Raw genomic sequence first — 114947 nt, forward strand, 5'->3', positions numbered from 1 at the left:
ATGGGCCCTCTTTTCTTCCATCCGATATGGTCAGCAGCTGCTGCTGACTAACATGTGGAGCTTGCGTGGATGTGTGCCTCCTTCCACAAAGCAATAAAACTGAGGAGCCCGTGATGCACGGGGGGGTGTATAGGCAGAGGGGAGGGGTTTACACTTTTAAGTGTAATGCTTTGTGTGGCCTCCGGAGGCATAAGCTATACACCCAATTGTCTGGGTCTCCCAATGGAGCGACAAAGAAAATTTAATACTTCATCAATTTGCTATAGGCTACTTTCACACTTGCGTTGGACGGCTTCCGTAGCATTGCATTGTGTGACAGATGCAACGGATGCGTTGCATATAGTGCACAACGGATGCTACAGATCGTACAAAACAATGGAAAGCTTTTTTTTTCTTCTTTAGAGTTTTACTGGCAGCAGACTATTGTGAACGATCAGCTGATTGCTCTCAATAGCCGGCGGCCGGTCGCTCAGCTGAGCGCTGTCACTTGCCGGCGGCCAGGCATGCCGGCGAGCAGGCGCTCAGCTGAGCGCTGTCACTTGTCGGCGGCTGGGCATGCCAGCGGGCGCTCAGCTGAGCGCTATCACTTGCCGGCGGCCAGGCATGCCGGCGAGCAGGCGCTCAGCTGAGCGCTGTCACTTGTCGGCGGCTGGGCATGCCAGCGGGCGCTCAGCTGAGCGCTGTCACTTGCCGGCGGCCGGGCGCTCAGCTGAGCGCTGTCACTTGCCGGCGGCCGGGCGCTCAGCTGAGCGCTGTCACTTGCCAGTGGCCGTGCATGCCGGCGGGCGGGCGCTCAGCTGAGCGCTGTCACTTGCCGGCGGGCGCTCAGCTGAACGTTCGGCCACCGCGAGACAAAATAAAGTTTGTGATTTAAAAGAAAAAAAAAAAGAAGAGCATGCGCAGTGAAATCCTGAGGATTCCGCTGCTCAAAACAACATTACATGCTGCGTTCCTTCTGCTGGGCGGAAGCAACGGAGCGTCGCCCAGCGGAAGCAACGCAGGTCCTTTTGGCACAATCCGTCAACCATACAAGTCCGCAGGATTCCGCTGTTTTCCAAAAGGGCGGATTGTAACGGAAGGAAAACAACGCAAGTGTGAAAGTACCCTTACTGATAAATTCTGAGGGAAATAAAAGAATACAATTATCATATTTATGATAAAAATGAAAACTTAAAATAAGTTATACTTTTTCTTATTATTACATTTTAAATATTATTCATATACAGAGATCAAATTATTAATTTATAAATTTATCATTTAACTAAATGAAAATATAACTTTGATTTTACTATCACTACTTTTAAATATATATATGCTATATGAATAAATCTATATTATGTAATGCATAGATCACTGTATATGAATAATTATGAATATCAAATATTGAATTTTTCCTCTGAAAGCCCCTTTACCCAACTGAAGACCAAACCTCATTTTTTCCTTCAAAGATCCAATCTATTATGGTCATTTTCAACCTGTTGGAATCTCTGAAAGAAGGGAATTTTGTTACTTACCGTAAATTCCTTTTCTTCTAGCTCCTATTGGGAGACCCAGACGATTGGGTGTATAGCACTGCCTCCGGAGGCCACACAAAGCAATTACACTAAAAAGTGTAAGGCCCCTCCCCTTCTGGCTATACACCCCCAGTGGGATCACTGGCTCACCAGTTTTAGTGCAAAAGCAAGAAGGAGGAAAGCCAATAACTGGTTTAAACAAATTCACTCCTAAGTAACCTCGGAGAACTGAAAACCGTTCAACATGAACAACATGTGTACCCGAAAAACAACCAAAAATCCCGAAGGACAACAGGGCGGGTGCTGGGTCTCCCAATAGGAGCTAGAAGAAAAGGAATTTACGGTAAGTAACAAAATTCCCTTCTTCTTCGGCGCTCCATTGGGAGACCCAGACGATTGGGACGTCCAAAAGCTGTCCCTGGGTGGGTAAAGAATACCTCATGTTAGAGCTGCAAGACAGCCCTCCCCTATATGGAGGCAACTGCCGCCTGCAGGACTCTTCTACCTAGGCTGGCGTCCACCGAAGCGTAGGTATGCACCTGATAATGTTTGGTGAAAGTGTGCAGACTCGACCAGGTAGCTGCCTGGCACACCTGTTGAGCCGTAGCCTGGTGTCGCAATGCCCAGGACGCACCCACGGCTCTGGTAGAATGGGCCTTCAGCCCTGATGGAACCGGAAGCCCAGCAGAACGGTAGGCTTCAAGAATTGGTTCTTTGATCCATCGAGCCAGGGTGGCTTTGGAAGCCTGCGACCCTTTGCGCTTGCCAGCGACAAGGACAAAGAGTGCATCCGAGCGGCGCAGGGGCGCCGTGCGGGAAATGTAGATTCTGAGTGCTCTCACCAGATCTAACAAATGTAAATCCTTCTCATACCGATGAACTGCATGAGGACAAAACGAAGGCAAAGAGATATCCTGATTAAGATGAAAAGAGGATACCACCTTCGGGAGAAACTCCTGAATGGGGCGCAGCACTACCTTGTCCTGGTGGAAGACCAGGAAGGGAGCCTTGCATGATAGCGCTGCCAGCTCAGACACTCTCCGAAGAGATGTGATCGCTACCAGAAAAGCCACTTTCTGTGATAGTCTAGAAAGTGAAACCTCCCTCAGAGGCTCGAAGGGCGGCTTCTGGAGGGCAACTAGTACCCTGTTCAGATCCCATGGATCTAACGGCCGCTTGTACGGGGGTACGATATGGCAAACCCCCTGTAGGAACGTGCGCACCTTAGGAAGGCGTGCCAAACGCCTCTGAAAAAAGACGGATAGCGCCGAGACCTGACCTTTAAGGGAGCCGAGCGACAAACCTTTTTCTAACCCAGATTGCAGGAAAGAAAGAAAGGTAGACAATGCAAATGGCCAGGGAGACACTCCCTGAGCAGAGCACCAGGATAAGAATATCCTCCACGTTCTGTGGTAGATCTTAGCGGACGTGGGCTTCCTAGCCTGTCTCATGGTGGCAACGACCCCTTGGGATAATCCTGAAGACGCTAGGATCCAGGACTCAATGGCCACACAGTCAGGTTCAGGGCCGCAGAATTCCGATGGAAAAACGGCCCTTGGGACAGTAAGTCTGGTCGGTCTGGTAGTGCCCACGGTTGGCCGACCGTGAGCTGCCACAGATCCGGATACCACGCCCTCCTCGGCCAGTCTGGAGCGACGAGTATGACGCGGCTGCAATCGGATCTGATCTTGCGTAGCACTCTGGGCAAGAGTGCCAGAGGTGGAAACACATAAGGGAGCCGGAACTGCGACCAATCTTGCACTAGGGCGTCTGCCGCCAGCGCTCTTTGATCGCGAGACCGTGCCATGAAGGTTGGGACCTTGTTGTTGTGCCGGGACGCCATGAGGTCGACGTCCGGCCTTCCCCATCGGCGACAGATTTCCTGAAACGCGTCTGGGTGAAGGGACCATTCCCCTGCGTCCATGCCCTGGCGACTGAGGAAGTCTGCTTCCCAGTTTTCTACGCCGGGGATGTGAACTGCGGATATGGTGGAGGCCGTGGCTTCCACCCACATCAGAATCCGCCGGACTTCCTGAAAGGCTTGCCGACTGCGTGTCCCCCCTTGGTGGTTGATGTATGCCACCGCTGTGGAGTTGTCCGACTGAATTCGGATCTGCCTTCCTTCCAGCCACTGCTGGAAGGCTAGTAGGGCAAGATACACTGCTCTGATTTCCAGAACATTGATCTGAAGGGTGGACTCCTGCTGAGTCCACGTACCCTGAGCCCTGTGGTGGAGAAAAACTGCTCCCCACCCTGACAGACTCGCGTCTGTCGTGACCACCACCCAAGACGGTGGTAGGAAGGATCTTCCCTGTGATAATGAGGTGGGAAGAAGCCACCACTGCAGAGAGTCCTTGGCCGTCTGGGAAAGGGAGACTTTCCTGTCCAGGGATTTTGACTTCCCGTCCCATTGGCGGAGAATGTCCAATTGAAGTGGGCGCAGATGAAACTGCGCAAACGGAACCGCCTCCATTGCCGCCACCATCTTCCCGAGGAAGTGCATGAGGCGTCTTAAGGAGTGCGACTGATCTTGAAGGAGAGCCTGCACCCCAGTCTGTAGAGACCGCTGCTTGTCCAGCGGAAGCTTCACTATCGCTGAGAGAGTATGAAACTCCATGCCAAGATACGTTAGTGACTGGGTCGGTGACAGATTTGACTTTGAGAAGTTGATGATCCACCCGAACGTCTGGAGAGTCTCCAGTGCAACAGTCAAGCTGAGTTGGCATGCCTCTTGAGAGGGTGCCTTGACCAGTAGATCGTCCAAGTAAGGGATCACAGAGTGTCCCTGAGAGTGCAAGACTGCTACCACTGCCGCCATGATCTTGGTGAACACCCGTGGGGCTGTCGCGAGACCAAATGGCAGAGCTACGAACTGAAGATGGTCGTCTCCTATCACGAAGCGTAGAAAGCGTTGGTGCTCTGTAGCAATCGGCACGTGGAGATAAGCATCCTTGATGTCTATTGATGCTAGGAAATCTCCTTGAGACATTGAGGCAATGACTGAGCGGAGGGATTCCATCCGGAACCGCCTGGCGTTCACATGCTTGTTGAGCAGTTTTAGGTCCAGAACAGGACGGAATGAGCCGTCCTTTTTTGGCACCACAAAGAGATTGGAGTAAAAACCTTGACCTTGTTCCTGAAGAGGAACAGGGACCACCACTCCATCTGCTCTTAGAGAAGTCACCGCCTGCAGAAGGGCATCTGCTCGGTCGGGATGTGGGGAAGTTCTGAAGAACCGAGGCGGAGGCCGAGAACTGAACTCTATCCTGTACCCGTGAGACAAAATGTCTGTTACCCACCGGTCTTTGACCTGTGGCAGCCAAATGTCGCAAAAGCGGGAGAGCCTGCCACCGACCGAGGATGCGGAGGGAGGCGGCCGAAAGTCATGAGGCAGCCGCCTTGGAAGCGGTACCTCCGGTTGCTTTCTTGGGGCGTGAGTGAGCCCGCCAGGAATCAGAGCTCCTTTGCTCTTTCTGAGTCCCTTTGGACGAGGAGAATTGGGGCTTGCCCGAGCCTCGAAAGGACTGAAACTTTGACTGCCACTTCCTCTGTGGAGGTTTGCTTGATCTGGGCTGGGGTAAGGAGGAGTCCTTACCTTTGGACTGTTTAATGATTTCCGCCAATTGCTCACCAAACAGTCTGTCTCCAGATAATGGCAAGCTGGTTAAACATTTTTTAGAAGCAGAATCTGCTTTCCATTCCTTTAACCACAAGGCCCTGCGCAAAACTACAGAGTTGGCGGATGCCATTGAGGTACGGCTCGTAGAGTCCAGTACCGCATTGATAGCGTAGGTCGCAAACGCAGACATTTGCGTAGTTAGGGACGCCACTTGCGGCACTGCTGGACGTATGAGAGAGTCCACCTGTGCCAGACCAGCTGAAATAGCTTGGAGCGCCCACACGGCCGCGAATGCTGGAGCAAACGACGCGCCGATAGCTTCATAGACAGATTTCAACCAAAGGTCCATCTGTCTGTCATTGGCATCTTTAAGTGAAGCCCCATCCTCCACTGCAACTATGGATCTAGCTGCAAGCCTGGATATTGGAGGGTCCACTTTTGGACACTGGGTCCAGCGTTTGACCACGTCAGGGGGAAAAGGATAACGTGTATCCTTAAGGCGTTTAGAAAAACGCTTGTCCGGATAAGTATTGTGTTTCTGGATGGATTCTCTGAAGTCAGAGTGGTCCAGAAAAGTACTCAATTTACGCTTGGGATACAGGAAATGGAATTTCTCCTGCTGTGCAGCTGCCTCCTCTGCAGAAGGGGCTGGGGGAGAAATATCCAACAGCCTATTGATGGCCGCTATAAGGTCATTTACCATGGCGTCACCATCTGGCGTATCCAAATTGAGTGCGGCGTCAGGACAAGACTCCTGATCACCCACCTCTGAACCATCATATAGGGACCCTTCTCGCTGAGACCCTGATCCGCGTGATGACGTGGAGGGTCTCTCCCAGCGAGCTCGCTTAGGCGGACTGGGACTGTCATCGGAGTCAGAGCCCTCAGCCTGTGATGCCTGGGACCCCCTTGAAGTACGGATTAGTTCCAACTGAGGGGGACCGGGGAACATAGACACAGCAGTGTCTATGGTCTGAGCAACTGGCCTGGACTGCAAGGTCTCCAGGATTTTCGTCATAGTCACAGACATTTTATCAGCAAAGACTGCAAATTCTGTCCCCGTCACCGGGGCAGGGTTCACAGGCGTCTCTGCCTGGGCCACCACCACAATAGGCTCTGGCTGACGAAGTGCCACTGGGACTGAACATTGCACACAATGAGAGTCGTTGGAGCCTGCTGGTAGATTAGCCCCACCTGCTGTACAAGCAGTGTATACAGCCCGTGCCTTGGCACCCTTGCGTTTTGCGGATGACATGCTGTTGTCTCCTCAAAGCAATATAGGGTGTACAGCCAAGAAGCGACCTTACAGTGCAGTATATAAATATATCTGGTACAGCGAAAAATATAACACTGTGGCACTAGTGGGGCCGCACGTATGTGCTGCTTACCGCCCGCTTAGCGCGGGTGTGTGGTCGCCAGAAACCCCTAGCCTGGGTCCCCCAGAGCCTGCGTCCGTTCTCCAGCCAGACTGCATGTGTATAATGGCTGCCGGCGTCCTGGGGAGCTGCAAGCCTGGGGGCGGGCCTAGGGCGTGCACAGAGAAAAAGCGCGAAGCCTGTGTCCTACTGTGCTCAGTGAGAGGGCTGGAGCATGTAAATCGTGCTCCAGCCCTCGGCGCTGCCGATTGAACAACGTCTCTCCCCTACCCTGATTGACAGGGTGGGGGGCGTTAACGAAGCGGAGCTAGGCCGCAGAAGACCGGGGACTAAAGTTAGAAGCGCCGCCGCCGTAAAAGCGCGGTCGGCGCGTCCCCGGCGCACTACAAGTCGCAGCTGCGCCGCCGCTCCAGGGGCGGTCGGCGCGGCGATCCACACACATAAAGTCCCCCAGTAATCTGCGGGGACTATAAGCCCAGCGCACAGCGCTACAGTCCCCGGCGCACTAGCACACCCAGCAAGCCTGGGGTGTGCGTGGCCTGCCATACGGGGACACAGAGTACCTGAAAGTTGCAGGGCCTTGTCCCTGAACGGCACTCCCGCTCCACATCCAGCAGGTTCTATGGGTCTGTGGATGGAGCCCGGCCTCAGGGCTTGGTGGCCGGTAAGATCCCACTTCCTCAGAGCCCCTCAGGGGGATGGGGAAGGAAAACAGCATGTGGGCTCCAGCCTCCGTACCCGCAATGGGTACCTCAACCTTACAAACCACAAGTGGGGTAAGAAGGGAGCATGCTGGGGGCCCCATATGGGCCCTCTTTTCTTCCATCCGATATAGTCAGCAGCTACTGCTGACTAAACAGTGGAGCTATGCGTGGATGTCTGACCTCCTTCGCACAAAGCAGAAAACTGGTGAGCCAGTGATCCCACTGGGGGTGTATAGCCAGAAGGGGAGGGGCCTTACACTTTTTAGTGTAATTGCTTTGTGTGGCCTCCGGAGGCAGTGCTATACACCCAATCGTCTGGGTCTCCCAATGGAGCGCCGAAGAAATATTCTGTAACTCAATTTTTTTCCTTAAATGAGAAAGAATGTCTCTGTCCGAAGGACCACCCAGCTGTCTCTGGTTGTCAAGTTCCCTGGACAACATTTTCCTCAATAGTGACAAGGGGAGAGGATTTGTACAAGACTTCTCAGGAGAATCCACCTGTTTCTGTCTTTCAAAGCTTTTAAAAATAAATTGTCTGAGATCATCAGTATTAGATCTTGTGACCATTCCCTTTTCTGGAGTCAAGGGAAGCGAGGGTTTTTTCTGTGAAAAAGGAATGTATGATTTGTAATTTACATGCAATTTCCTACGAATTTCATACATTTTGTCACAGGAATATCTGAATCTGGGAGACAATGTTGGTTTTTCACAGAATTCCTTCTTTTTTAGTTTCGGATTTAAGGAATTAATTTCCGTTTTGATTGCATTTGGTGATTTCTAACAAAATCGATAAATGTCGTTGTGAGGTAAATCCGGAGATATGACGATAAATCATGATATTCAAGTATGTCAGGAAGCCCTCTCCTGGTGTCACCCCCCCTTTCCTTCACACAACTGGTTTAGCAACAAATCCCATGGCCATGTCCTGTGATATGGAGATGAGGTGGTGTGGGAACAATGGACACAGGATGACTCCCTGCCGTCACCCTGTAACAAGAGCTGTATCTCATTAGCAAGGCTATGGAAATAGCCAGACAGAACGACTCCAGTAAAAAATGGTTCATATCTCGCAAGCCATATTTCCGATAAATATGGCAACCATAAAAATGGTGTCTCCGCATGTGGACGATGCCGGCACCCCCTTTTTATGGGAGCAGGACATTGGGAAATGCCCCAGGCGTGATATCAGCCAATGGGGAACTGGCAGACAGGTCATGAGTCCCCTCGTTCTGTAGCTAAATTCATAACTGTCACAATGAGAGCATTGGCGTCCGCCTACGACGCTCCCAGGCAAAGTTATGGCCCATATTCCATGTTGGGATATTGTCCATAACTCAAGCCAGGGGTGGAGCAGTGCTCCCTGTGAGGTCACGAAGGTAGGAGGAGACCTGGATCTGCCCAGGTTGATAACCCTACTTCGGCCATTTTCCAGTGTTCTTCTGCTCGGGGGCCTGGTTGGGAAAGACCTGTGAGGGAGTTCCTAGAAACCTGGTCTACAGCGCCCCCCTGTGGCCAGACGCAACAAGGTAACTGCTGGAACTGTGTATGCCTGTTTGTAACCCATGCTTTGACTGTAACTGTACTCTGACATATGTATATTCTGTAGATTCCCTATTGTATATATTGTAGTTTCTAGTGTGCTTTAGGCTGATTAAATTATATAATTAATCTTGGGCTGTTCTGTTATCTCGATCTTGAATCCCACGTCTGTGTGTTCGGCTAATAGTTACCGTAAATCGGTTGGTGGCAGCGAGTTGTGCCAAGGATTATTGTGGGGAGGCCAGTGAGATTCGGGAAGATATTATATATTCCGCCCGCGGAGGTCGGGGGAATATATACCCTACTCTCACCGGGGACCCTTCAATAATCGGCATAAGTAGTATAGCGGCCTCCTTGCTTATTGTCGGGCAATTCCATAATTGGCCTGACTATAAGAGGGGCGCTAGAGAGCGCGTCACGTGCTCTGTCTGTCGGTCGGGAGGTATAAAGGAGGGGTGACCCCACTTGTTACCCCCCGATTGTGACGTACTGGTAGCCAGCGCGGGGGATTTCTGAGTGACCCCCCGGTGGTTTGTGACATATTGGTGGCATAGCGGTGGGATCGAGATAATAGTGTGTGTGAGTGTGAGACCCATACTCCCAGACACTAAAGACTGCCTGCAGCAGCTGTGGCTGCTGGGGTCTTCAGACTAGCTCAACACTAGAGTGTCAGAGTGCAGATACTGTAAGGTGTGTGGAGGCATCAGGTGTCAGTTCTGTGTCAGTGACCAAAAGTCTGCAAGAATGGCTGATGGCACCAGGAGCAGAGCTATGCAACTGGCCAATGCTAAGGCAGGAGCCGAAGAGAGGGAGGACGGTGCTGTGGACAGCAATGAGGAGGTTGCCCACGAGTCCTCCAGGAGCTCGACGCCAGAAAACCGTTCTGCCGAGGACATTGCACAACCTGGCACTGCTGGACAAGATGAGGAGGAGCTCACCCAAGGTTCCTCAACGAGCCAGATGCCAGCCCTCCGCTCTGAAAGGGACAGTGAATCGCCTAGCTCTGCAGCGTGCCGCAGATCACCACGTGCCATTCCACCGAGCCTGGGAGGCTCGGATAGCCTTCTTCAAATGGCTATGGCCCTTCTCCAGGCTGGAGACCAGAAGGGCTACAAGGAACTCCTGGCAGAGCGCAGGGCAGAGCGGCACGCAGAGCGTGAGGCTGCGGAGCGAGAGCGGCAGGCAGCGCGTGAAGAGCGAGAGCGACAGGCAGACCGTGACTACCAGCTGCAGCTAGCTCAGCTCCGGCCCTCATCAGCCACATGTGACCTTCAAAACACCAAACTTCCAAAGGTCCGTGTTGAGGACTTCCCAGTGCTGGAGAAGGATGGAGACTTGGACTCTTTCTTGACTGCTTTTGAACGGACTTGCTTGCAGCACCATCTGGACAAGGACCAGTGGGCCAAATACCTGACCCCCCGTTTAAGGGGTAAGGCCCTGGATGTCCTTGGGGACTTGCCTGCTGGGGCAGATCAGGGCTACGACACCATCAAGCGGGCCCTGATCCAACAGTACAACCTCACTCCAGAGTCCTACCGCAAGAAGTTCCGGAGCCTACAGAAGGGACCAAAGGACTCCTGGGCTGACCACCGGCGGGCACTTGCCCGAGCTGCCGACCACTGGACCCAAGGCCTGCAGCTTTCCACCGGACCGGAGATCCTGGACTTGTTCATCACGGAGCAACTCTTGTGGAACTGCCCTGAGGATCTCCGCCAGTTCATCCGAGACCAGAAGCCAAAGGGGTCCACGGCTACAGCTGCCCTTGCCGATGACTACACCAACAACCGGGCCCCTGAGGCCAGGAGAGCGGCCACCAGCAGCACCTGGAGAGGGGGTAAGATGAATTCTGCGACTGCCCCACCTGCCCCTAGACTGCAGGGGGTGTCCCCCTCAACTCCCCTCTCCAGGCCCGTGGCAGAACCAAGACGGTGCCACCAGTGCAACCTACCTGGACACTTCAAGGCAATGTGCCCTCAGCGTCCCAAGGCCCCGGCTCCGTCCCCGTCCCAAGGGCCGCCCAAGGTGTATTGTGTGGGTGGGGGTGGTGGTAGGTCCCTGGACAGCTTCCAACCTGTCACCGTCGGCCGGTCTGTGACCATAGGACTGCGAGACAGCGCCTCGGAGGTGACTCTGGTGCGGCCTGAGATGGTGTCCCCCCAAGACTTGATCCCTGGAAAAACCCTCGCTGTCTCCGGGATTGGAGGCACTGACCCGGCGCTGCCTGTTGCTGACATTTATGTGGACTGGGGCGCAGGGCGAGGGGTGAGGGAGGTGGGGGTAACTGATCGGATCCCTGCAAACGTGCTACTTGGGACAGATTTGGGGCAGATAACCTCCCAGTTTGGGCCCCAACCAAGGGCTGAACCTTCAGCCAGTACTGACATGCCTCCGGACAATGTTAATGTGTTATCTATGAATGATGTAAGGGAGGAGGGAGTGAACTCTGATATTTCTGCTTGCATAGACACCATAGACACACACTCAGCTGCAGCTGTGACAGGGGAGGGGGTCAGAGAAAGGTGTGACAATGCCTCTACAAGTAACCAGCCTGTGAGCTGGGATCTGTTGCCCTCTGCAGGGATAAGCAGAGAGCAGGGTGCTGCAGGGGGAGGACCAGTGTGTGGGGTGGGGGCTACCACAGCAAATGTGGGGTCCCCAGAGATTTCACAGCGGGGTTCTGTTGCTGCAGGAGGGGAACAGGCAGGTGAGATTGGGGCCGGTCCAGGAGCGGAAGTGCTCCCAGGTAAGATCTCGGTGCATGGTTCCCCCACAACCGGGGTGTCAGGAAGCCAGGTAGGTCTGCCTGAACCGGCGACTTGGTCAGGAACGGAGGAGGAGCAGACACGACCCACGGTCGCAGCGGCTGTGGCCGCTGTCACCCGCAGTGGGAGTGCTGGAAGCCAAGGGGCCTCCCGGAGGTCCGATAGCTCTTCCCCTTCTGACCAAGTGGCAGCCGAGTCAGGTGGAGGCCAGGACACAGGTCCCGGGGTACTGACTGAAGATGTGACAGTCTCGTCGATTCTGGCCACATCTAGTCAGGGGTTTCAGGCAGCGTTAGAAGCTGACGACAGCCTGAAAGCTCTTAAGGAGCAGGCGGCACAGCCTCCCTCGGACTCGGACCCGGAGCGAGTGGTCTGGGACCAAGGACGGCTGTACCGGGCCACGGTCCAGCAGGGTTCACCGGAGGCGTGGCCCAGGGACCGACAGTTGGTGGTACCCTATCCGTTCCGGACGGAGTTGTTGCGGATCGCACATGAGATTCCGATGGCCGGACACCTAGGGATCGCTAAGACCAAGGCCAGGTTAAACCAGCATTTCTACTGGCCAAAAATGGGGGCCGATGTGGCTGCCTACTGCCGTTCGTGTGAAACCTGTCAGAGAGTGGGGAAGGCGGGGCCACGCCCCAAAGCCCCACTGGTATCTCTGCCAATCATCGATGAGCCTTTCAGGAGGGTGGCTGTGGATCTGGTCGGCCCGCTGGCCATCCCCAGCAGCTCCGGGAAACGCTTCATACTGACGGTAGTGGACTATGCCACCCGGTACCCAGAAGCAGTGGCCTTGTCGTCCATTCGGGCTGACAAGGTGGCCACCGCATTGCTGGAGATTTTCTCCCGAGTGGGTTTTCCCCAGGAAATGCTCACTGACCGGGGGACCCAATTCATGTCCCAGCTGATGGAGGCCCTCTGTAAGCAAGTCCAGGTGCGACATCTGGTGGCCAGCCCGTACCATCCACAGACTAATGGCCTGTGCGAGCGGTTCAATGGCACCTTAAAGCAGATGCTTAAGATGTTGGTCGACTCCCATGGGCGTGACTGGGAGCGGTATCTCCCACACCTGTTATTTGCTTACCGGGAGGTTCCACAGGCCTCAACAGGATTCTCACCGTTTGAGCTCCTGTACGGGCGCCGTGTGCGGGGCCCCCTGGCTCTGGTGAAAGAGGCTTGGGAAGGGGATTTGGCCACCCCTGGAGTGTCGGTTATCGAGTATGTCATGCGCTTCCGGGACAAAATGCAGGCCTTGACGCAACTGGTACACGACAATATGGCTCAAGCCCAGGCCGATCAGAAGCGTTGGTACGACCAGAACGCTTGTGAGAGGACCTACCAAGTGGGTCAAAAGGTGTGGGTACTGGTCCCCGTACCACAGGACAAGCTTCAGGCAGCCTGGGAAGGCCCATACCTCGTGTACCAGCAGCTCAACCCTGTGACGTACCTGGTCACCCTGGACCCTGCCCGTGGAAGGCGGAAGCCCTTCCATGTGAACATGATGAAGGCACATCATGAGCGGGAGGCATGTGCGCTCCCCGTGTGCAACCTGCCCGAGGAGGGAGAAGCGGAAACCCTCTTGGATATGCTAGCCCAGGTTAGGGCAGGCGGATCCATTGAGGATGTGGAGGTTGGCCACCAGCTCTTGGAAGACCAACGGTCCCAGCTGTGGGCCACCCTCCTCCCCTTCCGGGGGTTGTTTACCAACCAGCCCGGAAGGACTGACTTGGCTGTCCATCACGTGGACACTGGGGATCATCCCCCGATCCGGCGTTCAGCATATCGGGTCTCCCTGGAGGTGCAGCAACACATGCGCCAGGAGATTGACGAGATGCTGAAGCTGGGGGTGATCCAGGCATCCAACAGCGCTTGGGCCTCGCCTGTAGTCCTCGTCCCTAAGAAGGACCGAACCACTCGGTTCTGCGTGGACTACAGGGGGCTCAATGCGGTCACGGTCGCCGATGCGTACCCAATGCCACGCATCGATGACCTGCTCGATCAGTTGGCCGGGGCTCAGTACCTGACCATCATGGATCTGAGCCGGGGATATTGGCAGATCCCCCTGACTCGCAAGGCCAGGGAACGCTCTGCCTTTATTACCCCATTTGGACTGTACGAGTCCACGGTGATGCCATTCGGGATGAGGAATGCCCCTGCCACTTTCCAGCGGATGGTCAACACCCTGCTCAAGGGACTTGAAGGGTACGCGGCCGCGTACCTGGATGACATTGCCGTCTTCAGTCCCACCTGGGAGGACCACCTAGAGCATCTAGCACAGGTGCTCAGGCGGATCCACCGGGCAGGTTTGACCATCAAGCCGGGAAAGTGTCAGCTGGCCATGAGCGAGGTCCAGTACCTCGGTCACCGGGTAGGCGGGGGAACACTGAAGCCCGAGCCTGAGAAAGTGGAGGCCATCGCATCCTGGCCCACCCCCAGGACCAAGAAGCAGGTGATGTCCTTCTTGGGGACCGCTGGGTACTATAGGAGGTTTGTTCCATGCTATAGTAGCCTGGCAAAGCCCTTGACGGACCTCACCAAGAAGAAGCTGCCCTCTGCAGTCGATTGGACAATGGACTGCGAGACAGCCTTCCGGGCCCTAAAGGACGCCCTGTCCAGCCCGCCCGTGCTACAGGCAGCCGACTTCACGCGGCCGTTTGTAGTACAGACCGACGCCAGTGACTTCGGCCTCGGTGCGGTGCTCAGCCAGGTGGACTCTGCGAGCCAAGAGCACCCAGTCTTGTACCTGAGCAGGAAGCTGTTACCAAGGGAAGTTGCCTATTCCACGATGGAGAAGGAGTGCCTGGCCATAGTGTGGGCCCTGCAGCGTCTGCAACCCTATCTATACGGGCGCCACTTCATCGTGGAGACGGACCACAATCCCCTCAGCTGGTTGCACACCGTCTCTGGGACGAATGGGCGATTGTTGCGATGGAGCCTTGCGCTCCAGCAATACAACTTCACCATTCGCCACAAAAGGGGCCGTGACCACGGTAACGCAGACGGGCTGTCCCGACAAGGAGAGGTCGCGGACGGGCGCACGGGGGAACACCGGAGTGTGCTGCCCCCTAGCGCCCTCAAAAGGGGGGAGGTGTGAGGTAAATCCGGAGATATGACGATAAATCATGATATTCAAGTATGTCAGGAAGCCCTCTCCTGGTGTCACCCCCCCTTTCCTTCACACAACTGGTTTAGCAACAAATCCCATGGCCATGTCCTGTGATATGGAGATGAGGTGGTGTGGGAACAATGGACACAGGATGACTCCCTGCCGTCACCCTGTAACAAGAGCTGTATCTCATTAGCAAGGCTATGGAAATAGCCAGACAGAACGACTCCAGTAAAAAATGGTTCATATCTCGCAAGCCATATTTCCGATAAATATGGCAACCATAAAAATGGTGTCTCCGCATGTGGACGATGCCGGCACCCCCTTTTTATGGGAGCAGGACATTGGGAAATGCCCCAGGCGTGATATCAGCCAATGGGGAACTGGCAGACAGGTCATGAGTCCCCTCGTTCTGTAGCTAAATTCATAACTGTCACAATGAGAGCATTGGCGTCCGCCTACGACGCTCCCAGGCAAAGTTATGGCCCATATTCCATGTTGGGATATTGTCCATAACTCAAGCCAGGGGTGGAGCAGTGCTCCCTGTGAGGTCACGAAGGTAGGAGGAGACCTGGATCTGCCCAGGTTGATAACCCTACTTCGGCCATTTTCCAGTGTTCTTCTGCTCGGGGGCCTGGTTGGGAAAGACCTGTGAGGGAGTTCCTAGAAACCTGGTGTACAGCGCCCCCCTGTGGCCAGACGCAACAAGGTAACTGCTGGAACTGTGTATGCCTGTTTGTAACCCATGCTTTGATTGTAACTGTACTCTGACATATGTATATTCTGTAGATTCCCTATTGTATATATTGTAGTTTCTAGTGTGCTTTAGGCTGATTAAATTATATAATTAATCTTGGGCTGTTCTGTTATCTCGATCTTGAATCCCACGTCTGTGTGTTCGGCTAATAGTTACCGTAAATCGGTTGGTGGCAGCGAGTTGTGCCAAGGATTATTGTGGGGAGGCCAGTGAGATTCGGGAAGATATTATATATTCCGCCCGCGGAGGTCGGGGGAATATATACCCTACTCTCACCGGGGACCCTTCAATAATCGGCATAAGTAGTATAGCGGCCTCCTTGCTTATTGTCGGGCAATTCCATAATTGGCCTGACTATAAGAGGGGCGCTAGAGAGCGCGTCACGTGCTCTGTCTGTCGGTCGGGAGGTATAAAGGAGGGGTGACCCCACTTGTTACCCCCCGATTGTGACGTACTGGTAGCCAGCGCGGGGGATTTCTGAGTGACCCCCCGGTGGTTTGTGACAGTCGTACATTCGAATAGGGACTTTTTCTTTAATGCCATAGTACAGGTTGTATCATCAAGGAAATTAAATTTCCTTATGAATGTGTAAATTAAAGAATGTAATCTGACATTTGGAATGACCGCCCTATATAAACGTTCAAAAACGGACATACATGAGAACGTACTTTCATTCTGTTCAATTTGTAATTCCTTCAACATCTCATAATTTGGACTCACTTCATTTCTTTCACAGAAAATAAGATTTCTCAGCCTTGTGATGTCATCATCATTTGAACAATCAAATGTCTCATTGTCAGAAGACTTTTTTAATACTAGCTGTCTGAAAAATTGTTGGGGTATCCACATACGGAATATCTGAGTTTTCTACTATTGGTTAAATTAAGCTTTTCAAAAAAACTTTCAAATATTTCTGAATTTCTGCATACATGTATCTTGGGATTATATGCGGGAATTAATTTGCATAGGTCCAAAAGATTCTTCCCAAGTTTAAGTTCTAACTTAGTCTGTTCTATTTTTAGAAACTGATCGTCGCCATGCTCTCTGACAACTTTTTGCACGTCTCCCACTCTGGCACCTCCCCCTTCTGGCTCCGCTTTGTCATTTCCTTCTCTGACAACTTTTTGCACGTCTTCTACTCTGGCTCCTCCCCCTTCTGGCTTCTCTATGTCATTTCCTGCTTCTTTGCCGGTGTCCTGAAGGTCACCTTCAATAGACAGCACATGTCTGCGGCAATCTTCAGGATTTTAATTAGCAAAATTACAGTCAGAATTCACAATCTCACTTTCTGACATTTTAGGTTGTAAGCAGTCTTAAAATTTCTCTAACACTGACTTATGGAATTCCTGCACTAGATGCGATAAATTTCTAAGCTTCTCTTTCTCTTTATTAAAAAATACCTTAGAATTTACTCGTGAATTTGCTAGTTCACACTCAGCATACAAATCTAACCATAAATTCGCTAAACTAGACTTCTCTAAATGCTTATTTTGTTCAGAAAAAGAATTTAAATTAATTGTCTTACCTTGACTTATAATCAGCACTTGTGGACTGACTTATTGTTTCTCATCCAAAGACACGTCAAAGGGAGATCTTCTGTGGCTTTGCAAACTCTTCAAAGTTCATTTAAAAACACATTCATGCAACTTGAAACTTATCTGTATTTATAGGTTCTGCATGATTTTTAAAAAAATTGTCGATTCCTGATACTTTGCAAAAGGGAATTCATTACTTCTGTCCCCCCTTATGCAAAGTGAAGGAACAAGTACAAAAATTAAAAAAATCAAGAATGGCTGGCTCACCAAAATGTTAAAAATATACCCTTAAATATATTTTTCTTCAAATACGTGATAAGCGCATGAAAGACAAAACTTCAAAAAATGTAGAAAAATGAATAGATGTATTTTTATATCTAATAAATTGGTTGCCAAAGTTCAGTTACAGAAAGGAAAAATAATATTCTTCGTTAGCTTACGTAAGGAGTTAATAGTCCATTCTAATCAATAGAAATCTTCATCCATCTTTCCTTGATTCCTGAATGGTTAGGCAAGCCTTAGATACTGTAGACCTGACAGGCATATGTTACTTCGTCTTGGGTGAATGGGCTGGATGGATGGATCAGCTTCGACATGTGTAGATCGACTCCCGGAGCAAGAGTGAGAGCCCCCTCGCCCCCCACCATTTGTCATTATATATGCAGCTGTCCAAACCATATAGGGTGATTTTGCTGAACGCATGAGGTCACTCACTAGCAGCTTCCAAAGCTATATATTTATATATATGACTAAGTCAGCAACTATCTATATTTAATACAGACTCAAAATATTAATTCCTTATAAATACTGTTATCAATAAGCTATGCCCTTCAATATAGACATGACTGTCATCATATATATGTCCTATTATAAAGTGTTTGATAACTAGATGTACTAATTTTAATGTTTTTACAGAGGTCTTCGGAGATTCATGTGAGAGGACTGTGTGGCCCCCACCCTGACAGCGAGTACCGAGGTCGGACCTACGTGTAGTGGCACAGCTCAGTGCGCTGTCCTGTGGGTGAACTGTATCTGCAGAACCGCGTCCCAATACTGCGCCGCTCCCCCCTTAGGGCACATTCAGATGACTGTTTTGTTTTTCCTGGTCAGTTTTGTTTTTTTTTGCGGACCTACTGACAAGACCTACTTTCAATGTCTTTTGTGTAGGATCAGATGGCACATAGAACCAGTTCCATGTGGTTTCCGTCAGGTGCCCCTTAATTATGTGTCCTGCTCCCGCGCCAGCCCCGCAGCTGCTCGCATCTCCCCACACTGCAGTGTACGAGCAGCCGCGGGGATGACGAGCGCTGCCGTCAGGAGGTTAGTAAAGTTCATTACCTGCGGTGATGATGTCCTGCACTCCTGACGTCAGTGCTTGTCACTGACTTCTATGCCTACCGCGTTCTCAGATCATCTCTCGCGGGCGGCCCGAGACTGTGACTAGCGGTGACGTCATGGGCCGCTCCTTGCGATGCTTCGCTTGTGAACAAGGCGGGTATGGCACTCAGTGATGAGCGCTGACGTCACGAGTTCAGCGGAGTTCATCACTGCAGTAATGCACCTCGCAAACCTCCTGAAGTCAGCGCTCGTCATCCCCTGTGGTGACCTGGGCTGACCTCATGATGTTAGCTCAGGTCACTGCACTGCTCTCCCAGCCAGTGGGGAACATTCTGTTCTTCATTGACTGGGACAGCGAGTATGGATCGTCGTGGGACCCATTATTGGATGACGCTGGACCCAGATTTGTTTTTTGTTTTTTACAATAAATTGGTGAAAGAGGGAATGTGTTGGGGGGTGTTTTTTCAAATAAAAATTTGTTTTTTTTTTATTACTGACTGGGTTAGTGATGTCGGGTATCTGATAGATGCTGTGACATCACCACCTTGCTTCCAGGTGACATTACACATCTGGTATCAACCCCATATATTACCCCGATTGACACCGCACCAGGGCAATGGGATGAGCTGGGTAAAGTTCCGGGACTATCGCATCTAATGAATGCGGCAATTCCGACCGGCTGCTGGCTGATATTTTTAGGCTGGGGGGGCTCTCAATGACGTGGGTCTCCCCAGCCTGAGAATACCAGCCAGCAGCTGTGAGGCTTTATCTTGGCTGGTATCAAAATTGGGGGGGGGCACACACTGTTTTTTTTAATTATTTATTGTACTGTACGATATATACTCGCCCACCGGTGGCTGTGATTGGTTGCAGTCAGACAGCTATCACTCAGCGTGGGGGCGTGTCCGACTGTAAACAATCACAGATGAGGGGAGGAGTGAATACGTATGAACCTAATGAGTGGCCAACTCGGGAAGATCAAAGAGCTGCTGCGGCAGCAGTGTGACAGCCGTGCCGGTGATTGGTGAGTATGAAGCGCTTGCTCCTACCCCTTTGCCCCAGATTCTGTTCCCCATACACTTTATATGGGGACCTACATCTGGCCAGATACCCTGAACTGCATGTAACTCTCCTTCCGTTTTTTTTTTTGCGGTCCGCAAAAAATATGGAAGTCACACGGATGACACATGCACTGCAAAAACGGAACGGTCGTGTGACTGCACCCTTAAAGAGACAGCACAAATACAATGACTCCTTGAACTCATGCATGATGGAAAAGAACGTCTTTAATGCAGCAGGGTGGGGCCCAGGTAAAAATAAATACTTATAAATAGATGTGAAACCGCGCCGAGCAGACGGAAATCTTCCATCTCATCTGTTAAAATACATTCCTGTTTTCTACCTGGAGCACGGCGCCTCATCCAGGTAGAAAACGTTGTCTGCCGTCCTCCCTGCATCGGGACAGCCCCGCAGTGCGCCCGCACTTCACAGTATCTCGCACAATCATTCCGGGATTAGAAAATTATTGTACAGAAATAACGTCTCACGTTGGAGGCGGCGGGAGTGAGCAAACGGGAGGATTCATCTGCTCCCGATCAGCGCACAAGAGACGCCGAGGACTAGTCACATCGCCGCTGTCATCTCTTGTGGAGGCGGCGGGAGTGAGCAAACGGGAGGATTCATCTGTGCCCGATCAGCGCACAAGAGACGTCGAGGACTAGTTACATCGCCGCTGTCATCTCACGTGGAGGCGGCGGGAGCGAGCAGACGGGAGGATCTATCTGCTCCCGATCAGCGCACAAGAGACGCCGAGGACTAGTCACATCGCCGCTGTCATCTCACGTGGAGGCGGCGGGAGCGAGCAGACGGGAGGATTCATCTGTGCCCGATCAGCGCACAAGAGACGCCAAAGACTAGTCACATCGCCGCTGTCATCTCTTGTGGAGGCGGCGGGAGTGAGCCAACGGGAGGATCCATCTGCTCCCGATCAGCGCACAGGAGACGCTGAGGACTAGTCACATCGCCGCTGTCATCTCACGTGGAGGTGGCGGGAGCGAGCAGACGGGAGGATTGATCTGTGCCCGATCAGCGCACAAGAGACGCCGAGGACTAGTCACATCGCCGCTGTCATCTCACAAGGGCGATGTGGAAGTTCATGGAAAGGAGTCTAAAGTCCGAGGATAAACCCAGCGCTCCGCATCCTGCAAACCCTGCACATGTGATTCCAGTGAATCCCGAGGAGCAGACAATGCTGGAGACCGCACGGCCGAGGCCTCATTCCAGTCAGGTCTCACAGACGCTTATCCTTCTATGTGCACAGCCGAGGCCGGAGTACGTGGAATGAGAGAAGGCGAGGTGACACCAAGCCGGACAAGATTAAACCCTGCAGAACGGCTCACAGCTTCATGTGTACCAGTCATCGCTGCCAACGGGCACAGACCAGACCCTCCGGAGCAGCGAGCAACAGCACAAAGTATATACCAGAGGTCGTGCCTGAAATCTTGTCTTGTGAGCCGCCGCGGAGGCATCGCTGTAGTGGTCCATGTGCGGCCATAGTTCACGGTTTTCCAATGTGCATCTCGCTGCTGCCGTTCATATTGGTGGTGGTGGTGATGATGTACTGGGTGGTCTGAGACGAGTTAGCAGAGCTTTGCTCCATGTGGTCCGGGTTGCTGGTCACCTCCTCCGTTAGCGCGGTCGCCTTCTTCATCTCCAGGTCGCTCTGCCCGTCAGAGATAACGTAGTGGGTCTATAAGAGGAAGGAAGGACATGACGTCCGTCAGGAGGGAACCTGCCAGTCGACGTCTGCCGACCCAACCATGGCCGGCAGGAAACGCAGACATCTCCATTATCACAAATCTGTGTGTCTCTGAAACGCTGCAGCACGTCGGGGAAAGCATGCTCTACATGGGGGGCTGGCGACTAGTCATGGGGGTAAGCCCCCCGGCTTCTGCAGGACTCTCAGGATTATGTGGGTATAGGGAGGAATCGGGGGCTGAACTCCATGACTCGTCATCTCCAGCCCCCATGTAAAGCATGCCTTCCCTGGTGTGCAGCAGCGATTCAGACAGAATCATGCAGATTTGTGATAATGGAGCCGTCTGCAGTTCATGCTGCTCGTGCTCCGGCCAGCAGACGTTGTCTGACCAGACACCACCTGTATGAAACATACCTTCACTTGGCCGCTGTTCACCGGGGTCACAGGGGTGCCCACCGCCGCCTCCGTAATGACATACTGACCCTGAGGTAACGTCATCATCTGGATCTCAGAAGCTAAGATGTAAGAGAAAACCGCAAATTGAGTAACATGGACATGAAGTGTTTCCCCAACCACTGCGCCCTCTACACATCTATCGTCAGATGCCAGTGACATGAGGGTGGGTGACATCTACCGCGCTGCATGCTGCGCACTGAAGGAGTCCCCTCCGGGCATTGGCCAGCGGCATCAATCATGTCTTATACTGGCGCGTGGCATTCCTATAAACCCCTCCGGACTTATAATGGCATGTGGCATTCCTATAGACCCCTCTGGTATTATACTGGCGCATGGCATTCATTTATGCCCCTCCGGTCTTATACTGGCGCGTGGCATTAGTTTATGGCCCTCAGGTCTTATACTAGCGCGTGGCATTCATTTATGGCCCTCAGGTCTTATACTGCGCGTGGCATTAGTTTATGCCCCTCCAGTCTTATACTGGTGTGTGGTGTTCCTTTATATCCCTCAGGCCTTATACTGGCGCGTGGCATTTGTTTATGCCCCTCTGGTCTTATACTAGCGCGTGGCATTCGTTTATGGCCCTCAGGTCTTGTACTGGTGCGTGGCATTCGTTTATGGCCCTCAGGTCTTGTACTGGCGCGTGGCATTCGTTTATGGCCCTCAGGTCTTGTACTGGCACGTGGCATTTGTTTATGCCCCTCCGGTCTTGTACTGGCGCGTGGCATTTGTTTATGGCCCTCAGGTCTTGTACTGGCGTGTGGCATTTCTTTATGGCCCTCAGGTCTTATACTGGCGCGTGGCATTTGTTTATACCCCTCCGGTCTTATACTGGTGCGTGGCATTCGTTTATGGCCCTCAGGTCTTATACTAGCGCGTGGCATTTGTTTATGCCCCTCAGGTCTTGTACTGGCGCGTGGCATTTGTTTATACCCCTCCGGTCTTATACTAGCGCGTGGCATTCGTTTATGGCCCTCAGGTCTTATACTGACATGTGGCATTTGTTTATGCCCCTCAGGTCTTGTACTGGCGCGTGGCATTTGTTTATACCCCTCCGGTCTTATACTGGCGCGTGGCATTTGTTTATACCCCTCCGGTCTTATACTAGCGCGTGGCATTTGTTTATACCCCTCCGGTCTTATACTAGCGCGTGGCATTCGTTTATGGCCCTCAGGTCTTATACTAGCGCTTGGCATTTGTTTATACCCCTCCGGTCTTATACTGGCGCGTGGCATTCGTTTATGGCCCTCAGGTCTTTTACTGACACGTGGCATTTGTTTATACCCCTCCGGTCTTATACTAGCGCGTGGCATTTGTTTATGGCCCTCAGGTCTTATACTAGCGCGTGGCATTTGTTTATACCCCTCCGGTCTTATACTGACACGTGGCATTAGTTATGGCCCTCAGGTCTTGTACTGGCACGTGGCATTTGTTTATACCCCTCCGGTCTTATACTGACACGTTGCATTAGTTATGGCCCTCAGGTCTTGTACTGGCACGTGGCATTTGTTTATACCCCTCCGGTCTTATACTGGCACGTGGCATTCGTTTATGGCCCTCAGGTCTTATACTGGCGCGTGGCATTTGTTTATGCCCCTCAGGTCTTATACTGACACGTGGCATTAGTTATGGCCCTCAGATCTTATACTAGTGCGTGGCATTTGTTTATACCCCTCCGGTCTTATACTGACACGTGGCATTAGTTATGGCCCTCAGGTCTTGTACTGGCACGTGGCATTTGTTTATACCCCTCCGGTCTTATACTGGCACGTGGCATTCGTTTATGGCCCTCAGGTCTTATACTGGCGCGTGGCATTTGTTTATGCCCCTCCGGTCTTGTACTGGTGCGTGGCATTTGTTTATACCCCTCCGGTCTTATACTGACACGTGGCATTAGTTTATGGCCCTAAGGTCTTATACTGACACGTGGCATTTGTTTATACCCCTCCGTTCTTATACTGCCACGTGGCATTTGTTTATACCCCTCCGGTCTTATACTGACACGTGGCATTTGTTTATACCCCTCCGTTCTTATACTGCCACGTGGCATTTGTTTATACCCCTCCGGTCTTATACTGCCACGTGGCATTTGTTTATACCCCTCCGGTCTTATACTGGCGCATGGCAATCTTTTAGCTTCATCTGGTCAAACGTTCCCCATCAGAGAGGCAGATGATGTCAGAACTTAGCCCATTATCTGTGACCTAACAGCTGAACGTGGCTAAGAACCGCTTCATCTGTCGCCCGACTTACGGTAACCACGGAAGGAGTTCCATCCACCCGGGAGGTAGGCATGCTGCACTGTGGAGTTGGTCTGGGACTGGGAGGTCGGGGTCTGCAGCTGTGAAGGGCTGACATCCTGCTCGGCGTCCTGCGATGATGGACTGAGCGTCTGTGCTCCAACCTGAAAAGTAGCATCCAGCAACGTGGATACGGGAAGCTTGATCAGTATACAGCGTTATCAGGACAGCGTGACAGCTCCACAGTGCGGTCATCACCTGAGAGGAGGCCTGCGTGCCCGGCTCTGCCACCTGGATGTGCTGCACCTGGATGGCGTGCTGACTGTAGCCCTGCGATTCATGCAGCTGCCCCATATCCACAGTGGAATGGGTCTGGTGGGGCGACGGAGCCTGAGCAAGGCAGACAAAAACCATGGTGCACACATAGTGACAGAAACAAGACCCCCCAATAAATGGGACAAGGATGTGACCTTACCTGGGCAACCTGCACCACCTGTAGCTGTATGTGCTGCGGCTGCTGCATGCCGGCCGTGGCCTGCGACACTGGAATATACTGTATGCGCTGAAAGTCCCCCTGGGCAGTGCGGTACTCAGTGGTCAGCGTCTGCGACAGCTCAGTCATGGCCTGTGTCAGCAGATCTGTGGTCTGCCGGGAAGAAGGATCGTGACATTGCACAGCATTCATCGCTTCACACTGGTAACTCTACACGAGCGACCGCTACTCACCACCACAGTCTCTCCACTGCTGCCATCAGCGGTCAGCACAGCGGGGGCTGCGCTGATCATGGTGGTCTGTGTGCTGATGGGCAGCAGGGCAAACTCGGGATGTTTCTTCCGTATATGTTGAACCATCTTGGTCTAAAGAGAACAAGGAGCGAGATGTTTGTTCAGATTACGGAAGGAGCTGTATTACTGATGGGTAATATCCATGTGTGATCACAACTACCATCCTGGGGCTGTGAGGGGAGGCTGTAGAGCACAGTGTAGCCACTTGTGGCGCTATAACCCCAGCACCAGCCCCATAGCTCAGCCATGGAGGACACGGATCCCACTCACCTTACTGCTGTATTGCTTGGCACAGTGAGGGCAGCACACCGGGGGTGTTGCAATAGTCCCAGTCAGTTGGGTATGAGTACTCAACATGGGGTCCGGCTCTCCAGGCCCCGCAGGACGCAGCTTTCGGATGCTGGGAGGCAGTTCTGCTCCAGGGTGGTTCTTCAGGATGTGCGCTTTCCGCTTGCTGGCACTTTTGTAAACCTGTTCATTAGAAAAGAGCCCAGTCAGGAGGTCCTACTATCATGAAGAGGTAGCCTAGCCGAGCCCCGGAGACGAGCCGAGCCGAGCTCCGGAGACGAGACGAGCCAAGCCCCGGAGATGAGATGAGACGAGCCCCGGAGAAGAGACGAGACGAGCCCCGGAGACGAGACGATACGAGCCCCGGAGACGAGACGATACGAGCCCCGGAGACGAGACGATACGAGCCCCGGAGACGAGACGAGCCCCGGAAACGAGACGAGCCCCGGAGACGAGACGAGCCGAGCCCCGGAGACTAGACGACCGGAGCCCCGGAGACTAGACGAGCCGAGCCCCGGAGACTAGACGAGCCGAGCCCCGGAGACTAGACGAGCCGAGCCCCGGAGACTAGACGAGCCGAGCCTCGGAGACTAGACGAGCCAAGACCCGGAGACTAGACGAGCCAAGACCCGGAGACTAGACGAGCCGAGACCCGGAAACAAGACAAGCAGAGCCCCGGAGACGACATGAGTTGAGCCCCGGTGACGAGCTGAGACCCAAAGACGAGACCCCAAGAGGAGACAAGCCGAGACCCAGAGACAGGACCCCGAGAGGAGACCCTGAGACGTGGTATGCCGAGCCGAGACCCAAAGACTCACCTTCTCACAGTACTGACAATAGTAGTCACGGTTGGGTTTGATAATGGGCAATGTCAGCTCAGGAACTTCTTCTATCTTCATTTCTGGATGTCTCTTAGACAAATGATTGACCTGAGGGTAAAGGAGAACAGGTAAGACTTAATGATGTGACCTCTCTGAATACACAGGATTGCTTGGGATCGAGTTGTGGTGGGTCCCCTACCAACATGCCTCTTCTCCGGAAGCCCATCATACACACGCGACACTTGAACATAAAGCTTTCGTAGTCTGTTGAGGCGATGCGAGGCTTGAATGCCTTAGTGCGTCCTGTGCGGTCGGCCTTCTTGGCCTCTCTCTCGGGGTTGTGCATGCGCTGCATGTGTTCCCTCAGCTTGTCCTTTCTCTGAAATAACCACACATCTGCCATTAGTGTCAGCACAGTCTATGAGCGAGTATCCATGTGAGGCTGAGGCTTTGTCTGATCTGTAAAGTGACAGCTGAACGGTCGTCCTTCCAGGACGGGTGGAATTATCACGTACACTTATTATTGCTCACAGAGCAGCAGAAATCATCTACAAGTGCTAAGCTAAGGAGCGAACGAGACAAGTGTCAGGTGACAATGGGACAATCAAGATGACCCATCCGGAGCCTCGGAGGGTTTGGTCCTCTCTGCTGAATCCACATTGAGAAGTGTGTTCAGTGATGGCTGCTGGAGCACAGAGCAGGTGGGCAGGGATTGTGCCCCCCGTCTTATCCATTACCTGCTGGTTGAGAACGTGTGATGTCACCTCTCAATGCGGCGGTCATCGGACAGGAGAAAACCCTTTCAGTCGGGTCTTTCTGACAATCTCCTGGAATGTGTTTTCCAAAACATTAAATTCACAAGATCATTTTTCCCTGCACTCACTTGGGATTCCCCTTCTATCTAACCTCCGAGATGCCATGGACACTATTGAGTGCGGCATCTAAAGGGTGTAATGTTCAGGATTGGGGTCATCTCTGATTCGGGGCATTGCAGCAGCCTCAGCTGTATCACAGGGCTGTGACCTGCCGTGTACACAGCGAGCTGAGCTCCTGAGCATGACCCATGCGATCCCTGCCACAAGAGCAGATGGTGACAGTGGGAGCGCCCGTCTCAAATTATAAGAAACTGGACAGTAGCGTGGAGGAGCCTTGGGGGGCTCAGGGGTCTCACCTTGAACTGCTTGCCACACGTGGAGCAGAGGAAGTCTTTGCGGTCCGAGTGTCTGAGCATGTGCAGACGCAGCTTGTCCGGCCTGCAGAAGGCCTTATCACACTCTGTGCACTGGTAAATCTTCTCCGAGTGGAAGCTCCGCACGTGTTTCTTCACCTGACAATGCAGTCAGTCGTCAGTACCAGACAATCTGCTACTAGAATGTGCAGAAGATCTACAAACCAGAGACAATGGTGACTGACCTGAATAAAGTCGGAGAAGCGTTTTTTGCAGGTCGGGCAGCTGAAGCAGCCGTCCACTATGTGCACAGCCACGTGGTCTTTCAGGAGATCCAGGCGGTCAAAGGATTCTGTGCAGAAGATGCAGGAGTAGGTCTTCTGGTCCAGGTGGAACTTCATGTGGCTCTCCAGGGAGCTGGTGCTGATGAAGCCCTTGTTGCAGATGTCGCAGGTGAGGGGACAGTTGCCGTCGCGGCCGTGGAAGCGCAGGTGTTGGTCCAGCTTCTCCTTTTCCCTGAAGGCTTTCCCGCACTGCAGGCATTTGAATGGCCGGTAAGTCTTCCGAATAAACAGATGTTGTAGGGCTGCATTCTGCAAAAAAACATGAAACGATCAAATACTAAAGACGGAGCGGGAATACTGGTCCTGTAAAGAATGAGCGGTGGCAGGAGTGTGCATCATGGGGCCTGCCGCAGCAAATACAATGAGAAATGGTCATGATTTGCTGTCGCCGCCATCAAAAACAGCAGATGAAACGGTTCCAACCTACCTGCAGCTCCAGCTGACAGGTCAGCATGTGGAGAGAGAAAGACAGGTTACAGCCGTGCCCGGAGGCAGTGACAGGAGGTGTTAGCTGAGGGCCGGGGAGGAATGGGTACTGCCATTGTGGGAGCCATGACATGTAGTCTGCGATCTGACGACGGCCATGCTGAACTCATGAGATGTAGTCTGCGATCTGACGACGGCCATGCTGAACTCATGAGATGTAGTCTGCGATCTGACGACGGCCATGCTGAACTCATGAGATGTAGTCTGCGATCTGACGACGGTCATGCTGAACTCATGAGATGTAGTCTGCGATCTGACGACGGCCATGCTGAACTCATGAAGTGTAGTCTGCGATCTGACGACGGCCATGCTGAACTCATGAAGTGTAGTCTGCGATCTGACGACGGCCATGCTGAACTCATGACATGTAGTCTGCAATCTGACGACGGCCATGCTGAACTCATTGTACCTGCCCCCGTCAGATCACAAACGTTACCTAGTATGAGGCCTAGCAAGTGCCAGCGTGGGGCACTGGCCAGGAACTCCTCAGCGGACGGCCATGCTTAACTCATCACATGTGGTCACCGTCGCCTAGTGATGGCTGCCGACATCCAAATCAGGAATGCACACAGCAAAACCAAAATATCAAAATACGCCCCATCCATGGTGATGTGAGGACGCCCCGTCCATGGTGATGGGAGGACGCCCCGTCCATGGTGATGGGAGGACGCCCCGTCCATGGTGATGGGAGGACGCCCCGTCCATGGTGATGTGAGGACGCCCCGTCCATGGTGATGTGAGGACGCCCCGCCCATGGTGATGGGAGGATGCCCCGTCCATGGTGATGTGAGGACGCCCCGTCCATGGTGATGGGAGGACGCCCCGCCCATGGTGATGGGAGGACGCCCCGCCCATGGTGATGGGAGGACGCCCCGCCCATGGTGATGGGAGGACGCCCCGCCCATGGTGATGGGAGGACGCCCCGTCCATGGTGATGGGAGGACGCCCCGTCCATGGTGAAGGGAGGACGCCCCGTCCATGGTGATGTGAGGACGCCCCGCCCATGGTGATGTGAGGACGCCCCGCCCATGGTGATGTGAGGACGCCCCGCCCATGGTGATGGGAGGACGCCCCGCCCATGGTGATGGGAGGACGCCCCGCACATGGTGATGTGAGGATGCCCCGTCCATGGTGATGTGAGGACGCCCCGTCCATGGTGATGTGAGGACGCCCCGTCTGTGGTGAAGGCTCAGGAACGGCAGAGAACACTGACAGCGGCATCTAGAGCCAACGATCGGCTCCTCGTTGTACCACAGCTGTGGGGATCTACCGCGAGGGCTATGGATTCATAGGAGACCAGTATACAGAACACGTGACCGGATCATCGCGGGATCAAGGGATTACAAAATACAAGGAGAAAATAAGGAGACTTCAGGTGTGACATGAGTGTCGAGCTTTCTTCATACCCGGATGCGCTTGGCCCTCCGCATGTCCTCAGCCGTCAGGGAGCTCTGAGACGGGGCCTGCAGGGGCTGCACGGGCGGACCTGGCTGCAGAAGGTGGTCCTCTGTCTGGGGGTCCATAGTGCTCTGCGTTGTGGGGTCCAAGGAGAGCCCCGATTGGTCAAGGCCATTGATTGTGGACGAACTACTGTCCTCATACTGCGGCCGTTTATTCTGGAAGTGAAGAAGGTCCTAAAAGGAAAAAAAAAGAAAAATCTCGTAAACCGAGAACGACAACAAAAGTATTAATCTGGGGTCCTGTGCGATTTACAGCACAGTAATGGCCACAATTCACTAGAGAGGAGACAATCTGGGTGAGGAGTCCCGGTCCCCATCGTGCTGGCCGCACACCGACCTCTGCAGATCTGGATTACTGCCGGCCGCACACCGACCTCTGCAGATCTGGATTACTGCCGGCCACACACCGACCTCTGCAGATCTAGATTACTGCCAGCCGCACACCAACCTCTGCAGATCTGGATTACTGCCGGCCACACACCGACCTCTGCAGATCTAGATTACTGCCGGCCGCACACCGACCTCTGCAGATCTGGATTACTGCCGGCCACACACCGACCTCTGCAGATCTGGATTACTGCCGGCCACACACCGACCTCTGCAGATCTGGATTACTGCCAGCCACACACCGACCTCTGCAGATCTGGATTACTGCCGGCCACACACCGACCTCTGCAGATCTGGATTACTGCCGGCCACACACCGACCTCTGCAGATCTAGATTACTGCCGGCCGCACACCGACCTCTGCAGATCTGGATTACTGCCGGCCACACACCAACCTCTGCAGATCTGGATTACTGCCGGCCACACACCAACCTCTGCAGATCTGGATTACTGCCGGCCACACAAAGACCTCTGCAGATCTGGATTACTGCCGGCCGCACACCGACCTCTGCAGATCTGGATTACTGCCAGCCACACACCGACCTCTGCAGATCTGGATTACTGCCGGCCACACACCAACCTCTGCAGATCTGGATTACTGCCGGCCACACACCGACCTCTGCAGATCTAGATTACTGCCGGCCGCACGCCGACCTCTGCAGATCTGGATTACTGCCGGCCACACACCGACCTCTGCAGATCTGGATTACTGCCAGCCGCACACCAACCTCTGCAGATCTGGATTACTGCCGGCCACACACCGACCTCTGCAGATCTGGATTACTGCCGGCCACACACCGACCTCTGCAGATCTGGATTACTGCCGGCCACACACCGACCTCTGCAGATCTGGATTACTGCCGGCCACACACCGACCTCTGCAGATCTGGATTACTGCCGGCCACACACCGACCTCTGCAGATCTGGATTACTGCCGGCCACACACCGACCTCTGCAGATCTGGATTACTGCCGGCCACACACCGACCTCTGCAGATCTGGATTACTGCCGGCCACACACCGACCTCTGCAGATCTGGATTACTGCCAGCCGCACACCAACCTCTGCAGATCTGGATTACTGCCGGCCACACACCGACCTCTGCAGATCTGGATTACTGCCGGCCGCACACCGACCTCTGCAGATCTGGATTACTGCCAGCCGCACACCAACCTCTGCAGATCTGGATTACTGCCGGCCGCACACCGACCTCTGCAGATCTGGATTACTGCCGGCCACACACAGACCTCTGCAGATCTAGATTACTGCCGGCCGCACACCGACCTCTGCAGATCTGAATTACTGCCGGCCACACACCGACCTCTGCAGATCTGGATTACTGCCGGCCGCACACCGACCTCTGCAGATCTGGATTACTGCCGGCCGCACACCGACCTCTGCAGATCTGGATTACTGCCGGCCGCACACCGACCTCTGCAGATCTGGATTACTGCCGGCCACACACCGACCTCTGCAGATCTGGATTACTGCCGGCCACACACCGACCTCTGCAGATCTGGATTACTGCCAGCCGCACACCAACCTCTGCAGATCTGGATTACTGCCGGCCGCACACCGACCTCTGCAGATCTGGATTACTGCCGGCCACACACAGACCTCTGCAGATCTAGATTACTGCCGGCCGCACACCGACCTCTGCAGATCTGAATTACTGCCGGCCACACACCGACCTCTGCAGATCTGGATTACTGCCGGCCGCACACCGACCTCTGCAGATCTGGATTACTGCCGGCCACACACCGACCTCTGCAGATCTGGATTACTGCCGGCCGCACACCGACCTCTGCAGATCTGGATTACTGCCGGCCACACACCGACCTCTGCAGATCTGGATTACTGCCGGCCGCACACCAACCTCTGCAGATCCGGATTACTGCCGGCCACACACCGACCTCTGCAGATCTAGATTACTGCCGGCCACACACCGACCTCTGCAGATCTGGATTACTGCCGGCCACACACCGACCTCTGCAGATCTGGATTACTGCCGGCCACACACCGACCTCTGCAGATCTGGATTACTGCCGGCCACACACCGACCTCTGCAGATCTAGATTACTGCCGGCCACACACCGACCTCTGCAGATCTAGATTACTGCCGGCCGCACTCCAACCTCTGCAGATCTGGATTACTGCCGGCCACACACCGACCTCTGCAGATCTAAATTACTGCCGGCCACACACCGACCTCTGCAGATCTAGATTACTGCCAGCCACACACCGACCTCTGCAGATCTAGATTACTGCCGGCCACACACCGACCTCTGCAGATCTGGATTACTGCCAGCCGCACACCAACCTCTGCAGATCTGGATTACTGCCGGCCACACACCGACCTCTGCAGATCTAGATTACTGCCAGCCGCACACCAACCTCTGCAGATCTGGATTACTGCCGGCCACACACCGACCTCTGCAGATCTGGATTACTGCTGGCCACACACCGACCTCTGCAGATCTGGATTACTGCCGGCCACACACCGACCTCTGCAGATCTGGATTACTGCCGGCCACACACCGACCTCTGCAGATCTGGATTACTGCCAGCCGCACACCAACCTCTGCAGATCTGGATTACTGCCGGCCGCACACCGACCTCTGCAGATCTGGATTACTGCCGGCCGCACACCGACCTCTGCAGATCTGGATTACTGCCAGCCGCACACCAACCTCTGCAGATCTGGATTACTGCCGGCCGCACACCGACCTCTGCAGATCTGGATTACTGCCGGCCACACACAGACCTCTGCAGATCTAGATTACTGCCGGCCGCACACCGACCTCTGCAGATCTGAATTACTGCCGGCCACACACCGACCTCTGCAGATCTGGATTACTGCCGGCCGCACACCGACCTCTGCAGATCTGGATTACTGCCGGCCGCACACCGACCTCTGCAGATCTGGATTACTGCCGGCCGCACACCGACCTCTGCAGATCTGGATTACTGCCGGCCACACACCGACCTCTGCAGATCTGGATTACTGCCAGCCGCACACCAACCTCTGCAGATCTGGATTACTGCCGGCCGCACACCGACCTCTGCAGATCTGGATTACTGCCGGCCACACACAGACCTCTGCAGATCTAGATTACTGCCGGCCGCACACCGACCTCTGCAGATCTGAATTACTGCCGGCCACACACCGACCTCTGCAGATCTGGATTACTGCCGGCCGCACACCGACCTCTGCAGATCTGGATTACTGCCGGCCACACACCGACCTCTGCAGATCTGGATTACTGCCGGCCGCACACCGACCTCTGCAGATCTGGATTACTGCCGGCCACACACCGACCTCTGCAGATCTGGATTACTGCCGGCCGCACACCAACCTCTGCAGATCCGGATTACTGCCGGCCACACACCGACCTCTGCAGATCTAGATTACTGCCGGCCACACACCGACCTCTGCAGATCTGGATTACTGCCGGCCACACACCGACCTCTGCAGATCTGGATTACTGCCGGCCACACACCGACCTCTGCAGATCTGGATTACTGCCGGCCACACACCGACCTCTGCAGATCTAGATTACTGCCGGCCACACACCGACCTCTGCAGATCTAGATTACTGCCGGCCGCACTCCAACCTCTGCAGATCTGGATTACTGCCGGCCACACACCGACCTCTGCAGATCTAAATTACTGCCGGCCACACACCGACCTCTGCAGATCTAGATTACTGCCAGCCACACACCGACCTCTGCAGATCTAGATTACTGCCGGCCACACACCGACCTCTGCAGATCTGGATTACTGCCAGCCGCACACCAACCTCTGCAGATCTGGATTACTGCCGGCCACACACCGACCTCTGCAGATCTAGATTACTGCCAGCCGCACACCAACCTCTGCAGATCTGGATTACTGCCGGCCACACACCGACCTCTGCAGATCTGGATTACTGCCAGCCGCACACCAACCTCTGCAGATCTGGATTACTGCTGGCCACACACCGACCTCTGCAGATCTAGATTACTGCCAGCCGCACACCAACCTCTGCAGATCTGGATTACTGCCGGCCACACACCGACCTTTGCAGATCTAGATTACTGCCGGCCACACACCGACCTCTGCAGATCTAGATTACTGCCGGCCACACACCGACCTCTGCAGATCTGGATTACTGCCGGCAACACACCGACCTCTGCAGATCTGGATTACTGCCGGCCACACACCGACCTCTGCAGATCTGGATTACTGCCGGCCACACACCGACCTCTGCAGATCTGGATTACTGCCGGCCACACACCAACCTCTGCAGATCTGGATTACTGCCGGCCGCACACCGACCTCTGCAGATCTGGATTACTGCCAGCCGCACACCAACCTCTGCAGATCTGGATTACTGCCGGCCACACACCGACCTCTGCAGATCTGGATTACTGCCAGCCGCACACCAACCTCTGCAGATCTGGATTACTGCCGGCCACACACCGACCTCTGCAGATCTGGATTACTGCCGGCCACACACCGACCTCTGCAGATCTGGATTACTGCCGGCCACACACCGACCTCTGCAGATCTGGATTACTGCCGGCCACACACCGACCTCTGCAGATCTGGATTACTGCTGGCCACACACCGACCTCTGCAGATCTGGATTACTGCTGGCCGCACACCGGGCTCTCACTGACTGCGGTTCTGCCGGCTGCACACTGACTGCGGTTCTGCCGGCCGCACACCGGGCTCTCACTGACTGCGGTTCTGCTGGCCGCACACCGGGCTCTCACTGACTGCGGTTCTGCTGGCCGCACACCGGGCTCTCACTGACTGCGGTTCTGCTGGCCGCACACCGGGCTCTCACTGACTGAGGTTCTGCTGGCCGCACACCGGGCTCTCACTGACTGCGGTTCTGCCGGCCGCACACCGGGCTCTCACTGACTGCGGTTATGCCGGCTGCACACTGACTGCGGTTCTGCTGGCCGCACACCGGGCTCTCACTGACTGCGGTTCTGCCGGCCGGTGAAACGCTAACACCTGACAATATGGGCGCTCTGCGCACACATACCTGACTTCCAAGTCCGCACTTTTCTCTTTCTCCTGTAATATCCAAACGCACAAATTTTGGTGGCCTCCCTGGTCTCCTTCCGGGCCCAAATTTCCTCCGTGTCCTACCTCGCCCACGTGTTTTCGTCCTGGTATTTCAGAAAAGCATAAAGGAGCGTTACTTGAGCCTGTAGAGGAGCGCTGGAGCCGGTGCAGACACCGTGTGATGGAGTCTGTGCTCATGTGGACCTGCCCCGGCAGCACAGACGCTCCACTAACGGGAGATTCCCATTCATTGTGTGGAAAGACTGGAGAAATCCAGGCGCGGAGCCGCACAGCCCCATACAGAGCAAGCACCGCGCATTCATCATCCTCCGGTCCAGCAGCCGGACCGCCAGCCTCAGCATTGGGACCCCCAGGCTCCCCTCCAATGCCATGTATACACTGGCCACATACAGCATCCGTCCGCCCACAGAATATACAAAGCCTCCAGACAACCTGCTGAAGAAGTCCAGCTTCTCGTCGTGGGAGTTCAGATGCTGCTGGAGCTGCTCCGAGCTCATGAAGCGGCGATTACACTCGTAACACGGCCAGTTCTTCTCCTGCTCCCTGAGAACTAAAGCAAAGAGACAATCAGGCCGCGGCCGCAGACGCCACCCCGAGGGGCACAAGACGTAGACGCCACCCCGAGGGGCACGAGACGCAGACGCCACCCCGAGGGGCACGAGACGCAGACGCCACCCCGAGGGGCACAAGATGCAGACGCCACCCCGAGGGGCACAAGACGCAGACGCCACCCCGAGGGGCACAAGACGTAGACGCCACCCCGAGGGGCACGAGACGCAGACGCCACCCCGAGGGGCACGAGACGCAGACGCCACCCCGAGGGGCACGAGACGCAGACGCCACCCCGAGGGGCACGAGACGCAGACGCCACCCCGAGGGGCACGAGATGCAGACGCCACCCCGAGGGGCACGAGACGCAGACGCCACCCCGAGGGGAACGAGACGCAGACGCCACCCCGAGGGGCACGAGATGCAGACGCCACCCTGAGGGGAACGAGACGCAGACGCCACCCCGAGGGGCACGAGACGCAGACGTCACCCCGAGGGGCACGAGACGCAGACGCCACCCCGAGGGGCACGAGATGCAGCGGCCGCAGACGTCACCCCGAGGGGCACGAGACGCAGACGCCACCCCGAGGGGCACGAGACGCTGACGTCACCCCGAGGGGCACGAGACGCAGACGCCACCCCGAGGGGAACGAGACGCAGACGCCACCCCGAGGGGCACGAGACGCAGACGCCACCCCGAGGGGCACGAGACGCAGACGCCACCCCGAGGGGCACGAGACGCAGACGCCACCCCGAGGGGCACGAGATGCAGACGCCACCCCGAGGGGCACGAGACGCAGACGCCACCCCGAGGGGAACGAGACGCAGACGCCACCCCGAGGGGCACGAGATGCAGACGCCACCCTGAGGGGAACGAGACGCAGACGCCACCCCGAGGGGCACGAGACGCAGACGTCACCCCGAGGGGCACGAGACGCAGACGCCACCCCGAGGGGCACGAGATGCAGCGGCCGCAGACGTCACCCCGAGGGGCACGAGACGCAGACGCCACCCCGAGGGGCACGAGACGCTGACGTCACCCCGAGGGGCACGAGACGCAGACGCCACCCCGAGGGGAACGAGACGCAGACGCCACCCCGAGGGGCACGAGACGCAGACGTCACCCCGAGGGGCACGAGACGCAGACGCCACCCCGAGGGGCACGAGATGCAGCGGCCGCAGACGTCACCCCGAGGGGCACGAGACGCAGACGCCACCCCGAGGGGCACGAGACGCTGACGTCACCCCGAGGGGCACGAGACGCAGACGCCACCCCGAGGGGCACGAGACGCAGACGCCACCCCGAGGGGCACGAGACGCAGACGCCACCCCGAGGGGCACGAGACACAGACGTCACCCCGAGGGGCACGAGACGCAGACGCCACCCCGAGGGGCACGAGACGCAGACGCCACCCCGAGGGGCACGAGACGCTGACATCACCCCGAGGGGCACGAGACGCAGACGCCACCCCGAGGGGCACGAGACACAGACGCCACCCCGAGGGGCACGAGACGCAGACGCCACCCCGAGGGGCACGAGACGCTGACGTCACCCCAAGGGGCACGAGACGCAGACGCCACCCCGAGGGGCACGAGACGCAGACGCCACCCCGAGGGGCACGAGACGCTGACGTCACCCCAAGGGGCACGAGACGCAGACGCCACCCCGAGGGGCACGAGATGCAGACGCCACCCCGAGGGGCACGAGACGCAGACGCCACCCCGAGGGGCACGAGACGCAGACGCCACCCGGAGGGGCACGAGACGCAGCTGACTCTGCACATAGGCTGGAGATAAGCAGCCGTCACACAAGGCCAACGCAGCCTGTCATCAGGAGACAGCCTGATCCTTATTTCTCCAGCACACAGTCCTCACCACCCTTGGAGCTGAGAGATATGGGGTGATGGCCGCTCCTCTTACCCTTCCTCTCCTCCTGGGAAATGTCATGAATCTTTTGGTTTACGAACTCTGCATATGACGCGGCGTACCAAACCTGTGAGGAGAAGAAACCCGTTATACTGCATGATCTGCAATATCACAGCGGTGACCCCAGCCCACCACCACAGGGAGCGCTGTCTGCAATATCACAGCGGTGACCCCAGCCCACCACCACAGGGAGCGCTGTCTGCAATATCACAGCGGTGACCCCAGCCCACCACCACAGGGAGCGCTGTCTGCAATATCACAGCGGTGACCCCAGCCCACCACCACAGGGAGCGCTGTCTGCAATATCACAGCGGTGACCCCAGCCCACCACCACAGGGAGCGCTGTCTGCAATATCACAGCGGTGACCCCAGCCCACCACCACAGGGAGCGCTGTCTGCAATATCACAGCGGTGACCCCAGCCCACCACCACAGGGAGCGCTGTCTGCAATATCACAGCGGTGACTCCAGCCCACCACCACAGGGAGCGCTGTCTGCAATATCACGGTGGTGACCCCAGCCCACCACAGGGGTCTCCTACCCTCAGCTCCTGCTTGGGCTCGATGTTCTTGATGGTGGTGTAGTAGATGTGCTGTCCGTACTGATACGCCACCAGGTTCTGCTCCAGGTGATTCTGGGCCGGACGCACAAACATCATCCAGTTACAGAGACTTTCCTCCGACAGATCAAACCACAGATCCTCCTGATACGGCTCCGGCGTCTCCAGGGAAGAGTGTAACAAGACCTGAGAAAGAAATCATTGTGACAGAATGAGAGGAGAGCAGAGCCTGCACCCCCATCACCCCGATACAGAGGAGAGCAGAGCCTGCACCCCCATCACCCCGATACAGAGGAGAGCGGAGCCTGCACCCCCATCACCCCGATACAGAGGAGAGCAGAGCCTGCACCCCCATCACCCCGATACAGAGGAGAGCAGAGCCTGCACCCCCATCACCCCGATACAGAGGAGAGCAGAGCCTGCACCCCCATCACCCCGATACAGAGGAGAGCGGAGCCTGCACCCCCATCACCCCGATACAGAGGAGAGCAGAGCCTGCACCCCCATCACCCCGATACAGAGGAGAGCGGAGCCTGCACCCCCATCACCCCGATACAGAGGAGAGCAGAGCCTGCACCCCCATCACCCCGATACAGAGGAGAGCGGAGCCTGCACCCCCATCACCCCGATACAGAGGAGAGCAGAGCCTACACACCCATCACCCAGATACTGGGGGAGCGGAGCCTGCAGCCCCATCACCCAGATACCGGGAGAGCGGAGCCTGCAGCCCCATCACCCAGATACCGGGAGAGCGGAGCCTGCAGCCCCATCACCCAGATACCGGGAGAGCAGAGTTTGCAGCCCCATCACCCAGATACTGGGAGAGCGGAGCCTGCACCCCCATCACCCAGATACAGAGGAGAGCGGAGCCTACACCCCCATCACCCAGATACTGGGGGAGCGGAGCCTGCAGCCCCATCACCCAGATACCGGGAGAGCGGAGCCTGCAGCCCCATCACCCAGATACCGGGAGAGCAGAGCTTGCAGCCCCATCACCCAGATACTGGGAGAGCGGAGCCTGCACCCCCATCACCCAGATACAGAGGAGAGCGGAGCCTACACCCCCATCACCGAGATACTGGGGGAGCGGAGCCTGCAGCCCCATCACCCAGATACCGGGAGAGCGGAGCCTGCAGCCCCATGTCCCAGATACCGGGAGAGCGGAGCCTGCAGCCCCATCACCCAGATACCGGGAGAGCAGAGCTTGCAGCCCCATCACCCAGATACTGGGAGAGCGGAGCCTGCACCCCCATCACCCAGATACAGAGGAGAGCGGAGCCTACACCCCCATCACCCAGATACTGGGGGAGCGGAGCCTGCAGCCCCATCACCCAGATACCGGGAGAGCGGAGCCTGCAGCCCCATCACCCAGATACCGGGAGAGCAGAGCTTGCAGCCCCATCACCCAGATACCGGGAGAGCGGAGCCTGCAGCCCCATCACCCAGATACCGGGAGAGCAGAGCCTGCACCCCCATCACCGAGATACCGGGAGAGCAGAGCCTGCAGCCCCATCACCCAGATACCGGGAGAGCGGAGCCTGCAGCCCCATCACCCAGATACCGGGAGAGCAGAGCCTGCACCCCCATCACCCAGATACCGAGGAGAGCGGAGCCTGCAGCCCCACCACCCAGAGACCGGGAGAGCAGAGCCTGGAGCCCCATCACCCAGATACCGGGAGAGCGGAGCCTGCAGCCCCACCACCCAGATACCGAGGAGAGCGGAGCCTGCACCTCCATCACCTCGATACCAGGAGCGTCACCACAGGCTCGCTGGAAGTCTCTGCTCAGGCCGCACAGCTAAGTTCTGTAGGGTTCATCCATACATTAGCGGCATGTATCCCCCCTGTACAACATCTGTGCAGATCACACCATACTGAGCCGTACAAATGGTGAAATTACCTGAAATAAGTCAAGCAGAGAGTGTGGCGTCCAGTGTCCCTCATGTGACCCATCCCTTGTCCTATTTCATATTAGACAGAATTACTACGATAACCCCCAGTCTAATGTAGAAATCAGTATGCGTTACATTGTAAGGTCCTAAGAACAGTCATGGGGGCGGTGCCGCTCCTCAGTCACGGGGGAGGTGCCACTCCTTAGTCACAGGGGCGGTGCCGATCCTCCAAGAGTCATGGGGGTGGTGCCGCTCCTCAGTCACGGGGGCGGTGCCGCTCCTCAGTCACGGGGGCGGTGCCACTCCTTAGTCACAGGGGCGGTGCCGCTCCTCCAAGAGTCATGGGGGCGGTGCCGCTCCTCAGTCCTGGGGGCGGTACCGCTCCTCAGTCACGGGGACGGTTACGCTCCTCAGTCACCTCCGCATGTGCCAGACATCGACACCAACCAATGACCGCTCTATATGAAGCTGGTAGTGGTTGGAGGTGGTGACAGGGCTGAGGCTTCGCTCCTCGGCTTTATCCCCTTTAGTAGTTTTCCCTCCGATCCCACAATATAATGTAGCGATTCCGCACCTTCAGGTGGATGTAGGTCTCTTTCAGCTCCGACTTTTTGACTAACGGTCCTTCCAAGGGCCCAAACTGTGTGCGCTTGGGTATACGGCGCTTGGAGTAAACTCCGCCAAGGAAGCGATCGATGTAGAGGACCAGAGGCAGACTGGCGCGAGCTCGGGTTAAGACGGGGCGGTTAGGAATGGGATGGAGGGCACCATGTTTGGGGCACACGGAGGGATGGGCGTTGTTACACTCCTCACACCCTGCAGGACACAAGAAAACACAGAATAAGCATCTTACAGGCTCGGATCTCAGCCGAGCAGGCACAACACGTCCGTCACATGCCGAGGTCTCCACCACTGCCGGATCAGAGACTGTGACATGCCGAGGTCTCCACCGCCACCGCCGGAACAGAGACTGTGACATGCAGAGGTCTCCACCACCGGCGGATCAGAGACTGTGACATGCCGAGGTCTCCACCACCGGCGGATCAGAGACTGTGACATGCCGAGGTCTCCACCGTCACCGCCGGAACAGAGACTGTAACATGCAGAAGTCTCCACCACCGGCGGTGGCTCATAGAGACTGACAAAAAGACAGGCCTGTAATAAAAGCAACGTCTGAGAAATAACTCACACAGATCATTGGGATCAAAGGGGCGAGGAGGGTCAGGATCCCACTCATCTAAATCAGAGTCCTCTCCTTCATCTTCATCTTCCTCGTCGTCATCATCATCATCGTCTTCATCGTCCTCATCCTCATCATCATCATCCTTTGCTTGGGAGTCAGCGCTTGAGCTCTGCAGCGTGGCCATGTCTGCTGTACTCTCCACACCGTCCACAAGAGGTAAACCGCTCTGGTGTACGGACAGCGACGGCTGAAAAGCAGGAAAAGACACGCGAGTCTCCAGCAGATCGGACGCGGCCGTCATGTCATGCCGGGAGAAGACACGCGAGTCTCCAGCAGATCGGACGCGCCCGTCATGTCGTGTCTGGGAGAAGACACGCGAGTCTCCAGCAGATCGGACGCGGCTGTCATGTCGTGTCTGGGAGAAGACACGCGAGTCTCCAGCAGATCGGACGCGCCCGTCATGTCGTGCCTGGGAGAAGACACGCGAGTCTCCAGCAGATCGGACGCGGCTGTCATGTCGTGTCTGGGAGAAGACACGCGAGTCTCCAGCAGATCGGACGCGCCCGTCATGTCGTGTCTGGGAGAAGACACGCGAGTCTCCAGCAGATCGGACGCGCCCGTCATGTCGTGTCTGGGAGAAGACACGCGAGTCTCCAGCAGATCGGACGCGGCTGTCATGTCGTGCCCGGGAGAAGACACGCGAGTCTCCAGCAGATCGGACGCGGCTGTCATGTCGTGTCTGGGAGAAGACACGTGAGTCTCCAGCAGATCGGGCGCGGCCATCATGTCGTGTCTGGGAGAAGACACGTGAGTCTCCAGCAGATCGGGCGCGGCTGTCATGTCGTGCCTGGGAGAAGACACGCGAGTCTCCAGCAGATCGGGCGCGGCTGTCATGTCGTGCCTGGGAGAAGACACGCGAGTCTCCAGCAGATCGGACGCGGCCATCATGTCGTGTCTGGGAGAAGACACGCGAGTCTCCAGCAGATCGGACGCGGCTGTCATGTCGTGCCTGGGAGAAGACACGCGAGTCTCCAGCAGATCGGACGCGGCTGTCATGTCGTGTCTGGGAGAAGACACGCGAGTCTCCAGCAGATCGGACGCGGCCATCATGTCGTGTCTGGGAGAAGACACGCGAGTCTCCAGCAGATCGGACGCGGCCATCATGTCGTGTCTGGGAGAAGACACGCGAGTCTCCAGCAGATCGGACGCGGCTGTCATGTCGTGCCTGGGAGAAGACACGCGAGTCTCCAGCAGATCGGACGCGGCTGTCATGTCGTGTCTGGGAGAAGACACGCGAGTCTCCAGCAGATCGGACGCGGCTGTCATGTCGTGCCTGGGAGAAGACACGCGAGTTTCCAGCAGATCGGACGCGGCTGTCATGTCGTGTCTGGGAGAAGACACGCGAGTCTCCAGCAGATCGGACGCGGCTGTCATGTCGTGCCTGGGAGAAGACACGCGAGTCTCCAGCAGATCGGACGCGGCTGTCATGTCGTGCCCGGGAGAAGACACGCGAGTCTCCAGCAGATCGGACGCGGCTGTCATGTCGTGTCTGGGAGAAGACACGTGAGTCTCCAGCAGATCGGGCGCGGCCATCATGTCGTGTCTGGGAGAAGACACGTGAGTCTCCAGCAGATCGGGCGCGGCTGTCATGTCGTGCCTGGGAGAAGACACGTGAGTCTCCAGCAGATCGGGCGCGGCTGTCATGTCGTGCCTGGGAGAAGACACGCGAGTCTCCAGCAGATCGGACGCGGCCTTCATGTCGTGTCTGGGAGAAGACACGCGAGTCTCCAGCAGATCGGACGCGGCTGTCATGTCGTGCCTGGGAGAAGACACGCGAGTCTCCAGCAGATCGGACGCGGCTGTCATGTCGTGCCTGGGAGAAGACACGCGAGTCTCCAGCAGATCGGACGCGGCCTTCATGTCGTGTCTGGGAGAAGACACGCGAGTCTCCAGCAGATCGGACGTGGCTGTCATGTCGTGCCTGGGAGAAGACACGCGAGTCTCCAGCAGATCGGACGCGGCTGTCATGTCGTGCCCGGGAGAAGACACGCGAGTCTCCAGCAGATCGGACGCGGCTGTCATGTCGTGCCTGGGAGAAGACACGCGAGTCTCCAGCAGATCGGGCGCGGCTGTCATGTCGTGTCTGGGAGAAGACACGCGAGTCTCCAGCAGATCGGACGCGGCTGTCATGTCGTGCCTGGGAGAAGACACGCGAGTCTCCAGCAGATCGGGCGCGGCTGTCATGTCGTGCCTGGGAGAAGACACGCGAGTCTCCAGCAGATCGGGCGCGGCTGTCATGTCGTGCCTGGGAGAAGACACGCGAGTCTCCAGCAGATCGGGCGCGGCTGTCATGCCGAGCCTTATGGCAGGAGGCAGGACACTCACTGCCCTGCGCTCTAGTATTTTGGGCTGGGGGACGCTCACCTGGACCCTCATAGAAACACTGTGTGCGACTCTCCTGATGCACATTCTGGCCTCCTTACCTGCGGCAGTGCCTCCAATGCCATGGCCTGCGCAGATTCGGGGACGCTGCTGAGCACCGCCAGGTTTGCCGCATTCATGCTCTGTGATGCCGGCAGTAATACCGTAACCTGGAATATAAAGCAGAACATGTGAATATGTATACATGGCGCGGCGCGGCACTACATTTCACGGCATGACACAACAGTACACAACAAGGCACTACACAACACAGCACATCACTATACTACACAACAAGGCAGAGCACTACACTGCACAGCACAGTATGAAACGGCACTACACAATACGGCACAGCACGACATAGCACAACACGGCACTACACAACACAGCACAGCATGACACGGCACTGCATAAGAGCACAGCACGATGTACAGTGCCTTGTGAAAGTATTCAGCCCCTTGAATTTTTCATCCTTTTCCCACATTTCAGGCGTCAAACATAAAGATAAAAATGTTAATGTTCTGGTGAATTGCTGGTATTGAAAGGAAACTTCAAGTCCCAGAGAGACAGGAGACTATGGGTGTACTAACTTATGGTGACCGCAGGAATGAATGTGTCTCATGGATTCATGTCTTTTTACATCAGTTAAGAGATGTGCTCCTCTGACCATCCGGGGGCGTCACAGCCCGGACCAGACCCTTATCAGAGGACAATAACACTCTCACACTGAACTGCAGCAATATTTATGGCCACAACAGTTTCCCGCCATAGTGATAGTTCTATTTCATATAACTTGGTTTGTTTTTTTTTCTTTACTGCACTATTCTATGTCCTGTTGTGTATAAATATGTGACTCTTCAGATTTTGTGCTATACCTCGCCTGATGAAGAGACCTGCGGAGTCTGGAGCTGCGATTATCCCCATCTTTTCAGTCACCATTAAAAAGGTATCAACCGCTGAGGACTTCAGTTCTTTTAAACAATTTTTTATCTCTACTGGCTAACACGGTACAAAGATATATTTTACCTGTATCATAATGTTCTGCTGAAGAATCAACAACAAGTGACACAATTGTGAAGAGGAAGGAAATTTATTGCTTATTTTACACTTTTATAAATAAATATCTGAAAATTGTGGCGTGCAATATTATTCATCCCCTTTACTTTCAGTGCAGAAACTCCCTCCAGAAGGTGATTGAGGATCTGTGAATGATGCAATGTTGTCCTAAATGACTGATGATGATGAATATAAGCCCCTGTGTGTAACAAGTCTCCATATAAAGGCCCTGCTCTGTGATAGTCTCATGTTCTGTGTAAAGCACATCATGAAGACCAAGGAACACAACAGGCAGGTCCAGGATACTGTTGTGGAGAAGGTTAAAGCCGGATTTAGTTACAAAAAGATCTCCACAACTTTAAACATCCCAAGGAGCACTGTGCAAGCGATCATATTGAAATGGAAGGAGCATCATACCCCTGCAAATCTACCAAGACCCGGCCGTCCATCCAAACTGTCATCTCACACAAGGAGAAGACTGATCAGAGATGCAGCCGAGAGGCCCATGATCCCTCTGGATGATCTGCAGAGATCTACAGCTGAGGTGGGAGAGTCTGTCCATAGCACAACAATCAGTCGTACACTGCACAAATCTGGCCTTTATGGAAGAGTGGCAAGAAGAAAGCCATTTCTCAAAGATATCCATAAAAAGTGTTGTTTAAAGTTTACCACAAGCCACCGGAGACCCCAAACATGTGGAAGAAGGGGCTCTGCTCAGAGGAAACCAAAATCACACTATTTGTGCACAATGCCAAACGATACTAGCAACACAGCGCATCACCCTGAACACACCATCCCCACTGTCAAACATGGTGGAGGCAGCATCATGGTTTGGGCCTGCTTTTCTTCAGCAGAGACAGTGAAGATGGTTAAAATTGTTGGGAAGATAGAAGGAGCCAAATACAGGACCATTCTTGAAGAAAACCTGTTGGAGTCTGCAAAAGACCTGAGACTGGGACGGAGATTTGTCTTCCAACAAGACAATGATCCCAAACATAAAGCAAAATCTACAATGGAATGGTTCACAAATAACCGTATCCAGGTGTTAGAATGGCCCAGTCACAGTCCAGACCTGAACCCAATCGAGAATCTGTGGAAAGAGCTGAAAACTGCTGTTCACAAACGCCTCCATCCAACCTCACTCAGCTCCAGCTGTTTACAAAGGAAGAATGGGAGAGAATTTCACCTCTCCATGTGCAAAACTGATAGACACATACCCCAAGCGACTGCAGCTGTAATCACAGCAAAAGGGAGCGCTACAAAGGATTCACTTACAGGGGATGAATAATATTGCACGCCCCAATTTTCAGTTATTTTTTACAAAAGTTTAAAATAAGCAATAAATTTCCTTCATCTTCACAATTGTGTCACTTGTTGTTGATTCTTCACCAGAACATTCACATTCTGAAATGTGGGAAAAGGTTGAAAAATTCAAAGGGACTGAATACTTTCACAAGGCACTGTAGCACAACACGGCACTACACAACACAGCACTGCATGAGAGCACAACATGACACAGCACGACACGCTGTACAATCACCAACAGGGCCGGCTGGAGCAGTAAAGTGTGGTTACCTGTTGGGTGGTGGCATCTTGCTGGACATACGCGACCTGGGGCTGGTCTGAGAAGAGTGCCTGTAGAAAGAAAGAACCAGACGTGGTCACGGTATAAACGTCGCCCTGAAGAGTCCGGCTCCCTCTCAAGAGAAATATAAATAATAAAAAAATAAGAATTTAAAACTAAAGAAAGTGATGTCTGCGCCGAGTGCTTCCAGGACGGTGACGTCTGCACCGACTGCTTCCAGGACGGTGACGTCTGCGCCGAGTGCTTCCAGGACGGTGACGTCTGCGCCGAGTGCTTCCAGGACGGTGACGTCTGCGCCGAGTGCTTCCAGGACGGTGACGTCTGCGCCGAGTGCTTCCAGGACAGGGACGTCTGCGCCGAGTGCTTCCAGGACAGGGACGTCTCCGCCGAGTGTGTGCTTCCAGGACGGGGACGTCTCCGCCGACTGCTTCCAGGACGGGGACGTCTCCGCCGACTGCTTCCAGGACGGGGACGTCTCCGCCGACTGCTTCCAGGACGGGGACGTCTCCGCCGACTGCTTCCAGGACGGGGACGTCTCCGCCGACTGCTTCCAGGACGGGGACGTCTCCGCCGACTGCTTCCAGGACGGGGACGTCTGCACCGACTGCTTCCAGGACGATGACGTCTGCACCGACTGCTTCCAGGACGGTGACGTCTGCGCCGAGTGCTTCCAGGACGGTGACGTCTGCGCCGAGTGCTTCCAGGACGGTGACGTCTGCGCCGAGTGCTTCCAGGACGGGGACGTCTCCGCCGAGTGCTTCCAGGACGGGGACGTCTCCACCAACTGCTTCCAGGACGGGGACGTCTCCGCCAACTGCTTCCAGGACGGGGACGTCTCCGCCGAGTGCTTTCAGGACGGGGACGTCTCCGCCGAGTGCTTTCAGGACGGGGACGTCTCCGCCGAGTGCTTCCAACATGGGAACGTCTGCGCCAAGTGCTTCCAGGACAGGGACATCTGCGCCGAGTGCTTCCAGGACGGGGACGTCTGCGCCAAGTGCTTCCAGGTGCTTTTCCTTTGAAGTAACGGAGCGGCGGATCGCTGGTTGCGGGGGCGCTCATAACTGGCGCCACTTTGGATAGATATAAACTTATTCCCCAACTTTTATTAACTCTTTAGTGGTAGGTATGGAAAAAACATAATTTTTTCTCTTCCCTTTTCCACCATTCTCCGCGCCGCCTCTCCTGTGGGTCAGGGTTATGGTGAGAAGACAAGTGCTGCCTCCTTTGTGTTTATGTCCCTATTTATTCAATTGTTTTTGTATTTTTTTATTTTTTTTTTAAATTACAATACGATAACGAGGAGAAAAAATGTTTGACTTTTTTTAATGTTTTATTTATTTTGCAGAGAAAAACAAACTTTTTTTTGCTGGTCGCGATATTGTGAGACACAAGTGGTTCTCTATGGAGCAGGCTCAGGACTGTGCTCGTTAGAGACAGAAAGTTATCATCTTTTATTCCATTATTTGTCCAAAAGGTAAGAAAAAACAAAACAGTAAATCTGGACACGTGTTTTTCCTTTGTGCAGCTCCACTCGGTATAAGGAACGCGTCACCTTTGTGGTATATTATACTACTTTTGCAGCATAAAATCTTTAACAAATTTTTATTGGGGTGTGGAGGTGGGAGGGGGGGGGGGGTCATTATCCTCAGCTCCTGTACCCTCACCCACTGTGAGCCTCGCGGGCAGGGTCCTCTCTTCTCCTGTCCACTGAGCCCTCGCGGGCAGAGTCATCTCTTCTCCTGTAGACTGAGCCCTCGCGGGCAGAGTCCTCTCTTCTCCTGTACACTGAGCCCTCGCGGGCAGGGTCCTCTCTTCTCCTGTAGACTGAGCCCTCGTGGGCAGAGTCCTCTCTTCTCCTGTACACTGAGACCCTCACAGGCAGGGTCCTCTCTCCTCCTGTACACTGAGCCCTCGCGGGCAGAGTCCTCTCTTCTCCTGTACACTGAGACCCTCACAGGCAGGGTCCTCTCTCCTCCTGTACACTGAGCCCTCGCGGGCAGAGTCCTCTCTTTTCCTGTAGACTGAGCCCTCGCGGGCAGGGTCCTCTCTTCTCCTGTAGACTGAGCCCTCGCGGGCAGAGTCCTCTCTTCTCCTGTAGACTGAGCCCTCGCGGGCAGAGTCCTCTCTTCTCCTGTACACTGAGACCCTCACAGGCAGGGTCCTCTCTCCTCCTGTAGACTGTGAGCCCTCGCGGGCAGGGTCCTCTCTCCTCCTGTACACTGAGCCCTCACAGGCAGGGTCCTCTCTCCTCCTGTACACTGAGCCCTCGCGGGCAGGGTCCTCTCTCCTCCTGTACACTGAGCCCTCGCGGGCAGAGTCCTCTCTTCTCCTGTAGACTGAGCCCTCGCGGGCAGGGTCCTCTCTTCTCCTGTAGACTGAGCCCTCGCGGGCAGAGTCCTCTCTTCTCCTGTAGACTGAGCCCTCGCGGGCAGAGTCCTCTCTTCTCCTGTACACTGAGACCCTCACAGGCAGGGTCCTCTCTCCTCCTGTACACTGAGCCCTCGCAGGCAGGGTTCTCTCTCCTCCTGTACACTGAGCCCTCGCGGGCAGAGTCTTCTCTTCTCCTGTACACTGAGACCCTCACAGGCAGGGTCCTCTCTCCTCCTGTACACTGAGCCCTCGCAGGCAGGGTTCTCTCTCCTGCTGTACACTGAGCCCTCGCGGGCAGGGTCCTCTCTTCTCCTGTAGACTGAGCCCTCGCGGGCAGAGTCCTCTCTTCTCCTGTAGACTGAGCCCTCGCGGGCAGAGTCCTCTCTTCTCCTGTACACTGAGACCCTCACAGGCAGGGTCCTCTCTCCTCCTGTACACTGAGCCCTCGCAGGCAGGGTTCTCTCTCCTCCTGTACACTGAGCCCTCGCGGGCAGAGTCCTCTCTTCTCCTGTACACTGAGACCCTCACAGGCAGGGTCCTCTCTCCTCCTGTACACTGAGCCCTCGCGGGCAGAGTCCTCTCTTCTCCTGTAGACTGAGCCCTCGCGGGCAGAGTCCTCTCTTCTCCTGTAGACTGAGCCCTCGCGGGCAGAGTCCTCTCTTCTCCTGTACACTGAGACCCTCACAGGCAGGGTCCTCTCTCCTCCTGTACACTGAGCCCTCGCAGGCAGGGTTCTCTCTCCTGCTGTACACTGAGCCCTCGTGGGCAGGGTCCTCTCTGATTTCTCCCGGTCAGTCTTTCCAGGCGCGGTCAGTGTGATTGTGGCGGTACAGCTTTATGTGCTGAGGGTGGCACAGCCTGGGCCTCCCCATACATGCACGGCATGGTGCGGTAATGGAACCTTCCCCATGACGTACTTGTACGGAGAGCTGTGAGAAGGGTGAAGCTTCTCGTACTCCTCTGACCTGGCACTGCTATTATGTGATGCCTTGTTTTCCGGCATGCGCACCACCGGGGGGGAAGAACCAGACAATGTGGGGCTTAGGGTGGAAGATTCCCTATACAGCAGCCTCCCTCCCAGCCAGACTGGTCCAGTACAAACACTGTCAGGAGGCCTCCTGGGGCACATAAAGATTGATTTTTCGGCGATTCTTGATACAAGGCTGGAGGAGGACATTGAGCCCCATACCTGTGAGCCGTCCACTGGATGAATGTACACCAGGGTGTGTTCAGAGGCGTCCACTGAAGTGAATGAAGAGCCGTCTGCCGTATACACCACCTGCTGGGGCGGCCGGTCATGGTCGTCACTATATACAATCTGCGCCACAGCTCCCCCGTCTGGAACAAAATGCACCTGCAGATGGAAAATAAGAGAACGGGAAAGGTTAAGGGTGACACGGAAACTACAGCACGCCTGAGGGACCGAAGCAGCCGCTGCTCTGCACAGTATTGGGGTGCAGTGCTCCTATTATTCCATGACTGACAATGAGGGGGGAGGGTTCTGGCACTGACTACCCCATGTTAACAGTGGTTCTGCTGGTTACCTGGGTCGGGGTCTGCTCGTCCGCGGGGGGCCACACATGAGCACTCTCCTGCTTGGAATCCATTGTCAATGAGAATTTCATTGACTAGTCCACCGCGCCCGATGTGACGAGGATCTCATCTGTCCACAGCGACTCCAGGGAGACACGGTACAATCAGTCCGGGCAACATGGCTGCAAGAAAACAGGATTCAGTGCAAAGTCCAGACACTGAGCATCTATAGAAACCACCGCCGGGCACAGAGCACCTACCGGGAGAGGGGAGCGACCATGGCCCCATGGGGAACACGAGGAGCGACCATGGCCCCATGGAGAACACGAGGAGCGACCATGGCCCCATGGGGAACACAAGGAGCGACCATGGCCCCATGGGGAACACGAGGAGCGACCATGGCCCCATGGGGAACACGAGGAGCGACCATGGCCCCATGGGGAACACGAGGAGCGACCATGGCCCCATGGGGAACACGAGGAGCGACCATGGCCCCATGGGGAACACGAGGAGCGACCATGGCCCCATGGGGAACACGAGGAGCGACCATGGCCCCATGGGGAACACGAGGAGCGACCATGGCCCCATGGGGAACACGAGGAGCGACCATGGCCCCATGGGGAACACGAGGAGCGACCATGGCCCCATGGGGAACACGAGGAGTGACCATGGCCCCATGGGGAACACGAGGAGCGACCATGGCCCCATGGGGAACACGAGGAGCGACCATGGCCCCATGGGGAACACGAGGAGCGACCATGGCCCCATGGGGAAAACGAGGAGCGACCATGGCCCCATGGGGAACACAAGGCGCGACCATGGCCCCATGGGGAACACGAGGAGCGACAATAGCCCCTATGTGGCCACATGTACAGCCCCCCCAACTTTCCCAGATACAAAGCCAGATGCCGGGTATTACTGGTAACGACTTCACCCCTCCGACCTCATGTTTGGGGTGAGCAGAGTGAACCCGTCATTGGAGCATCTACCAGACACAAGCAGTTATCCTTCCCATACGGCTCGTCCTGCGCCTCCCTGCATCTGAGATGTAATCAGCGCCATGCACCGACCGGCAGAGACGCAACGTCATTCCCCTGATCTCACAAAACAAGCAGAACTTTCCCCCTAGGATTAATGAGCCCCCGGGAGCGTCCATCTGACCCGGGTGGGTGATTAGACGGAGAGAAGGCTCATATGTTTAGAGCTCGGCATCGGCCACGGCTCAGGATACAGCATTTACCATCTCCTTCCATAGGTGACTCTCCAGGACGGAGCGGAGCCACTCAATCGGCTGCCACCTCATCTGCCCCCTATCTGGCGCCGCCCCATTCGCCACCACCCCCCCCATCTGCCGCCCCCCCATCTGCCGCCGCCAGATTCGCCACCACCCCCCCATCTGCCGCCCCTCCATCTGCCGCCGCGCTCAATCATTCGTCTGATGTTGATTGGTTCAGGACAGACGTGTTCCCACCAGAGAAGCTGCGGATGGATCCGGAGGAGCTGGAGGGGCCTCTGCGGAATGAGCCCCCAGCCCCGGGGAAGCGTGTAATCAGCACTTGTAGGGAGCGCCGGCCGCTCCGAGACTCCCTCCTTGTAATGGAGCCATGCAGTGCGCCACATGATGAATAGGCGGTGGGCTCTGACTCACATCCCTCGCTCACTGGGGGCAAACCACGGCTCATATACAGAGGTCGGCCCAAATCAGGAGATACAGAAATAGCATAATCCCACCATAAAGCTTCTACCACTGAGGTCAGCGAGAGGCAACGCCAGCCCCATCACTGCCCCGGAGACCACGGGCTCCATCCGACGACCGTCTACACCAAAATCAATGTTGTCACCTCTGCTACAGGGAGGGCGCGGTGTCCACACGGCCCCAATGGCTTCAGTTGTACGGTGGCACGGCTGCCGTTGTACGGGGGAGAGAAGTCATTGCTGCTGCAGTTATATGGGGGGGGGTAGTCATTGCTGCTGCGGTTGTACGGGGGAGAGAAGTCATTGCTGCTGCAGTTATATGGGGGGGGGTAGTCATTGCTGCTGCGGTTGTACGGGGGAGAGAAGTCATTGCTGCTGCAGTCATATGGGGGGGGGGTAGTCATTGCTGCTGCAGTTGTACAGGGGGAGAGAAGTCATTGCTGCTGCAGTTACACAGGGTGTAGGGGAGAGAAGTCATTGCTTCTGCGGTTGCACGGGGGGGGAGACGTCATTGCTGCTGCAGTTGTACAGGGGGGAGAGAAGTCATTGCTGCTGCAGTTAGACAGGGTGTGGGGGGGGGGGGGGGAGTCATTGCTTCTGCGGTTGCACGGGGGGAGAGAAGTCATTGCTGCTGCAGTTGTACAGGGGGGAGGGGAAGTCATTGCTAATGCATTTGTACAGAGGTGGGGGATTGCTGCTGCGGTTGTACGGAGGGGGTGGACGTTGCTGTGGAGGTTGTACGGGGGTTGGGGGGGGCACTGCTGCTGAGGTTGTATGGGTGGTGGGGGGGCATTGCTGCTTAGGTTGTACGGGGGTTGGGGGGGCATTGCCGCTGTGGTTGTACGGGGGTTGGGGGGGACGTTGCTGTGGAGGTTGTACAGGGGGTGGGGGGAACATTGCTGCTGTGGTTGTACGGGGGTTGGTGGGGGACGTTGCTGTGGAGGTTGTACGGGGGTTGGTGGGGCATTGCTGCTGAGGTTGTATGGGGGTTGGGGGGGCATTGCTGCTGAGGTTGTATGGGGGTTGGGGGGGACGTTGCTGTGGAGGTTGTACAGGGGGTGGGGGGAACATTGCTGCTGTGGTTGTACGGGGGTTGGTGGGGGACGTTGCTGTGGAGGTTGTACGGGGGTTGGTGGGGCATTGCTGCTGAGGTTGTATGGGGGTTAGGGGGGCATTGCTGCTGAGGTTGTATGGGGGTTGGGGGAGGGCATTGCTGCTGAGGTTGTATGGGGGTTGGGGGAGGGCATTGCTGCTGAGGTTGTATGGGGGTTGGGGGGGCATTGCTGCTGAGGTTGTATGGGGGTTGGGGGAGGGCATTGCTGCTGAGGTTGTACGGGGGTTGGGAGGTATTGCTGCTGTGGTTGTCCAGGGGCTGGGAGGCATTGCTGCTGTGGTTGTACAGGGGTTGGGGGGGCATTGCTGCTGTGGTTGTACAGGGGTTGGGGGGGCATTGCCGCTGTGGTTGTACGGGGGTTGGGGGGGGCACTGCTGCTGAGGTTGTACGGGGGTTGGGGGGGCATTGTTGCTGTGGTTGTACAGGGGCTGGGAGGCATTGCTGCTGTGGTTGTACAGGGGTTGGGGGGGCATTGCTGCTGAGGTTGTACGGGGGTTGGGGGGGCATTGCCGCTGTGGTTGTACGGGGGTGGGGGGGGGCATTGCTGCTGTGGTTGTACAGGGGTTGGGGGGGGCATTGCTGCTGTGGTTGTACAGGGGCTGGGAGGCATTGCTGCTGTGGTTGTACAGAGGTGGGGGATTGCTGCTGAGGTTGTACGAGGGTTGGGGGGGGGCATTGCTGCTGTGGTTGTACAGGGGCTGGGAGGCATTGCTGCTGTGGTTGTACAGGGGTTGGGGGGGCATTGCTGCTGTGGTTATACAGGGGTTGGGGTGGCATTGCTGCTGTGGTTGTACAGGGGCTGGGAGGCATTGCTGCTGTGGTTGTACAGGGGTTGGGGGGGCATTGCTGCTGTGGTTGTACAGGGGCTGGGAGGCATTGCTGCTGTGGTTGTACAGGGGTTGGGGGGGCATTGCTGCTGTGGTTGTACAGGGGTTGGGGGGGCATTGCTGCTGTGGTTGTACAGGGGTTGGGGGGGCATTGCTGCTGTGGTTGTACAGGGGTTGGGGGGGGCATTGCTGCTGTGGTTGTACAGGGGCTGGGAGGCATTGCTGCTGTGGTTGTACAGGGGTTGGGGGGGCATTGCTGCTGTGGTTGTACAGGGGTTGGGGGGGCATTGCTGCTGTGGTTGTACAGGGGTTGGGGGGGCATTGCTGCTGTGGTTGTACAGGGGTTGGGGGGGGCATTGCTGCTGTGGTTGTACGGGGGGGTGGGGGGGGGGCACTGCCGCAGCTCCATTTGTGGATCCCAGGGGGACCGGTGTCAGGATGGAGCAGAGCAGGCGAAGATGTAATAACCAGACAAATGTAAAAAACCTAAATCCTACAGAAGCCGATGCAAAAACTGCTGTATGCACCAAAGACAGATGTCAAACCCGCTGCCATGTGTGCGATCAATGAGGCCACGGTCACAGATCCTGCAGCTCCGGTCCTGGCACCAAATGCCGAGTATCGGTTACAGGAGAGATCGTGAAGAAAAAGAAATACATCAGATCTGAGAGGAAGATGAATGAAGGCACAAAATATGAAAACTTAACCCCGTCCATGTGAGCAGATACTATAGCGGTGCCCGCAGAGTGACGGCCGGTCCTGTGCAGGCAGCTGGTGTGCAGGAATATCACTAGTACAGAGCAGGAGTGAGGATAGTCCTGCAATGTGTCCATGCCCGGTGCACTCTGCATACACAGCGGGGGCGGCCATGTGAGCAGATACTATAGCGGTGCCCGCAGAGCGACGGCTGGTCCTGTGCAGGCAGCTGGTGTGCAGGAATATCACTAGTACAGAGCAGGAGTGAGGATAGTCCTGCAATGTGTCCATGGCCGGTGCACTCTGCATACACAGCGGGGGCGGCCATGTGAGCAGATACTATGGCGGTGCCCGCAGAGTGACGGCCGGTCCTGTGCAGGCAGCTGGTGTGCAGGAATATCACTAGTACAGAGCAGGAGTGAGGATAGTCCTGCAATGTGTCCATGCCCGGTGCACTCTGCATACACAGCGGGGGCGGCCATGTGAGCAGATACTATAGCGGTGCCCCCAGAGCGACAGCCGGTCCTGTGCAGGCAGCTGGTGTGCAGGAATATCACTAGTACAGAGCAGGAGTGAGGATAGTCCTGCAATGTGTCCATGCCCGGTGCACTCTGCATACACAGCGGGGGCGGCCATGTGAGCAGATACTATAGCAGGTGCCCGCAGAGTGACGGCCGGTCCTGTGCAGGCAGCTGGTGTGCAGGAATATCACTAGTACAGAGCAGGAGTGAGGATAGTCCTGCAATGTGTCCATGCCCGGTGCACTCTGCATACACAGCGGGGGCGGCCATGTGAGCAGATACTATGGCGGTGCCCGCAGAGTGACGGCCGGTCCTGTGCAGGCAGCTGGTGTGCAGGAATATCACTAGTACAGAGCAGGAGTGAGGATAGTCCTGCAATGTGTCCATGCCCGGTGCACTCTGCATACACAGCGGGGGCGGCCATGTGAGCAGATACTATGGCGGTGCCCGCAGAGTGACGGCCGGTCCTGTGCAGGCAGCTGGTGTGCAGGAATATCACTAGTATAGAGCAGGAGTGAGGATAGTCCTGCAATGTGTCCATGCCCGGTGCACTCTGCATACACAGCGGGGGCGGCCATGTGAGCAGATACTATGGCGGTGCCCGCAGAGTGACGGCCGGTCCTGTGCAGGCAGCTGGTGTGCAGGAATATCACTAGTATAGAGCAGGAGTGAGGATAGTCCTGCAATGTGTCCATGCCCGGTGCACTCTGCATACACAGCGGGGGCGGCCATGTGAGCAGATACTATAGCGGTGCCCCCAGAGCGACAGCCGGTCCTGTGCAGGCAGCTGGTGTGCAGGAATATCACTAGTATAGAGCAGGAGTGAGGATAGTCCTGCAATGTGTGCATGCCCGGTGCACTCTGCATACACAGCGGGGGCGGCCATGTGAGCAGATACTATGACGGTGCCCGCAGAGTGACGGCCGGTCCTGTGCAGGCAGCTGGTGTGCAGGAATATCACTAGTACAGAGCAGGAGTGAGGATAGTCCTGCAATGTGTCCATGGCCGGTGCACTCTGCATACACAGCGGGGGCAGCCATGTGAGCAGATACTATGGCGGTGCCCCCAGAGCGACGGCCGGTCCTGTGCAGGCAGCTGGTGTGCAGGAATATCACTAGTATAGAGCAGGAGTGAGGATAGTCCTGCAATGTGTGCATGCCCGGTGCACTCTGCATACACAGCGGGGGCGGCCATGTGAGCAGATACTATGGCGGTGCCCCCAGAGTGACGGCCGGTCCTGTGCAGGCAGCTGGTGTGCAGGAATATCACTAGTACAGAGCAGGAGTGAGGATAGTCCTGCAATGTGTCCATGCCCGGTGCACTCTGCATACACAGCGGGGGCGGCCATGTGAGCAGATACTATAGCGGTGCCCCCAGAGCGACAGCCGGTCCTGTGCAGGCAGCTGGTGTGCAGGAATATCACTAGTACAGAGCAGGAGTGAGGATAGTCCTGCAATGTGTCCATGCCCGGTGCGCTCTGCATACACAGCGGGGGCGGCCATGTGAGCAGATACTATGGCGGTGCCCGCAGAGTGACGGCCGGTCCTGTGCAGGCAGCTGGTGTGCAGGAATATCACTAGTACAGAGCAGGAGTGAGGATAGTCCTGCAATGTGTCCATGCCCGGTGCACTCTGCATACACAGCGGGGGCGGCCATGTGAGCAGATACTATGGCGGTGCCCGCAGAGTGACGGCCGGTCCTGTGCAGGCAGCTGGTGTGCAGGAATATCACTAGCACAGAGCAGGAGTGAGGATAGTCCTGCAATGTGTCCATGCCCAGTGCACTCTGCATACACAGCGGGGGTGGCCATGTGAGCAGATACTATGGCGGTGCCCCCAGAGTGACGGCCGGTCCTGTGCAGGCAGCTGGTGTGCAGGAATATCACTAGTACAGAGCAGGAGTGAGGATAGTCCTGCAATGTGTGCATGCCCGGTGCACTCTGCATACACAGCGGGGGCGGCCATGTGAGCAGATACTATGGCGGTGCCCGCAGAGTGACGGCCGGTCCTGTGCAGGCAGCTGGTGTGCAGGAATATCACTAGTACAGAGCAGGAGTGAGGATAGTCCTGCAATGTGTGCATGCCCGGTGCACTCTGCATACACAGCGGGGGCGGCCATGTGAGCAGATACTATGGCGGTGCCCGCAGAGTGACGGCCGGTCCTGTGCAGGCAGCTGGTGTGCAGGAATATCACTAGTACAGAGCAGGAGTGAGGATAGTCCTGCAATGTGTGCATGCCCGGTGCACTCTGCATACACAGCGGGGGCGGCCATGTGAGCAGATACTATGGCGGTGCCCGCAGAGTGACGGCCGGTCCTGTGCAGGCAGCTGGTGTGCAGGAATATCACTAGTACAGAGCAGGAGTGAGGATAGTCCTGCAATGTGTCCATGGCCGGCGCACTCTGCATACACAGCGGGGGCGGCCATGTGAGCAGATACTATGGCGGTGCCCGCAGAGTGACGGCCGGTCCTGTGCAGGCAGCTGGTGTGCAGGAATATCACTAGTATAGAGCAGGAGTGAGGATAGTCCTGCAATGTGTGCATGCCCGGTGCACTCTGCATACACAGCGGGGGCGGCCATGTGAGCAGATACTATGGCGGTGCCCGCAGAGTGACGGCCGGTCCTGTGCAGGCAGCTGGTGTGCAGGAATATCACTAGTACAGAGCAGGAGTGAGGATAGTCCTGCAATGTGTCCATGCCCGGTGCACTCTGCATACACAGCGGGGGCGGCCATGTGAGCAGATACTATAGCGGTGCCCCCAGAGCGACGGCCGGTCCTGTGCAGGCAGCTGGTGTGCAGGAATATCACTAGTACAGAGCAGGAGTGAGGATAGTCCTGCAATGTGTCCATGCCCGGTGCACTCTGCATACACAGCGGGGGCGGCCATGTGAGCAGATACTATGGCGGTGCCCGCAGAGTGACGGCCGGTCCTGTGCAGGCAGCTGGTGTGCAGGAATATCACTAGTACAGAGCAGGAGTGAGGATAGTCCTGCAATGTGTGCATGCCCGGTGCACTCTGCATACACAGCGGGGGCGGCCATGTGAGCAGATACTATGGCGGTGCCCGCAGAGTGACGGCCGGTCCTGTGCAGGCAGCTGGTGTGCAGGAATATCACTAGTACAGAGCAGGAGTGAGGATAGTCCTGCAATGTGTCCATGCCCGGTGCACTCTGCATACACAGCGGGGGCGGCCATGTGAGCAGATACTATAGCGGTGCCCCCAGAGTGACGGCCGGTCCTGTGCAGGCAGCTGGTGTGCAGGAATATCACTAGTACAGAGCAGGAGTGAGGATAGTCCTGCAATGTGTCCATGCCCAGTGCACTCTGCATACACAGTGGGGGCGGCCATGTGAGCAGATACTATGGCGGTGCCCGCAGAGTGACGGCCGGTCCTGTGCAGGCAGCTGGTGTGCAGGAATATCACTAGTACAGAGCAGGAGTGAGGATAGTCCTGCAATGTGTGCATGCCCGGTGCACTCTGCATACACAGCGGGGGCGGCCATGTGAGCAGATACTATAGCGGTGCCCCCAGAGCGACAGCCGGTCCTGTGCAGGCAGCTGGTGTGCAGGAATATCACTAGTACAGAGCAGGAGTGAGGATAGTCCTGCAATGTGTCCATGGCCGGTGCACTCTGCATACACAGCGGGGGCGGCCATGTGAGCAGATACTATGGCGGTGCCCCCAGAGTGACGGCCGGTCCTGTGCAGGCAGCTGGTGTGCAGGAATATCACTAGTACAGAGCAGGAGTGAGGATAGTCCTGCAATGTGTCCATGGCCGGCGCACTCTTGTTGATGATTCCTCCAGCAGTTCTGATTCTTGTTTTCGGCACGTCCAGCCTTCCTGACAATATCTTCTGCATATAGATTGAAGAGCTGGTGGCCGGATGCCGCCTTGTCCGATGCCTCGCTCTGCTCTGGACCATGCCGGGTCACGCGCTCCGTTCAGACTGTGGCTTCTTGGTGTTCCGGCTCCTGATGAGGCGGATCAGCCATATCCTTCATGGTTCCAGAGCGTCGGCTTTACTGAGGAGATGAGGCAGAATATGATCTCTGCTGTTCTGTTCCACCGTCCGTCTAATGTCAGCGGTCACATCTGTGCTGCCTTTTCTGAATCCTGCACTTTGTCACAGTCAGGCTGGAGACGTCTTTGTAGGATCTTCAGTAGCATTTGCTGGCAAGAGGTATAAGGGCAATAGTCCGATAGTTTCCAGAGTTGTCACCGTCTCCATTCTTTGGATAGCGATAAACACGGATCCTGTCCAGTCCTTGGCCATTTCCCAGTTGTCCAGATCTGTTGACTCTGGCGTGTGAAGACATCAACTGCAGCTTCAGAAGACTATTAGCTCTACTGTAATATTGTCACATCCAGGTGCTTTCATTGCTGACAGAGGCTTTATTACAGCAACGACGACTTAAGGGTGCCTTACACTCTGCGACATCGCTAGTGATTGCTCGCAATGTTGTGCGCGATAGCACCCGCCCCCGTCATTCGTGCGACATTTGGTGCTCGCTGCCGTAGCGAACATTATCGCTATGGCAGCATCACACGCGACGTTGCTGTGACCGCCGAACAATCCCTCCCTCAAAGGGAAGGTGCGTCATAGCGGTGTCACTAAGCGGCCAGCCAATAGAAGCGGAGATGAGCGGGACGTAACATCCCGCCCACCTCCTTCCTTCCGCATTGCCGGCAGAGGCAGGTAAGGAGATGTTAGTCGTTCCTGCGGTGTCACACGTAGCGATGTCTGCTGCCGCAGGAACGACAAACAACATCATACCTGCAGCAGCGATATTAAGGAAAGGAGCGACGTGTCATCGATCACCGTTTTTGAACGATTTTGCAATTGTCATCGTCGCTCCTTGGGGTCACACGCTGCATTGTCGCTACCGGCACCGGATGTGCATCACTAACGACGTGACCCAGACGATATATCGGTAGCAATGTCGCAGCGTGTAAAGCACCCTTTAGTCTTTTAAGATGTTTGGTTCACTATCATTTCCAGTCTCAGTTTCTTCCCTTATACGGAGTTGTTCTTGTAGAGGTGTTCTGTGTATTCTCTCCATCTTTCCTTGATCTGTCCTGACTCAGTTTGTCCCGTTTCCCTCCTTCAGTCCCACTCTTGGTTGGGGGCTTTCTTTGTATCTGTTTGATTTTTGGGGTCTTCCTGGGCTTGTCCTTCAGATGCTCATTTTCTATCTCTGTACATATCTTTTGGTAATAAAGTTCTTTGTCTGCTGGAATGGCTCCTTAAGGTCCAGTCACACGTAATGAGATCGTTACTACGTCACAGCTTCCGGATCGTTGTTAAGTCGCTGGTGAGATGTCACAGTCATTTTCCCAATGACTTCAGTAGCGATGCAGAGACCTGTCTAGCGATCTCGTTGGTGGTTGGGACCCGGTCACACGGCAGCTATGTACCGATCCCGACCTCGAATAGGGGCGCAGTGTTGGACGCTGTAAGCCACGTAGGTGTGCATATGCCTCGCCTTTTCTGCACCCCTCCGCTCCGATTGGTGGCCAATACTGCGCTCTGATTAGGCGGCCGGCCTAGAAGGCAACTTTGTATCGCTTCATCCTTTGTCCCTTTTTGAGCCTTGTTTTGAGGATAGAACCTGCGACTTCACCCGGATTCATTTGTACTTTGTTCCCGCTTGCTTGCTTTTCGGATTGAAGCTGCATCTGCACCCGGATTCATCCCTCCTTCGTTCCCGAGTGTTCACTTACTGTTCTCAGCGCCAACCAAATCGGTGCAGAGGGAGCGCGAGAAAGGGGACGCAACTACACGCCTACGTGTCACACTTTAAGTTCTTATCTAGGTCGTTAATGAGATCATTGGTAGGTGTCAAACATAGAGATCCATCCTGCCCAGCAGGACTCCAACGAGGCAACAATGCCCAGGACATTCAGCAACGACCAACGATCTCACAGCAGGGGGCGGATCGCTGGGACGTGTCACACATAACGAGATCGCTGGGACGTGTCACACATAACGAGATCGCTGGGACGTATCACACATAACGAGATCGCTGGGACGTGTCACACATAACGAGATCGCTGGTAGGTGTCACACATAACGAGATCGCTGGTAGGTGTCACACATAACGAGATCGCTGGGACGTGTCACACATAACGAGATCGCTGGGACGTGTCACACATAACGAGATCGCTGGGACGTATCACACATAACGAGATCGCTGGGACGTGTCACACATAACGAGATCGCTGGTAGGTGTCACACATAACGAGATCGCTGGTAGGTGTCACACATAACGAGATCGCTGGGACGTGTCACACATAACGAGATCGCTGGGACGTGTCACACATAACGAGATCGCTGGGACGTGTCACACATAACGAGATCGCTGGGACGTGTCACACATAACGAGATCGCTGGGACGTGTCACACATAACGAGATCGCTGGGACGTGTTACACACATAACGAGATCGCTGGGACGTGTCACACATAACGAGATCGCTGGGACGTGTTACACACATAACGAGATCGCTGGGACGTGTCACACATAACGAGATCGCTGGGACGTGTCACACATAACGAGATCGCTGGGACGTGTCACACATAACGAGATCGCTGGGACGTGTCACACATAACGAGATCGCTGGGACGTGTCACACATAACGAGATCGCTGGGACGTATCACACATAACGAGATCGCTGGGACGTATCACACATAACGAGATCGCTGGTAGGTGTCACACATAACGAGATCGCTGGGACGTGTCACACACAACGAGATCGCTGGGACGTATCACACATAACAAGATCGCTGGGACGTATCACACATAACGAGATCGCTGGGACGTGTCACACAACGAGATCGCTGGGACGTGTCACACACAACGAGATCGCTGGGACGTGTCACACAACGAGATCGCTGGGACGTGTCACACATAACGAGATCGCTGGGACGTGTCACACAACGAGATCGCTGGGACGTGTCACACACAACGAGATCGCTGGGACGTGTCACACAACGAGATCGCTGGGACGTGTCAAACATAACGAGATCGCTGGGACGTGTCACACATAACGAGATCGCTGGGACGTGTCACACATAACGAGATCGCTGGGACGTATCACACATAACGAGATCGCTGGGACGTATCACACATAACGAGATCGCTGGGACGTGTCACACATAACGAGATCGCTGGGACGTGTCACACATAACGAGATCGCTGGGACGTATCACACATAACGAGATCGCTGGTACGTGTCACACATAACGAGATCGCTGGGACGTGTCACACACAACGAGATCGCTGGGACGTGTCACACACAACGAGATCGCTGGGACGTGTCACACATAACGAGATCGCTGGGACAAGTCACACATAACGAGATCGCTGGGACGTGTCACACATAACGAGATCGCTGGGACGTGTCACACATAACGAGATCGCTGGTAGGTGTCACACATAACGAGATCGCTGGGACGTGTCACACATAACGAGATCGCTGGTAGGTGTCACACATAACGAGATCGCTGGTACGTGTCACACATAACGAGATCACTGGGACGTGTCACACATAACGAGATCGCTGGGACGTGTCACACATAACGAGATCGCTGGGACGTGTCACACATAACGAGATCGCTGGGACGTGTCACACATAACGAGATCGCTGGTAGGTGTCACACATAACGAGATCGCTGGGACGTGTCACACATAACGAGATCGCTGGGACGTGTCACACATAACGAGATCGCTGGGACGTGTCACACATAACGAGATCGCTGGGACGTGTCACACATAACGAGATCGCTGGGACGTGTCACACATAACGAGATCGCTGGGATGTGTCACACATAACGAGATCGCTGGGACGTGTCACACATAACGAGATCGCTGGTAGGTGTCACACATAACGAGATCGCTGGGACGTGTCACACATAACGAGATCGCTGGGACGTGTCACACATAACGAGATCGCTGGGACGTGTTACACACATAACGAGATCGCTGGGACGTGTCACACATAACGAGATCGCTGGGACGTGTCACACATAACGAGATCGCTGGGACGTGTCACACATAACGAGTTCGCTGGGACGTGTCACACATAACGAGATCGCTGGGACGTGTCACACATAACGAGATCGCTGGGACGTGTCACACATAACGAGATCGCTGGTAGGTGTCACACATAACGAGATCGCTGGTAGGTGTCACACATAACGAGATCGCTGGGACGTGTCACACATAACGAGATCGCTGGTAGGTGTCACACATAACGAGATCGCTGGTAGGTGTCACACATAACGAGATCACTGGGACGTGTCACACATAACGAGATCGCTGGGACGTGTCACACATAACGAGATCGCTGGGACGTGTCACACATAACGAGATCGCTGGGACGTGTCACACATAACGAGATCGCTGGTAGGTGTCACACATAACGAGATCGCTGGGACGTGTCACACATAACGAGATCGCTGGGACGTGTCACACATAACGAGATCGCTGGGACGTGTCACACATAACGAGATCGCTGGGACGTGTCACACATAACGAGATCGCTGGGACGTGTCACACATAACGAGATCGCTGGGACAAGTCACACATAACGAGATCGCTGGTAGGTGTCACACATAACGAGATCGCTGGGACGTGTCACACATAACGAGATCGCTGGGACGTGTCACACATAACGAGATCGCTGGGACGTGTCACACATAACGAGATCGCTGGGACGTGTCACACATAACGAGATCGCTGGGACGTGTCACACATAACGAGATCGCTGGGACAAGTCACACATAACGAGATCGCTGGTAGGTGTCACACATAACGAGATCGCTGGGACGTGTCACACATAACGAGATCGCTGGGACGTGTCACACATAACGAGATCGCTGGGACGTGTCACACATAACGAGATCGCTGGGACGTGTCACACATAACGAGATCGCTGGGACGTGTCACACATAACGAGATCGCTGGGACAAGTCACACATAACGAGATCGCTGGTAGGTGTCACACATAACGAGATCGCTGGGACGTGTCACACATAACGAGATCGCTGGGACGTGTCACACATAACGAGATCGCTGGGACGTGTCACACATAACGAGATCGCTGGGACGTGTCACACATAACGAGATCGCTGGGACGTGTCACACATAACGAGATCGCTGGGACGTGTCACACATAACGAGATCGCTGGGACGTGTCACACATAACGAGATCGCTGGGACGTGTCACACATAACGAGATCGCTGGGACGTGTCACACATAACGAGATCGCTGGGACGTGTCACACATAACGAGATCGCTGGGACGTGTCACACATAACGAGATCGCTGGGACGTGTCACACATAACGAGATCGCTGGGACGTGTCACACATAACGAGATCGCTGGGACGTGTCACACATAACGAGATCGCTGGGACGTGTCACACATAACGAGATCGCTGGGATGTGTCACACATAACGAGATCGCTGGGACGTGTCACACATAACGAGATCGCTGGTAGGTGTCACACATAACGAGATCGCTGGGACGTGTCACACATAACGAGATCGCTGGGACGTGTCACACATAACGAGATCGCTGGGACGTGTTACACACATAACGAGATCGCTGGGACGTGTCACACATAACGAGATCGCTGGGACGTGTCACACATAACGAGATCGCTGGGACGTGTCACACATAACGAGTTCGCTGGGACGTGTCACACATAACGAGATCGCTGGGACGTGTCACACATAACGAGATCGCTGGGACGTGTCACACATAACGAGATCGCTGGTAGGTGTCACACATAACGAGATCGCTGGTAGGTGTCACACATAACGAGATCGCTGGGACGTGTCACACATAACGAGATCGCTGGTAGGTGTCACACATAACGAGATCGCTGGTAGGTGTCACACATAACGAGATCACTGGGACGTGTCACACATAACGAGATCGCTGGGACGTGTCACACATAACGAGATCGCTGGGACGTGTCACACATAACGAGATCGCTGGGACGTGTCACACATAACGAGATCGCTGGTAGGTGTCACACATAACGAGATCGCTGGGACGTGTCACACATAACGAGATCGCTGGGACGTGTCACACATAACGAGATCGCTGGGACGTGTCACACATAACGAGATCGCTGGGACGTGTCACACATAACGAGATCGCTGGGACGTGTCACACATAACGAGATCGCTGGGACAAGTCACACATAACGAGATCGCTGGTAGGTGTCACACATAACGAGATCGCTGGGACGTGTCACACATAACGAGATCGCTGGGACGTGTCACACATAACGAGATCGCTGGGACGTGTCACACATAACGAGATCGCTGGGACGTGTCACACATAACGAGATCGCTGGGACGTGTCACACATAACGAGATCGCTGGGACAAGTCACACATAACGAGATCGCTGGTAGGTGTCACACATAACGAGATCGCTGGGACGTGTCACACATAACGAGATCGCTGGGACGTGTCACACATAACGAGATCGCTGGGACGTGTCACACATAACGAGATCGCTGGGACGTGTCACACATAACGAGATCGCTGGGACGTGTCACACATAACGAGATCGCTGGGACAAGTCACACATAACGAGATCGCTGGTAGGTGTCACACATAACGAGATCGCTGGGACGTGTCACACATAACGAGATCGCTGGGACGTGTCACACATAACGAGATCGCTGGGACGTGTCACACATAACGAGATCGCTGGGACGTGTCACACATAACGAGATCGCTGGGACGTGTCACACATAACGAGATCGCTGGGACGTGTCACACATAACGAGATCGCTGGGACGTGTCACACATAACGAGATCGCTGGGACGTGTTACACACATAACGAGATCGCTGGGACGTGTCACACATAACGAGATCGCTGGGACGTGTCACACATAACGAGATCGCTGGGACGTGTCACACATAACGAGTTCGCTGGGACGTGTCACACATAACGAGATCGCTGGGACGTGTCACACATAACGAGATCGCTGGGACGTGTCACACAACGAGATCGCTGGGACGTGTCACACATAACGAGATCGCTGGGACGTGTCACACATAACGAGATCGCTGGGACGTGTCACACACAACGAGATCGCTGGGACGTGTCACACATAACGAGATCGCTGGGACGTGTCACACAACGAGATCGCTGGGACGTGTCACACATAACGAGATCGCTGGGACGTGTCACACATAACGAGATCGCTGGGACGTGTCACACATAACGAGATCGCTGGGACGTGTCACACATAACGAGATCGCTGGGACGTGTCACACATAACGAGTTCGCTGGGACGTGTCACACATAACGAGATCGCTGGGACGTGTCACACATAACGAGATCGCTGGGACGTGTCACACATAACGAGATCGCTGGGACGTGTCACACATAACGAGATCGCTGGTAGGTGTCACACATAACGAGATCGCTGGGACGTGTCACACATAACGAGATCGCTGGGACGTGTCACACATAACGAGATCGCTGGGACGTGTCACACATAACGAGATCGCTGGTAGGTGTCACACATAACGAGATCGCTGGTAGGTGTCACACATAACGAGATCGCTGGTAGGTGTCACACATAACGAGATCGCTGGTAGGTGTCACACATAACGAGATCGCTGGTAGGTGTCACACATAACGAGATCGCTGGGACGTGTCACACATAACGAGATCGCTGGTAGGTGTCACACATAACGAGATCGCTGGGACGTGTCACACATAACGAGATCGCTGGGACGTGTCACACATAACGAGATCGCTGGGACGTGTCACACATAACGAGATCGCTGGGACGTGTCACACATAACGAGTTCGCTGGGACGTGTCACACATAACGAGATCGCTGGGACGTGTCACACAACGAGATCGCTGGGACGTGTCACACATAACGAGATCGCTGGGACGTGTCACACATAACGAGATCGCTGGGACAAGTCACACATAACGAGATCGCTGGTAGGTGTCACACATAACGAGATCGCTGGGACGTGTCACACATAACGAGATCGCTGGGACGTGTCACACATAACGAGATCGCTGGGACGTGTCACACATAACGAGATCGCTGGGACGTGTCACACATAACGAGATCGCTGGGATGTATCACACATAACGAGATCGCTGGGACGTGTCACACATAACGAGATCGCTGGTAGGTGTCACACATAACGAGATCGCTGGGACGTATCACACATAACGAGATCGCTGGGACGTGTCACACATAACGAGATCGCTGGTAGGTGTCACACATAACGAGATCGCTGGGACGTGTCACACATAACGAGATCGCTGGGACGTGTCACACATAACGAGATCGCTGGGACGTGTCACACATAACGAGATCGCTGGTAGGTGTCACACATAACGAGATCGCTGGGACAAGTCACACATAACGAGATCGCTGGTAGGTGTCACACATAACGAGATCGCTGGGATGTATCACACATAACGAGATCGCTGGGACGTGTCACACATAACGAGATCGCTGGGACGTGTCACACATAACGAGATCGCTGGTAGGTGTCACACATAACGAGATCGCTGGGACGTGTCACACATAACGAGATCGCTGGGACGTGTCACACATAACGAGATCGCTGGGACGTGTCACACATAACGAGATCGCTGGTAGGTGTCACACATAACGAGATCGCTGGGACGTGTCACACATAACGAGATCGCTGGGACGTGTCACACATAACGAGATCGCTGGGACGTGTCACACATAACGAGATCGCTGGGACGTGTCACACATAACGAGATCGCTGGGACGTGTCACACATAACGAGATCGCTGGGACGTGTCACACATAACGAGATCGCTGGGACGTGTCACACATAACGAGATCGCTGGTAGGTGTCACACATAACGAGATCGCTGGGACGTGTCACACATAACGAGATCGCTGGGACGTGTCATACATAACGAGATCGCTGGGACGTGTCACACAACGAGATCGCTGGTAGGTGTCACACATAACGAGATCGCTGGGACGTGTCACACATAACGAGATCGCTGGTAGGTGTCACACATAACGAGATCGCTGGGACGTGTCACACATAACGAGATCGCTGGTAGGTGTCACACATAACGAGATCGCTGGTAGGTGTCACACATAACGAGATCGCTGGGACGTGTCACACATAACGAGATCGCTGGTAGGTGTCACACATAACGAGATCGCTGGGACGTGTCACACATAACGAGATCGCTGGGACGTGTCACACATAACGAGATCGCTGGGACGTATCACACATAACGAGATCGCTGGGACGTGTCACACATAACGAGATCGCTGGGACGTGTCACACATAACGAGATCGCTGGGACGTGTCACACATAACGAGATCGCTGGGACGTGTCACACATAACGAGATCGCTGGGACGTGTCACACATAACGAGATCGCTGGGACGTGTCACACATAACGAGATCGCTGGGACGTGTCACACATAACGAGATCGCTGGTAGGTGTCACACATAACGAGATCGCTGGGACGTGTCACACATAACGAGATCGCTGGTAGGTGTCACACATAACGAGATCGCTGGGACGTGTCACACATAACGAGATCGCTGGTAGGTGTCACACATAACGAGATCGCTGGGACGTGTCACACATAACGAGATCACTGGGACGTGTCACACATAACGAGATCGCTGGGACGTGTCACACATAACGAGATCGCTGGGACGTGTCACACATAACGAGATCGCTGGGACGTATCACACATAACGAGATCGCTGGGACGTGTCACACATAACGAGATCGCTGGGACGTGTCACACATAACGAGATCGCTGGGACAAGTCACACATAACGAGATCGCTGGGACAAGTCACACATAACGAGATCGCTGGGACAAGTCACACATAACGAGATCGCTGGTCAAGTCGTTGTTTCGTCACAGAAATTGTGACATAGCAACGATGTCGTTATCGATCTCGTGAAGTGGCCTTTAGTCTTCTACTGATGTGGTCTATGACCTTTGGTCATTCGTCTTTCTTCAATGATCTTTAGGGTCTTCTTCTCTTACCCATCGCTGGCTGCGGGGGTCTCTTCTGCCTCTTGTTTATTTTCTAGCTTCTTCAGTAATAATAGTGTTTATATGTGTCCATAATTCCTCAGGCTTTGTTTCATCGGTGTCCGGAGGGTTAAATCGATCGTGCAGATTGTTCAAAAACCTTCAGATATGTTGGTCAAATCAAAGTTGGAAACAACCTGCTCTCCAGTCTAAGTATTATACTCCAGAGCTGCACTCACTATTCTGCTGGTACAATGACTGTATACACACACTGGAGATGAAAATTACAGAACAATGTCTGGTCAGTGGCTTTTCTCAGAAATAATGTAATCTCCATTAATGACCATGCTCCGGTTTTGTGTAAGGGGTGCACCGTGCCACTAGAGCAGGGTAAGGGGTGCACCGTGCCACTAGAGCAGGGTAAGGGGTGCACCGTGCCACTAGAGCAGGGTAAGGGGTGCACCGTGCCACTAGAGCAGTGTAAGGGGCGCACCGTGCCACTAGAGCAGGGTAAGGGGCGCACCGTGCCACTAGAGCAGGGTAAGGGGCGCACCGTGCCACTAGAGCAGGGTAAGGGGCGCACCGTGCCACTAGAGCAGTGTAAGGGGCGCACCGTGCCACTAGAGCAGGGTAAGGGGTGCACCGTGCCACTAGAGCAGGGTAAGGGGTGCACCGTGCCACTAGAGCAGGGTAAGGGGCGCACCGTGCCACTAGAGCAGGGTAAGGGGCGCACCATGCCACTAGAGCAGGGTAAGGGGCGCACCGTGCCACTAGAGCAGGGTAAGGGGGCACCGCGCCACTAGAGCAGTGTAAGGGGTGCACCGTGCCACTAGAGCAGGGTAAGGGGTGCACCGTGCCACTAGAGCAGGGTAAGGGGCGCACCGTGCCACTAGAGCAGGGTAAGGGGCGCACCGTGCCACTAGAGCAGGGTAAGGGGTGCACCGTGCCACTAGAGCAGGGTAAGGGGCGCACCGTGCCACTAGAGCAGGGTAAGGGGTGCACCGTGCCACTAGAGCAGGGTAAGGGGTGCACCGTGCCACTAGAGCAGGGTAAGGGGTGCACCGTGCCACTAGAGCAGTGTAAGGGGTGCACCGTGCCACTAGAGCAGTGTAAGGGGTGCACCGTGCCACTAGAGCAGGGTAAGGGGTGCACCGTGCCACTAGAGCAGGGTAAGGGGTGCACCGTGCCACTAGAGCAGGGTAAGGGGCGCACCGTGCCACTAGAGCAGGGTAAGGGGCGCACCATGCCACTAGAGCAGGGTAAGGGGCGCACCGTGCCACTAGAGCAAGGTAAGGGGCGCACCGTGCCACTAGAGCAGGGTAAGGGGGGCACCGTGCCACTAGAGCAGGGTAAGGGGGGCACCGTGCCACTAGAGCAGTGTAAGGGGTGCACCATGCCACTAGAGCAGGGTAAGGGGCGCACCGTGCCACTAGAGCAGGGTAAGGGGCGCACCGTGCCACTAGAGCAGGGTAAGGGATGCACCGTGCCACTAGAGCAGGGTAAGGGGCGCACCGTGCCACTAGAGCAGGGTAAGGGGCGCACCGTGCCACTAGAGCAGGGTAAGGGGTGCATCATGCCACTAGAGCAGGGTAAGGGGCGCACCGTGCCACTAGAACAGGGTAAGGGGTGCACCGTGCCACTAGAGCAGGGTAAGGGGGGCACCGTGCCACTAGAGCAGGGTAAGGGGGGCACCGTGCCACTAGAGCAGGGTAAGGGGGGCACCGTGCCACTAGAGCAGTGTAAGGGGTGCACCGTGCCACTAGAGCAGGGTAAGGGGGGCACCGTGCCACTAGAGCAGTGTAAGGGGTGCACCGTGCCACTAGAGCAGGGTAAGGGGTGCACCGTGCCACTAGAGCAGGGTAAGGGGTGCACCGTGCCACTAGAGCAGGGTAAGGGGTGCACCGTGCCACTAGAGCAGGGTAAGGGGTGCACCATGCCACTAGAGCAGGGTAAGGGGTGCACCGTGCCACTAGAGCAGGGTAAGGGGTGCACCGTGCCACTAGAGCAGGGTAAGGGGAGCACCATGCCACTAGAGCAGGGTAAGGGGTGCACCATGCCACTAGAGCAGGGTAAGGGGTGCACCATGCCACTAGAGCAGGGTAAGGGGTGCACCATGCCACTAGAGCAGGGTAAGGGGTGCACCATGCCACTAGAGCAGGGTAAGGGGTGCACCGTGCCACTAGAGCAGGGTAAGGGGTGCACCGTGCCACTAGAGCAGGGTAAGGGATGCACCGTGCCACTAGAGCAGGGTAAGGGGTGCACTGTGCCACTAGAGCAGGGTAAGGGGCGCACCTTGCCACTAGAGCAGTGTAAGGGGCGCACCGTGCCACTAGAACAGGGTAAGGGGCGCACCGTGCCACTAGAGCAGTGTAAGGGGCGCACCGTGCCACTAGAGCAGGGTAAGGGGGCACCGCGCCACTAGAGCAGTGTAAGGGGTGCACCGTGCCACTAGAGCAGGGTAAGGGGTGCACCGTGCCACTAGAGCAGGGTAAGGGGCGCACCGTGCCACTAGAGCAGGGTAAGGGGCGCACCATGCCACTAGAGCAGGGTAAGGGGCGCACCGTGCCACTAGAGCAGGGTAAGGGGGCACCGCGCCACTAGAGCAGTGTAAGGGGTGCACCGTGCCACTAGAGCAGGGTAAGGGGTGCACCGTGCCACTAGAGCAGGGTAAGGGGCGCACCGTGCCACTAGAGCAGGGTAAGGGGTGCACCGTGCCACTAGAGCAGGGTAAGGGGCGCACCGTGCCACTAGAGCAGGGTAAGGGGTGCACCGTGCCACTAGAGCAGGGTAAGGGGTGCACCGTGCCACTAGAGCAGGGTAAGGGGTGCACCGTGCCACTAGAGCAGGGTAAGGGGTGCACCGTGCCACTAGAGCAGTGTAAGGGGTGCACCGTGCCACTAGAGCAGTGTAAGGGGTGCACCGTGCCACTAGAGCAGGGTAAGGGGTGCACCGTGCCACTAGAGCAGGGTAAGGGGTGCACCGTGCCACTAGAGCAGGGTAAGGGGCGCACCGTGCCACTAGAGCAGGGTAAGGGGCGCACCATGCCACTAGAGCAGGGTAAGGGGTGCACCGTGCCACTAGAGCAAGGTAAGGGGCGCACCGTGCCACTAGAGCAGGGTAAGGGGGGCACCGTGCCACTAGAGCAGGGTAAGGGGGGCACCGTGCCACTAGAGCAGTGTAAGGGGTGCACCATGCCACTAGAGCAGGGTAAGGGGCGCACCGTGCCACTAGAGCAGGGTAAGGGGCGCACCATGCCACTAGAGCAGGGTAAGGGATGCACCGTGCCACTAGAGCAGGGTAAGGGGCGCACCGTGCCACTAGAGCAGGGTAAGGGGCGCACCGTGCCACTAGAGCAGGGTAAGGGGTGCATCATGCCACTAGAGCAGGGTAAGGGGCGCACCGTGCCACTAGAACAGGGTAAGGGGTGCACCGTGCCACTAGAGCAGGGTAAGGGGGGCACCGTGCCACTAGAGCAGGGTAAGGGGGGCACCGTGCCACTAGAGCAGGGTAAGGGGGGCACCGTGCCACTAGAGCAGTGTAAGGGGTGCACCGTGCCACTAGAGCAGGGTAAGGGGGGCACCGTGCCACTAGAGCAGTGTAAGGGGTGCACCGTGCCACTAGAGCAGGGTAAGGGGTGCACCGTGCCACTAGAGCAGGGTAAGGGGTGCACCGTGCCACTAGAGCAGGGTAAGGGGTGCACCGTGCCACTAGAGCAGGGTAAGGGGTGCACCATGCCACTAGAGCAGGGTAAGGGGTGCACCGTGCCACTAGAGCAGGGTAAGGGGTGCACCATGCCACTAGAGCAGGGTAAGGGATGCACCATGCCACTAGAGCAGGGTAAGGGGGGCACCGTGCCACTAGAGCAGGGTAAGGGGAGCACCGTGCCACTAGAGCAGGGTAAGGGGTGCACCGTGCCACTAGAGCAGGGTAAGGGGAGCACCATGCCACTAGAGCAGGGTAAGGGGTGCACCATGCCACTAGAGCAGGGTAAGGGGTGCACCATGCCACTAGAGCAGGGTAAGGGGTGCACCATGCCACTAGAGCAGGGTAAGGGGTGCACCATGCCACTAGAGCAGGGTAAGGGGTGCACCGTGCCACTAGAGCAGGGTAAGGGATGCACCGTGCCACTAGAGCAGGGTAAGGGGTGCACCGTGCCACTAGAGCAGGGTAAGGGGTGCACCGTGCCACTAGAGCAGGGTAAGGGATGCACCGTGCCACTAGAGCAGGGTAAGGGATGCACCGTGCCACTAGAGCAGGGTAAGGGGTGCACCATGCCACTAGAGCAGGGTAAGGGATGCACCGTGCCACTAGAGCAGGGTAAGGGGTGCACCATGCCACTAGAGCAGGGTAAGGGATGCACCGTGCCACTAGAGCAGGGTAAGGGGTGCACCGTGCCACTAGAGCAGGGTAAGGGATGCACCGTGCCACTAGAGCAGGGTAAGGGGTGCATAGTGCCACTAGAGCAGGGTAAGGGGGCACCGTGCCACTAGAGCAGGGTAAGGGGTGCACCATGCCACTAGAGCAGTGTAAGGGATGCACCATGCCACTAGAGCAGGGTAAGGGATGCACCGTGCCACTAGAGCAGGGTAAGGGGTGCACCGTGCCACTAGAGCAGTGTAAGGGATGCACCATGCCACTAGAGCAGGGTAAGGGATGCACCGAGCCACTAGAGCAGGGTAAGGGGTGCACCGTGCCACTAGAGCAGGGTAAGGGGTGCACCGTGCCACTAGAGCAGGGTAAGGGATGCACCGTGCCACTAGAGCAGGGTAAGGGGTGCACCGTGCCACTAGAGCAGGGTAAGGGGTGCACCATGCCACTAGAGCAGTGTAAGGGATGCACCATGCCACTAGAGCAGGGTAAGGGATGCACCGTGCCACTAGAGCAGGGTAAGGGGTGCACCATGCCACTAGAGCAGTGTAAGGGATGCACCATGCCACTAAAGCAGGGTAAGGGGTGCACCATGCCACTAGAGCAGGGTAAGGGGTGCACCGTGCCACTAGAGCAGGGTAAGGGATGCACCGTGCCACTAGAGCAGGGTAAGGGGTGCACCGTGCCACTAGAGCAGGGTAAGGGGGCACCGCGCCACTAGAGCAGGGTAAGGGGTGCACCATGCCACTAGAGCAGGGTAAGGGGTGCACCGTGCCACTAGAGCAGGGTAAGGGGTGCACCGTGCCACTAGAACAAGGTAAGGGGCGCATCGTGCCACTAGAACAAGGTAAGGGGTGCACCATGCCACTAGAGCAGGGTAAGGGATGCACCATGCCACTAGAACAAGGTAAGGGGCGCATCGTGCCACTAGAGCAGGGTAAGGGGCGCACCATGCCACTAGAGCAGGGTAAGGGGTGCACCGTGCCACTAGAGCAGGGTAAGGGGTGCACCGTGCCACTAGAGCAGGGTAAGGGGCGCACCGTGCCACTAGAGCAGGGTAAGGGATGCACCATGCCACTAGAGCAGGGTAAGGGGTGCACCGTGCCACTAGAGCAGGGTAAGGGATGCACCGTGCCACTAGAGCAGGGTAAGGGGTGCACCGTGCCACTAGAGCAGGGTAAGGGGTGCACCGTGCCACTAGAGCAGGGTAAGGGGCGCACCGTGCCACTAGAACAAGGTAAGGGGCGCACCGTGCCACTAGAGCAGGGTAAGGGGCGCACCGCGCCACTAGAGCAGGGTAAGGGGCGGACCGTGCCACTAGAGCAGGGTAAGGGGTGCACCGTGCCACTAGAGCAGGGTAAGGGGCGCACCATGCCACTAGAGCAGGGTAAGGGGCGCACCGTGCCACTAGAACAAGGTAAGGGGCGCACCGTGCCACTAGAGCAGGGTAAGGGGCGCACCGCGCCACTAGAGCAGGGTAAGGGGCGCACCGTGCCAGTAGAGCAGGGTAAGGGGCGCACCGTGCCACTAGAACAAGGTAAGGGGCGCACCATGCCACTAGAGCAGGGTAAGGGGTGCACCGTGCCACTAGAGCAGTGTAAGGGGCGCACCATGCCACTAGAACAAGGTAAGGGGGGCACCATGTCACTAGAACAAGGTAAGGGGCGCATCATGCCACTAGAGCATGGTAAGGGGTGCACCGTGCCACTAGAGCAGGGTAAGGGGCGCACCATGCCACTAGAGCAGGGTAAGGGGCGCACCGTGCCACTAGAACAAGGTAAGGGGCGCACCGTGCCACTAGAGCAGGGTAAGGGGCGCACCGTGCCACTAGAACAAGGTAAGGGGCGCACCGTGCCACTAGAGCAGGGTAAGGGGCGCACCGCGCCACTAGAGCAGGGTAAGGGGCGCACCGTGCCACTAGAGCAGGGTAAGGGGTGCACCGTGCCACTAGAGCAGGGTAAGGGGTGCACCGTGCCACTAGAGCAGGGTAAGGGGTGCACCGTGCCACTAGAACAGGGTTTTAAAAAAGATCCAAAGTTTATCAACATAAAACCTTTGTTTTGCGTAAAAAACGTGATGATGATAATTAGAGAGATGATCAGTAAATATTCTGCAGGTAACAACAGTCACAATCAGTAGGACGTGCACCGGCCGTCACTAAGAATGACTGCAGCACAACTGTGGCCACAGGACATCACTAGTCTCTCACACTGCTCTGGGGGGATTTTGGCCCACTCTTCTTCCAGTCTCTTCCACAGGACATCACTAGTCTCTCACACTGCTCTGGGGGGATTTTGGCCCACTCTTCTTCCAGTCTCTCCACACGACATCACTAGTCTCTCACACTGATCTGGGGGGATTTTGGCCCACTCTTCTTCCAGTCTCTTCCACAGGACATCACTAGCCTCTCACACTGCTCTGGGGGGATTTTGGCCCACTCTTCTTCCAGCCTCTTCCACAGGACATCACTAGTCTCTCACACTGCTCTGGGGGGATTTTGGCCCACTCTTCCTCCAGCCTCTTCCACAGGACATCACTAGCCTCTCACACTGTTCTGGGGGGATTTTGGCCCACTCTTCTTCCAGTCTCTTCCACAGGACATCACTAGTCTCTCACACTGCTCTGGGGGGATTTTGGCCCACTCTTCTTCCAGTCTCTTCCACAGGACATCACTAGTCTCTCACACTGCTCTGGGGGGATTTTGGCCCACTCTTCTTCCAGTCTCTTCCACAGGACATCACTAGTCTCTCACACTGCTCTGGGGGGATTTTGGCCCACTCTTCCTCCAGCCTCTTCCACAGAACATCACTAGTCTCTCACACTGCTCTGGGGGGATTTTGGCCCACTCTTCTTCCAGTCTCTTCCACAGGACATCACTAGTCTCTCACACTGCTCTGGGGGGATTTTGGCCCACTCTTCTTCCAGCCTCTTCCACAGGACATCACTAGCCTCTCACACTGCTCTGGGGGGATTTTGGCCCACTCTTCCTCCAGCCTCTTCCACAGGACATCACTAGCCTCTCACACTGTTCTGGGGGGATTTTTGCCCACTCTTCTTCCAGTCTCTTCCACAGGACATCACTAGTCTCTCACACTGCTCTGGGGGGATTTTGGCCCACTCTTCTTCCAGTCTCTTCCACAGGACATCACTAGTCTCTCACACTGCTCTGGGGGGATTTTGGCCCACTCTTCTTCCAGTCTCTTCCACAGGACATCACTAGTCTCTCACACTGCTCTGGGGGGATTTTGGCCCACTCTTCCTCCAGCCTCTTCCACAGAACATCACTAGTCTCTCACACTGCTCTGGGGGGATTTTGGCCCACTCTTCTTCCAGTCTCTTCCACAGGACATCACTAGTCTCTCACACTGCTCTGGGGGGATTTTGGCCCACTCTTCTTCCAGTCTCTTCCACAGAACATCACTAGTCTCTCACACTGCTCTGGGGGGATTTTGGCCCACTCTTCTTCCAGTCTCTTCCACAGGACATCACTAGTCTCTCACACTGCTCTGGGGGGATTTTGGTCCACTCTTCTTCCAGTCTCTTCCACAGGACATCACTAGTCTCTCACACTGCTCTGGGGGGATTTTGGTCCACTCTTCTTCCAGTCTCTTCCACAGGACATCACTAGTCTCTCACACTGCTCTGGGGGGATTTTGGCCCACTCTTCTTCCAGTCTTCCACAGGACATCACTAGCCTCTCACACTGCTCTGGGGGGATTTTGGCCCACTCTTCTTCCAGTCTCTTCCACAGGACATCACTAGTCTCTCACACGGCTCTGGGGGGGATTTTGGTCCACTCTTCTTCCAGTCTCTTCCACAGGACATCACTAGTCTCTCACACTGCTCTGGGGGGATTTTGGTCCACTCTTCTTCCAGTCTCTTCCACAGGACATCACTAGTCTCTTACACTGCTCTGGGGGGATTTTGGTCCACTCTTCTTCCAGTCTCTTCCACAGGACATCACTAGCCTCTCACACTGCTCTGGGGGGATTTTGGCCCACTCTTCTTCCAGTCTCTTCCACAGGACATCACTAGTCTCTCACACTGCTCTGGGGGGATTTTGGTCCACTCTTCTTCCAGTCTCTTCCACAGGACATCACTAGTCTCTCACACTGCTCTGGGGGGATTTTGGTCCACTCTTCTTCCAGTCTCTTCCACAGGACATCACTAGTCTCTTACACTGCTCTGGGGGGATTTTGGTCCACTCTTCTTCCAGTCTCTTCCACAGGACATCACTAGTCTCTCACACTGCTCTGGGGGGATTTTGGTCCACTCTTCTTCCAGTCTCTTCCACAGGACATCACTAGTCTCTTACACTGCTCTGGGGGGATTTTGGTCCACTCTTCTTCCAGTCTCTTCCTCAGGACATCACTAGTCTTTCACACTGCTCTGGGGGGATTTTGGCCCACTCTTCTTCCGGTCTCTTCCACAGGACATCCCTAGTCTCTCACACTGCTCTGGGGGGATTTTGGCCCACTCTTCTTCCAGTCTCTACCACAGGACATCACTAGTTTCTCACACTGCTCTGGGGGGATTTTGGCCCACTCTTCTTCCAGTCTCTTCCACAGGACATCACTAGTCTCTCACACTGCTCTGGGGGGGATTTTGGCCCACTCTTCTTCCAGTCTCTTCCACAGGACATCACTAGTCTCTCACACTGCTCTGGGGGGATTTTGGCCCACTCTTCCTCCAGTCTCTTCCACAGGACATCACTAGTCCCTCACACTGCTCTGGGGGGATTTTGGCCCACTCTTCTTCCAGTCTCTTCCACAGGACATCACTAGTCTCTCACACTGCTCTGGGGGGATTTTGGTCCACTCTTCTTCCAGTCTATTCCACAGGACATTACTAGTCTCTCACACTGCTCTGGGGGAATTTTGGTCCACTCTTCTTCCAGTCTCTTCCACAGGACATCACTAGTCTCTCACACTGCTCTGGGGGGATTTTGGCCCACTCTTCCTCCAGTCTCTTCCACAGGACATTACTAGTCTCTCACACTGCTCTGGGGGGATTTTGGCCCACTCTTCCTCCAGTCTCTTCCACAGGACATCACTAGTCTCTCACACTGTTCTGGGGGGATTTTGGTCCACTCTTCTTCCAGTCTCTTCCACAGGACATCACTAGTCTCTCGCACTGCTCTGGGGGGATTTTGGCCCACTCTTCCTCCAGTCTCTTCCACAGGACATCACTAGTCTCTCGCACTGCTCTGGGGGGATTTTGGCCCACTCTTCCTCCAGTCTCTTCCACAGGACATCACTAGCCTCTCACACTGCTCTGGGGGGGATTTTGGTCCACTCTTCTTTCAGTCTCTTCCTCAGGACATCACTAGTCTCTCACACTGTTCTGAGGGGATTTTGGTCCACTCTTCTTCCAGTCTCTTCCCCTGTTCTTTGACTGTTGGGGGGTTTCTTGGCCATAACTTTGTCAATAAGGATTTTCCAGAGGTTTCTATTGGGTTTAGATCAGGAGTCTGGATTGAGGACATTTCATTATTTCCAGGAGCGGTTTTCCCTGTTTTGCTGTGTGACAGGGGGCATTGTCCTGCATGAAAACTGCTGGTGATTGAGTGATGAACACAAGGAGCCGTGTGTTGTGAAGAAGGTTCTGATCCACACTTGCATTCACTCTGCCATGTAGCTGTATGAGAGGTCCAACTCCTGCTGCAGAAAACATCCCCCAAACCATGACCCTTCCTCCACCGCCTTTCACTGACTTCTTAACACACTTTGGGTTCAGTCTTTCCCCAGTTTGTCGATGACCATAATGTTTCCCATCAGACCCAAATACATTAAATTTGCTTTCATCACTAAAATAAGCTGTGGAGACTTCTCCTCTGTCCACACAACATGCTCCTCACCAAAGGGGAGTCTAGCCTTGTGATTCTCTCTGCTAATTAGAAGTTTGGTCACTGCAAAATGGGATTTCAGTCCAAATGCTTGCATTTGTCTTTCGAGGGCGACCAGCCTTCTTGGGGGACTTGAAAGAGTTTGTCGTTATGTAAAGATGCAATATTCTTGAAATCACAGACTTGGAACAACCAACTTCTCTTGCTATGGCTGATAGGGTCACTCCTTTGGCCTTCATCTGGACAATCTACTGCCGGAGGCTTTCAGTCACTTTGAAACTGGAAAGTCAGTGCAAACTGGAAAGTTCGGCTCCAGTTACATAGGGATTGCCAAATAATGAAGGAAAATAACACCAATAACTTGCAGTATCTGACCGTGTTCTCTAATTGTGATCCGTGTCTTTTTCATTTCTCTCATTTACACTTTTATTATTTGCTTTACACTAAATTCAATTTATGAAATAAGCGAAAAATCCTGCAAGTTTCCTCATGTCAGGAAATAATCACATAGGACGACACAAGGACCGCAACATTTAGGAAATTTTGTATTTTTCTCTAATTTTCATCTAGAGTGTACATTACTGATCCTGAGTCACCTCTTGTATTATACTCCAGAGCTGCACTCACTATTCTGCTGGTGCAGTCACTGTGTACATACATTACAGATCCTGAGTTACCTCCTGTATTATACTCCAGAGCTGCACTCACTATTCTGCTGGTGCAGTCACTGTGTACATACATTACATTACTGATCCTGAGTCACCTCTTGTATTATACTCCAGAGCTGCACTCACTATTCTGCTGGTGCAGTCACTGTGTACATACATTACATTACTGATCCTGAGTCACCTCTTGTATTATACTCCAGAGCTGCACTCACTATTCTGCTGGTGCAGTCACTGTGTACATACATTACATTACTGATCCTGAGTCACCTCTTGTATTATACTCCAGAGCTGCACTCACTATTCTGCTGGTGCAGTCACTGTGTACATACATTACATTACTGATCCTGAGTCACCTCTTGTATTATACTCCAGAGCTGCACTCACTATTCTGCTGGTGCAGTCACTGTGTACATACATTACATTACTGATCCTGAGTTACCTCCTGTATTATACTCCAGAGCTGCACTCACTATTCTGCTGGTGCAGTCACTGTGTACATACATTACTGATCCTGAGTCACCTCTTGTATTATACTCCAGAGCTGCACTCACTATTCTGCTGATGCAGTCACTGTGTACATTACATTACTGATCCTGAGTCACCTCTTGTATTATACTCCAGAGCTGCACTCACTATTCTGCTGGTGCAGTCACTGTGTACATACATTACTGATCCTGAGTCACCTCTTGTATTATACTCCAGAGCTGCACTCACTATTCTGCTGATGCAGTCACTGTGTACATTACATTACTGATCCTGAGTCACCTCTTGTATTATACTCCAGAGCTGCACTCACTATTCTGCTGGTGCAGTCACTGTGTACATACATTACATTACTAATCCTGAGTTACCTCCTGTATTATACTCCAGAGCTGCACTCACTATTCTGCTGGTGCAGTCACTGTGTACATACATTACTGATCCTGAGTCACCTCTTGTATTATACTCCAGAGCTGCACTCACTATTCTGCTGGTGCAGTCACTGTGTACAGTACAGACCAAAAGTTTGGACACACCTTCTCATTCAAAGAGTTTTATTTTCATGACTCTGAAAATTGTAGATTCACATTGAAGGCATCAAAACTCTGAATTATCACATGTGGAATGAAATACTTAACAAAAAAGTGTGAAACAAGTGAAAATATGTCTTATGTTCTAGGTTCTTCACAGTCGCCACCTTTTGCTTTGATTACTGCTTTGCACACTCTTGGCATTCTCTTGATGAGCTTCAAGAGGTAGTCACCGGAAATGGTTTTCACTTCACAGATGTGCCCTGTCAGGTTTAATAAGTGGGATTCTTGCCTTATAAATGGGGTTGGACCATCAGTTGTGTTGTGCAGAAGTCTGGCGGATACACAGCTGATAGTTCTACTGAATAGACTGTTAGAATTTGTATTATGGCAAGAAAAAAGCAGCTAAGTAAAGAAAAACAAGTGGCCATCATTACTTTAAGAAATGAAGGTCAGTCAGTCCGAAAAATTGGGAAAACTTTGAAAGTGTCTCCAACTGCAGTGGCAAAAACCATCAAACGCTACAAAGAAACTGGCTCACATGAGGACCACCCCAGGAAAGGAAGACCAAGAGTCACCTCTGCTGCAGAGGATAAGTTTATCCGAGTCACCAGCCTCAGAAATCGCAGGTCAACAGCAGCTCAGATTAGAGACCCGGTCAATGCCACACAGAGTTCTCGCAGCAGACACATCTCTAGAACAACTGTTAAGAGGAGACTTTGTGCAGCAGGCCTTCATGGTAAAATAGCTGCTAGGAAACCACTGCTAAGGACAGGCAACAAGCAGAAGAGACTTGTTTGGGTTAAAGAACACAAGGAATGGACATTAGACCAGTGGAAATCTGTGCTTTGGTCTGAGGAGTCCAAATTTAAGATCTTTGGATCCAACCACCGTGTCTTTGTGCGATGCGATGATGGGTGCTACACCAGATGACCTGGCCTCCACAGTCACCAGACCTGAACCCAATCGAGATGGTTTGGGGTGAGCTGGAGCGCAGAGTGAAGGCAAAAGGGCCAAGTGCTAAGCATCTCTGGGAACTCCTTCAAGACTGTTGGAAAACCATTTCCGGTGACTACCTCTTGAAGCTCATCAAGAGCTGTATTATACTCCAGAGCTGCACTCACTATTCTGCTGGTGCAGTCACTGTGTACATACATTACTGATCCTGACAAACTGCCTGTATTATACTCCAGAGCTGCACTCTCTGTACATTGTACACTCAGATATGTGGACCTCATCACTTTCCCCAGGCTTCTGGGGGACGCACAAGGAGTATGGCAGGAGGTCTGGGTTTCCCCATCGCCTGTTTCCGGTGCTGGGTTCACAGGTAACCCTATCGCTTCTTGCTGGGGGGTCCCGGAGCTTTGTCATGCGCCCCATTGCTTCCCGGCAGGGGCTCCTGAAGGTTTGTCTGGGCGCCCCATCTATTGCTGGTGGGGATAGGGGCGGGAAAGGAAAGGGTGTTGGAGCTGTCGGGTCGCCCCATCGCTTCCTAGAGCTTTGCCGGGCCGCCCCATCATTGGCTGGGAGGGGGGTCCCGAAGGGTTGTCTGGCCGCCCCATCGTTGGCTGGGAGGGGGGGGTCCCGAAGGATTGTCGGGCCGCCCCATCGTTGGCTGGCGGGGGGTGCTGGAGGGTTGTCGGGTTGGCTCAGCATCGTTGGCTGGCAGGGGGTCCCGGAGATTTGTCGGGAAACCCCATTGTTGGCTGGCGCGAGGGTCCAGAAGGGTGGTTGGAACACCCCACTGTTAGCTGGCAGGAGGGGGGACCCTGGAAGGTTGTCAGGCTTCCCCATTGTTGGCTGGCGTGGGGGTTCAGGAGGGTCGTCGGGCCGGCGCCCCATCGTTGGCTGGCAGGAGTCCCAGAGGTTTGTCGTTGGCTGAGGGGGGGGGGGGGTGTTCAGGAGTATTGTCAGGCCGCCCCATCGTTAGCTGGGAGGGGGGGTGTTCAGGAGTATTGTCAGGCCGCTCCATCGTTAGCTGGGAGGGGGGGGGGGTGTTCAGGAGGATTGTCAGGCCGTCCCATCGTTTGCTGGGGGGGGGGTGTTCAAGAGGATTGTCAGGCCGCCCCGTCGTTGGCTGGGGGAGGGGTGTTCAAGAGGATTGTCAGGCCGCCCCATTGTTGGCTGGGGGGGGGGGGTGTTCAAGAGGATTGTCAGGCCGCCCCATCGTTGGCTGGCGGGGATAGGTGCCCCGAAGGGTTGTCGGGCCACCCTATCATTGGCTGGCGGGGGGGGGTCCTGGAGGGTTGTGGGGCCGCTCCATCGTTGGCTGAAAGGGGGAGGTCCTGTAGTGTTGTTGGGCCGCCCCATTGTTGGCTGGCGGGGGAGGGGTCCTGGAGGGTTGTTGGGCCGCCCTATTGTTGGCTGGCGGGGGAGGGTCCTGGAGTATTGTCGGGCCGTCCCAACGCTCTCTGCCGGGGGAGGGGGGCTGGGGTGTTGTCGGGCCGCCCCATCGTTGGCTGGCGCGGGGGTCCTGGAGTGTTGTCGGGCCGCCCCATCATTGGCTGGCAGGGGGGGGGGGGTCCTGGAGTGTTGTCGGGCCGCCCCATCGTTGGCTGGCAGGGGGGGTCCTGGAGTGTTGTCGGGCCGCTCCATCGTTGGCTGTCGGGGGGGTCCTGGAGTGTTGTCGGGCCGCTCCATCGTTGGCTGTCGGGGGGGTCCTGGAGTGTTGTCGGGCCGCTCCATCGTTGGCTGTCAGGGGGGGGGGGGTCCTGGAGTGTTGTCGGGTTGCTCCATCATTGGCTGTCGGGGGGGGGGTCCTGGAGTGTTGTCGGGCTTCCCCATCGTTGGCTGTCGGGGGGGGGGGGTCCTGGAGTGTTGTCGGGCCGCCCCATCATTGGCTGGCAGGGGGGGGGGGGTCCTGCAGTGTTGTCGGGCTGCCACATCATTGGCTGTCGGGGGGGGGTCCTGGAGTGTTGTCGGGCTGCCCCATCATTGGCTGTCGGGGGGGGGGGGTCCTGGAGTGTTGTCAGGCTGCCCCATCATTGGATGTCGGGGGGGGGTCCTGGAGTGTTGTCGGGCTGCCCCATCATTGGCTGTCGGGGGGGGTCCTGGAGTGTTGTCGGGCTGCCCCATCGTTGGCTGTCAGGGGGGGGGGGGGGTGTCCTGGAGTGTTGTCGGGCTGCCCCATCATTGGATGTCGGGGGGGGGTCCTGGAGTGTTGTCGGGCTTGCCCCATCGTTGGCTGTCAGAGGGGGGGTGTCCTGGAGTGTTGTCGGGCTGCCCCATTATTGGCTGGAGGGGGGGTCCTGGAGTGTTGTCGGGCTGCCCCATCATTGGCTGTCAGGGGGGGGGGTCCTGGAGTGTTGTCGGGCTGCCCCATCGTTGGCTGTCAGGGGGGGGGGGTCCTGGAGTGTTGTCGGGCTGCCCCATCATTGAATGTCAGGGGGTGGGGTCCTGGAGTGTTGTCGGGCTGCCCCATCATTGGCTGGCGGGGGGGGTCCTGGAGTGTTATCGGGCTGCCCCATCATTGGCTGTCAGGGGGCGGGGGTCCTGGAGTGTTGTCGGGCTGCCCCATCATTGGCTGGCGGGGGGGTCCTGGAGTGTTGTCGGGCTGCCCCATCATTGAATGTCAGGGGGGGGGGGTCCTGGAGTGTTGTCGGGCTGCCCCATCATTGGATGTCGGGGGGGGGATCCTGGAGTGTTGTCGGGCTGCCCCATTATTGGCTGGAGGGGGGATCCTGGAGTGTTGTCGGGCTGCCCCATCATTGGATGTCAGGAGGGGGGGTCCTGGAGTGTTGTCGGGCCGCCCCCCATCATTGGATGTCAGGGGGGGGTCCTGCAGTGTTGTCGGCCTGCCCCATCATTGGATGTCAGGAGGGGGGGTCCTGGAGTGTTGTCGGGCTGCCCCATCATTGAATGTCAGGGGGGGGGTCCTGCAGTGTTGTCGGGCTGCCCCATCATTGGATGTCAGGAGGGGGGTCCTGGAGTGTTGTCGGCCTGCCCCATCATTGGATGTCAGGAGGGGGGGTCCTGGAGTGTTGTCGGGCTGCCCCATCATTGGATGTCAGGAGGGGGGGTCCTGGAGTGTTGTCGGGCTGCCCCATCATTGGATGTCAGGAGGGGGGGTCCTGGAGTGTTGTCGGGCTGCCCCATCATTGGATGTCAGGGGGGGGTCCTGCAGTGTTGTCGGCTGCCCCATCATTGGATGTCAGGAGGGGGGTCCTGGAGTGTTGTCGGGCTGCCCCATCATTGGATGTCAGGAGGGGGGGTCCTGGAGTGTTGTCGGGCTGCCCCATCATTGGAATGTCAGGGGGGGGGGTCCTGGAGTGTTGTCGGGCTGCCCCATCATTGGATGTCAGGAGGGGGGGTCCTGGAGTGTTGTCGGGCTGCCCCATCATTGGATGTCAGGAGGGGGGGTCCTGGAGTGTTGTCGGGCTGCCCATCATTGGATGTCAGGAGGGGGGGTCCTGGAGTGTTGTCGGGCTGCCCCATCATTGGATGTCAGGGGGGGGGTCCTGCAGTGTTGTCGGGCTGCCCCATCATTGGATGTCAGGAGGGGGGGTCCTGGAGTGTTGTCGGGCTGCCCCATCATTGGATGTCAGGAGGGGGGGTCCTGGAGTGTTGTCGGGCTGCCCCATCATTGAATGTCAGGGGGGGGGGTCCTGGAGTGTTGTCGGGCTGCCCCATCATTGGATGTCAGGAGGGGGGGTCCTGGAGTGTTGTCGGGCTGCCCCATCATTGGATGTCAGGGGGGGGGTCCTGCAGTGTTGTCGGGCTGCCCCATCATTGGATGTCAGGAGGGGGGGTCCTGGAGTGTTGTCGGGCTGCCCCATCATTGGATGTCAGGAGGGGGGGGTCCTGGAGTGTTGTCGGGCTGCCCCATCATTGAATGTCGGGGGGGGGTCCTGGAGTGTTGTCGGGCTGCCCCATCATTGGATGTCAGGGGGGGGTCCTGCAGTGTTGTCGGGCTGCCCCATCATTGGATGTCAGGAGGGGGGGTCCTGGAGTGTTGTCGGGCTGCCCATCATTGGATGTCAGGAGGGGGGGTCCTGGAGTGTTGTCGGGCTGCCCCATCATTGGATGTCAGGGGGGGTCCTGCAGTGTTGTCGGGCTGCCCCATCATTGGATGTCAGGAGGGGGGGTCCTGGAGTGTTGTCGGGCTGCCCATCATTGGATGTCAGGGGGGGGTCCTGCAGTGTTGTCGGGCTGCCCCATCATTGGATGTCAGGAGGGGGGGGTCCTGGAGTGTTGTCGGGCTGCCCATCATTGGATGTCAGGGGGGGTCCTGCAGTGTTGTCGGGCTGCCCCATCATTGGATGTCAGGAGGGGGGGTCCTGGAGTGTTGTCGGGCTGCCCCATCATTGGATGTCAGGAGGGGGGGTCCTGCAGTGTTGTCGGGCTGCCCCATCATTGGATGTCAGGAGGGGGGGTCCTGGAGTGTTGTCGGGCTGCCCCATCATTGGATGTCAGGGGGGGTCCTGCAGTGTTGTCGGGCTGCCCAATCATTGGATGTCAGGAGGGGGGGGTCCTGGAGTGTTGTCGGGCTGCCCCATCATTGGATGTCAGGGGGGGTCCTGCAGTGTTGTCGGGCTGCCCCATCATTGGATGTCAGGGGGGGGGGGTCCTGGAGTGTTGTCGGGCTGCCCCATCATTGGATGTCAGGAGGGGGGGTCCTGGAGTGTTGTCGGCCTGCCCCATCATTGAATGTCAGGAGGGGGGGTCCTGGAGTGTTGTCGGGCTGCCCCATCATTGGATGTCAGGGGGGGGTCCTGCAGTGTTGTCGGGCTGCCCCATCATTGGATGTCAGGAGGGGGGGTCCTGGAGTGTTGTCGGCCTGCCCCATCATTGAATGTCAGGAGGGGGGGTCCTGGAGTGTTGTCGGGCTGCCCCATCATTGGATGTCAGGGGGGGGTCCTGCAGTGTTGTCGGGCTGCCCCATCATTGGATGTCAGGGGGGGGGGTCCTGGAGTGTTGTCGGGCTGCCCCATCATTGGATGTCAGGAGGGGGGGTCCTGGAGTGTTGTCGGGCTGCCCCATCATTGGATGTCAGGGGGGGGGGTCCTGGAGTGTTGTCGGGCTGCCCCATCATTGGATGTCAGGGGGGGTCCTGCAGTGTTGTCGGGCTGCCCCATCATTGGATGTCAGGAGGGGGGGTCCTGCAGTGTTGTCGGGCTGCCCCATCATTGGATGTCAGGAGGGGGGTCCTGGAGTGTTGTCGGGCTGCCCCATCATTGGATGTCAGGGGGGGGAAACCTGCAGTGTTGTCGGGCTGCCCCATCATTGGATGTCAGGAGGGGGGGTCCTGGAGTGTTGTCGGGCTGCCCCATCATTGGATGTCAGGGGGGGGTCCTGCAGTGTTGTCGGGCTGCCCCATCATTGGATGTCAGGAGGGGGGGTCCTGGAGTGTTGTCGGCCTGCCCCATCATTGAATGTCAGGAGGGGGGTCCTGGAGTGTTGTCGGGCTGCCCATCATTGGATGTCAGGGGGGGGTCCTGCAGTGTTGTCGGGCTGCCCCATCATTGGATGTCAGGGGGGGGGGGTCCTGGAGTGTTGTCGGGCTGCCCCATCATTGGATGTCAGGAGGGGGGGTCCTGGAGTGTTGTCGGGCTGCCCCATCATTGGATGTCAGGGGGGGGGGGTCCTGGAGTGTTGTCGGGCTGCCCCATCATTGGATGTCAGGAGGGGGGGTCCTGGAGTGTTGTCGGCCTGCCCCATCATTGGATGTCAGGAGGGGGGGTCCTGGAGTGTTGTCGGGCTGCCCCATCATTGGATGTCAGGGGGGGGTCCTGCAGTGTTGTCGGGCTGCCCCATCATTGGATGTCAGGAGGGGGGGGTCCTGGAGTGTTGTCGGGCTGCCCCATCATTGGATGTCAGGAGGGGGGGTCCTGGAGTGTTGTCGGGCTGCCCCATCATTGGATGTCAGGAGGGGGGGTCCTGGAGTGTTGTCGGGCTGCCCCATCATTGGATGTCAGGGGGGGGGTCCTGCAGTGTTGTCGGGCTGCCCCATCATTGGATGTCAGGGGGGGGGGTCCTGGAGTGTTGTCGGGCTGCCCCATCATTGGCTGGCGGGGGGGGGGGTCCTGGAGTGTTGTCGGGCTGCCCCATCATTGGATGTCAGGAGGGGGGGGTCCTGGAGTGTTGTCGGGCTGCCCCATCATTGGATGTCAGGAGGGGGGGTCCTGGAGTGTTGTCGGGCTGCCCCATCATTGGATGTCAGGAGGGGGGGTCCTGGAGTGTTGTCGGCCTGCCCCATCATTGGATGTCAGGGGGGGTCCTGCAGTGTTGTCGGGCTGCCCCATCATTGGCTGGCGGGGGGGGTCCTGGAGTGTTGTCGGGCTGCCCCATCATTGGATGTCAGGGGGGGGGGGGTCCTGGAGTGTTGTCGGGCTGCCCCATCATTGGCTGGCGGGGGGGGTCCTGGAGTGTTGTCGGGCTGCCCCATCATTGGATGTCAGGGGGGGGGTCCTGCAGTGTTGTCGGGCTGCCCCCATCATTGAATGTCAGGGGGGGGGGTCCTGGAGTGTTGTCGGGCTGCCCCATCATTGGATGTCAGGGGGGGGTCCTGCAGTGTTGTCGGGCTGCCCCATCATTGAATGTCAGGGGGGGGGGTCCTGGAGTGTTGTCGGGCTGCCCCATCATTGGATGTCAGGGGGGGGGTCCTGCAGTGTTGTCGGGCTGCCCCATCATTGGATGTCAGGGGGGGGGTCCTGGAGTGTTGTCGGGCTGCCCCATCATGGGGGGGGGTCCTGGAGTGTTGTCGGGCTGCCCCATCATTGGATGTCAGGGGGGGGGGTCCTGCAGTGTTGTCGGGCTGCCCCATCATTGAATGTCAGGGGGGGGGGTCCTGGAGTGTTGTCGGGCTGCCCCATCATTGGATGTCAGGGGGGGGGGTCCTGGAGTGTTGTCGGGCTGCCCCATCATTGGATGTCAGGGGGGGGGGGTCCTGGAGTGTTGTCGGGCTGCCCCATCATTGGCTGGCAGGGGGGGGGTCCTGGAGTGTTGTCGGGCTGCCCCATCATTGGATGTCAGGGGGGGGGGTCCTGGAGTGTTGTCGGGCTGCCCCATCATTGGCTGGCGGGGGGGGGGTCCTGGAGTGTTGTCGGGCTGCCCCATCATTGGCTGGCGGGGGGGGGTCCTGCAGTGTTGTCGGGCTGCCCCATCATTGATGTCAGGGGGGGGGGGTCCTGGAGTGTTGTCGGGCTGCCCCATCATTGGCTGGCGGGGGGGGGGGTCCTGGAGTGTTGTCGGGCTGCCCCATCATTGGATGTCAGGGGGGGGGGTCCTGGAGTGTTGTCGGGCTGCCCCATCATTGATGTCAGGGGGGGGGGGTCCTGGAGTGTTGTCGGGCTGCCCCATCATTGGATGTCAGGGGGGGGGGTCCTGCAGTGTTGTCGGGCTGCCCCATCATTGGATGTCAGGGGGGGGGGTCCTGGAGTGTTGTCGGGCTGCCCCATCATTGGATGTCAGGGGGGGGGGTCCTGGAGTGTTGTCGGGCTGCCCCATCATTGGATGTCAGGGGGGGGGTCCTGGAGTGTTGTCGGGCTGCCCCATCATTGAATGTCAGGGGGGGGGTCCTGGAGTGTTGTCGGGCTGCCCCATCATTGGATGTCAGGGGGGGGGGGTCCTGGAGTGTTGTCGGGCTGCCCCATCATTGGATGTCAGGGGGGGGGGTCCTGGAGTGTTGTCGGGCTGCCCCATCATTGGCTGGCGGGGGGGGGTCCTGGAGTGTTGTCGGGCTGCCCCATCATTGGATGTCAGGAGGGGGGGTCCTGGAGTGTTGTCGGGCTGCCCCATCATTGGCTGGCGGGGGGGGGGTCCTGGAGTGTTGTCGGGCTGCCCCATCATTGGCTGGCGGGGGGGGTCCTGCAGTGTTGTCGGGCTGCCCCATCATTGGCTGGCGGGGGGGGTCCTGCAGTGTTGTCGGGCTGCCCCATCATTGGATGTCAGGGGGGGGGGTCCTGCAGTGTTGTCGGGCTGCCCCATCATTGGATGTCAGGAGGGGGGGTCCTGGAGTGTTGTCGGGCTGCCCCATCATTGGATGTCAGGGGGGGGGTCCTGGAGTGTTGTCGGGCTGCCCCATCATTGGATGTCAGGAGGGGGGGGTCCTGGAGTGTTGTCGGGCTGCCCCATCATTGGATGTCAGGAGGGGGGGTCCTGGAGTGTTGTCGGGCTGCCCCATCATTGGATGTCAGGAGGGGGGGTCCTGGAGTGTTGTCGGGCTGCCCCATCATTGGATGTCAGGAGGGGGGGTCCTGGAGTGTTGTCGGGCTGCCCCATCATTGGATGTCAGGAGGGGGGGTCCTGCAGTGTTGTCGGGCTGCCCCATCATTGGATGTCAGGAGGGGGGGTCCTGCAGTGTTGTCGGGCTGCCCCATCATTGGATGTCAGGGGGGGGTCCTGCAGTGTTGTCGGCCTGCCCCATCATTGGCTGGCGGGGGGGGGTCCTGGAGTGTTGTCGGCCTGCCCCATCATTGGATGTCAGGAGGGGGGGTCCTGGAGTGTTGTCGGGCTGCCCCATCATTGGCTGTCAGGGGGGGTCCTGGAGTGTTGTCGGGCTGCCCCATCATTGGATGTCAGGGGGGGGGGTCCTGCAGTGTTGTCGGGCTGCCCCATCATTGAATGTCAGGGGGGGGGGGTCCTGGAGTGTTGTCGGGCTGCCCCATCATTGGATGTCAGGGGGGGGGGTCCTGGAGTGTTGTCGGGCTGCCCCATCATTGGATGTCAGGGGGGGGGGTCCTGGAGTGTTGTCGGGCTGCCCCATCATTGACTGGCGGGGGGGGGGTCCTGGAGTGTTGTCGGGCTGCCCCATCATTGGATGTCAGGAGGGGGGGTCCTGGAGTGTTGTCGGGCTGCCCCATCATTGGATGTCAGGGGGGGGGGGTCCTGGAGTGTTGTCGGGCTGCCCCATCATTGGATGTCAGGAGGGGGGGTCCTGGAGTGTTGTCGGGCTGCCCCATCATTGGATGTCAGGGGGGGGGGTCCTGCAGTGTTGTCGGGCTGCCCCATCATTGGATGTCAGGGGGGGGGTCCTGCAGTGTTGTCGGGCTGCCCCATCATTGGATGTCAGGGGGGGGGGGTCCTGCAGTGTTGTCGGGCTGCCCCATCATTGAATGTCAGGGGGGGGGGTCCTGGAGTGTTGTCGGGCTGCCCCATCATTGGCTGGCGGGGGGGGGGGGTCCTGGAGTGTTGTCGGGCTGCCCCATCATTGGATGTCAGGGGGGGGGGGTCCTGAAGTGTTGTCGGGCTGCCCCATCATTGGCTGGCGGGGGGGGGGGGTCCTGGAGTGTTGTCGGGCTGCCCCATCATTGGATGTCAGGGGGGGGGTCCTGGAGTGTTGTCGGGCTGCCCCATCATTGGATGTCAGGAGGGGGGGTCCTGGAGTGTTGTCGGGCTGCCCCATCATTGGATGTCAGGGGGGGGGGTCCTGCAGTGTTGTCGGGCTGCCCCATCATTGGATGTCAGGGGGGGGGTCCTGCAGTGTTGTCGGGCTGCCCCATCATTGGATGTCAGGGGGGGGGGGTCCTGCAGTGTTGTCGGGCTGCCCCATCATTGAATGTCAGGGGGGGGGGTCCTGGAGTGTTGTCGGGCTGCCCCATCATTGGCTGGCGGGGGGGGGGGTCCTGGAGTGTTGTCGGGCTGCCCCATCATTGGATGTCAGGGGGGGGGGTCCTGGAGTGTTGTCGGGCTGCCCCATCATTGGCTGGCGGGGGGGGGGGGGTCCTGGAGTGTTGTCGGGCTGCCCCATCATTGGATGTCAGGGGGGGGTCCTGGAGTGTTGTCGGGCTGCCCCATCATTGGATGTCAGGAGGGGGGGTCCTGGAGTGTTGTCGGGCTGCCCCATCATTGGATGTCAGGAGGGGGGGTCCTGGAGTGTTGTCGGGCTGCCCCATCATTGGATGTCAGGGGGGGGTCCTGCAGTGTTGTCGGCCTGCCCCATCATTGGATGTCAGGAGGGGGGGTCCTGGAGTGTTGTCGGCCTGCCCCATCATTGGCTGGCGGGGGGGTCCTGGAGTGTTGTCGGGCTGCCCCATCATTGGATGTCAGGGGGGGGGTCCTGGAGTGTTGTCGGGCTGCCCCATCATTGGATGTCAGGGGGGGGGTCCTGGAGTGTTGTCGGGCTGCCCCATCATTGGCTGTCAGGGGGGGTCCTGGAGTGTTGTCGGGCTGCCCCATCGTTGGCTGGCGCGGGGGTCCTGGAGTGTTGTCGGGCCGCCCCATCATTGAATGTCGGGGGGGGGGTCCTGGAGTGTTGTCGGGCTGCCCCATCATTGGCTGGCGGGGGGGTCCTGGAGTGTTGTTGGCCTGCCCCATCATTGGATGTCAGGGGGGGGGTCCTGGAGTGTTGTCGGGCTGCCCCATCATTGGATGTCAGGGGGGGGTCCTGGAGTGTTGTCGGGCTGCCCCATCATTGGATGTCAGGGGGGGGGGTCCTGGAGTGTTGTCGGGCTGCCCCATCATTGGCTGGCGGGGGGGGGGTCCTGGAGTGTTGTTGGCCTGCCCCATCATTGGATGTCAGGGGGGGGGTCCTGGAGTGTTGTCGGGCTGCCCCATCATTGGCTGGCGGGGGGGTCCTGGAGTGTTGTCGGGCTGCCCCATCATTGGCTGGCGGGGGGGTCCTGGAGTGTTGTCGGGCTGCCCCATCATAGGCTGGCGGGGGGGGGGTCCTGGAGCTTTCCCGCTGCCCCTCGCCCTCTCAGCCCCGCCGCCCGTGAGCCCTCTTCGTACAGCCCCGCCCGTCCCTCCGGCCCGGGAGCTGCCCCCTGTGAGCCGCGGCCGTCGCCGTCCTCCCCTCGCAGCCCCGCGGCTCCCCCCGGCCGGTGCGGGTAAGATGCGGCGTCCCATCAGCTCTGAGGGGGCGGGGGATGGACTGTACCACAGTGCGCTATGCGGCGGGGCGGCCGCGGGTGACAGGCCTCCGGCTCCGAGCTCCCCGCCCGCTCCGGCCGCACCGCCGACACCCGCCACCGCTCACAGCCACCCCCGCACCCGCAGCGAGGCGCGCACAGCCCCGGGGGACGCGGGAAGGAAGCGGAGGCGCCATTTTGGGTGGGACTAAAACGACAACAACCCCGGCTCCAGCCCACAGCGCAGAGCGGAACGAGGAGGAAACCACTGCGCTGTGCCCGGTGCCCGGGCCGGTGTCCGCCGCTCAGCGCCCCGCCCCGGCCTACCTCGCGCTGCCTCAGGCCCCGGCGCCCGCGCCTCGCCGCTCCGGCCGCGCATTGCTTCATTTTAATGAAAATTGCCCACCCGTCCTCACCTCAGAATGGTAGCTGCAGCGATGGTGGCTGTCCCGGCATTAGCATAATCTGCCTAGCAACCGCTGGATACTCACTTCTGATTGGTCCCTTCATTCTTAGGCTGTAACAGCATTTGCCCCACACATCACTTAATAAACACCGGGAAAGGCCCAGAGCCGTGAGAGTCACCGGGAAAGCGGGGCTACCGGGGGTTTACACCAATATCTCCATGTAACCGGGCCGCCGGCAATGGAAGGGTCTGCTAAAAGCGACCAATCACAGAGGGCGACACTCAAGCGTAGACTAGAGCTCCGCCGGCGCCCCCAGAGGCGGAGAGGAGAACTGCAGGTGGATCCCAGAGGAAAAGAGGGGGCCACAGAGGAAAAGAGAGGGCCACAGAAGCGGAGAGGAGAACTGCAGGTGGATCCCAGAGGAAAAGAGGGGGCCACAGAGGAAAAGAGGGGGGCCACAGAAGCGGAGAGGAGAACTGCAGGTGGATCCCAGAGGAAAAGAGGGGGCCACAGAGGAAAAGAGGGGGGCCACAGAAGCGGAGAGGAGAACTGCAGGTGGATCCCAGAGGAAAAGAGGGGGCCACAGAGGAAAAGAGGGGGGCCACAGAAGCGGAGAGGAGAACTGCAGGTGGATCCCAGAGGAAAAGAGAGGGCCACAGAGGAAAAGAGGGGGGCCACAGAAGCGGAGAGGAGAACTGCAGGTGGATCCCAGAGGAAAAGAGGGGGGCCACAGAGGGCCACAGAGGAAAAGAGGGGGGCTACAGAAGCGGAGAGGAGAACTGCAGGTGGATCCCAGAGGAAAAGAGGGGGGCAACAGAGGGCCACAGAGGAAAAGAGGGGGGCCACAGAAGCGGAGAGGAGAACTGCAGGTGGATCCCAGAGGAGCAGGAACACAGAGGGGGCCACAGAGGAAAAGAGGGGGCCACAGAGGAAAAGAGGGGGGCCACAGAAGCGGAGAGGAGAACTGCAGGTGGATCCCAGAGGAAAAGAGGGGGCCACAGAGGGCCACAGAGGAAAAGAGGGGGGCCACAGAAGCGGAGAGGAGAACTGCAGGTGGATCCCAGAGGAGCAGGAACACAGAGGGGGCCACAGAGGAAAAGAGGGGGCCACAGAGGCGGAGAGGAGAACTGCAGGTGGATCCCAGAGGAGCAGGAGCACAGAGGAAAAGAGGGGGCCCCAGAGGAAAAGAGGGGGCCCCAGAGGAAAAGAGGGGGGCCCCAGAGGCGGAGAGGAGAACTGCAGGTGGATCCCAGAGGAGCAGGAGCACAGAGGGGTCCACAGAGGAAAAGAGCGGGCCCCAGAGGCGGAGAGGAGAACTGCAGGTGGATCCCAGAGGAGCAGGAGCACAGAGGAAAAGAGGGGGCCACAGAGGAAAAGAGGGGACCACAGAGGAAAAGAGGGGGCCCCAGAGGAAAAGAGGGGGCCCCAGAGGCGGAGAGGAGAACTGCAGGTGGATCCCAGAGGAGCAGGAGCACAGAGGGGGCCACAGAGGAAAAGAGGGGGCCACAGAGGCGGAGAGGAGAACTGCAGGTGGATCCCAGAGGAGCAGGAACACAGAGGGGGCCACAGAGGAAAAGAGGGGGCCACAGAGGCGGAGAGGAGAACTGCAGGTGGATCCCAGAGGAGCAGGAGCACAGAGGAAAAGAGGGGGCCCCAGAGGAAAAGAGGGGGCCACAGAGGAAAAGAGGGGGCCCCAGAGGAAAAGAGGGGGCCCCAGAGGCGGAGAGGAGAACTGCAGGTGGATCCCAGAGGAAAAGAGGGGGCCACAGAGGAAAAGAGGGGGGCCACAGAAGCGGAGAGGAGAACTGCAGGTGGATCCCAGAGGAAAAGAGGGGGCCACAGAGGGCCACAGAGGAAAAGAGGGGGGCCACAGAAGCGGAGAGGAGAACTGCAGGTGGATCCCAGAGGAGCAGGAACACAGAGGGGGCCACAGAGGAAAAGAGGGGGGCCACAGAGGCGGAGAGGAGAACTGCAGGTGGATCCCAGAGGAGCAGGAGCACAGAGGAAAAGAGGGGGCCCCAGAGGAAAAGAGGGGGCCCCAGAGGAAAAGAGGGGGCCCCAGAGGCGGAGAGGAGAACTGCAGGTGGATCCCAGAGGAGCAGGAGCACAGAGGGGTCCACAGAGGAAAAGAGCGGGCCCCAGAGGCGGAGAGAACTGCAGGTGGATCCCAGAGGAGCAGGAGCACAGAGGAAAAGAGGGGGCCACAGAGGAAAAGAGGGGACCACAGAGGAAAAGAGGGGGCCCCAGAGGAAAAGAGGGGGCCCCAGAGGCGGAGAGGAGAACTGCAGGTGGATCCCAGAGGAGCAGGAGCACAGAGGGGGCCACAGAGGAAAAGAGGGGGCCACAGAGGAGAAGAGGGGGCCCCAGAGGCGGAGAGGAGAACTGCAGGTGGATCCCAGAGGAGCAGGGCCACAGAGGAAAAGAGGGGGCCACAGAGGAAAAGAGTGGGGCCCCAGAGGAAAAGAGGGGGCCCCAGAGGCGGAGAGGAGAACTGCAGGTGGATCCCAGAGGAGCAGGAGCACAGAGGGGGCCACAGAGGAAAAGAGGGGGCCACAGAGGAAAAGAGGGGGCCACAGAGGCGGAGAGGAGAACTGCAGGTGGATCCCAGAGGAGGAGGCAGGAGCTCAGAGGGGGCCACAGAGGAAAAGAGGGGGGCCACAGAGGAAAAGAGGGGGCCACAGAGGCGGAGAGGAGAACTGCAGGTGGATCCCAGAGGAGCAGGGCCACAGAGGAAAAGAGGGGGCCACAGAGGAAAAGAGGGGGCCCCAGAGGAAAAGAGGGGGCCCCAGAGGCGGAGAGGAGAACTGCAGGTGGATCCCAGAGGAGCAGGAGCACAGAGGGGGCCACAGAGGAAAAGAGGGGGCCACAGAGGAAAAGAGGGGGCCACAGAGGCGGAGAGGAGAACTGCAGGTGGATCCCAGAGGAGCAGGAGCTCAGAGGGGGCCACAGAGGAAAAGAGGGGGGCCACAGAGGAAAAGAGGGGGCCACAGAGGCGGAGAGGAGAACTGCAGGTGGATCCCAGAGGAGCAGGAACACACAGGGGGCCACAGAGGAAAAGAGGGGGCCACAGAGGAAAAGAGGGGGCCCCAGAGGTGGAGAGGAGAACTGCAGGTGGATCCCAGAGGAGCAGGACCACAGAGGAGAAGAGGGGGCCACAGAGGCGGAGAGGAGAACTGCAGGTGGATCCCAGAGGAGCAGGAGCACAGAGGGGGCCACAGAGGAAAAGAGGGGGCCACAGAGGCGGAGAGGAGAACTGCAGGTGGATCCCAGAGGAGCAGGAGCTCAGAGGGGGCCACAGAGGAAAAGAGGGGGCCCCAGAGGCGGAGAGGAGAACTGCAGGTGGATCCCAGAGGAGCAGGAACACACAGGGGGCCACAGAGGAAAAGAGGGGGCCACAGAGGAAAAGAGGGGGCCCCAGAGGCGGAGAGGAGAACTGCAGGTGGATCCCAGAGGAGCAGGACCACAGAGGAGAAGAGGGGGCCACAGAGGCGGAGAGGAGAACTGCAGGTGGATCCCAGAGGAGCAGGAGCACAGAGGGGGCCACAGAGGCGGAGAGGAGAACTGCAGGTGGATCCCAGAGGAGCAGGAACACAGAGGGGGCCACAGAGGCAAAGAGGGGGCCACAGAGGCGGAGAGGAGAACTGCAGGTGGATCCCAGAGGAGCAGGAACACACAGGGGGCCCCAGAGGAAAAGAGGGGGCCCCAGAGGAAAAGAGGGGGCCCCAGAGGCGGAGAGGAGAACTGCAGGTGGATCCCAGAGGAGCAGGAGCACAGAGGGGTCCACAGAGGAAAAGAGGGGGCCCCAGAGGCGGAGAGGAGAACTGCAGGTGGATCCCAGAGGAGCAGGAGCACACAGGGGGCCACAGAGGAAAAGAGGGGGCCACAGAGGCGGAGAGGAGAACTGCAGGTGGATCCCAGAGGAGCAGGAGCACAGATGGGGCCACAGAGGAAAAGAGGGGGCCACAGAGGAAAAGAGGGGGCCACAGAGGCGGAGAGGAGAACTGCAGGTGGATCCCAGAGGAGCAGGAGCACACAGGAGGGCACAGAGGAAAAGAGGGGGCCACAGAGGAAAAGAGGGGCCCACAGAGGCGGAGAGGAGAACTGCAGGTGGATCCCAGAGGAGCAGGAGCACAGAGGGGGCCACAGAGGAAAAGAGGGGGCCCCAGAGGCGGAGAGGAGAACTGCAGGTGGATCCCAGAGGAGCAGGAGCACAGAGGGGGGCCACAGAGGAAAAGAGGGGGCCACAGAGGCGGAGAGGAGAACTGCAGGTGGATCCCAGAGGAGCAGGAGCACAGAGGGGGCCACAGAGGAAAAGAGGGGGCCACAGAGGCGGAGAGGAGAACTGCAGGTGGATCCCAGAGGAGCAGGAGCACAGAGGGGGCCACAGAGGAAAAGAGGGGGAGCAGGAGCACAGAGGGGGCCACAGAGGAAAAGAGGGGGCCCCAGAGGCGGAGAGGAGAACTGCAGGTGGATCCCAGAGGAGCAGGAGCTCAGAGGGGGCCACAGAGGAAAAGAGGGGGCCACAGAGGCGGAGAGGAGAACTGCAGGTGGATCCCAGAGCAGCAGGACCACAGAGGGGGCCCCAGAGGCGGAGAGGAGAACTGCAGGTGAATCCCAGAGGAGCAGGACCACAGAGGGGGCCACAGAGGAAAAGAGGGGGCCACAGAGGCGGAGAGGAGAACTGCAGGTGGATCCCAGAGGAGCAGGACGTCAGAGGGGGCCACAGAGGAAAAGAGGGGGCCACAGAGGCGGAGAGGAGAACTGCAGGTGGATCCCAGAGGAGCAGGACCACAGGGGGCCACAGAGGAAAAGAGGGGGCCACAGAGGCGGAGAGGAGAACTGCAGGTGGATCCCAGAGCAGCAGGGCCACAGAGGAAAAGAGGGGGCCACAGAGGCGGAGAGGAGAACTGCAGGTGGATCCCAGAGGAGCAGGGCCACAGAGGGGGCCACAGAGGAGAGGGGTGAGGGCCACAGAGGCGGAGAGGAGAACTGCAGGTGGATCCCAGAGGAGCAGGGCCACAGAGGAAAAGAGAGAGAGAGGTGAGGGCCCCAGAGGCGGAGAGAACTGCAGGTGGATTTCAGAGGAGCAGGGCCACAGAGGAAAAGAGGGGGCCACAGGGGAAAAGAGAGGGGGCCACAGAGGAAAAGAGGGGGCCACAGGGGAAAAGAGAGGGGGCCACAGAGGTGGAGAGGAGAACTGCAGGTAGATCCCAGAAGAGCAGGACCACAGAGGGGACCACAGAGGAGAGTGGTGAGGGCCACAGAGGAAAAGAGAGAGAGCTGAGGGCCCCAGAGGCGGAGAGGAGAACTGCAGGTGGATCCCAGAGAGGCAAGACCTCAGAAGGGGCCACAGAGGAGAAGAGAGAGGGCCACATAGGAAAATAGGAGCGAGGGCCACAGGGCAGAGGGGAAAGGGCCATAGAGGAAAACAGGGGGCCACAGAGGCGGAGAGGAGAACTGCAGGTGGATCCCAGAGGAGCAGGAGCACAGAGGGGGCCACAGAGCAGAAGAGAGAGGGCCACATAGGAAAATAGGAGCGAGGGCCACAGGGCAGAGGGGAAAGGGCCATAGAGGAAAACAGGGGGCCACAGAGGCGGAGAGGAGAACTGCAGGTGGATCCCAGAGGAGCAGGAGCACACAGGGGGCCACAGAGGAAAAGAGGGGGGCCACATAGGAAAAGAGAGGAGTGAGGGCCACAGGGCAGAGGGGAAAGGGCCACAGATGAAAAGAGAGAGGGGTGAGGATCAGAGGGGGAAAAGAGAGAGGGGTGAGGGCCACAGGGGAAAAGAGAGAGGGGTGAGGGCCACAGGGGAAAAGAGAGAGGGGTGAGGGCCAGAGGGGAAAGGGCCACAGATGAAAAGAGAGAGGAGAGAGGGCCACAGGGGAAAAGAGAGGGGAGAGGGCCACAGGGGAAAAGAGAGGGGAGAGGGCCACAGGGGAAAAGAGAGAAGAAAGGGCCACAGATGAAAAGTGAGGGGTGAGGACCAGAGAGGAAAAGAGTAAGACACAGATGAAAAGAGAGGCGTGAGGACCAGAGGGTCCTCTCCCACATGCAGGGACGCGCCCAGTGCACCTCCAGACTGATTAGCCCCATGTCTGTGCACCTCCAGACTGATTAGCCCCATGTCTGTGCACCTCCAGACTGATTAGCTCCATGTCTGTGCACCTCCAGACTGATTAGCTCCATGTCTGTGCACCTCCAGACTGATTAGCCCCATGTCTGTGCACCTCCAGACTGATTAGCTCCATGTCTGTGCACCTCCAGACTGATTAGCCCCATGTCTGTGCACCTCCAGACTGATTAGCCCCATGTCTGTGCACCTCCAGACTGATTAGCTCCATGTCCGTGCACCTCCAGACTGATTAGCTCCATGTCTGTGCACCTCCAGACTGATTAGCTCCATGTCTGTGCACCTCCAGACTGATTAGCCCCATGTCTGTGCACCTCCAGACTGATTAGCCCCATGTCTGTGCACCTCCAGACTGATTAGCGCCATGTCTGTGCACCTCCAGACTGATTAGCTCCATGTCTGTGCACCTCCAGACTGATTAGCCCCATGTCTGTGCACCTCCAGACTGATTAGCGCCATGTCTGTGCACCTCCAGACTGATTAGCCCCATGTCTGTGCACCTCCAGACTGATTAGCCCCATGTCTGTGCACCTCCAGACTGATTAGCCCCATGTCTGTGCACCTCCAGACTGATTAGCCCCATGTCTGTGCACCTCCAGACTGATTAGCTCCATGTCTGTGCACCTCCAGACTGATTAGCTCCATGTCTGTGCACCTCCAGACTGATTATCCCCATGTCTCTGCACCTCCAGACTGATTAGCTCCATGTCTGTGCACCTCCAGACTGATTAGCTCCATGTCTGTGCACCTCCACACTGATTAGCCCCATGTCTGTGCACCTCCACACTGATTAGCCCCATGTCTGTGCACCTCCACACTGATTAGCCCCATGTCTGTGCACCTCCAGACTGATTAGCCCCATGTCTGTGCACCTCCAGACTGATTAGCTCCATGTCTGTGCACCTCCAGACTGATTAGCCCCATGTCTGTGCACCTCCAGACTGATTAGCCCCATGTCTGTGCACCTCCAGACTGATTAGCCCCATGTCTGTGCACCTCCACACTGATTAGCTCCATGTCTGTGCACCTCCAGACTGATTAGCCCCATGTCTGTGCACCTCCAGACTGATTAGCTCCATGTCTGTGCACCTCCAGACTGATTAGCTCCATGTCTGTGCACCTCCAGACTGATTAGCCCCATGTCTGTGCACCTCCAGACTGATTAGCCCCATGTCTGTGCACCTCCAGACTGATTAGCCCCATGTCTGTGCACCTCCAGACTGATTAGCCCCATGTCTGTGCACCTCCAGACTGATTAGCGCCATGTCTGTGCACCTCCAGACTGATTAGCTCCATGTCTGTGCACCTCCAGACTGATTAGCCCCATGTCTGTGCACCTCCAGACTGATTAGCCCCATGTCTGTGCACCTCCAGACTGATTAGCTCCATGTCTGTGCACCTCCAGACTGATTAGCTCCATGTCTGTGCACCTCCAGACTGATTAGCGCCATGTCTGTGCACCTCCAGACTGATTAGCCCCATGTCTGTGCACCTCCAGACTGATTAGCCCCATGTCTGTGCACCTCCAGACTGATTAGCCCCATGTCTGTGCACCTCCAGACTGATTAGCCCCATGTCTGTGCACCTCCAGACTGATTAGCTCCATGTCTGTGCACCTCCAGACTGATTAGCTCCATGTCTGTGCACCTCCAGACTGATTAGCTCCATGTCTGTGCACCTCCAGACTGATTAGCTCCATGTCTGTGCACCTCCAGACTGATTAGCTCCATGTCTGTGCACCTCCAGACTGATTAGCCCCATGTCTGTGCACCTCCAGACTGATTAGCCCCATGTCTGTGCACCTCCAGACTGATTAGCCCCATGTCTGTGCACCTCCACACTGATTAGCTCCATGTCTGTGCACCTCCAGACTGATTAGCCCCATGTCTGTGCACCTCCAGACTGATTAGCCCCATGTCTGTGCACCTCCAGACTGATTAGCTCCATGTCTGTGCACCTCCAGACTGATTAGCTCCATGTCTGTGCACCTCCAGACTGATTAGCCCCATGTCTGTGCACCTCCAGACTGATTAGCCCCATGTCTGTGCACCTCCAGACTGATTAGCCCCATGTCTGTGCACCTCCAGACTGATTAGCTCCATGTCTGTGCACCTCCAGACTGATTAGCCCCATGTCTGTGCACCTCCAGACTGATTAGCCCCATGTCTGTGCACCTCCAGACTGATTAGCCCCATGTCTGTGCACCTCCAGACTGATTAGCTCCATGTCTGTGCACCTCCAGACTGATTAGCGCCATGTCTGTGCACCTCCAGACTGATTAGCGCCATGTCTGTGCACCTCCAGACTGATTAGCGCCATGTCTGTGCACCTCCAGACTGATTAGCGCCATGTCTGTGCACCTCCAGACTGATTAGCCCCATGTCTGTGCACCTCCAGACTGATTAGCCCCATGTCTGTGCACCTCCAGACTGATTAGCCCCATGTCTGTGCACCTCCAGACTGATTAGCCCCATGTCTGTGCACCTCCAGACTGATTAGCCCCATGTCTGTGCACCTCCAGACTGATTAGCTCCATGTCTGTGCACCTCCAGACTGATTAGCTCCATGTCTGTGCACCTCCAGACTGATTAGCCCCATGTCTGTGTACCTCCAGACTGATTAGCTCCATGTCTGTGCACCTCCAGACTGATTAGCCCCATGTCTGTGCACCTCCAGACTGATTAGCCCCATGTCTGTGCACCTCCAGACTGATTAGCCCCATGTCTGTGCACCTCCAGACTGATTAGCCCCATGTCTGTGCACCTCCAGACTGATTAGCCCCATGTCTGTGCACCTCCAGACTGATTAGCGCCATGTCTGTGCACCTCCAGACTGATTAGCGCCATGTCTGTGCACCTCCAGACTGATTAGCTCCATGTCTGTGCACCTCCAGACTGATTAGCCCCATGTCTGTGCACCTCCAGACTGATTAGCCCCATGTCTGTGCACCTCCAGACTGATTAGCCCCATGTCTGTGCACCTCCAGACTGATTAGCCCCATGTCTGTGCACCACCAGACTGATTAGCCCCATGTCTGTGCACCTCCAGACTGATTAGCGCCATGTCTGTGCACCTCCAGACTGATTAGCCCCATGTCTGTGCACCTCCAGACTGATTAGCTCCATGTCTGTGCACCTCCAGACTGATTAGCCCCATGTCTGTGCACCTCCAGACTGATTAGCTCCATGTCTGTGCACCTCCAGACTGATTAGCTCCATGTCTGTGCACCTCCAGACTGATTAGCGCCATGTCTGTGCACCTCCAGACTGATTAGCCCCATGTCTGTGCACCTCCAGACTGATTAGCCCCATGTCTGTGCACCTCCAGACTGATTAGCCCCATGTCTGTGCACCTCCAGACTGATTAGCCCCATGTCTGTGCACCTCCAGACTGATTAGCTCCATGTCTGTGCACCTCCAGACTGATTAGCTCCATGTCTGTGCACCTCCAGACTGATTAGCCCCATGTCTCTGCACCTCCAGACTGATTAGCTCCATGTCTGTGCACCTCCAGACTGATTAGCTCCATGTCTGTGCACCTCCACACTGATTAGCCCCATGTCTGTGCACCTCCACACTGATTAGCCCCATGTCTGTGCACCTCCAGACTGATTAGCTCCATGTCTGTGCACCTCCAGACTGATTAGCTCCATGTCTGTGCACCTCCAGACTGATTAGCCCCATGTCTGTGCACCTCCACACTGATTAGCTCCATGTCTGTGCACCTCCAGACTGATTAGCCCCATGTCTGTGCACCTCCAGACTGATTAGCCCCATGTCTGTGCACCTCCAGACTGATTAGCCCCATGTCTGTGCACCTCCACACTGATTAGCTCCATGTCTGTGCACCTCCACACTGATTAGCCCCATGTCTGTGCACCTCCAGACTGATTAGCCCCATGTCTGTGCACCTCCAGACTGATTAGCCCCATGTCTGTGCACCTCCAGACTGATTAGCTCCAAGTCTGTGCACTTCCAGACTGATTAGCCCCATGTCTGTGCACCTCCAGACTGATTAGCTCCATGTCTGTGCACCTCCAGACTGATTAGCTCCATGTCTGTGCACCTCCAGACTGATTAGCCCCATGTCTGTGCACCTCCAGACTGATTAGCTCCATGTCTGTGCACCTCCAGACTGATTAGCCCCATGTCTGTGCACCTCCAGACTGATTAGCCCCATGTCTGTGCACCTCCAGACTGATTAGCCCCATGTCTGTGCACCTCCAGACTGATTAGCCCCATGTCTGTGCACCTCCAGACTGATTAGCCCCATGTCTGTGCACCTCCAGACTGATTAGCGCCATGTCTGTGCACCTCCAGACTGATTAGCGCCATGTCTGTGCACCTCCAGACTGATTAGCTCCATGTCTGTGCACCTCCAGACTGATTAGCCCCATGTCTGTGCACCTCCAGACTGATTAGCCCCATGTCTGTGCACCTCCAGACTGATTAGCCCCATGTCTGTGCACCTCCAGACTGATTAGCCCCATGTCTGTGCACCTCCAGACTGATTAGCCCCATGTCTGTGCACCTCCAGACTGATTAGCTCCATGTCTGTGCACCTCCAGACTGATTAGCCCCATGTCTGTGCACCTCCAGACTGATTAGCTCCATGTCTGTGCACCTCCAGACTGATTAGCTCCATGTCTGTGCACCTCCAGACTGATTAGCGCCATGTCTGTGCACCTCCAGACTGATTAGCCCCATGTCTGTGCACCTCCAGACTGATTAGCCCCATGTCTGTGCACCTCCAGACTGATTAGCCCCATGTCTGTGCACCTCCAGACTGATTAGCTCCATGTCTGTGCACCTCCAGACTGATTAGCCCCATGTCTGTGCACCTCCAGACTGATTAGCTCCATGTCTGTGCACCTCCAGACTGATTAGCTCCATGTCTGTGCACCTCCAGACTGATTAGCCCCATGTCTCTGCACCTCCAGACTGATTAGCTCCATGTCTGTGCACCTCCAGACTGATTAGCTCCATGTCTGTGCACCTCCAGACTGATTAGCTCCATGTCTGTGCACCTCCACACTGATTAGCTCCATGTCTGTGCACCTCCAGACTGATTAGCTCCATGTCTGTGCACCTCCAGACTGATTAGCCCCATGTCTGTGCACCTCCACACTGATTAGCCCCATGTCTGTGCACCTCCAGACTGATTAGCTCCATGTCTGTGCACCTCCAGACTGATTAGCCCCATGTCTGTGCACCTCCACACTGATTAGCTCCATGTCTGTGCACCTCCAGACTGATTAGCCCCATGTCTGTGCACCTCCACACTGATTAGCTCCATGTCTGTGCACCTCCAGACTGATTAGCTCCATGTCTGTGCACCTCCACACTGATTAGCTCCATGTCTGTGCACCTCCAGACTGATTAGCCCCATGTCTGTGCACTTCCAGACTGATTAGCTCCATGTCTGTGCACCTCCAGACTGATTAGCCCCATGTCTGTGCACCTCCACACTGATTAGCTCCATGTCTGTGCACCTCCAGACTGATTAGCCCCATGTCTGTGCACCTCCAGACTGATTAGCCCCATGTCTGTGCACCTCCAGACTGATTAGCCCCATGTCTGTGCACCTCCAGACTGATTAGCCCCATGTCTGTGCACCTCCACACTGATTAGCTCCATGTCTGTGCACCTCCAGACTGATTAGCCCCATGTCTGTGCACCTCCAGACTGATTAGCCCCATGTCTGTGCACCTCCAGACTGATTAGCCCCATGTCTGTGCACCTCCAGACTGATTAGCTCCATGTCTGTGCACTTCCAGACTGATTAGCCCCATGTCTGTGCACCTCCAGACTGATTAGCCCCATGTCTGTGCACCTCCAGACTGATTAGCTCCATGTCTGTGCACCTCCAGACTGATTAGCTCCATGTCTGTGTACCTCCAGACTGATTAGCCCCATGTCTGTGCACCTCCAGACTGATTAGCCCCATGTCTGTGCACCTCCAGACTGATTAGCCCCATGTCTGTGCACCTCCAGACTGATTAGCTCCATGTCTGTGCACCTCCAGACTGATTAGCCCCATGTCTGTGCACCTCCAGACTGATTAGCCCCATGTCTGTGCACCTCCAGACTGATTAGCCCCATGTCTGTGCACCTCCAGACTGATTAGCTCCATGTCTGTGCACCTCCAGACTGATTAGCTCCATGTCTGTGCACCTCCAGACTGATTAGCCCCATGTCTGTGCACCTCCAGACTGATTAGCTCCATGTCTGTGCACCTCCAGACTGATTAGCCCCATGTCTGTGCACCTCCAGACTGATTAGCTCCATGTCTGTGCACCTCCAGACTGATTAGCCCCATGTCTGTGCACCTCCAGACTGATTAGCCCCATGTCTGTGCACCTCCAGACTGATTAGCCCCATGTCTGTGCACCTCCAGACTGATTAGCCCCATGTCTGTGCACCTCCAGACTGATTAGCCCCATGTCTGTGCACCTCCAGACTGATTAGCGCCATGTCTGTGCACCTCCAGACTGATTAGCGCCATGTCTGTGCACCTCCAGACTGATTAGCTCCATGTCTGTGCACCTCCAGACTGATTAGCCCCATGTCTGTGCACCTCCAGACTGATTAGCCCCATGTCTGTGCACCTCCAGACTGATTAGCCCCATGTCTGTGCACCTCCAGACTGATTAGCCCCATGTCTGTGCACCTCCAGACTGATTAGCCCCATGTCTGTGCACCTCCAGACTGATTAGCCCCATGTCTGTGCACCTCCAGACTGATTAGCGCCATGTCTGTGCACCTCCAGACTGATTAGCCCCATGTCTGTGCACCTCCAGACTGATTAGCTCCATGTCTGTGCACCTCCAGACTGATTAGCCCCATGTCTGTGCACCTCCAGACTGATTAGCCCCATGTCTGTGCACCTCCAGACTGATTAGCCCCATGTCTGTGCACCTCCACACTGATTAGCCCCATGTCTCTGCACCTCCAGACTGATTAGCCCCATGTCTGTGCACCTCCAGACTGATTAGCCCCATGTCTGTGCACCTCCAGACTGATTAGCTCCATGTCTGTGCACCTCCAGACTGATTAGCTCCATGTCTGTGCACCTCCAGACTGATTAGCTCCATGTCTGTGCACCTCCAGACTGATTAGCCCCATGTCTGTGCACCTCCAGACTGATTAGCCCCATGTCTGTGCACCTCCAGACTGATTAACCCCATGTCTGTGCACCTCCAGACTGATTAGCCCCATGTCTGTGCACCTCCAGACTGATTAGCTCCATGTCTGTGCACCTCCAGACTGATTAGCCTCATGTCTGTGCACCTCCAGACTGATTAGCCCCATGTCTGTGCACCTCCAGACTGATTAGCTCCATGTCTGTGCACCTCCAGACTGATTAGCTCCATGTCTGTGCACCTCCAGACTGATTAGCCCCATGTCTGTGCACCTCCAGACTGATTAGCCCCATGTCTGTGCACCTCCAGACTGATTAGCTCCATGTCTGTGCACCTCCAGACTGATTAGCCCCATGTCTGTGCACCTCCACACTGATTAGCTCCATGTCTGTGCACCTCCACACTGATTAGCCCCATGTCTGTGCACCTCCAGACTGATTAGCTCCATGTCTGTGCACCTCCAGACTGATTAGCTCCATGTATGTGCACCTCCAGACTGATTAGCTCAATGTCTGTGCACCTCCACACTGATTAGCCCCATGTCTGTGCACCTCCACACTGATTAGCTCCATGTATGTGCACCTCCAGACTGATTAGCTCCATGTATGTGCACCTCCAGACTGATTAGCCCCATGTCTGTGCACCTCCACACTGATTAGCTCCATGTCTGTGCACCTCCACACTGATTAGCCCCATGTCTGTGCACCTCCAGACTGATTAGCTCCATGTCTGTGCACCTCCAGACTGATTAGCTCCATGTCTGTGCACCTCCAGACTGATTAGCCCCATGTCTGTGCACCTCCACACTGATTAGCTCCATGTCTGTGCACCTCCACACTGATTAGCCCCATGTCTGTGCACCTCCAGACTGATTAGCTCCATGTCTGTGCACCTCCAGACTGATTAGCTCCATGTCTGTGCACCTCCAGACTGATTAGCTCCATGTATGTGCACCTCCAGACTGATTAGCTCAATGTCTGTGCACCTCCACACTGATTAGCTCCATGTCTGTGCACCTCCAGACTGATTAGCTCCATGTCTGTGCACCTCCAGACTGATTAGCTCCATGTCTGTGCACCTCCACACTGATTAGCTCCATGTCTGTGCACCTCCACACTGATTAGCCCCATGTCTCTGCACCTCCAGACTGATTAGCCCCATGTCTGTGCACCTCCACACTGATTAGCTCCATGTCTGTGCACCTCCAGACTGATTAGCCCCATGTCTGTGCACCTCCAGACTGATTAGCCCCATGTCTGTGCACTTCCAGACTGATTAGCCCCATGTCTGTGCACCTCCAGACTGATTAGCCCCATGTCTGTGCACCTCCACACTGATTAGCCCCATGTCTGTGCACCTCCAGACTGATTAGCCCCATGTCTGTGCACCTCCAGACTGATTAGCCCCATGTCTGTGCACTTCCAGACTGATTAGCCCCATGTCTGTGCACCTCCAGACTGATTAGCCCCATGTCTGTGCACCTCCAGACTGATTAGCTCCATGTCTGTGCACCTCCAGACTGATTAGCTCCATGTCTGTGCACCTCCAGACTGATTAGCTCCATGTCTGTGCACCTCCAGACTGATTAGCCCCATGTCTGTGCACCTCCAGACTGATTAGCCCCATGTCTGTGCACCTCCAGACTGATTAACCCCATGTCTGTGCACCTCCAGACTGATTAGCCCCATGTCTGTGCACCTCCAGACTGATTAGCTCCATGTCTGTGCATCTCCAGACTGATTAGCCTCATGTCTGTGCACCTCCAGACTGATTAGCCCCATGTCTGTGCACCTCCAGACTGATTAGCTCCATGTATGTGCACCTCCAGACTGATTAGCTCCATGTCTGTGCACCTCCAGACTGATTAGCTCCATGTCTGTGCACCTCCAGACTGATTAGCCCCATGTATGTGCACCTCCAGACTGATTAGCTCCATGTCTGTGCACCTCCAGACTGATTAGCCCCATGTCTGTGCACCTCCACACTGATTAGCTCCATGTCTGTGCACCTCCACACTGATTAGCCCCATGTCTGTGCACCTCCAGACTGATTAGCTCCATGTCTGTGCACCTCCAGACTTATTAGCTCCATGTATGTGCACCTCCAGACTGATTAGCTCCATGTCTGTGCACCTCCACACTGATTAGCTCCATGTCTGTGCACCTCCAGACTGATTAGCTCCATGTCTGTGCACCTCCACACTGATTAGCCCCATGTCTCTGCACCTCCAGACTGATTAGCCCCATGTCTGTACACCTCCACACTGATTAGCTCCATTTCTGTGCACCTCCAGACTGATTAGCCCCATGTCTGTGCACCTCCAGACTGATTAGCCCCATGTCTGTGCACTTCCAGACTGATTAGCCCCATGTCTGTGCACCTCCAGACTGATTAGCCCCATGTCTGTGCACTTCCAGACTGATTAGCCCCATGTCTGTGCACCTCCAGACTGATTAGCCCCATGTCTGTGCACCTCCACACTGATTAGCCCCATGTCTGTGCACCTCCAGACTGATTAGCCCCATGTCTGTGCACCTCTACACTTATTAGCCCCATGTCTGTGCACCTCTAGACTGATTAGCTCCATGTCTGTGCACCTCCAGACTGATTAGCTCCATGTCTGTGCACCTCCAGACTGATTAGCCCCATGTCTGTGCACCTCCAGACTGATTAGCTCCATGTCTGTGCACCTCCAGACTGATTAGCTCCATGTCTGTGCACCTCCAGACTGATTAGCCCCATGTCTGTGCACCTCCAGACTGATTAGCCCCATGTCTGTGCACCTCCAGACTGATTAGCTCCATGTCTGTGCACCTCCAGACTGATTAGCCCCATGTCTGTGCACCTCCAGACTGATTAGCTCCATGTCTGTGCACCTCCAGACTGATTAGCTCCATGTCTCTGCACCTCCAGACTGATTAGCTCCATGTCTGTGCACCTCCAGACTGATTAGCTCCATGTCTGTGCACCTCCAGACTGATTAGCCCCATGTCTGTGCACCTCCAGACTGATTAGCTCCATGTCTGTGCACCTCCAGACTGATTAGCCCCATGTCTGTGCACCTCTACACTTATTAGCCCCATGTCTGTGCACCTCTAGACTGATTAGCTCCATGTCTGTGCACCTCCAGACTGATTAGCTCCATGTCTGTGCACCTCCAGACTGATTAGCTCCATGTCTGTGCACCTCCAGACTGATTAGCTCCATGTCTGTGCACCTCCACACTGATTAGCCCCATGTCTCTGCACCTCCAGACTGATTAGCCCCATGTCTGTGCACCTCCACACTGATTAGCTCCATTTCTGTGCACCTCCAGACTGATTAGCCCCATGTCTGTGCACCTCCAGACTGATTAGCCCCATGTCTGTGCACTTCCAGACTGATTAGCCCCATGTCTGTGCACCTCCAGACTGATTAGCCCCATGTCTGTGCACTTCCAGACTGATTAGCCCCATGTCTGTGCACCTCCAGACTGATTAGCCCCATGTCTGTGCACCTCCACGACTGAGTAGCCCCATGTCTGTGCACCTCCAGACTGATTAGCCCCATGTCTGTGCACCTCTACACTTATTAGCCCCATGTCTGTGCACCTCTAGACTGATTAGCTCCATGTCTGTGTACCTCCAGACTGATTAGCTCCATGTCTGTGCACCTCCAGACTGATTAGCCCCATGTCTGTGCACCTCCAGACTGATTAGCTCCATGTCTGTGCACCTCCAGACTGATTAGCTCCATGTCTGTGCACCTCCAGACTGATTAGCCCCATGTCTGTGCACCTCCAGACTGATTAGCCCCATGTCTGTGCACCTCCAGACTGATTAGCTCCATGTCTGTGCACCTCCAGACTGATTAGCCCCATGTCTGTGCACCTCCAGACTGATTAGCTCCATGTCTGTGCACCTCCAGACTGATTAGCTCCATGTCTCTGCACCTCCAGACTGATTAGCTCCATGTCTGTGCACCTCCAGACTGATTAGCTCCATGTCTGTGCACCTCCAGACTGATTAGCCCCATGTCTGTGCACCTCCAGACTGATTAGCTCCATGTCTGTGCACCTCCAGACTGATTAGCCCCATGTCTGTGCACCTCTACACTTATTAGCCCCATGTCTGTGCACCTCTAGACTGATTAGCTCCATGTCTGTGCACCTCCAGACTGATTAGCTCCATGTCTGTGCACCTCCAGACTGATTAGCCCCATGTCTGTGCACCTCTACACTTATTAGCCCCATGTCTGTGCACCTCTAGACTGATTAGCTCCATGTCTGTGCACCTCCAGACTGATTAGCTCCATGTCTGTGCACCTCCAGACTGATTAGCCCCATGTCTGTGCACCTCCAGACTGATTAGCTCCATGTCTGTGCACCTCCAGACTGATTAGCTCCATGTCTGTGCACCTCCAGACTGATTAGCCCCATGTCTGTGCACCTCCAGACTGATTAGCCCCATGTCTGTGCACCTCCAGACTGATTAGCTCCATGTCTGTGCACCTCCAGACTGATTAGCCCCATGTCTGTGCACCTCCAGACTGATTAGCTCCATGTCTGTGCACCTCCAGACTGATTAGCTCCATGTCTCTGCACCTCCAGACTGATTAGCTCCATGTCTGTGCACCTCCAGACTGATTAGCTCCATGTCTGTGCACCTCCAGACTGATTAGCCCCATGTCTGTGCACCTCCAGACTGATTAGCTCCATGTCTGTGCACCTCCAGACTGATTAGCCCCATGTCTGTGCACCTCCTAGCACTTATTAGCCCCATGTCTGTGCACCTCTAGACTGATTAGCTCCATGTCTGTGCACCTCCAGACTGATTAGCTCCATGTCTGTGCACCTCCAGACTGATTAGCTCCATGTCTGTGCACCTCCAGACTGATTAGCCCCATGTCTGTGCACCTCCAGACTGATTAGCTCCATGTCTGTGCACCTCCAGACTGATTAGCCCCATGTCTGTGCACCTCCAGACTGATTAGCTCCATGTCTGTGCACCTCCAGACTGATTAGCTCCATGTCTGTGCACCTCCAGACTGATTAGCCCCATGTCTGTGCACCTCCAGACTGATTAGCTCCATGTCTGTGCACCTCCAGACTGATTAGCTCCATGTCTGTGCACCTCCAGACTGATTAGCTCCATGTCTGTGCACCTCCAGACTGATTAGCTCCATGTCTGTGCACCTCCAGACTGATTAGCTCCATGTCTGTGCACCTCCAGACTGATTAGCTCCATGTCTGTGCACCTCCAGACTGATTAGCTCCCATGTCTGTGCACCTCCAGACTGATTAGCTCCATGTCTGTGCACCTCCACGACTGATTAGCTCCATGTCTGTGCACCTCCAGACTGATTAGCCCCATGTCTGTGCACCTCCAGACTGATTAGCCCCATGTCTGTGCACCTCCAGACTGATTAGCTCCATGTCTGTGCACCTCCAGACTGATTAGCTCCATGTCTGTGCACCTCCAGACTGATTAGCTCCATGTCTGTGCACCTCCAGACTGATTAGCGCCATGTCTGTGCACCTCCAGACTGATTAGCTCCATGTCTGTGCACCTCCAGACTGATTAGCCCCATGTCTGTGCACCTCCAGACTGATTAGCCCCATGTCTGTGCACCTCCAGACTGATTAGCTCCATGTCTGTGCACCTCCAGACTGATTAGCTCCATGTCTGTGCACCTCCAGACTGATTAGCTCCATGTCTGTGCACCTCCAGACTGATTAGCCCCATGTCTGTGCACCTCCAGACTGATTAGCCCCATGTCTGTGCACCTCCAGACTGATTAGCTCCATGTCTGTGCACCTCCAGACTGATTAGCTCCATGTCTGTGCACCTCCAGACTGATTAGCTCCATGTCTCGTGCACCTCCAGACTGATTAGCCCCATGTCTGTGCACCTCCAGACTGATTAGCCCCATGTCTGTGCACCTCCAGACTGATTAGCTCCATGTCTGTGCACCTCCAGACTGATTAGCTCCATGTCTGTGCACCTCCAGACTGATTAGCTCCATGTCTGTGCACCTCCAGACTGATTAGCCCCATGTCTGTGCACCTCCAGACTGATTAGCTCCATGTCTGTGCACCTCCACGACTGATTAGCTCCATGTCTGTGCACCTCCAGACTGATTAGCTCCATGTCTGTGCACCTCCAGACTGATTAGCCCCATGTCTCGTGCACCTCCAGACTGATTAGCTCCATGTCTGTGCACCTCCACACTGATTAGCTCCATGTCTGTGCACCTCCAGACTGATTAGCTCCATGTCTGTGCACCTCCAGACTGATTAGCCCCATGTCTGTGCACCTCCAGACTGATTAGCTCCATGTCTGTGCACCTCCAGACTGATTAGCTCCATGTCTGTGCACCTCCAGCACTGATTAGCCCCATGTCTGTGCACCTCCAGACTGATTAGCCCCATGTCTGTGCACCTCCAGACTGATTAGCCCCATGTCTGTGCACCTCCAGACTGATTAGCTCCATGTCTGTGCACCTCCAGACTGATTAGCCCCATGTCTGTGCACCTCCAGACTGATTAGCCCCATGTCTGTGCACCTCCAGACTGATTAGCTCCATGTCTGTGCACCTCCAGACTGATTAGCTCCATGTCTGTGCACCTCCAGACTGATTAGCCCCATGTCTGTGCACCTCCAGACTGATTAGCTCCATGTCTGTGCACCTCCAGACTGATTAGCTCCATGTCTGTGCACCTCCACGACTGATTAGCCCCATGTCTGTGCACCTCCAGACTGATTAGCCCCATGTATGTGCACCTCCAGACTGATTAGCCCCATGTCTGTGCACCTCCAGACTGATTAGCTCCATGTCTGTGCACCTCCAGACTGATTAGCTCCATGTCTGTGCACCTCCACGACTGATTAGCCCCATGTCTGTGCACCTCCAGACTGATTAGCCCCATGTCTGTGCACCTCCAGACTGATTAGCCCCATGTCTGTGCACCTCCAGACTGATTAGCTCCATGTCTGTGCACCTCCAGACTGATTAGCCCCATGTCTGTGCACCTCCAGACTGATTAGCCCCATGTCTGTGCACCTCCAGACTGATTAGCTCCATGTCTGTGCACCTCCAGACTGATTAGCCCCATGTCTGTGCACCTCCAGACTGATTAGCCCCATGTCTGTGCACCTCCAGACTGATTAGCTCCATGTCTGTGCACCTCCAGACTGATTAGCTCCATGTCTGTGCACCTCCAGACTGATTAGCCCCATGTCTGTGCACCTCCAGACTGATTAGCCCCATGTCTGTGCACCTCCAGACTGATTAGCTCCATGTCTGTGCACCTCCAGACTGATTAGCCCCATGTTTGTGCACCTCCAGACTGATTAGCCCCATGTCTGGCACCTCCAGACTGATTAGCCCCATGTCTGTGCACCTCCAGACTGATTAGCCCCATGTCTGTGCACCTCCAGACTGATTAGCCCCATGTCTGTGCACCTCCAGACTGATTAGCCCCATGTCTGTGCACCTCCAGACTGATTAGCCCCATGTCTGTGCACCTCCAGACTGATTAGCCCCATGTCTGTGCACCTCCAGACTGATTAGCCCCATGTCTGTGCACCTCCAGACTGATTAGCCCCATGTCTGTGCACCTCCAGACTGATTAGCCCCATGTCTGTGCACCTCCAGACTGATTAGCCCCATGTCTGTGCACCTCCAGACTGATTAGCCCCATGTCTGTGCACCTCCAGACTGATTAGCCCCATGTCTGTGCACCTCCAGACTGATTAGCCCCATGTCTGTGCACCTCCAGACTGATTAGCTCCATGTCTGTGCACCTCCAGACTGATTAGCTCCATGTCTGTGCACCTCCAGACTGATTAGCCCCATGTCTGTGCACCTCCAGACTGATTAGCTCCATGTCTGTGCACCTCCAGACTGATTAGCCCCATGTCTGTGCACCTCCAGACTGATTAGCTCCATGTCTGTGCACCTCCAGACTGATTAGCTCCATGTCTGTGCACCTCCAGACTGATTAGCTCCATGTCTGTGCACCTCCAGACTGATTAGCTCCATGTCTGTGCACCTCCAGACTGATTAGCCCCATGTCTGTGCACCTCCAGACTGATTAGCTCCATGTCTGTGCACCTCCAGACTGATTAGCTCCATGTCTGTGCACCTCCAGACTGATTAGCTCCATGTCTGTGCACCTCCAGACTGATTAGCCCCATGTCTGTGCACCTCCAGACTGATTAGCCCCATGTCTGTGCACCTCCAGACTGATTAGCTCCATGTCTGTGCACCTCCACACTGATTAGCCCCATGTCTGTGCACCTCCAGACTGATTAGCTCCATGTCTGTGCACCTCCAGACTGATTAGCCCCATGTCTGTGCACCTCCAGACTGATTAGCTCCATGTCTGTGCACCTCCAGACTGATTAGCTCCATGTCTGTGCACCTCCAGACTGATTAGCCCCATGTCTGTGCACCTCCAGACTGATTAGCTCCATGTCTGTGCACCTCCAGACTGATTAGCTCCATGTCTGTGCACCTCCAGACTGATTAGCCCCATGTCTGTGCACCTCCAGACTGATTAGCTCCATGTCTGTGCACCTCCAGACTGATTAGCCCCATGTCTGTGCACCTCCAGACTGATTAGCTCCATGTCTGTGCACCTCCAGACTGATTAGCCCCATGTCTGTGCACCTCCAGACTGATTAGCCCCATGTCTGTGCACCTCCAGACTGATTAGCCCCATGTCTGTGCACCTCCAGACTGATTAGCCCCATGTCTGTGCACCTCCAGACTGATTAGCCCCATGTCTGTGCACCTCCAGACTGATTAGCCCCATGTCTGTGCACCTCCAGACTGATTAGCTCCATGTCTGTGCACCTCCAGACTGATTAGCCCCATGTCTGTGCACCTCCAGACTGATTAGCCCCATGTCTGTGCACCTCCAGACTGATTAGCTCCCATGTCTGTGCACCTCCAGACTGATTAGCCCCATGTCTGTGCACCTCCAGACTGATTAGCTCCATGTCTGTGCACCTCCAGACTGATTAGCTCCATGTCTGTGCACCTCCAGACTGATTAGCTCCATGTCTGTGCACCTCCAGACTGATTAGCCCCATGTCTGTGC

The 114947-nt window shown here is 56.2% G+C and overlaps 1 protein-coding gene across 3 annotated transcripts; it reads right to left on the bottom strand.

Annotated features, from left to right (window-relative positions):
• Positions 1-19521: 19521 nt before the first annotated feature.
• Positions 19522-92840, bottom strand: PRDM10 (PR/SET domain 10). Of its 3 annotated transcripts, none has more exons than XM_075328961.1 (23): positions 92675-92840; positions 49609-49779; positions 49254-49418; positions 45685-45744; positions 43116-43223; positions 40639-40879; positions 40024-40265; positions 37541-37744; positions 36995-37067; positions 34958-35075; positions 34482-34608; positions 29007-29234; positions 27016-27363; positions 26774-26929; positions 25802-25981; positions 25600-25710; positions 24764-24964; positions 24434-24565; positions 24183-24353; positions 23966-24097; positions 23721-23871; positions 21426-21526; positions 19522-21002 (listed from the first exon to the last, which is right to left on the bottom strand). In XM_075328961.1, the coding sequence occupies exons 2-23, from the start codon at positions 49687-49689 to the stop codon at positions 20811-20813; spliced, it is 3522 nt and encodes a 1173-aa protein (XP_075185076.1). In that variant the 5' UTR covers positions 49690-49779; positions 92675-92840; the 3' UTR covers positions 19522-20810. The 3 variants fall into 3 exon arrangements, with proteins under 3 accessions (XP_075185076.1, XP_075185074.1, XP_075185075.1); XM_075328959.1 differs by having other exon boundaries at positions 92600-92681; XM_075328960.1 differs by lacking the exon at positions 92675-92840 and adding an exon at positions 92511-92586.
• Between the last annotated feature and the right edge of the window lie 22107 nt (positions 92841-114947).

Source organism: Anomaloglossus baeobatrachus, chromosome 11 (genome assembly GCF_048569485.1).
Source record: "Anomaloglossus baeobatrachus isolate aAnoBae1 chromosome 11, aAnoBae1.hap1, whole genome shotgun sequence".
In the NCBI taxonomy this organism is placed as follows: domain Eukaryota; kingdom Metazoa; phylum Chordata; class Amphibia; order Anura; family Aromobatidae; genus Anomaloglossus; species Anomaloglossus baeobatrachus.

Bases quoted from the DNA above. Each gene is read 5' to 3' on its own strand.
- PRDM10 (XM_075328961.1), bottom strand. From the start codon at position 49,689: ATGAAATTCTCATTGACAATGGATTCCAAGCAGGAGAGTGCTCATGTG. The intron at 37,068-37,540 runs GTAGGAGACCCC...TTCTCCTCACAG, and splicing joins AGCCCAAGCAGGAGCTGAGG to GTTTGGTACGCCGCGTCATA. The intron at 26,930-27,015 runs GTCAGTCACCAT...CTGCATTGTCAG, and splicing joins GCTTCTCCGACTTTATTCAG to GTGAAGAAACACGTGCGGAG.